The sequence below is a fragment of the Cricetulus griseus genome, assembly GCF_003668045.3.
Source record: "Cricetulus griseus strain 17A/GY chromosome 1 unlocalized genomic scaffold, alternate assembly CriGri-PICRH-1.0 chr1_0, whole genome shotgun sequence".
In the NCBI taxonomy this organism is placed as follows: Eukaryota; Metazoa; Chordata; class Mammalia; order Rodentia; family Cricetidae; genus Cricetulus; species Cricetulus griseus.
The window spans coordinates 34,998,663-35,110,952 of record NW_023276806.1 but is presented as its reverse complement, the minus strand read 5'-3'; the positions used below and the strand labels follow the sequence as shown (position 1 = coordinate 35,110,952).

The following is a 112,290-nucleotide window of genomic DNA, read 5'->3' as shown; positions in this document are numbered from 1 at the left end:
CCAACTTCACTGCTCCTCAGATTCAGTCAGACTGCTATGCTCTCCTCAACGTGGCTAGAGACTAATTCTCAGACTGAGTTCCTCTACCTTTTATACCTCTCAAATCCTGAGATTAAAGGCCTGAGCTCTGATTCACTCTCTGGTAGCCCAGGGAAATCTTGAACTCAGAGATCCAGCTACCTCTTAATCCTGAGTTTTGGGATTAAAGTTGTGTACCTGACTTCTATGGCTAACTAGTATAGCTGCTTTGCTATTTTGATCTCCAGTGGCTTTAATAAATCATAAACAATATATCACCGCAGCCTTCCCTGTGCAGATACCCCATTCTGTCCAATCAGGCCTGAGGCCCACCTAGGTCTGGAGTATGCAGAAGAGGATTTAATGGGAGCACTTTTTTTCTTAATTGATTACAAAACATTTCCACATTTTCAAGGGTTGAAGGCTGGGTCCCTAATTCTTGCTGTTATTTGTGAGGATGGAAACTTTATGATGTGGGTCTAACTGGAATTGGGTCACTTATCCTAGCACCTTCTTCCCAGGGATGGTGCCAACCACTACTGTAGGGTAGCCCCTTCCATATCAATTACCGATCAAGAATTTGTACAGCAGGCTTGCCCACTGTCCAAACTGATGGGGGCAGTTTCTCAAACGTGGTACCTTCTTTCAAAATGATGTTAGCCTGTGGACAAAAACAAGCAAAGACATGCTGCAGTTTGTTTAACAATTTAACCAGCGAAGGATATACAGTTTGCTTCCAGTTTTTAATATTTTGAATAAACCGACTCTAAATATCCATGTACAAGATTTTTGAGAACCTAAGTCTTTACTTCCTTAGGCTATATGTGTACAGTGTAATTGTGTAGTTGAGTGTCTGGTCTCTAAACAAACTGATGTGATGTCTTATAGAGCATCTGTGTCATTTTATATTTTCACCATCAGTATGTGCATAATCTACTCCTCCAGGCCCTTGCTGGCATCTGGCATTCTATTTTTATTCTGTCTCTTGATATATTTAAAGTGGTAATTCATTTGGTTCTCATTTGCATTTCCCTAATGCTCAGTGATGCTGAAGGTAACTGTGTAAGTTATTGACCATCTGTGTTTCTCTTTCTGCCTAAATGTCTTTTTTAAAGTGTATATTTATTTATTTTAGTTTAAGTGTATGAATGTTTTGCCTGCATACATATGTGCCACATGCTTACCTAGTACCATGGAGGTAGGAAGTGAGAGTAGATAACCCAGGAGCTACAGACGGTTGTGAGCCACCCTGTGGGTGCTGGAAGCTAAACCGCCATCTTCCACAACAAATGCTCTTAACCACTCCTCCATCTCTCTGTCCTCCCTAAATGATTTTTTATGTCTTGTCTGTGTTCTAGCTAGATTGTTTAAAAAACTTTTACTGCTGATTTTAAAGATTCCTTTAAAATTAGGATTAGGTTTATTTGCAAGTAAGAGGCCCTATTTCCTTTGGCTTAAATATTTTAAAGTTTATTCTCCCATGTGATAGGAACCTAGGAATGGGCACCTCCGGGTTGTGGGAGGAGAGAATTCCGTCTGCTTTACTGTGTTCTATTTCGGGTATTGGAATTGTCTTTTGCCCCCAGGTGGCTTCCATTTGTATTCCAGGAAGCAAGCAGAGGGTTGAAAGAGGGCAAAGGTTGCTCCCTTTATAGGCCCTATTCAGAAATCTTCTGTTGTATGTCTTACATTTCTGTAGGGCAAAGAAGTGATAGAAAATGATAGCTATTGAAATTATTACATATTCATTATAAAAGAGTTTAAGGAACTCAAAGACACAAATATGGAAGATTTTAATTCTTCCAGAAGGAATCATTGTTAATAGTTCAGTACATTTTCTGCCATGATTTTAAGAATTCACTGAAGTTTAATTTAAATATTTCTCCTTTTGAACACACAGGTCTGCAATTAGTAAACACATTCCCAGTTCTGAGGTTCTGTGTAGATTCCAGTACTTGCCCTTGCCCTTGGAGTCGGTGCATGGTTTCCACCTTTCTCCCTTGTCTGTTGCTGTGTCCTCTTAACATAGTCTTTCTCAGAGGGAAAGTTGCCTTACCTTTTGGATCCTGCCTTTGGTATAAAATAACAGTTAACATTTTGCATGTGGAAATCAGCACATCCTCTTCCCTTGTCTCCCATGTCCAGTTCATTCCCTGGTTTTGTCAACACCACCTCCAAAACTTCTCCCCAGTTCTTCTCTCCATTTTTACAGCTATTACCAAGATTAAAACCACCATTATTTCTCACGTAATGTCTTCCTTCTCCTATCATGTGACCTGTTAGCCTAACTGCTTCCAAGGGTTTCCCACCACATTTTAAATAAAACTTACTTTCTACCACAATCTGTAAGAATTTTCGTATTTGGCTTAGCAGTGTCTGATGGCATCTCGATGCTTTGACCACTGACCTTCCTCCCTCTCACTGTGGTGCACGAAACTAAACCCACACTCATTTCTTATCATGCTCCAACTACCCCAGTCCCCCTCTCTCTTCAGGTCCTTGCAAGTGCTGATCTCTCCTCTAATGTCTGCAGAGCTAACATCTCTTACTCAGAACTCCATTCACTCAGACAACCCCAAGATGCTTCACTGATCACCACGCTGAAAGCAGTCTACTTCACTCATTGCCTTGCATTTATCAGCTTTACTGAATTATTTGCTCCATCTCCCTACCCTGGAGTGGGTCTGTCAAACAGAGCCTTGCATGTCATTCACACTGCTGCATCTCCAGCACCCAGCACTTTGGAACCACTAAATGTTTATTAAATATTGAGAATTTCTATCCTATTTATCAAGAAATAAATTTCTCTTTGTGTCCTCACCTGCATTTTCAATAATGCTAATTAATTCAAATAACAAAAATAACTTATTTTTATTTCTGACAAGTTCAACTCTTAGTTTCCTCACATTGCGTATTCACCTTGCCTGTAGTACACAAATATGATTTAGGATAAATTATGCCTCAGCTATATCTTGATTCTAACTGCAGAGTCAGTAATGGCAAAGGTGCCGATATTGTGTTTTTGCTTCAAAAATTATGCAAATTTGCATCTCCCACTTCGACAATAGTTCTCTGTTATATTTTGGCAAGTCTAGACAGGTGTTCACAGCTTTGTGTTTTGTTTTGTTAAAAAAATAGATATGTGGTGGTGCATGCCTTTAGTCCCAGTACTCAGGAGGCAGAGGCAGGCAGATCTCTGTGAGTTCGTGGTCAGCCTAATCTACAGGACAAGTTCCAGGACAGACTCCAAAAGCTACAGAGAAACCCTGTCTCCAAAGACCACAAAAAGAAAAGAAAAGAAAAGAAAGGAAAAGAAAAGAAAAGAATACACCATGAACTTACCTCACCAGGATATAATGTAAAATTGCTTCTATTTATTACAAGTATTGCAAGATTTTTGTGTCTCTATTAGTATGGAACCCCATAGTTATCATATGATGACATCAAAGACCTTGAGTCACAGAGGGTGCTACACTCAGAAATACTTGAGAAATTACATTGCACATGGCATTTATTTTTTTCATTGTGTTGCAGTTAAATTCAAAATTAAATTTAGAATTTAACCAGAAAAAATTGTCTCAAGTCATTTAAGTCTTAGAATGTGACTCTTAGATATCTCAAATAGCCTCAAAATTTCAGAACATCAATGAAGTATACCGTATAAATGTATATGTGTATAGAGTTTGTGTGTGATGTATAAATAGGGAACTGGGCGTGTTACAGAAGAAGGCACATTCCTCACTTGAAACAAAGACCTTTCTGGTATTATTAGGATGTGTTTACTTAAGATTCCATGAAAGCTGACATAACAATACAGCTAGAAAATGGATTCTGAAGGGACACTATCCATTTTTTTCTGAAAGATACTGGAACTTGTGGTGTACATTTAGTTTAGGATTCATGCCAGGGGAAGTGAAATAGGCTTTTAATTCCAGCACTAGGCAGGCCCAGACAGGCAGATCTCTGTGAGTTTGAGATCAGCCTGATCTACAAAGTGAGTTCCCACCCCATCTCAAACAAAACAAGTAAAACACGCGCCCCCCCCCCCCCCGCAAGAATAGTCATATATAGTTTTCAAAAGGATTTAAAATGTCAAAGAAATCATCTAGCTCTTATAGTAAGCAGTTAGAGTTTGTTAGGATTCATTAGAATGAAATATATTTATTTATTTATTTATTTATTTATTTATTTAAAGTTTTTGTACATAGACTTTAAAATCTTTGGGTTGTAAAAATAACTATCTATGTGCTTAGGTAAAGTCTTCTACTTTTGCTGTTATTGTTGACTTTTTAAGTCTTTTATTTATAGTTGGGTTTTGTTTTTTTTTTATTTTTTCAGATTTTCTTTTAAGACAGAATCTCATGTATCTCAATCTATCCTGGACACTTAGCCAAAGATGACATTGAATTTTGATCGCTCTGCCTCTTTCTACCAAATGCTAGCATTGCATGCCTACACCACCACACTGGGTTTGTGTGGTGGTAGGCATTGGGTTTTTCTTTTTTTTTTCTTAACCAGATTCTTCCCTTGTGATTCTTATTTAGAGAGAAAGAAGTTACTCACTGATTCTCAAACACTGTTGAGGGATACATTATTCTCAATAACTGAGGACAGTGAAGAGCTGTTCACGTTTATGTAGACGACATCAAACAGTTTGCAATGTTAGATATGAAAATCACAAAGATTCTCCATAAGAGCAGTCGGTGCTCTTACTGCTGAGCCATCTCTCCAGTACCCCTTCCTCATTTTAAGACTAGGCAACCTAAGGCACTATTAATGACCTCAAGTCCTTATCTTCCTTTTGATGTTCTCAATGACTTATTTTAAATACTAAATTATGCCTTAAACTCCAGAACTTGGAGACAGAGGCAGGTGGCTCTCTGAGTTCAAGGACACAGAGAAACCCTGTCTTGAAAAACCAAAACCAAAAGCAGAAAAAAAAAATTCTGGGCTTGCATCCAGTGGTAGATAAAATATAATTGAACAAAGAATAAAAATAGACAATTTGCAGAAGCCCTAAATAATCAGTGTATATGTGAAGAGATATACTACTTCATCTTTAATTAGAGAACTTCAAATTAAGTCAACAAAGAAAATTAGTTAACACCAAGTACTGGTTAATATGAAGAGAAATTAAACTTCATGAACTATCGAGAGTACCAGTTCATAATATTTATTAAAATTAATTTTAGTTATATGATCTCAACAAAAGAATACATTCTAAGAAGTGTGTCTTTAGGGAGTTTTTCTTTACTTGGCTATAGAATGCACTTGAACAGACTTAGACAGTAGAAGTCTGTTTGCAACCTTCCTAATGCTGCCACCCGTTAATACAGTTTCTCATGTTGTGGTGAACCCGACCATAGAATTCTTTTGTTGCTACCTCATGATTGTAATTTTGCTACTGTTATGAATTGTAATGTAAATATCTCTGGTGTTGATAGTTTTGGGTAACCTCTGTGAAGGGTCATTTGACTTCCCAAAGAGGTTGAGATCCACAGGTTGAGAACCATTGGCATAGGTCAATCACCAGACATAGCCCTTTGATGCAGTCAAGAGACATGGTTAACACGAGATACACTGTAGGTGGGACTTTCTGTCCCAGCCACCAGTTCCCAAATAACCAACACAGAGGTTTAATATTAATTACAAATGCTCAGTCAATAGCTCAGGCTCGTTACTAGCTAAACTCTTACATTTTAAATTAACCCATATTTCTTATCTACCCTCTTCCATGTGGCTCATGGCAAGTTACCTCATTTTCTATGTGTCCTCTGCTTCCTCTGCATCTGCATCTGCATCTTCTCTCACTCTGCCCCCTCTTTTCTCAGTCCTTAGTTTTGTTGTCCCGCCTATGCTTCCTGCCTGGCTACTGGCCAATCAGCTTTCTCCCCTACCCCACCCCAAGGGTTTCTTTGTGTAGCTTTGTAGACCAGGCTGGCCTGGAACTCACAGAGATCCTCCTGTCTCTGCCTCTCGAATGCTGGGAATAAAGGTGTATGCCACCACCACCACCTGGCTCTCATTTTTTTATTAACAATGGATGCAACACATTTTCACAGTGTACAGGATTATTCCACAGCAATACGCAAAACAGCTGCTGATGTGACAACATACAGTAGGTTTTTTTTTTTTTGGTAAGTGCTCTCTAAAATAATGATAAAGGAATGATATCATAACTATATGAGCCAGCAACCTAGTTGGTTGTACTCATCATGTACTGCGCATAAGTCTAACTGCTTTGCTCTTGTATGATTGACAGCACATTAGGCTTGTCTACACATCGTCAGCACTAATGTGATGTGGCTGCGTTGTGCTGTGTTAAGATGTCACTGCTATAATATCTTTAGGTGTGATGTTAATCTTCATTGTCAGTTCAATTAGGTTAAGAAATGACATTGTCATGTTCAGGTGTGAATGGGGGTTGTTTCCGGAGATGATTAATAGAGGGAAGAAAACATGCCCTGAATGTTGGGGCACCATTCTACAGACAGGATTTTGTTTGAAACACAAACAGAAAAAGGAGAAAGCGAGCTGAGTGGCAGCATTCTGCCCTCTCTCTGCTTCCCATTCTGATGAAAGGTGAAAAGCAGCTTTCCAATGAAACAGACAGGAGTTGGTCCCACCCCTGTGCCTTCCCTACCACACTGCTTCACAACCATCTATAACTACAATTCCAGAGGATGCAATGCCCTCTTCTGATCCATCCCCTTTGGCACCAAGCACCCAGATGGCAAACAGACATACATGTGGCCAAAACACCCACACATAAAGAAACATGAATAAACCTAATAAAAAATTTAAAAAGTAATGTACATTCAAAGTACATGTACCACAAAGAAAACAATATATCTCAAAGCCTAGGGAAATGTAATGAATATATTAAAATGACCATCTCCGATGAGAAGGACACAGCAAATGAGGTTAAGGGGACTGGGGAGAACAAGTAATGAAAAATAATGAAGGAGAATCAGAGAGGCTCAGGATAGTCTGCGGTCTGTGTACCTGAGATCTGTGTGATCATGGATAATGCATGCCCATCCTAATTTTTAGGAGGATGCTTAAGTAATGTTCCCAGCAAAAGCATGCACGGATTTTAAAACAGACTTTGGTAAGATTTCAATGGCCTTATGTAGAGGGCATATAGATAGCTGATTGAATAAAATCTTTACTAAGTATATTCTTCCACCAATGTATTTGAAATTAAGTTGCATGATGCAATCAGTCTAGGAAAAAAGTTTTAAAAATTAAAATTTGGTTATTTAATACTCAAAGAGAAATGCTCTGTAAATCTAGAAAATGCAAAGATAATTTATCAAAAGGTTGTCATTGTTGAGACTCATGTAATTTGTGTGACAGTAGTTTTAAAAGCACTAATTAATCTTGTTGTGTTGCTATTTCATTGCACACACTTGCAGAATAAACCTTTAGTTAAAAACTCCCTATAATTAATTGTGAGAACAATATTCTGCAAATTATTGCTTTTGAGTGATTCTTTATATGCATAAGACCTGAGTTATTTGACTGTATTTGTGTTAGTGGTATTAAATCATCATAGGCTCTCCAACAAGGTCTTCTAAGTATTATGTCAGTTCTGCCCATATTATTCTTAATGATTCATAGCAGTCCTAATTATATACTATGAAATAAAGACTGAATGATACATCTGGAGAACTCAAAGGCCACTACTGTGTGGCAGTTTAGCTTCGTATGGAGGCTTTCAGTGACATTTTCTCTTGGTTTAAAAGGGATGTTTCTCATAACTAACTACATTTTCTGATTTCTTCTTTTACATATTAGAAGCAACACTCCCTTCAGTGAATTTTAAATGATTGGTTTAAATAATAGCCTTTAAATTATATACTGCCTATACCAAGATGTTTTAGAGCTAATGAAGTGTTACTAGTAGTATGACTAAAATACATGTATTTTAATGTTTCCTGTTTATGAATTTTATGTTTTCTCTATTCAACATATCTAGTTCTTTGCCAGCTCAAGGAAGTCAGCACACAAATGTTCTGAGAATATTAATACATTTCTTCCCAATGGTTTTCATGTCTGGGAACCATAAAATATTGCAATATTCATAAGGATCTGGAGAAAACATGGCAAAGTTGCCTGAAGCAGAGGCAGCTGTCCCGCCTATATAGACTGCCTGTCACACTTGGGCTGAGGGTGGGAGCTGTCCCCAGCAAGTTGATCTCTATTTGCTACCTAAAAGTCCAATTGAAAAGATCTGAATTAAAACTTTGGAGTCCTTTCAAAGGGAAGAACCTCCTTTCTAACTCCAAGAGGTGAACTGATTTCTGGGACACAGTGAGGCTTCCGGGACACAGTGAGGCTTCGTCTTTGAAAACACTTTAGAAGGAGTAAAAGATGGTAAAGTCCATGGTCAAGAGGAGTCTCATTACTTCTTTCTTTCTGTTGTTTATTACTGCCACTACTGGTATGATTTATCGTTGGAATTTTAAAACAATGTCCTGATTAGCAGAAGTTGGGCAGGCATAGAAAGGTGATAGGTGAGCAGGAAAGAATAACTGTACCCATTGTGGGTTGGCTATTAGGAAACTAAATTAGAGATGAAACAGAATATTTCAGAGTAATGAACCACAAACTGCTCCAAAAATCTTTTAGCATTTTAGTAATTGGGTATAACCTGTGTAAGTATCACTTTCATGGTTTGCATTTCCTAAACTAGACTGAGCAAGACATCTTTGAGAGCTATTTGTTCATGGGTGTTTGGAAGGGGGAAAGTGAATCCCTTTATCTGAAAAAGCTGAGAAATTCTGAAATAACAAAACTAGACTGAATGCTTGATTTCTGAATCTTTAACATGTGGACATTTTTTGTGGTTCTGGAAGAAAACTACAACATACATTTTTTCCAAATAGGTTTAACTATGTATACATCATTTTATTTCTAGAAGCATCTGTTTATGTTTCTCAAGCATAAGAATTTCTTCCAAAGAAGCTGTCTTTGAATCCTACATGCTGTTTGGAAATAGTAATATTTCCTTAATATGGTTTAATGGAAGTGATTTCACTTTATTTCATTTTCTGTCTTTACAAAAGGTAACATAATCTTCTTATCAATTCTTAGAGAATGTCCTATACTGTATCTTGATCATATTCACCTCTATCCCTCCACACAACTCCTCCCAGATAAAACCCCCTCCTGTCTCCTCCTCCTCCTCCTTCTCCACTTTCTCCTCCTCCTTTTCTTCTACAGATAAATTTCTTGGTTCTCTGGCTCTTTCTACCCCCTCTTCCAAGATGTTCTCTGAGCCTTGAGTGTCTTGTAGGTGTGTTAATTGGGGTGGGTGGGCACATCATGGTCAGTTGATCTCTGCATTTTGAGCAGTTGTGACTTTTTCTCATGAGTCCATCAAGTGCACAAAGAAGTTCCTTTGAAGAGGGGTGAAAGCTACACTTACCTGTGGGTGCAAAGGTAACTATTTAGACTGCAGTTGGAAATTGCACTGATTTAGGAAACTGGCAGTAGTGGATTCTCCTTTTGGGTCCATGTTCTCACTAGCTGTAAGTAGTTGGTCAAGTTTACAGTGTCAGACATGAATTCCTTAAGTGTGCCTTAAGTCTTATTAGGTGACTGTTGGTTACTCCCAGAATATAAGTGCCACTATTGCACCTTTCAGAAGAATATCTTGCCATGCTGGTCATTGTTGTGGTTCATTGGCTTTACAGTTGGATAGGGTTATTGATTGCATCTCTATTGAATTCTTGAATGACACCTTCCAAAACTAAGAGCGCTAGAACCGTCAGTGAGGAGGTTTCCAGGTCAGAATTATTACTACAAATCCTGTGTCCAGAATATGTAGCATCTTTAGCAATAGGGTCTTTACTTCTTTTTCTGGAAGGTACCAGAGGTAACTGCAGTCATCTATATTGTTTGAGGGTTTTCTTAGGCTTTCCTGACCAACAACTTGAAAGGAAGTTCCTTATGCTTGGCATTTGGGGGTTTTGTTAGTCTGTTTTGTGGGAGGAGCATTGTCACCAATTGGCTGTAACTATATATATATATATATATATATATATATATATATATATATTGTGTGTGTGTGTGTGTGTGTGTGTGTGTGTGTGTGAGAGAGAGAGAGAGAGAGAGAGAGAGAGAGAGAGAGAGAGAGAGAAATAATGTAATTTAAGATCATAAAATAAAAAAAGAAAAAAGATATCATAAAATAATTTCCTATGGCTTTTCTATAATGGCATCTTGTTCTGCCAGTAGATTTGAGGTACCGGCCTTAGGGTGTGGCTTTGGTGTGCAGGATGGGATCCCTTATAAGGAAGAGGAGGGACCCCCTCTCTCTCTCTCTCTCTCTCTCTCTCTCTCTCTCTCTCTCTCTCTCTCTCTCTCTCGTTGTCGTCTGAGCATCCTGCATTGCAGAATCATGCACCTCCAGGAGCAAAAGACTGCAGCAGCTTTTTACCTTCATTGTGCTCCCCAAATAAATATCTGTTATTTATTCTGGTGTATGTGGACTTCCTTACCCTGCCTTCACTTGCTGACCTTTGTGAGGCACGAACCCACAACCATGAGATTAGGAGTCTCATGCTCTACCAATGAGCTAGCTGGACATCCTTAGTGTTATTTATACCTCCTCCCTCTGTCTCACTCTGTGCTGCTGCCCCTCTTCCCTCCCCAGGTGAAACTCCCCCACCACAACTCCCCATGTTTTATAATTTTTCCCAGTTTGTTATAACAGAAACCAATCTTTGGCGTAAAGTTCTCAATGGCTAAATTTTATGTTTTTTGACAATCGATTTTTTCTAGTGGCTGGTCATTTGTTTTATTGTTATAGGAAAACAAATGTTGAAGGAGAGTCATACATATGATTTTTTATAACATCCTAAGATTAATTTTATGTGGCATACTTAATTTTTTCTACTATGACTAATAAAATGTTGAGAATTAGAAAAAATGAATTATTTGCTTGCCAAACTCTCCATAGTTTACAGTATATATTATTTGTCATTTTGATGATGTCTTCCTTTCTTTAGATGTCTTCTTTAGATATCAGTGTGGTGGCTTGAATAGGAATGGCCCCCATAGGCTCACATATTTGGATGCTTGGTCATTAGAGAATGGCACTATTAGGAAGTGTAACCTTATTGGAGGAAGTGTGTCACTGGGGGGTGGTCTTTGGGGTTTCAGATGCTCAAGCCAGGCCCAGTGTCCCTCTCTTCCTGCTGACTGCTGATCTGGATGTAGAACTGCTAGCTCCTTCTCCAGCACTATGTCTGCTTTTGCACTGCCAATCTTCCCACCATGATGATAATAGACTAAGCTTCTATGAAATGAAACTGTAAACCAGCCCCAATTAAATGAGTTGATGTGGTCATGGTGTCTCTTCACAACAATAGAATATTGACTAAGACATTTTTTCTAAAATTTCTGCCACAAGATATTTTAAAAGACTTTCTTATATACACCGATATCATATAAAATACATAATTTGAAAGAAACTGGAAGGAAACGTTCAAATGCAGCCCATTGTGAGTTAGAGATACTTTATGTAACTTTGTCTTTCTCCTGTTTTTCCTATGATAAAAGTGGTAAAAAGAAAATCTATAAATGTATCAATCTCCTGGATACATATGAGGAAAAAAGTCTTTTAAAACTTACTTCATATTTTCTTTCTTTCTTCCTTCCTTCCTTCCTTCCTTCCTTCCTTCCTTCCTTCCTTCCTTTCTTTCATTTTGCAAGTTAGGGTTTCTCTGGGCAACTACCTTGGCTGTCCTGGCACTCGCTCTGGAGACCAGGCTGGCCTCAAATTCACAGAGATCCGCCGCCTGCCTCTGTGTCCCGAGGGCGGGGATTAAAGGCATGCGCCACCGACGCCTGGCTTACTTCATATTTTCAATGTTTTTTTTTCTAAACAATTGAGTAAATGACTTAAATTGCTTTCCTTCTTTAGTAGTGTGAATGTGTCTAATTTACAAAGGAAATTAGACAAATGTCGTATTTGAGGAATGAAGATAAGGACAGAGAGCACACAGAAGCATTTATCAGCCTGCCATTTGGTGCATGCTATAACTGATTACTCCATACCTTCCCATAGTCCTTTAGCTAAAGATCGCAGATTTCTTCTCTGAGCATAGAAAGTGTTGTCACAGATCATGTCTCAAATACACCAAGTTGTCATCACTTCAGGATGACAGTCTAAAACTTCCAAGTACTTCAGTTGTGTCCAGTTTTTGTGCCACTCTGGCTCTTGGTTTTAGCCCAAAGAAACAGTTGGTGGAAGTATTGTGGTAGAGTATACAAATATGTACACACACTTCCCTCCCCAGAATGAGAGGGTCGTGTGGGGAGTGGTGTGATCACAGTGCACTGTGAACAAGTCGGGTATGATACACATTTTTAAAATTATCTTGTATAAATCTAAAATGTTGTTATAGATCCATATAGCCAGGTGACAAACTACTAGAGAATTTAACAACTGAAGACAAATTCCACGTCTGAGACCCCAGCACATTCCCTTTGCAAAAATATCTGGCTGTAAAAGATCTTCCTCGAAGCTTTGAAACAAAGATGCCAGTTCAAGGAGCCATTTTGAGCAGACTCTCAGACTGTGTGTGGCCTTGAGAGATCCAGACACCAAGCTCTCTAGAAGTTCAGGTTTGTCCCTTTGCCACTGTGGAAGAGGTGATGCCGCTAAGAATGCCAGGTCACACAAGGTAAATAGAGTTGTGGAAACAAAGAGAACTGTATAAAGAGAAGCCTCTCAAAGACCAGATGCCTTCTTCCCTGTGAAAAAGGTCTCTTGCTGGTATTGAAGACGACTTTGGAGACCATCACCTGCTCAGAGGTGAGCAGTGTGGGGAAGCTCAAGTGACTGAAATCACAAGAGGGGCCTTGCTTGTGCCACCTTTGATGTCCATGACCCCAAGGATAAGATTGTCATTCGGAAATACCATGTTATGACTGGTCATAACTGTAAAGTCAGAAAAACCCCATCCAAGCAAGCCATGCCTAGTGCTTCATCTAGCCAAAGAGGTAAAAGTGGTTCTGGAAACGTTGGTGGTTGTCATGAGTGTGGTTTGGTAGCAACGACAATTTTGGTCATGGAGGAAACTTCAATGATCAAGGTGGTTTTGATAGCAGCCATGGTGGTGGATATGGTGGCATTGGGGATGGCTAAAACGGATTTGGTGATGACTGAAGCCATTTGGAGGTGGTGAAAGCTATTATGCTTTTGGCAATTGTAATAAATTGATTTATGAAGGGAGGAAACGTTGGGGCAGAAGCTCTGGCAGTTACTGTGGTGGAAGCCAAGTCTTTGCTAAGTCACAAAGCCAAAAAGGTCCTGCTGTGTCTGTAGTGGTAGAAGAAGGTTCTCGTTGACTGCCAGGGAACAGCTAAGCAGGGTAGGAGAGCTGACAAATGACAGGGAAGCTACAGGTTACAACAGACTTTGAAGTCATCCAAGCAGATGGCAGGGCCTAGCTGCTACAAAGAAGACATACTTTAGACAACACTTTCATGTTTGGTCAAAAAATCTCTAGGACTGTATTTGGGATGGATTATGTAACAGGTTATTGTAGTTTGTGCTGTGAGCAAAGTGTAAAGCATTCCATCAGGATGTTAATGCAGACCTTTGCACCTACTTTGTGGATAGCTAAGTAGCATAGCCTGATCATGTCTCTGAATCTTAAAATAGGAAGTATAGTATAGTTAATCCTGTACATTTTTAAATGTAGAACTGTTTTTATAAGTATGCAAAGCAAAGTGTCCTTAAACAGAATTCAGACAGGTATGGGCATATCTTAGGGTCCTGCCAAGGCCTGGAAGGGAGAATTGTGTAGTGGGTGGAGCCCTGTTTGCACTCACAACAGTTCTTATACCCACGGATGAATTCTAGGAAGAAAGCATAGTAAATAAATATAAAGGCCTTTTCATCGAACAGCTAAGAATCACCTGGAAGCTAGGTTTCATTAATATCAGAGCTTGTGTGCAAGATTGATTTCCACAGCTTGGTCACAAATACATCAAACATCTGTGTTAAGGACTGGAGAGCTGATTTCTCGGCACTGCCGCAGAGGAGAGCAGAGGACGGCAAGATGCAGTCAGTCATTGAGATGACTGAATTTGTGAACACAGGAGAAGGCCTCTGTGAAGAAATGCTCAGTATGGTTGAGTGGGACAGCAGGCACTGTCATTCAGGACAGAGGGACATTTTGTTAGCATGTCATTCTCTGACTGGATTACAAAAGCCACGTTCTTTGTGGATCAAGCTTATATTCTAGTGCAGTCTGAGCTGCAAAGATTACTTCCTGTCCTAGGACTGCAGCTACCCTGACACAGTGACAGAGACATGGTTAGGAGACTCCAATGAGAGATCCTGGAAGGCTGGGACTGTTCCTGTCTTTTTTCCTATCCCTAACAATTAGCATCCCATTAGTGCCCAGGAGATTCTAGTGAACAGGTAAACAAATGTGACTACATTCGCATTAATGAAACCCAGCGCCTGGCTTACGTGAGGCAGTCAATGGTCAATCTGCTGATTGGCAGAAAGCCACTGAATTCTGATGAAAACAGGAGTGATACTGCAGATTGCTGTAAGCTCTTTAGAGGTTAGAAATCCACCCTAACTCCTGAAAACAATTAGAGGTTTATGCAGACCATCTGTAATCTATGAAAGTGTGATGGGATGTTGGGAGCACAGGCAGCAGTTTTAGTGATCTGGGCAATGATTAACCCAAGGAACATTAAAAGAAAAGAGGAAGATCTTTGGTAGAAAATTAAGAACATGAGAGTCAGAGCATGCTGGAATTGAGAGCATGAAGTATGAGTCTGAGAACTAAATTCGGTCCCCACGTTTTAGTCACATAACTTAATAAAAATGCTACTATGGTGCAAAAATTCGTACAGGTAATTGTCTTGGGGGGAGGGGAGTAAGTTGGCAACACGCTAATAGTTTAATGTTTACCAGACTTGCAGCATATTAACTCATTTGGTTCTCGAAATGATCTTGAGTTAGTTACTAATAACTCATGTGCAGATGGGGAATGCTGAGTTGAATTAATTCACCCAAGGACACATGACCAGTGAACAGCAAAGGGAGGCTTTAAACAAAGGTGGCTGGTTGGCATTCTAGCCTTGAAGTGGGTTGTGGTCTGTGTCTTCATGCAGCAGAAATGAGATCCCTCTGAATCACACTTCTAAGACTAGATGGTAAGGACAAAGAAGCAACTAAATTGTTAAATTTGTTCTTTTGGGAGGATGGGGAGATGGCTCAGTGAGTGAAGCATTTGCACAAAGTGTGAGGAGCTGAGTTTAGATTGTCATACACCATGGGAATGTGCAATCCCAGAATTCCTACAAAGATGGAAGGCAGGGAGGGACAATCTCTGGAAGATCATGGGCCCGCTAGCCTGGTGTAAACAACGGTGAATAAGAGAGCTTGTCTCAAACAAATTGAAGGTGAGAACTGATACCTGAGATTGTCTTCTGATCTCCACACATGTAAAAATACACATACACAGCACACTCACAATCACACACACAACACACACACACACACACACACAAACAAACAATGACAAATGTATTTTCTTGTGCAACTTGGACTATCATAAGCATCCAGAGTGAGGCAGCAGACACTAGGTGTTAAGACACAACAGTCTGGGGGCAAAATCTCGGTCAGATCATACCTTTATCACCTCCCAAGGGACCTTAGAGAAGTCACTTGACCCACTCCAAGCCACCTTTATAAGATTAGACTCTAATGTGGCTATTACAGGAGAATTTAAAACAGCAAAGTAATACTTTAGTGGATAATTCAGCTAAGATATGACTCATGAAAACTAGAATTACATTATTATATAAACAAAAGAATGTTTTGCTACTGATTAAACCCTAGGAAACTCTGAGAGAAATTGTAATAAAGAGTAAAAGCTTGAAAATAGCCAATAGTCAGCACTTGTAGTGAGAAAGCAGCCTGCTGCCTTCATCACCCTAACATTCTCCTAACTGTGTGGTGGAGGGGGGCCTATGGATGGTTGCCCACCAGACAATACCCCTTATTGTTCTTTTCTTGTTCAACAATGCAGTGTCCCGAAGCATGTTCATTTCTTCTTTTTACTTCTAAAAGCTATACTATCTGTCTTAACACTTCTTCAACATTCATACACTATTAACATTTCTCCACCGAGGATGTAAAAGGATATACTTTGCTTTAGGACAGCATTTCTTAGATGCAAGGGGGCTTTGAATGCTACTCTTGTCCTGATCCACCACAAATTTTCTATGCAGTAGTGGAATAAGGGTGCTTTAAAACTTGTGTCTTTACTGGAATTAATTATTTTACTACCAGATTGCTTTTCTTAATTTAAAAAGATAATAAGAGAATTCCATGGACACTGTGTTCCTCTCTCAGCATTTTGAACAAAGAAATCTATTGAGTCTCACATTTTTTTTAGAAAGTTGCCCACCAGCTTACAAAAAAAAATGTTTGCAATGCTTCTTAAATATTATTTAGAGAAAACTTCAAAATAGAAAGAAATATGTGGTGATTATGATTCTCATAATGTGACGAGACTCATGTAAAGGTAGAGCATGGTAAAGAGGGATCCTTGCTTTTCACAAGAAATACACCGCAACTCAGTCCACACGAACTGTCACCGGAAGCAAGATGTAGCAACAGGCACTTCATCCTGGAATTAAGTGCTTTTTACTTTTAACTTTTCAAACAACATTGAACAAGATTGCGCCTCTATAGTTTTCCTTGAGAGACAGATTTGTTCTTACTCCAGGTCTCCTTGTTGGCTCAGGACCACCTGGCTGAGCAGTGTGCAGATTGTGTACAAATGGAAGAAGGGAGAGACAGAAGAAAGCCCAAGGTTCAGTATGGAGGGTGTTTGTGCATCTGCCTTTTGTAGTACACAGGACTTGGTCATGGTGTTTATCACAGCAACAGAAAAGTAGCATAGACCAGATGCAAATGTGTGTGTGCAAGTCTACAAGGAAAAATTTTATATTTACTATATGCTGCTCTTCACTAGATTCTAAACACTCCAAAATAGGATGTTTCCTTTATCCTTTACTTTACCTACTGCCTGGTATACAGAAAGTACTTAATAAATGCACCTTCCTTGAATGAATAAATATTGAATGGTACAGAGTACAGATATTTTCTTTTTAGATTTCATAGAATATAATGTATATAGTTATTTAAAACTCAATAAAGAAGCCCCTTTTAAAAAAACCTTTCAGGCTGGGAAGTTGAATCAGTGGCTACATACCAGTGGGCTTGAGGAACTGAATTTGAGTGTAGGAAGCTTCCTATAAGGTGGAAGCAGAGACTTGGACCAGAGGGCAAGCATTGTCCTCTGGTCACTGAAACAACACAATAGGACAGGTCTATGCATTCACACCTGGAATAAAATCTTTTGTGGTTTTCAGAGGGCCTATTTTTTTTCTCAGAGGTCTTATTTTTATCATCCCCTGAAAAATGTGTAAAGTGCTCAATCCTTGGCTAAGGCCATGCAGGGAATAAATATAAATGTCTATACTTACAGGAAAAGTTTCTTCGTAAACAAATTAGTTTTGTCTTAACTAGGAAAAAGACTAAACTCATTAAACTAAGTAGCATTGCTAATGATTTTAGAATGTGGTTGACTTGATAGTCATGAAAATTCACAAGTACATTTTTCATTTAATACAGGCTACATTTACTATATTCCTAATAAGCAAATTAAATGTTCCACATTATAAAATTACTCTTGGTCAATAGTAATTCAGGTCTTCCCAACAGAAGTAAGTCTCAGTGAGTCAAAGATGATTTTTTTTATACTTTGTTTTATGTTATTCTTTTTGTTGTTGAGACAGGGCCTCTGGTTGCCCAGGCTACTCTCAAACTAGCTATGTAACAGAGGGTGTCCTTGAATTACTGATCCTCCTGCCTCTACCACCCAAGAATTAGAATCACAAGCATGCTCCACCATGCCTCAGTCTATCCTCTTCTATAACAAAGAAATAATTTGTCAGAATCAACTTCTGTCTCGGTTTTATACTTAACGCCTTTTGGTCATGATAATGCACTTGTCACAATGTCTAACAGACGTTCCCAGATGGAGTTAAATGAAAGAATGAACCAGATTTCAAACATATGTTTACTAAAATCCACAGCTGAGTTCATTGTTAGCAGATGGACCTCCAAAGAAGAACAGTGAACTTAAGTAAGCACACAGTAAATGGAACGACTCCTTTTTAATTTGTAAAAGAAACTAGAAATTCGGTTGGAAACAATAGGGGAAGACTCTGCGACATCCACCATGGCTCAGTCAAAGCCTCGGCTTTGTGAGTCACTGTCAGGTGAGCTTTCCTATTCCGGTTCTGTTCTCTGTAAGCTTTGTCACTCTAGCCATCCCTCCTTAGAAATGTCTCCACCTTCGTCAACACAGCCGTACTGTGCACACACATGCATGCCCAGCTCTGTAGTGAGGATAAAGTTATTGTCCTGATGTTTAACATTGGCAACTGAGCTTTACTAAAGATTCAGGTATAATCATTTTACTGAAACAATTACAATAACTGGTCGCCACCACAGAGGACTTATGAATAAAAAAAGTACCTCACTTTGTTGTTGATTTTGTCCTAAAATGCCCAGCATGGGATGAAGACAGTTGCTTTTGCCATCTCAGAAAAGTGTGAAGAACTTTTCTGTATAGTTTTGTCTCTGTAATTGCATAGAAAGATATTTCAATAAAAAGACAGAAAATCTGCCAAGTATGACAATGTTGACTCACTAAATTAGAAAATTTAGTATTAGGAAATATTCTTAAGTATGAAAATGTATGGATACACATAGCGCTCCAGACTGCAAAATGAATTCTGACAAAAATTAAACAAATGGGGCTTGTTGAAAGAACAACAGACATGTCACCAATCAATTGAACATCTGTAATACTTAGTTTGGAAAATGATAGGAACTAAAATAGCATGCTAGTGGAGGTGGTCCCAGCTTCAGGCCTTGTTTGAATCTGGTAAGTCACTGAAATGAACTTCAAGTGGTCTCCCTCCCAGGTTTCCAGAGGCAGAGAACTGGGGAGGTATGCAGCCTCCTTTAAAAAAGAATGCAACCAAGAAATTGCATTCACTGTCTCTGCTCATTTCCCATTTGCTGACAGCCACATATACATATATCTGGACTAAAGGTAGTAAGTGTGGTCTCCACCAGGCTGGTGAAACCCACAGAAACAGCAGACCTGAACAAGGGGGGAGTTCTTGGTCGCCAGTCTGCCAGCATGGGACTGATACAGACCCCATTAACGTGGGTGTCAGTGAGGAGACCTTGGAAATGTATGGGGTCTCTTGTAGTAGATCAGTACTTATCCCTAGCATAGGAATGGTCTTTGGGAGCCCATTCCACATAGAGGGATACTCCCTGAGCCTAAGACACATGGAAGAGGGCTTAGGCCCTATCCCAAAGGATGTGACCGACTCTGAAGACCCCCTATGGAAGGTTTCACCCTCTCTGGGGAGCAGAAAGGGTATGGGTTGGTAGGGTGTTATTTGGGGGGGGGCAGGAGAGGAGGGGAGGGAGAGGGAACTGGCATTGATGTGTAAAACAATCTTGCTTCTAATTTAAATATAATAAAAGGTGTGGTCTCCAGACTAAATCCCTGGGACATTCTGTTACTAGAGATGAAAAAAGAGAGGACTCTATGGACCAGAGCAGAGGTCAGGATAAGGCAAGTGTGTCACCTGAAGGGCAGAATTTAAGGGACATTCACTCTCAGCTTTTCACTTGCTACTTCAGTGTTGAATGACAAGGCCCTCACTTGCCCTTCTCTTGTTCTGTCCCTACTGTGAGCAAGTAGCAGCCTCTGCTGCCCTTTAGTTATAGAGGAACACCTGCTACTCAGTTCACAGTCTGACTCAGGGTACATGCATCAGGGGAGAAAGCACCTGCAAAAGAAATTTGAGCCGGTGCAAATAGACTAAATATAAGGTAGGTGGCCAGGAAAAAAAAAAAAAGAAACAAAACATTGATTATAAACAAATTTGGGATTTCAAAATTTAGAACCTAGTACTACAGGTTTCAGAAAAATTCTGTAATTACAGTTATGTCTTCCTCTATTTTTTAAATGCTAAGTTCTTTCATGAGTCTTGAGAATCAATATATTATTCTAGTCACCAAGTTTGAGCATACAGTCCCCTATATGAACATTCACCTTATGATGGGATTTCTGGAGCTAGTACATGGAACGGGCATGGTGACTGGTGATTTCATTAGTGTTGTCAGGTTTGTGTTGACTCTGCAAGTAAAAGCCAATACAGCAACAGCCAAAGATTATAGCAAAAGCCGGTGAGATAAGACCAGATAAATTGAGACGATAAATAATTAATTAGGTAAATTTTAAATGGCTATGTTTAAGTAGGGATTATTTTAGTGTCTAAAATTTATAGGACAATCTCATCATTTATGCTTAATGCTATCAGTAATCCAGGTGCCTTTCCTGTGGCTTGGGTATAGTCAATTATATTCCAAGAGTGTTTAATATTTTAATCAAGGATTTCTATTTTTAATCTTAATTTAAAAATTTAAATTTATTTATTTCATCTGCCTGGGTATTTTGTCTGCATGTAGGTGTGTGCCTGGTATCCACAGAAGTCAGAAGTGACCATTGGATCCCCTGGACCTTGAGTTACAGACAATTGTGAGCCTCCTTGTGGGTGTTGGGAACCAAGCCAGGATCCTCAAGAAGAGCAGCCAGTGCTCTTAACCACTGACCCACAAGGAGTTCCATTTTAGAGATAAAATGGTGCCCTGGGAAGAAGTGCTTGCCATGCTAATGTGAGGATCTACTTCGGTTCAAATCCTCAGAACCTGTGGGGGGGAAAGTTGGACACAGTAGTTTAAGAGTCTGCAACTCTCGTGCTCCTAGGGAGAGGTGGGGAATAGAGCCAGGACACAAGAATCCTAGAAGCTAGACAGCCACTTAGCCTAGCCTGTGCAGCAGGAGAACAGAGCCCCTGTCTCAAACATGGTAGAAGATGATGAGCCACCCCCAAGGCTGCCTTCTGACCCCACAAGCACACTATATATCTGTCTACATTCACATGGAAGAATGTGGGCCTAATCTGGTTGGTGGTGCAAGCAGCTAATCCCAACACTTGGGAAACAAAGGCAGGTGGATCTCTATGAGGTGGAGGCCGGCATGGTCTAAGCAGCAAGTTGTAGGGCAGCCAGGGCAACGTAGTGAGTCCTTGCCTGAGTAAACAAAACATAACAAAAGCATGTGTACATGCAATCACACACATATCACAGACAGTACTATTTCACATAGTTTTTTGGGGATCTTAATTACAAGCATCTTCCATATATTCCAATCAATAGCTCTTAGACGTCTGGAAAGTTCAACTTCTCATGTTTCTGACTGCTTAATGGGATTATCACAACACACACACACACACACACACACACACACACACACACACACACACAGAGAGAGATGGATATGGACACATACAGACACAGACACACATGTATGTACATTTGAATATTTTAGACAAAAATTTTAGAATGTCCATAAGAAAAAATTTTTCTGGGATATATATCCCAGAAACAAATATATATATATATATAAAATCTATTTCAGAGATATTGAAAATTGGCAAGACTAGCTACAACACACCCAACAGGGGACTCTGTCCATTAAGAAAATTGTGAATTGCAATTGGGTAAGGCAGAAACTCTTTCTCTCACATTGCCATTTATGAAACTCCCTATGTTTGTCAAAGGCCTTCTGTGGTTGTAGTTAATCTATTTTATTTGTTAACATTTCTTAATGGGTATAAGAATGACATAAAGGGAGTCTCTGAAGAGGCTTTAAACACATAGTACTGGGAAATCATTTAACATCCTTCTAATTGCCTACATTCTCTTCTCTGTACTCAGCCCATTTAATTCATTTGGGGTCCCCACTGAAAGGCTAGTACATCTTCTGTGAACCATTTGTGGAGGGACTTAAACTCTGTACAACCCGTTCCGCATTACATAATGAAAGGGCTGAGCAGAGAGGAGTTGTTAGGCATATTTCTCATCTGCTGGGACCTTAATTATTCAGTAGTTGGTTGGCTCTTTGAGGATTATACAAGCTTTCATTTCCACTCTCTCGCCCTACAGATGACTGTTTTGCTGTTGCACAAGTCATTAACAAATCTGCTGAGGAGAGTGTGGGGACAGAGTGAAATAGAGGATCACACTGCTCATTATTTTGCTATTTCTCACCCCACTTAAGAAAATATTGAATGTCAGAGGGATTGAAGTGCACAAATGTTAAGTCAACCCATGCTATTTCTTGTTCTTCAAGGTCAAGGGAAAAAATGTCTGCACATGTTCTTTTTTTTTGTTTGTTTTGTTTTGTTTTTCGAGACAGGGTTTCTCTGTGTAGCTTGGAGCATATCTGGCACCTTCTCTGGAGACCAGGCTGGCTTCACACTCACAGAGATCCGCCTGCTTTTGCCTCTCAAGTGCTGGGATTAAAGGCGTGCGACACCAATGCCCAGCCTGTACATGTTCTTAAAACTTTAAAATAGTGGCATAGTCGTGCAAATTTAAGAATGTAATGGATGCCGCTCTATCGTCCTACAGAAAATCCCATCAATTACATGTCCTATAAAAGTTTGTGAGGCCCTCTTACCATTAAATTTCTCTAAACATTGGTGTAGTGTGAGATTCTTTGTCCCAGCTGGTTCCTGCCACCTTATTTTTTGTGAGTCTAAAGTCTTATATGTAACTTATCTTTTATCATAACTAAAGAAAACCATAACCATAACTAAAGAAACTATTTGTCTTCAACTCCATCATAGACCACGGAAGGATAATACATAAACTCTAGAACTAACAGAGACATCTCGATACCTGGTCAGTCACCCAAAGTTCCTCTGTATCCTTGGAGCATCTATCTTCAGCCCATAGGCCACAGTGTGTCTGGCACACTTCTCAGTGAAGCAGGAAGTTTTTTTTTTTTTTTCTTTCCAAGACAGGCTTTCTCTGTGCACTGTGTCTTTTGGAGGCTGTCCTGGAACTAGCTCTTGTAGACCAGGCTGGTCTCGAACTCACAGAAATCCACCTGCCTCTGCCTCCCGAGTGCTGGGATTAAAAGCATGCACCACCAATGCCCGGCTGAAGCAGGAAATTTTAAACTGTTCACCTGTATTGACAGTTTGTCAGTCATTTTTCTCTGTGTCCTGCAGGATGTCTGGCAGACTCTTCCATGAAGCAGGAACCCTTCAGAACTGTTCCATTTTGTATTGCAAATTTAGCAGTCACTTTCCAGTGGGTTCTGCATGTCCAGTTTATACAGCATACAGTCAAACAGTCCAGGCAAGAGCAGTTTCTTGCCCAAATGGCTAGTCTTGCCATACTGAAAGCACACTCCTTAACAGGTTTCTTCTATGCCCATCTTCCTCTCAGACATAATTGGTGTTGCCAGGAGCAGTTGTGTCTCACTGTCATGAAAAACCCTAAACCATTTTAAATGCCATATTCTGTAGGTCTTTGAAAGGTTTGAAGAATATCTATCCATCTCAAATACATCTCTGTATATCTAGAAAACCTAACTAACCTAAGTTTTGCCTATTATAGGTGACTATATACAATGTATTTAATTATGCATTACATTTAAAAGATCTGTATAAACATAATACCTAAACAAGAGGAGAAATATTCATATCACAAAATTGACCTTAAATTTGTATCCATAAATGAAAATCGATTCCAATACAAAGTATTCATTTCTATATCATATTTCCCCCTTTTCCTTTAAAAACAGATTGACTGTGATCATTATCATTTATAACCAATGCCATTTAAATGAGAACAAACGTTTATAAACCATATTTAGGATTTTGGGTGTCATTCTCTCCAAACATCTTCCTGCTGTTTGGGGGCACTGTTAATATCATAGGGATCATGAGAAAACCCAGAAACCTAGCCAAATCCTGGCTGTAATATTCTTCAAAGCTGCATTGTTCCAGGTGTCTTGGATGTTGGATCACCTGGGCCACTGGTTCAGGGGGTCTTGCTTGATCAAACCATATTAATCTGGAAGAAATCCACAGCTTTTCATCTTCTTTGGAAACACGAACAAAACCTTTTTTTCCAAAGTAACCTGTCATTAGACTTAAATTCTGAAGTCAAAGCAGCATTTTCAAAATATGTAAATTGGATTAATTTAGCAGCATTTATAATCAAATGTCTTTTAGCAGTTGTTCCTTCCTTAGCAATTGAACAATTTAAAGACAACACAATAGTATACAGTATCCAGACTCTTTGTGTATTCTCCATCTTTACATGGATTATTTATTTATTTGTTTATTATTTATTTATTTATTTATTATTACTCTATTTCTTTTACTTTATTTTTTCCTTTTATGTGACAAGGTTTTTCTGTGTACTTTTGCCTGTCCTGAAATTCACTTTGTACACCAGGCTGGTCTTGAAATCACAGAGGTTTGCTTGCCCCTGCCTCCCAAGTACTGGGATTAAAGGTGTGTGCCACCACACCCAGCTACTCTATTTCTTTTTTCCCTTTTCTTTTCTCTCCTAAGCCTACATATATTTTTAAACACACTGTAAACCTTCTAGAGGTTTTACTTCATCTGAATGTCTTTATTGTATAATTCCACCCTTTTCTAGCCACAAGTCTTTTATCTGCTAAACAACATTGCTAAAAATAAAGCGGTGGCTGTTTTAGCCACTGGCTTTCCAAGATGACAAGGGTACATTTACTGCTAGCACTGGGAGCCGTGCTCACCGCCTTGGTCTATCAAGCAGCATGATGCCAGCTTGGAGATGTGGTCACTACCACTGCCAGCTGCTCACACACACACCATTCAGTTGTTAGCAGGGCCTCTTAAAAGATCCTTGCAGTTTTTCCACTTATGCTGTGTAGGGAGACACCCTAGCCCCGCCCAATAGTCCTGGGACAGGTACCAGGTGGACCCGGGACTCGCCCATAAGGGCGTGGTGAAGGAAAGCCGGGGTGACGTAAGAGAGCTTCTTAAGGGGCTGCACGTGGGGACCCTGCCCCTTTTGTTCTGGCCGCGCTGGCTGGGTTCTATAACCTAGCTCTGGCCTGTGTTTTACCCTGGTGTCTTCTGGAATAAAGAGACCTTAATCCTACAATGCTGAGTCAGGAAGACTCCCTTAAAGGACCATACAAGTCACTGCTTGTCTCTAACAAGCAGAGACCACCAGAGAAAATGCTGCTATCAAGAAGCCATGCTTGACTTTGTTCTTTTGTATTAAAATTCCTTTTTAAGCTTTGGTCAGGTTCTACATGGAAATTCATTCAAACCATGTCTGGGTGCCATTTTGTAACATGAGATTCTTTGTCCCAGCTGGTTTCCACCACCCTTGAGCCCAAAATAAACACACAGAGGCTTATATTAATTATGAAACTATTGGCCATTGGCTAGGGTTTCTTATTGTGTAGCTCTGTCTTAATTATTAACCCATTAATAGATTAACCTATTAATCTAAGTATTTCCTCATCATCTTACCTTACTGGAGAAGAGTCCAGGCCTCTAACTCCTTTGGAAGCTCACATGGTGACTGCTAAACGTCTCTCATCACATTGGTATTTTTTCTCAAGAGGATAGATACAATTTTTCTGTAACTGTTACTCTAATTTATCTTTCAGTTTACTTACATGAATACCCAAAAACATTTTTAATTTAGGATATAATAAAACCTACAGTGGAGAATTTGGGGAATGAATCTATAGTGAAAAGAATCAAACAAGAAAAAGGTTAATGCAATACTTCCTTTGAGATGCATTTTATACCAAAATTTTCTCAGAAGTTGAAGAGTAAGTAAAGATCTATCTATCTATCTATCTATCTATCTATCTATCTATCTATCTATCTATCTAGCTATAGTCACAAAACAACATAACCAAAGGCAACTTGGAGAGGAAAGGCCTCATTTATCATCTGGGAAAGCCAGGGCATGAACTCAAGGCAGAAACTGAAGCAGGGGGTGTGGAAGAATGCTGCTTTTGGCTTGTTTTCCGTGGCTTGCTCAGTCTGCTTTCTTATAGCACCCAGGACAACCAGCCCAGGGGTCACACTGCTCACAACAAGCTGGGACAAGCTTCATCAATCATCAATCAAGGAAATGCTCGGTAGGCTTACCCCAAGGCCAGTGTGGTGGGAGCATTTTCTCGTTGAGGTTCTTCCCCCTTCGAAATGACTCTGACATTAAAAACTAGCTATCTCAGTAAGCAAGTGCTCTGCTACTGAGCCATACCCATGTCCATATTCACTTTCTGTTTTGAAATAGGTCTCACTAGAGTTGTCTAGGCTGGCCATGAAGTCCCTAAGTGCAAACAAGCCTTCAGTTTGCAATCCTCATGCCTCAACCTTCTTAAATACAGGCTGCAACGACAAGGCTATATCACTAGACCCAGCACAACTGAAGAATTACAGCTTTACATTTGTGATGAGTAGTTAGTTTAAAACAGAACCTTATGCTGCTATTTTGTTATTTTAGTGTGTATTATCAATAGTAGCTAATGCAATAAAAGTGTCTTTTTATAAACAATTATTTTAAAAACAACTAGGAAATGGCATGGGAAATAGCTTCTCATGTTGCAAAATGGAGGGAAGGAAGATACCTGAGAGAGTATATGAAAAATTGTAAGCCAGATGCGGTGGTCCTTCACTAGCACTCAGGACATTGAGGTTGAAGGCCAGGCTGGGCCACATAAGGACATCCTATCTCAAAAATCTAAAAACAATAACAACAAAATTTATTTTTCTCAGAATGATTTCCTTCTAATAATTTAGAATACAGAAGGGTTGAAAATGTTCAAAATCTTTAACAATGGTGGCTGGTGGGGTTGAGGGGGAATGGATACAGTAGACCATTAAGTTGGGAGTTTCAAATAAGTGTTCACAGTCAAGAAAAGACTCCACAAGTGACGTGAGTGAAGAAGCACAAAGCCAAAACTCCTACGTGACTTCAGTTTAGTCCTCCAGCAGAGCGCACACACACACACACACACACACACACACACACACAGAGAGAGAGAGAGAGAGGAGAGAAACAGAGAAAGTCAATCAGCATCCATGAAGATTTAACTAACAGTAATTATTTCTAGATCATGTCGTATAACAATTCTCTAAGTTTTTCTTATTTTGTATATTTTGCATAATAATTGCTTATTATATTTAAAAGACATAATAATATTGGCAAATCCTCTTCTAATTCTGCATATTTTTATGCCTGACTGTATGCATCTGTTGGCACATGCTGCAGAATCTTGATCATATGTCTTTCAGAGAACTAAATTTCCTTGGAGAAGGAAGTCTTGTTTTTCCCAGACACAGTGTTAAAAAAAAGTATTTCTTAACTTTCACACCTTCATAGAACACTTAGAAAAATTCACAATTCACTAAGCATCCAGCTATCGGAGCACAAGTTCCACTTTCTAAGTGTTAACATGTGCATGCTTTTCTACCAGTTACCATCTGTCCACATTTGTCTGTCTGCTACCATTCTAAATCCTCTCTGCTTCTGGGAGTTCAGCTGTCTTAACCTCCACCTATGAGGTCACAGTGTATTTGCCTTGCTTCACTTTTCATAATGTCCTCCAAGTCTGCCCAGGCTGTTACAGACCGCATCCATTCTTAATCTCTAAGTTGCCATGAGTGGCTGCCCTGAGCCAAGCAACTGCCATCTTGGTATGTCCAACTGCCCCCTGACATTGCAAAAGATCATCTTTACTGGGTGTTGATAGTGTGCACCCCCACACAGAGAAGCAACTTGGCATGAGACCGTTACCTGAGAATCCAGCCACTCTCTCACACCTAACACCACAGTATGTAGCCTGGGGAAGGCAATGGAGGCCCAGGGAGACTAGAGCTGGGACTCCATCTATGCAACTAGGGAGTAGCTTTCGGTTTGGTAGGTTTTTCCAGGTATGGTCAGTTGGGGAAGGAGTGCCCATACCCTCTGTAATAACCTCCCCTCTAGGCTCTGTCAAGAAGCCCAATAAATTCACTGCCTGCCCAGAGTGAACCTTGATGGAATCTTGCTGTGGCTTGTAGTGTTTACCCTGGGAGGAGGGGCAGACACTGCTTGACATTCTCCCTCTGGGAAGGAATTTTAGCAACATAAGTATTGAAAGTTTTATGATTCTTCTAATGTAATCACAGCTATTACCTTCAAATTTGGATATGTAAATTTTTGTTATGCAATTTTAATTATCAGCCTTCTGTGTTGTTGTAGGTCTTTTCGTTCTCTCTTTAATTGCATTTTGAAATAACAAATTGGTAATTTACTTATAAGGTAGTGTGATGTACACAAATTCCTGTGAGCCCAACAGCTACATTATTTGATTTATATCATTTCAGAACTATTTTTAAACTGTGGTCCTTCCTTCCTTCCTTCTTTCCTTCCTTCATTCCTTCCTTCCTTTCTTCCTTTCTTCCTTCCTCCCTTCCTCCCTTCCTTCTTTTCTTCCTCCCCGCCCATTTCGTGTGTATGGTTGTTTTGTCTACAGGGATGTCTGTGAACTACTTATGTGCAGTGTCCTCAGTGGCCAGAAGAGGGAGTCAGATCTCCTAGGACTGGAGTTAAAGAGGGTTGCAGCTGCCCCAGGTCCTCTGGAAGAGCAGACTGTGCTCTTAACTCCTGAGCCATCCACTGCCCCTGTGGTTACTTCTTTAACTCATAAATCGCATAAGTTTGTATTTTGACACTCTAAATACAATTTTACCTCTTTGTTCTCATGTTTTTTTAACTTTGCATTTTGAAATAACTAGACTTACTGGCGACTTATTTGTAAGTGTTTTTAAGGTACACAACTTATTGTAAATCCGGCACCCATAATCTTTGATTTCTATCATTTCACAGTCATTTCAGAAAAAGTTGTAGCTCATGTAGTATGGCCTCCCTCGAATTTCAGTGTCTTTTTTTGTGCAAAGATAGATGGCCTACAAAGCCACATCATGACCTTCAAACTAAAGAAGTGAGCATGAACTAGGTCAACATCAATGTCTAACTTACAGGCTCCACTCAAATAGCAGTTATCCCAGTCATGTCCATGGTGAGTCACGTGGATGGCCCATGATTGGCCATCCAGACTCAGGTGACGCATCCGTTTTACATGCTATTTAGGTCTCTTGGGAAACTTTTCATCAGTCTCTCTCTCTCTCTCTCTCTCCCTCCCTCTCTCTCCCTCTCTCCCTCTCTCTCTCTCCCTCCTTCCCTCCCCCTTCCTCCCTCCCTTCTCCATGTCTCTGTAGTCCCTGGTTGGGGTAAATGAGATAATATGTATTAAGTTTACTCCCCGCTAGCGGTGATAAATTAGGAATTATTTTAATAAGAAGTCCTCAGTTTGGGCAAGAGAGATGACTCAGCAGTTAAGTGCACAGCTGCTCTTTCAGAGGACTTGGGTTCAATTCCTAGTACCCACATGGCAATTTGCAACTGTCTTGAAACTCCAGTTCCAGGAAACCTGGCACTCTCACACATACATGCAGGCAAAATACCAATATATATATATATATAATAATAATAAATAAATCTTTAAAAAGTCCTCAGTTTGGTTTTGTCTAATGCTTTCTCATGCTTTTTGGTTTTCTAAACAAAATTACAAAAAATCAGCCATATGATCTAAATGCTGTGTGGTCTCTTTGGAGCATTGCACTGAGACCTACCTGATGTCAGTTTGTCTTTTTTTTTTTTCCAAACAGGGTCTTATGTATATGAGACTGGTCTCAAACATTTTATTTTGCCAATTATCCATGGTGGAGCTCAGTGCCACACTGGGTTTGTGTGGTTCTGGGGACTGAGCCAGGGGCTGAGTGCCTCACGGGCAAGTACCCTACCATCTGAGCAACTTCCTCAGCCCCATCCATTTGTATTTTATCTGGTGCTATTAACTTTTAAAACGTGGTTAGGATGATATACGTTAGTCTACTTTAAAATAGATCACAAGCATGTTATCATTAATCAATAAGTAATTTATATGATCTGAAATAGTAAACATCCCATTCCTCATCAACTTTAAACCACCAGTTTTTGCATTTTTAATTATTCTTGTCTATGTCAATCATTGCTGTAATTGTTGACAATTGCCACCTCTTTATAGAGCAAGTCATTTCACAACAAGATGGAGACTGTCTTTCTCGACTGCCAATTAATTAGTATTCCTCTGGACTCTACTATCACTTGTTCATTGGATACCCTACTTTTAGCTCTGTCTTATAGTTCTCTTTCTGCCTCAGCATGTTCTCAGCTTTCCAGCAATTAGGAACTGCTTGAGACCTCTTTGAGTGGGTGAGTTGAAGCCTTGCCAGCACTAAGGAGGAGCATGACTGTAGCCTAGTCTTTGGAGTTGCCCTAGAACCCACCCAAATGCCGGGCCTGCCTGTGTCTAGCTTGTAATCCCAGCCTTGTAGAGGCAGAGATGGGATCACATGAGCAGGTGGAGAGGGAGTCTAGTCAAATCTGAGAGCTCTGGGTTCAAGTGAGAGTTTTGGGCTCAATGTATAAGATGGACAGCCTCTGAGAAAGACACTACATATAAAACTCTGGCTGCTGCACACAAGAGTTTGCATGTGCGTATGTACTAGGATACATGTGTACCCCCTCTGCCTTGTGAACAGACGCATACATATGCATACTCAAAAAATGAATAGTTCTCCTTGCCAAAAGCAATCTACAGAGTCAATGCAATCCCCATCAAAATCCCAACACAATTCTTCACAGACCTTGAAAGAACAATTCTCAACTTTATATGGAAAAACAAAAGATCCAGGATAGCCAAAATAACCCTGTACAATAAAGGAACTTCTGGAGGCATCATCGTCTCTGACTTCAAGCCCTATTACAGAGCTATAGTCCTGAAAACAGCTTGGTATTGGCACAAAAATAGACAGGTAGACCAGTGGAATAGAATTGAAAACCCCGATATTAACCCTACAAACACTTGATTTTTGACAAAGAAGCTAAATTTATATGATGTAATAAAGAAAGCATCTTCAACAAATGGTGCTGGCATAACTGGATGCTGGCCTGTAGAAGACTGTGGATAGATCCATGTCTATCACCCTGCACAAAACTTAAGTCAAAATGGATCAAAGACCTCAACATAAATCCAGCCACACTGAACCTATTAGAAGACAAAGAGGGAAATCCCCTTGGATTAATTTGTACAGGAGACTGCTTCCTGGACTTTACACCTGTAGCACAGACACTGAGGACAACAATTGATAAGTGGGACCTCCTGAAACTGAGAAGCTTCTATAAGGCAAAGGACGCAGTCAGCAAGACAAAACGGCAGCCCACAGACTGGGAAAAGATATTCACCAACCCCACATCTGACAGAGGACTGATCTCCAAAATTTACAAAGAACTCAAGAAGCAAGTTTCCAAAACACCAAACAATTAAAAAGTGGGGTACACAACTACATAGACAATTCTCAATAGAGGAATCTAAAATGGCTGAAAGGCATACATGAAAGTGTTCAACATCCTTAGCCATCAGGGAAATGCAAATCAAAACAACTCTGAGATACCATCTTACTCCTATTAGAATGGCTAAACCAATGACAGTTTATGCAGGAGAGGATATGGAGAAAGGGGAACACTCCTCCACTGCTGGTGGGAGTGCCAACTTGTACAGCCACTTTGGAAATCAGTATGGCAACTCCTCAGGTAAATGGGAATCAATTTACCATAAGATCCAGCAATTCCACTCTTAGGCATATACCCAAAAGATGCACATTCATACAACAAAGACATCTGCTCAATGATGTTCATAGCAGCACTATTTGTAATAGCCAGAACCTGGAAGCAACCTAGATGCCCCTCAACTGAAGAATGGATAGAGAAAATGTGGTACATTTATACAATGGAGTACTATTCAGCAGAAAAAAAGCAATGGAATCTTGAAATTTGCAGGAAAATGGATGGAACTAGAAGAAACCATTTTGAGCCATGTAACCCAATCACAAAAAGACAAACACGGCATGTACTCACTCATATGTGGATTTTAGACATGGAGTAAAGGAATACCAGCCTACAATCCACACTGCCAGAGAAGCTAGTAAACAAGGAGGACCCTAAGAGAGACATACATGGTCCCCTGGAGAAGGTGAAAGGGACAAGATCTCCTGAGCAAATTGGGAGCAAGGGAGGAGGGGAGAGGGAGCTAGGAGAATGAGAAGGGGAGAAGAGGAGAGGTGAGGAGGACATGAAGGAGCAGAAAGGTTGAGTCAGGGGAAGAATAGAAGAAAACAAGAAAGGAGATACCATAATAGAGGGAGACATTTTAAGTTTACAGAGAAATCAGGCACTAGGGAAAGGTCTGGAGAGCTACAAAGATGACAACAACTAACAATCTAAGCAACAGAGGAGAGGCTACCTTAAATGCTCTCCCCTGATAATGAGATTGATGACTAACTTATATATTATCTTAGAGCCTTCACCCAGCAGCTGGTGGAAGTAGAAGCAGACACCCACAACTAATCACTGAACTGAACTGGAATCCAGTTGCAGAGAAGAACGCGTGATGGGCAAAGGGTCCAGACTAGGCTGGTAAAACCCTCAGAAACAGCCAACCTGAACAACGGGGAGTTCTTGCTCCCCAGATTGATAGCTGGGATACCAGCATGGGACTGATCCAGACCCCAGGAACTTGGGTTTCAGTGAGGAGACCTGGGAAATCTATAGGACCTCCTGTAGATAAGTTCAGTACTTATCCCTAGCATAGGTGTGGACTTCGGGAGCCCAATCCACAGACAGGGATACTCCCTAGCCAAGACACTCGGGGATGAGCCTAGGCCCTATCCCAAAGGATATGATAGACTCTGATGATCCCCTATGGAAAGCCACACCCTCCCTGGGGAACAGAAAATATTTGTGATAGGTAGGGCATTAGTTGAGGGGGTGGTGGGGGAGGAGGGGAAGGAGTGGGAACTGGGAATGTCATGTAAAAAATCTTGTTTCTAATTCAAATAAAAAAGAAATATATAAAAACAATAAAAATGAATAGTAATTTTTACTTATTTGGTTAAGCCTCTGCTGACCGGGTTCCTCTCATTATAAATAAAGTGCTTTTTCCAACTGTGGTTGACTCTGGCATTGAACAATCCATTTCTTGTCGGTATTTTAACCACCCCAAGGTCTGAGAGGCCATCAATGATCATTTCCTATTTGTTCTTGCATTGGTGATTGGAAAGTAGTGATTCACCAATTCTCATCCCTTCTACATTCATTACCTACTATTTTTCTTTGGTTTCTTTGTACACCTTTAATGACAGCAATCTGGGAGGCAGAAACAGGCCAATCTCTGTGAGTTTGAGGCCAGCCTAGTCTTTATAAAGGGTTCTAGGCCAGCGAGAGCTACGTATTAAGGCCCTGGCTCCGTGTAAAACCAAGAGTGGTGTCTCCCCACCACTCTCCCTTTTGAGTATTTTTGTAACTATGTGACTATTTTTACATTTTGAGCATATCAACACAAAGAGGGGTCAGGCACAAACTCCCTACTCCAGTGTCTCTCACTTCTGTCGAGAGCTATAAACTCACAGTCGTAGGAATGTAATAAATCATACAATACATTACTGTGGGGAGTTCAGGGAGAACTCAGAGGAACTGGAAAGCTACTCCTGCTGCTGTGATATCAGCTTCTGAAGTTATTTCCCACAATTCCTGGAGGCTGAGAATGCAGCATTCCTTTCACGGGCTGCAGTGTTGTTTACCAATATGCTGTCGGTAGAAGAGATATCTAATGGGACCCCTAATTTGGAGCAGCAAGTGTTATCTATTTTTGCACTGATGAACAACATCCTGACACTAGACTCAATGATGTATTTTGAAAAGAATGCATAGGTCACGACCAATGTGGCTGTCTGAGAAAGACAGCGGCTATATTTTACAAGAACAGCCCAGAAGATGATCACATTTTCCATGCTTTCCTCCACAGATGTGTCTGCTTTTTTTTTTTTTAAAGAGAATCATAGCATAGATTCAACTATATTTCATCACTCATCAAAGAAATCAGACCAAGCTCAGAGCCTGTGACTCAGAGTCCAGGTGCTCTTGCATTTCTGCTTTTGTTTTGTCTTCATTCATGTAGCCACATTGCTATGGGTCTATGTGAAGAGAGCAGCAATCCTGTGACCACCCCTGCCTGCTCATGTGTCTCAGGCATGGTACTGAGAAGTGGGGAAGGGTGAGCAATAGACCCACCTCTTAATGAACTGCATAGTTCCATCTCTCAATGAACCGCATGCCATTCAACCCACTAAGTCCCAGTGTCCTCCTGTTAGACATCTGCTTTGCTAGGTTGCAGGTTAGTTATACAATATGAAATGCATTAGTCCGTTTGTCACTGCCAGGGATTGACCTAGTGACAGGCACTGTCATTACCCGAATGTCGTAAGACAGAGAGCATACTTTTAAGCCAGTGGACAAAAGAGTGCTTGAGTTCTCAGTTAATTTTTTTATTCATGTATTTATGGTCAGTGCTTTCCAAAATAAAATAATTCTTATCATTGTATTTGATACTCTTCTTAACTTTGGAGAGACATGATTTGGGTTGAATTATTGCATGTTTGTGTTAATTTCTTGTTGCTATGCCCCACTGTGGTGTTTGAACACACATGTAACACCTATATTTTGGCTGTTGTTGTTTTGTTATGTGTAATTTGTGCCTTTTTCTGGCTAATTCCAGTTTATTGAAATCCTTAACAAAACTTCTCAGGCCTCATTGTCACACTAACCAAACCTCATCAATACATCAATTGAAGTCTAGCAAGTGGACTCTTGATAACTTGAAGAAATACATTGTCATTACTCAGCACTCCTATGACAGAAGCACCAAGAGTCTCCTCGACTGTGCTTTCAACAGACTAGGTGACTGGAAAGTCACTGTGGTTAAGAACAAAACATTGCATGACATTCTCAAAGAATTAATAAAAGTACTATTTTAAAATTGCAGTTGCATTTTTTATTTTCCCTAGAAAACAGAAGTTAAAAATCTTATAGTCACTATACATATACATGTTTTGTATCTTAAATGTGAGTGTTTTTCTTTTCTTTTCTGCTAAACTGAAATATAAATATTAGGAGTGATGGGGGAAGGTTATAGTGATTTATTTCATAGAAATTCCAGTCTGTCACTTCACAGACAAAATGTCAATTGACTACCTAACTAGACTATCCAATATTTTTCTTAAGCTTTTAATGTTACCTTATATCAACCCATTTTATGATGTCAGAAAATTATGAGCAGAGTAAAGAAAGTTAAACAACAAAGAATGTAAGTAATTGCATAATATTTCTGTAGCATGATCAATATTAACAATGCCAACATTGATAGGATGGTACATGAGCAAAAGGCAAATTCTTCTTGTAATACTCCAGCGACTACACAGGCACTGAGGTCCGCTGTGGCAGCGGGACTCGAGGAAACCTCCAGTGTCTCCATGCTGCAGGGACTGTGTTCTGTCTTCTTTCAGCTCCACAAAGAAAGACAAGAGGCAGGTCTACTGAATCCTTCATACCCGACTCCCACCCCTTCATTCCACCATTAAAGAGAGAGTTTTCAAGGTGGCACACCCACCGTACATGTACCAGATTTCCAACGAGGAATTTCAATAATGATAGAGCATGCGTGCGTGCGGAGAGGAAAATAGAAAACGGGCAGGGAGAACCTCTTTAGGCTGAGCAAGTTGTTTAGAAAAAAAAAAAAAATCTTGCAACGGGTGTGGGAAAAGGCAAAGAGAACATTGCTAGGGCGGGGCTGGTATATAAAACAGAGAATGAAGGTGTTTACTGTGTGCCATAACAAATCAAAAGCAGCAGGTGGATAAGTTCAGTTAAATCTTTCCTCCCAGAGGGCTTGGTCAAGTTGATTCTTTAGCAAGCTCTGGGAGGCCAGGCAAGAAAGCACTGGCCACATGTGGAAAAGCTTGGGAGCTGCTCAGGCAGGCCGCTCTCCATAGGCACCTGTTCCAGCCTGTTACTGCTTCACTTCCTGCCTGGTCTAGAATTTAACCTCCTCTCTCATTCCTTTGGGTGACAAACCAAAAGGGTAGTTATCTTAAGTCAGTGTTAAGGCGTTGGGAGATCGGGAAGCAGTCCCGAGGGTTGTTCTGTCTATCACAAATGACCTTATCAAATTACTGATACTACTTGAAATCATAAAGCACTTGACAACAGAATGGTGAAGAAACCTCAGAGGTGGACTCTGTCCTCTTGAGATACCTTGCTAGATACACATATCTGAAAACACCTGTCTCAGCAACGGAACAGCTGCGGTCTTGTCAGGAGTGGCCTCCAAGACAGGATGAAAGGTGACCAAGGTGGAGACTATGGAAAAGCAAGAAATGCAGACCCACTCTGGAACGTCTATTGTACATAGGGCTGACTTTGGCTTGATGTCTGCTGACAGGCAAGACTTCCGTGGCCTGACTGGGGATCCTCACTGTCCTCAGCAGTCTGGTGTACATCAGGTATTAGAAGGCTTTTCCCCTAAAACTCACTGTCTGGTACAGGGGCACTGTTGCTTTTCCCACTTTGGAGCTAAGCTTTGGGGCTGAGGATTTAAGCGACTGCACATTCACTGTGTGGTTTCTAAGAACCAACTGGGATCCCAGTCAGTTGGTTCTAACTTTAATTCTACAGCAATCTCTTGGCGGCACAGTTAGTGGGTAATTGAATCAGAGGGAAATGGTGTGGGATTCTGAGGAGTAGGCCAATGCTGTAAAAACCAGGGTGATTGTATTCATCGGTACCAGGAGCTGGAATCCTCTGGCAGGACATTTAGAGAAGGAGAGGGGACCTTAATTCATTAGATTCGGAGGAACAGGAAGATGGAGACAGTCTAATTCATCCATTTTTACCTCTCAAGAAATACTGGTGGAGTTGCATAGCAGGCAAAATCCAAAGGCTTAGCTTATAGTTTAGTCCAGAGAGAAAAAGTTCAAAGCCTGAGGGGGATACAGAAGTATCAACACATAATTCTGTTCTTAGCAATAAAATTTAATTTTTTTTGTCTCAAAGGCTTAGTAACTCTTCAGTTTGTTCTAAATCCCTTTACCTTCTAATTTTGAAAAAGAAAGAAATTTTATTTCCTTCCCAAAGGAGCTGGGATTTTAATTGTGTACAGGTTGTTTACTGTACTTTTGAGCCCCAAAGAAACAGCATCAGGGGATTTTTTTTTCTTAATTGTAGTATGTGTTCAAGAGTCTATCACAGCTTGCTTTTGCCAACTCTATCTCTGAATTGTAAAATGGCTGCTCAACACATTCTGTGGGAGGGAATAAACTTTTAGCTCTCTAATTATACTGAGCAAGCAATGAGTTAACACAAAGGCAAGAAATGGGACAAAAACCCCACTGTGTTTTGTTTTACTTGAATGCTTACACAGCAGACCAGAGAGTAGTTTAAAGAGCATCCCTGTGTAACTTCTCTGTGAAGTAACATTGTGTCTGCAGATGCAAATCAGCAGATTGCAGCAAGCCTAAACTAGTCAGTGACAGTCAAACTACCTGCTGTCCATTAGACGACATAGTATTCCCTTGTCTAGACATAGCAAGAACAAGGTGGGACTAACAATCTTTACTAATGGTAAGAAAGTTTACTAATCCCGTTTATAAATATCATAGTACTTGTAACTTCACCTTTTGGGGATGTAAATGTCATCTATTAGAAGCCTGGGTAGGGGTGGGGGTAGAGGGATGGATGGCTCAGTGGTTTAGAGGGTGAGCTGCTCTTGCAAGACAAGAATTCAGTTCCCAGCACCCACATGGGGCAAGGCATAACTGCCTGTAACTGCAGCTCCAGGGGGTCTGATGCTCTCTTCTAGCCTCTGCAGGCACTGAACATACATGCACAAACCCTGCCACCCTTAAAATAAGTCTTTAAAAAATGCTATTATTGCAGTATTTAATTTATTCATCAAATAATTGCTTTTTCTGACATAAGTATTAGAGCATCCTCATTTACAGATGAATGGATTCAGCAAGAAGATGCTAAGCTGGGTACCATCAGGATACTATTGAGCAAGTCAGAGCTTGGGATAGCTCAGTGGCAGCGTATCTGGAATACGTGCCATCAAATACTCACCCATGTTTTCCCCACAGCCACTTCAGGAAACTTAGTCAGACTATGTAACTCAAGAAGGGCAAATGGACAGAACACTGCCAAGATAGGCCACCAACCTCAAGCTCTTTTAGAGGGTAACTCATGTTGTTAACTGCAGAGTAGGCCACTGAAATCCACCCATATGACAAACTAATCCCCAAGCCAGCATCAGGCACTATGCATTGTGGCAAGTGATGGTCCCTAAATAAGTGTGCTATTCCCCTTTGCCTATCGATCTTTTCCACAGGCCAGAGCTCAGTATTTTCCCCATGTCCAAGTATGAAACCTACCGGACACACACAGTCATCAGAGGCCTTGGGAGGTACAGCTCTTCAAACTCACCTATCCAAACTGTCTGGCTGGAGAGACAATTCACTCAAACTCAAGTTTTCAGTCCAATGCAACTGTGTAGGTCAATGAGTTCCACTAATGAGGCAGGAGATAGTTCTAAGTAGACAGAAAGGCAATACAGTCCACCTTGAAAACCGCAAGCTGCTCATAGAGGTTGTAGTGAGAACAGAGGTTAGGATTAAAAGAAATATTAAAGGATTAACACAGAAAGGCCTGAAGTGCAGTGGCACCCACAGAATTGAAGGGGTCATGGGGAAAACCTGAAGCTCTGTAGTATGTGGCAGAGTAAAAGTCCTTACAGAGAGATCAGGAGGTCATTGGTGAAGGTGGAACCTCAGTTGCCATGGAGGCACTAGGAGGTTAGAGATGCCCGAATGGTGGGATAATTGCCAAGGGTGTGGCAGGTGTGGAGTACAGCCAGCATGAGTCTACCAGAAGAGTTACATATACTGCAGGTGACAGAGCCAGAAAAGTGGAAAACCCCAGGACCTTTGGAGCCCAGAAGATAGAAAATTCTGCAGCCCAATGTCAGACATCAGACATTGGACTACAGCATTTCAGCATTTGATTGCTCTGTATTGAGTTTACTTTGATTTGCTTTGATTTTGATTGTGCCCTCGTTCTTCCTTCTTGAAGTAAGATATATATATGTATATAAATATATATCTTATTATATATATACATATATATACATATATGTATATATCTTATAAAATATAAGGAAATTTCAATCAAGGAATTGTCCCTATTAGACTGGCCTGTAGGTACGTCTGTGTGGCATTGTGTTTGGTTCCTTCTTCCTCCCTGCCTCCCTCCCTCCCTCTCTCCCTCTCTCCCTCTCCATCTCTCTTTCTCTCTCTCATAAACACACACACACACACACACACACACACACACACACACACACACACACACACACACTATTTAGCCCTGCTGGCCTGAAACTCAATATGTTAAACAGGCTGGACTTGAAGTAACCGAGAGCCTCCTGCCTCTGCTTCCTGAGTGCTGGAATTACAGGCGTGCACTGATAGATGGGTGGGATGGCATCACTGTGAATGGAACTGTCCATGGGCAGGTGGCTATGGACAGGGTTGTATAAGAAAGCAGGTTGAGAAAGGCACGGAGAGCAAACTAGTAAGCAGCATTTCTCCATGGTTTCTGCTTCAATCCATGCCTCCAGGTTCCTATCCTTAGTTCCTGCCCTAACTTTTCTCAGTGAAGGGATGTTACCTGAAAGTGTAAGTTGAAATAAACCCTTTCCTTTCCAAATAAGAAATTGAGAAAAAGTGATAAACTACGTGTATTAGTCAGGATTATGTAGAGTCACAGAACTCCATTGCGTGTGTGTGTGTGTGTGTGTGTGTGTGTGTGTGTGTGTGTGTGTGTGTGTGTGTGTGTATTTATTTATTGGATTGACTTACAGGCTGCATCCCAGCTAATCAAACAATGGCTGGCTGTAAACGGGAAGTCCAAGAATCTAGTAGTTGCTCTGTCCCACGAGGCTGGGTGTCTCAGTTGGTCTTCTATATATATTGGATTCTCAAAATAGGCTCCAATGTCAGTGAAGGAATGAATTGCCAAGGTAAACAGACAAAAAAAAAAAAAGCTTTCTTCCTTCTTCTATGTCCTCATATACTCTTCCAGCAGGAAGTATGGCCTGGATTAAAGGTATGTCTTCCGGTCTCAAGATTTGAATTAAAGATGTGTGCTTTCCTAACTCAAAAGTCCTGACTATAACTGAGTTTACCCACTTTAAACCAAGCCGAAAATCTCTCACAGGTGTGCCCTTCATTTCTGGATTGTAGTTCATTCCAGATATAGTCAAGTTGACAACCAAGGAGATCCATCACACCAAGGAAAAGAAGAAGAAACTTCAGAGAATTTTGGAGAAATTTTCCAAGTGAGGAAAAAGTCATTGAGCTTCCTTGGTGTAGGGGTTTTATAAGTGTATGGCAGAAACTGGACAAAGACTAAGATAAAGTCTGTTGAGATGTGTTATTTCTCTGAACCAGCATGGGTTGAGCCAACAGAAGGCCCACATCCTGAATACCCCCTGCCCTGTGCAACTAGGGAGATGACTGAATGCTATTTATGTGCTGCAGCCCAGTTCGAGGTGGTTGAAGTCCCCCATCTGTGCATCCCTGACTCTGGTTTTATTAGTCTTGACTATCTGCTAGACATAATTAGCTGCTGGCCACTGCCGCTGTTATCAACCTTGCAGGTATCCCAATTACTGGCAACTATGCATTAATGGCAGTTCCTGAACATAGGAAAACTTCACCAGTAATTAGTTGTTATTTTGGAGTCTTAATGGAACCTAGCATTTAGTATTAAATCACCTCAGCTCAGTCTCATTTGTGTGCTTCAGGAACATAACAGCATCTTGTGCCAAGTTCTGTCTTTTGTTTGATTATATCTCATTTTTCCAATGACCATCTGATACCAAAGCCCATTGAGTTATATGCAGAAGCCTTTTTTACAGAGTAGAAATTTCCAAGATTTCTAAAACTAAGGACAAGTCTAAGGTCATATCATGCTTACATTGCACAACTCGGCTGCAAATAGCCCTGGTGAGTCTGAAACTATGCCAAGTTTTTAGTTAGACAGTGAGGGATGCATCCTTCACAATGTAACTTTTTTAACCCAGAGAAGAAAAAATTCTTTCTGATTTCATCTTTACTAGCAAATTTTGTTTCTAGTTGTTACAACACTGTCATGCATAAATATAAGCCTTTGACCGATTGGGAACTTTTATTTGGGGAAAGGCACATGGGGAGGAAGGAAAAAATGAGTGCAGCAGGCCTTTTAGGCTGAGAAAGGGCTATGTGGCAAACTATGGAGAATGGTTTGTTTTGCAGAGTGAATATTAGTTTAATTAAAAATGATTTTGGCCATCTGACTCAATTAAAGCATGGCTGTCTTACTTTATTTTTGTCTTTGCTATTATTCTACTACAGATAACTTTTAAAAGGGTGACATCATCCTTAAGCAAATTTCTGCTCTCTGGGGACAGTTTTTTTTGGGGAGGGACCTGAAATCCCACACTTGCACTATTTTTTTCAGTTTTCTGTCCTGTGTAAATGTTTACAGTTCCAGACAGGGTGACACATTAAGTTTTATTAGACAACTTATTATTATTATTAAGTTATCTAGTCGTCCCCCCCCCCCCCCAGCCAGGGTTTTAACTGTGTAGCCCCAGCTGTCCTGGAGCTTTTTAGTATCCTACCAAGAGCCTAGGCACCTGATTTCATTGATAAAACCTTTTGTTTTTATTGCAGCTGGACAAACAAGAGACTAAATCTGCTAATAAAACAAAGCAAGAGATATAATTGTGGGTAAATTAAGATGCTTGAAGCTTGCCCTCTGTTTAAAGAGATTAGCTGACTATGTATACATAAGGTATTTAACATTTGAAAAACTCTAACATCATACTCTAAATATTATATTAAATTTTTATTACTTGTTTTTTTTTTCCAACAGGGTCTTAAACTGTAGTCCAGGCTTACCAATATTTACCATGTTGCCCAGGTTGCCCTCAAATTCATAGCGATTCTGCTGGCTCAGCCTCCCCAGTACTGGGATTGCAGACACAAGCCACCACCTCTGGCTAAACACAGTATCTTCTTTCTGTAAGATTTATTTTTATGTTTTTAGTTGTATGCGCATTTGTGTGCAGATGTAAGTGTGCCACGGTGAGTATGTGTGTGTGCACATGAGCGAGGGTTGCATGCGTGTCTGTGTGTCTGTATGAAATGTCCTGTCTGTGGAGGTCACAGACAGCCTTGGGTCTTGGCCCTCATCTTTCACCTTCTTTGAGATAGGGTCTCTCATTTTGTTGCTGGCTGCCATGTGCTCCAAGCCTGTGGGCTTCCTGGGTAGAGGCATTCTTTGCCACCCATCTTGCTATAGGAGAGCTGGAACATCACAGACCCGTGCTGATCCATTCAACTGTTTGTGGTTCTAAAGATCTGTGCTCAGGCTCTCACACTTGTGTGGCAAACAGTTTCCTCACCCCTCAGACCCTAACTACGGCATCAATTTCACACATGTGTATGGTGTATTTTGATCATATTCACTCTCCACTCCTCTAGGACCCATCTCCCTAACCTCCAACACCCCCTCCAAATTTCATGTCCTTATTTTTCAATAACTCACTGAGTTCAGTTTGTGCTGCCCATGTAGTCATCAGTATGGGGCCACACTGGAGCTTGGTCAAGCAAACAGGGGCCACGCCCTTAAAAAAAAAGGTGCCTTTCGTTCACCGCCTAGCAGCCCTCAACTGTCAGTAGCTCCCTTCTCTGTTGGAATGCTGACTGGCTTGATCTAGTGCATGTAACCACTTGTGCACAAGACACTGTTCCCCCTAGGTCCTCCCTGACCTCTGTGTCTGACAATCTTTCTACTCTCTCTTCTGAGATGGCCCCAAGCCTTGGGGTGAGGGAGTGTGATGTAGACATACTATTTATGGCTGAGCACAGCACAGACAGTCACTATCTGCACTTTGACCTCTTGTGAGTTCCTATGTAAGCCTTCCCAGAAATCTTTGAAAAGAAAAATCCCTAGCAAGCTTCCGGAATAGATTTTTTTTTCTTCTAAAAGGAAGGTCAGGAGGCAACAGTTTTTCTCTTTTTCTGGATAGAGGGTCCATCTAGATATGATCTCTGTTGTGTCATTTGAAAATGATGCCAACAGTAAGAGGCCAAGCAGTTGGAAAAAAGAAAAAGGAGCCAGACCCCAATAGCATATTCAGACATAAAGCAATAAATTCAAGGAAACTTAAAACTTCATCTTGTGTGAGACCATGTAAGTCCTTTCAAAGACCTTAAACACATTTTGAATCCATTTTTTTCTTGCAACCCAAAACATTCTGATATCTAAGAAAAGCCAGTCATCTGTAATTTTATGGGCAAACTGTTAATTTTTCACGATTGCTTTACTATTACTATTATTTAGGTTTTGGAGACAGGATCTCAGGTAACCCAGGATGATTACAGCTAACTCTGTAATCAATGCTGGTCTTGAACCTGGTCTTCTTGCTTCTGTCTCTTGAATGCTGGAATTGCAGGTGTGCACTACTGTACCTGGATGATTAAATAATACATAAATTTCCGGTAAGAAAATGAAATGCATTTGGCTTGCACACCCATCATGTTGGCTGCTGTTTTCTGTTTTTTGTTTGTTTGTTTTGTTTTTTTTGATACGACATTACTATACTGTAAAGAGGATATCACTCACTTTTACTGGAAGAACTCAGCTGACACCAGAGCCAGTCATGTTGGAATGAATGCTTCTTCCCACCAAGGGAGCTACAGCAAGGTTAGCTCTGGGACAGTGACACTATGGTTGTGATCTGAATAAGCACAGCGTGTCATCCTACCATGTATTTCAAGACCAGAATCTGGTGACAGAAAGTGTCACAGTTTGAGTGGAACTTTAAAGGATATGAAGATTTTGTCAGGTTGACAAGGTTTTAGGTAATTTTGTCACCTAAATGTTATGTGATTGCAAAAAGTCAATGCAGTTATAGTACAGTGTCTGTAATAAATATCACTTCTTCCAATAAAATCTGTGCTTACCAAATGACTTGATTCTATGAGCCATGTGAGGACACTGACATGCTTGGGTTTAAGCAGAGGTGAGAGTCTAGCATGTGGTAGGAAGACGAGAATGGTAGAAGAAACAGATGGTGTACTTAATCTAGGAATGTGGAAGTTCCCTGATGGTTGACTTCAGGTACTCCAATGGTAGCCATCTGCCCAGTGCCTGATTCTAATGATAGAATATTATCTTTACAAATATGTAGCATGGACCTGTAATTGCCACACCACAGCCCAGCTATATCTGAGGAGGTTGACTGATGCATGATCAGGAAGCCAGGGTCTCTGAATCCTACCTTCCTGTCCTCATCTCCACCTCACCAGTTCCCCAGACAAATGTAAACTTTTACAGCCACCTACGTGATGTCTGAAGTAGTTTCCTACCCCAGGAAAATAAGCAGGCCAAATGACCCAGAGCTCCTCTTTCTTCCTTTCAATTCAACCCATTCCTAATTTCAGCTTTATTTATGGTTCTGAAGATTTCAAAGATGAACAGAAAGCAACACACACATTAAATCACACTGACTTATTTGTACATCACACAGTAAATCCTCTCATGGGACCTAAGTGAGTGAAATAGCTGGTGGTTTTGCATCTTCCCGAAATCGGTCCTTGAGTATAGGAGAAGAATGGGGCCAAGAGGAGCTGCCAGCATCCTCTGAAGGTCAAGACACCAATAAACAAGAGGGACTTGAGCCTTAGTTCACATAGGTCCATGTAGACTGGACACTAGACCACAGCTGTCACTTTCCATAGCAACTCTCCTCCCACAGGACAGTGCAGGCAAAGTCACAGTGAGATAACATTGGCTTCACCCTGGAGGCTACTTCTGGCTCCGGAAAGTCAATACTTTTCAGATACAGCAGCCTCCTGGAGAGGGAGTGAGCTGGCTTCCAAGTAGGAATTTTCCCATGTTTGACTTTCAAGAAAGAGGTAGAGGTCCAATTGTCGGGAGTTTGGGAAAAGATTCCTCCTGGGATGGGAAGGAAGTTGGTACCCTACCCTTTTCAATGCTGAGTTCCTGTAGTTCCCAGACCGCCAGCAAGCAGTCTGGCTGCTGCTTTTCCTGCCATCTCTTTACCTGCTCATGAGTGATCAGCTCACTTGCAGCTGGAAGGCAGGGGGGTTTGAAACTGCTCATTGTCCTTTTGCAAACTCCTCAGGCAAAACATTTTACATGAAACCCTGCATGTTTGAGTGAATTGCATGGACAAAACTGTTTAAAGAGAGGGAGATGAATCACCCAAACACCTTTTCCAGAGTTAACTTGTAAGTGCCCCTGCACTTACATCCCCTTTCTACAGACAAGTAGTTTTTGGATTAAAGAAGGGAGGTGAGGTGTCCAGTGTTCCAATACTAATGACTTCAGCCTGATAGAGCACAAGTTTAAGTCCGAGGTGAAAGTAACTTTTTTTTTTTTCCGAGACAGGGTTTCTCTGTGGCTTTGGAGGCTGTTCTGGAACTAGCTTTTGTAGACCAGGCTGGTCTGGAACTCACAGAGATCCACCAGCCTCTGCCTCCCGAGGGCTGGGATTAAAGGTGTGCGCCACCAATACCTGGCTGAAAGTAACTTTTATTCCTCACCTATTTGTATATACAATTTGGTTAGCTTTAAATGCACGTTTGTAGAACCAACATCTGTATAGAAATTATATGAAATTCCAATAAATTCTAAATGTAAGTTCAAACTTAAAAAATCTGCGTTATATCCTAGGGGAGGTCTTACCTTCTCCAAGGAGCAGATGGGAGGCAGAGTGGGGAGGGAGTGCAAGGAGTGGGAGGAGAGGAGGGAGGGAGAACTGAGTTTGGAATGTAAAAAAAATAAATTAATAAAAGTACACATAAAAATCTACCTTATAAAATTCAACCTTAACAAGAAAATGGAGCTCAAACGACCCTCGTGCATCGGGAACCCAATGAAGCAGGAGAGCCTTCTGGTTCCTCTAGAGCTTTCTGTTTACAGCCAGCCATGCACCGGTACTGCTGTGCCAGCTCCTCATGGCTTAGGGCTAGCAATGAAGACAGCAACTGATAGAAGGAAGAAGCACAGACCCCCATTACTAAACACTTCCTGACAACAGGGCCTCTGCCCCAACCATACTATCAATCATCTGGATTATTTCTTTATTATTTTAGTTTTTAATTAAATGTTATAGTTCTCTGTAACTGTATTTTCACTCCCCTGCAAGCCTGATGATGCCGTTTAGTCTCAAATCTCCCAGAGCCCCAAGGCAGGCCCTGATATTGATTTTTTTAATATGGGTGAGTAATGCCCACTGTTTTTCTAATATGCTTTCGTACTTAGGATTGTAAAAGTAAACAGTGCTTTCACACCATCTGTTTGAAAGCTGTTAGCTTTCTAAAATACAGGCACCATTTGAATCGTCAATGGCCCTTACCCAGAAGTTATTTTATACATTCACGTTTGTAACTGTAAAAATAATATACTTATTGGCTATGTTTCCAAATCAAATCATACAAACCCATTTAGCAAAAAAAAAAAAAAAAAAAAAAAAGTGACCTAAAATGATTCCATAAACCACCATGAAGCAAAATGTTTACAGAAAAGTTACCAGGGACCCTGAGGAGATGTGGTGTAGGTGTGTTCTATGGTCCTGGACACTGCCCACTCCCTGTGCTTTAGCTTCAGTTCCCTAGGGTTCTCATTACGATTCTGGTTCTCAACCACAGTAGCCTTTGAAATGAAGCAATTGACTTCTTGGGTCACAAATCAATGTGTTTAATTGATGGCACTGGAAGTGATAAAGGAAGATTATGAGGGCCTGCTGTGGGCTTTCCAGTGGTGGGGAGTACCTGCCGGAGGACATATGTGCTCAGAGGAATGGAAGGCAGAGGAAGAATGAACTATGAAGCCCTGACAGAGCTGCTGTCTGCGCTCCTCTCTAGCTTTAAAATCTGAGGCAGATGGTGGCAGGAATCTGTGGAAGATGCAGTTAGGGTCTGGCCTGGTAGAGATGAAGGACTGGGGTACATTTCAGGAATGAGTTTGGGACTTGGAAATCCCAGTTATATGCATGTCTGTGGCAACAAGGATGGATGACAATAGAGAGAAAACACTAACAGGGGATAACATAATACACAAAGAACAGACTGTTAAACCATGTTTTGCCTGCAAAACAGAAGGCAAAACCCAAGTTGAGGCCCTCGGTCCATGCTCCAATTACACAAATACCATTTAATTTTCTAAGAAAGGTGGGTTTTTAAAAGTGAAGCTATGAAATCCAGATGTGGTTTTTTCCTATGTAACTCTGCTCTGTGTGCATCAGTTTTATAAAGTTAAATGTAAGAAAAGTGTTAGTTCCTCTTTGGGACAGGAAGCTGGAAGAATGGCCTGACTGCCCAAGGCTTTGTGCTGTGGAACTGGCTTCCAACAATTTTTTACTTCATTATCTCTACATTCATGCTGTGTGTGTGTGTGTGTGTGTGTGTGTGTGTGCTCTCATGCCCATGCAAGTGTATGTGTGTGCCAAGCCTGTATGAGGAGGTCAGCAGACAACCTCAGTCCTTCCTTCCACTTTGAGACATGCTCTTTTGCCTGCCCCCTGCGCCCTCTCCCTCAGGGTGCTCTCCCAGGAACTTCCAGGCATGATTCCACACCTCATCTGCCTCTGGATTTCAGATGGGCACTACCCTGCCCCTTTTCATGTGGGAATCCAAACTCACACCCACTGTCTTGTGGGAGTGATGCAAACACTGTATTCACAGAGTCATCTGACCAGTTAACTTATTTCTTTCTCATTGTTTCCCTGTCTGCAAGGTGTATAAGAGACGTGTGGTAGATGATTTATGGATTTTTAGGAAGTGTGGCATCCATGGTTGTAGAAGTCATGGAGGGAGGAGAGGAGATTGGGGTCTAAGAAAGCCAGTCTGGAGGCTAAGACAGTATCTCCCTGGGACATCAGGTACTGCCCAAACTGGAAGAGACAGCTGGATAACAAAAAGACTACCCTGGATTACAACTGTTTTCTACCATGTCAAAAACCTGTGTCTGACTGGCTCTGTCAGCTCCTACCACAACAACCAAAGTGACAAGCCCAGGTATATATTATCTTACTCTCTTTCACAAGTGCAGTCTTACCAGATGGTGGTGGCACATGCCTTTGATCCCAGAGGCAGAGGAAGGCAGATCTCCATGAGTTCAAGGCCAGTTTTTTCTACAGAGTAATTTCCAGGACAGCCAGGGCAGTCACACAGAGAAACCCTGTCTTGAGAAACTAAAACAACAACAACAACAACACCCCCCCCCCCGCCCCTCCTGCGCCCCAAAAGAAAAACCAAGTACGATCTTAACTATGCTTTTGGAGCCAGAAAAATAGTAGTGGAAAAAATTCAGAATAATTAATTAAACCATCGTGAATTAAAAGCCTTGAATAAAGTTCTGACAAATGCCCTCATTCTTGAGTTCTTAATATTTATTTTACACAATAAAATGACTCACGAAACAGTAAATGAAACTGGATTCCTTAAAGCCAGGTGCAGGGATCCCAGCTAGTGACCGAAACCTAGGATTTAACAATAGGCATTTACATTTTGTTTAAGTTTTCTTCAGATTGCATCGCATTGCGGAACAGAGTTCCTTCATTGCAGAAACATGATCGTTCCTGAAAACAAGCTTGACATCTTCATCCCTTGCTTCCCGTTTCTTATTCAACTTAGTGGCATAGTCAAGAACCAGCTAATTCTTAAAGTCCTAAACTAACAGGCTTGGGAGTGGCACAGGGGGATGTTGGAAGGGAGTGCACTGAACTACACGGAAAAACTATAAACTCGTCCAAGGTAGAGTCTAGTTTGATTGAAGATAGGTTGAAGAACTTCAGCTCTTGCCTAGGGCAGTAAATCAAGAGGCTTAATTCAAGCCCTGGCCCTGCAGGCAGGAGGCAGGCGGCACAGGGAAATAGCTTCTGTGGAGGATGCAGATTGGAATGGGTCCCTATAAAAAACAGAACAACTGGTATCCAGGGATCTGGTGGAAAGTGGGAGGCAGGAAGAAGGGCTCAAGCTCCTTTTGCTGTATCTACCCGGGCATTTAATTTCCGCTAATGTTCATTGGGACATGGTGCTAAGCTTGGAGTTCTGCAGTTGTCCTTAAAGAACTGAGCTCAGTAAAGTGGTTTTAACACTCCTTGAGGGCTTTGATAACTTTTCTCCTGTGAGTTGCCAAGGCAGAGAGGTGCATCTAATTCTATCCACATTTCTCCAGAGATTGCAAAACACAGACAGGACGACCGAGAGTGGGAGGGACGGGTGCCAGGCAAGAGCCGCCAGACAGGGCTGTGGTGCGTGCCTGCTGGCACCGGCAGCCTAGACCGTCCCCCGCGTTGGCACCAAGAGCCCACGGAGTTCCGTGCCCGGCTCTGAGGCTCGGGCTAACAGCCGAGGGCAGGGTGGAGGTCGGGCTCCGGGCAAGAGTGCTGCTAGTGCTCTTAGCCAGCGACCGAGTAGCCCCTGACGCTCCAGCCTTTACTCCCAGGGCCGACCCTTCGGGTCCCGTGTGATCCGCCAGCCGCCCCCGGGGCCGGGACAGCAGGGCGGCGGCGCGAGCGTGGGAGGGGGCTCTAGGACTCTGCCGGCCCCGCCCCGCCCCCTCCGCGGGGACCCGGAGCCTAGCATGGACCACACTCGGCGCCACAGCCATGGCGCTCGCCCGCTGCGTGCTGGCTGTGATTTTAGGGGCACTGCCCACAGTGGCCGGCGTTGATCCGGCCTTGCACTCGCTCCTGCGCCGCCCGCAAACGTCCTCACCGCGTCCCCAACACGCGTCCTCTCTTCCCAGCGCGTGGCGGCCACCGAGGACCCCGCGCTTCCCGCTCCCGCCGCGGGTACCAGCTGCCCAGCGCCCTCAGGTCCTCACCGCCCGGCACACGCCCCCGAGGCTCCCACGAGGCTGCGGGGCAGGAGAGCTGTGGGGCAACACCACCGACCTCGGTGTCCGGTGTCTACACTGGGCAGAGGTGCCGCCCTTCTTGGAGCGGTCGCCCCCGGCTAGCTGGGCTGAACTGCGAGGGCAGCCACACAACTTCTGCCGAAGCCCCGACGGTGTGGGTAAACCTTGGTGTTTCTATCGGAATGCCCAAGGCAAAGTGGACTGGGGCTACTGCGATTGTAGTCAAGGTGAGTGGTGTCCCGGTAGAGGTGGCAGCTGGGGGCTGGCAGGGAGGCAGCCTGGCTCGGGGACAGTACTTGTGTACCTGGAGGCAGGGGAAAGGGGTTACTGTTTTGCACTGTGGTGTGGTGGTGGGCTGGATAGCCACATAACTGGTAAAGCCACATAACTGGTAAAGTGCGTCCCTTTGTACAGTGTCAGTCAGCAAAGCAAGCATCGCATCGTGTGACCATTGTCATGGGGATAGTAGCTGGGAAGGCTGGTCAGCTCTAGCCCCTAGACATGTTCTGTCTGGCCACCGTGTGTGTGTGTGTGTGTGTGTGTGTGTGTGTGTGTGTGTGTGTGTGTGTGTGTGTGTGTGTGTGTGTGTGTGTCACCCCTCCTCACACGCATTGGCAGAATTATGCATGGTAGTGGGTGTCTGTTGTTTGTATCAGCTGGTCTAGATAAGGCGCTCTGTGTACAAAAGAAAAGAAAAACATACATTTGCTAGCCACTAGTTTGAGAAGGGAAAACATTAAATGTAAGATGCGTCCCAGCAAACTTTCTTACCTCTATAGACCCAGATTTGGAACACTGGTGAAATGTTTGCCTCGCTGCCATTGTTGACTTTAAAGCATGACAAAATTCTCAGGCCAAAATACAAAGACAGTTATGTTCTGGTGCGCTGTATGGTAAATAACACCAGGCAGCAAAGAACAAAGGAAAGCAGGGGGCAGAACAAGGAACTGCCTTAGTAACTGTGGAGGCAGCTAGAGTCAAATGAATTTTCTTAAGCTGTGCATGTCACTTACAGATAATTGGAATTAAGACTTAACTTCAACAAAGAAGGTTACTAGCATATCAGGTCTGTGGTAGCAGAAGTATCACATTAATAATTTGAATGCAAAAGCAATCTACCTTTACACAGTACTTTACTCTGAATTGTGGGGTTTTGTATTTAATATTTAGGTCATGCAACAACTGGGAAAGGAAAACTAAAACATTTGATTATCTCTTAATAGAGCGAAACTTTGGCTGTTTTCAATGACACTCTGTGACAGGAGTTTCATAAATTTCCTAAGTGTGTGCTTCCGGCCTTTGGAGGTAACCTTTCACAATGTCATTCCGTTCTCACCGACATTTTATTCCTCTCTGCCTTCAATTGGGTTAGTGCTTCAAGTTAAAGGAAAGTGATACGAAGGTTAAGATCAATTATTCTTCATCCTGGAGAATGAAGTCATCACTGCACTGGTGATTCACGGACAGAATGCCAATGTGGCTGTAAAAAAATCGAGATGATGTCAAGCGAAGAGCCCCGCTGTTACCTCATCTACTCTAAGATTGTTTTAATGAAGTCTTGTGCCTAGCTATCATTGGCAGCTTTTGATTATTATTCTTAGTTTTTATGAATAGATTAAGATAGAGAATTATTAGGAAATTAATAGGTAAGAAAGGACAGACTATTTTCCCTTCAAGACATAGTAAAAAGGAATTCCAAGTTAAAATATTGTGGCGATCTATTTCTTTTTTCAAATGCACAAGTAACTTTCAGTTTTATAGTCTTAATGAAGAGAATAGCTTGTCTTTGGATTCCCTACCACCCCCACTTTGGAGAGAAATTAAAATTTTTTTCAATGCCTTTAGGTTCAGAGCTAGTGTTTACCAGCCAAAATCATAAATGTGGTCGTGTTTAGGTAACAAAATATAAGAGAAACAGAAGAAGTTACCCAAGATAAGCAACAGACACATGAAAGAGACTGACTGTGTAATAGACAAATCGGTCTTAAAGGTCTCAAAGCCTTGGGCTCTGTCATTCATTCCTGTAAGTCTGGGTAGCTATACTTCATACTTCTGAGATGGCTGGTATGAATCTTATGGTTTTCTTAACCACACACATTTCAGTGAGGGGTTTGGGCCAGAATACTATATGGTAATGAAAGAATGTTGAAGTGTTCTTTAGAAAACATTGGTGTTGCTCTGACCCAGCAATGTTGGGTAAGACTCTTAACTGTTAGAGATTTGGGTTTTTCAATGTAAAGAAGAGCAGGGTATCTTTAAAAAAGACTTCTTTGTTTATTTGTGTGTATTTATGCTGTGTCTCTGAGTGTATGCACATGTGGGGTGTGTGTGTGTGTGTGTGTGTGTGTGTGTGTGTGTGTGTGTGTTCATGTGCCCTTCATTTAGAGCAAGAAGAGGGCAACTGGACATTCTCCTTTCTACCCCCTACTTATTTCTTTAATGTGGGGGTCTCTCCCTGAGACTTCCTCTTGCCTCTGCCCTCCTCAGAGCAGCTGTTACAGACATGGCAGGATGTCCCACTTGTTATGTGGGTGCTGGGATCCAAACTGCAGCTATCATGATTACTATAGTCAGCACTCTTAGCTTCCCAGGCATCTCTCCAGCCCCAAAAAGTCAGTTTTTGAGTAAATTAATTAAAAGAATTTTTCAAGCTCTGGGCATGTATTCAGAATGACCTTGTCTATTTATTACAGCTAGGACTCATGGAACACTCACTTTGTGCTGGATGCACAAAGAATTCTTTGCTTGTTTTTATTTATTTTTAATAGTCATCCTTATAAAGGAGCCCCTACACATTCCTGTTAGAAATCCTAAAGGGATATTGCCAGGAAAGCAGAAGAAAATATGATAGGATGTTCACATAGATGCGTACATTTTCATTTCACAGCTCATTTTGCTCCATGTCTTTATTTGTATGCAATGTAGAAATCTCTGTGCTGTGTCGTAACTCTCACTTGTTAGCTTGTGGGCTAGTCTAAGGACAGGAAGAAGGAAAAGGAATTGTGTTCAGTACAAGCACAAAGCACATTATTTCCAGTATCTTATGCTTTAAAGGTATTGTTTTCCTTTATAGAAAACTGGAGCAAAAGAAAAGACTAGTATGTCGAAATGTGATCCCTCTTTTAAAGCTTAAATGGGGGTCAGAGTAGAGTTTCGAGTCCCATACAGAGAAGTGAGGAAGTAGGGCCGTCCGGCATGGTGCTTAAGGAACAGAGTGGACATCTCAGGTGAGCAGGGTGTGGATAGTCCATTAACTCATGCTTCTGAGCATGAAATGTGATGCTTTGGCACTGGCTTCAAGAAACTTACATATTAGTAATAAAACATCTTTCTGGGGATTGGGATACCTGAGTCAGTTCAGGGAGTTAGTTCTCACAGGGAAAATTAAACTTTACCTAGAGAGGACTGGCACAATGGTTCAGCAGATACAGCTATTTGTCATTGAGTCTGATGGCCTGAGTTTGATCCCTGGGACTCACATGATGTAAGGAGGAAACTGACTCCTTCATGTGTTCTGAACTCCTCATGTGCACCATGAAACATGTCCCTGCCTTGGTCACTGTGCTATTGCTTCGAAGGAACACCATGGCTAAAGCAATTCTTATCAAAGAGAGCATTTAATTTGGGCTTGCTTACAGTTTCAGAGATTAGTCCATTATCAGCACGGCAGGGAGTGTGGAGGCGTGCTGACATAGTGCCGGAAAAGGAGCTGAGAGTTCTACAGCCTGATCTGTAGGCAAATAGAGAGAGAAAGATGAGAGAGCAGAGAGAGAAAGATGAGAGAGCAGAGAGAGAAAGATGAGAGAGCAGAGAGAGAAAGAGGGAGCGAGGGGGAGAGGGAGAGAGAGGAGAGGAGAGAGAGGGAGGGAGGGAGGCTTGGCATGGGTTTTGGAAACCTCAAGCCCACCCCCAGTGGCATATACTTCTGCCAACATTTTCATACCTTTTATTCTTTCTGGTCCTTTCAAGTATTGCCACTTCCTGGTGACTAAGCATTCAAATATATGATCCTATGGGGGACATTCTCAGTCAAACCACTACATAACACCCTAAAATAAATAAATATGAAAACCCCCCAAAATTAACCCAGTGACTTTTTAAAATTCTTGGGCTCTAGTCTCAGAGTCCTAATTGCCACGTCTAGATGAGGAATTGCGTGGTGCCTTTCAAAGAGGATGCTGTTTAGGTAACGCTTTCAAAGTCCAAGAAAAGCTGGGTGAAAGCATCAGGGCCTTGCTAGAATGTCAGCTAGGATGTCAGCCATGCTGTGACTTTACCTTGCTAGGTCTTAGCCTCAGAGCAGACATAAGGTAATGCCAGCATTGGTTTCCTGTGTGGTCTTACAGAACAACATTGTTGTTTTTTATTTTGCTTGTGTGTGGTGATAACACACATAGATTACCGGAACATCTATCTTCATTGAGTGGGAGCAAGAGGCCGATCTCATATTTCCACAGGCAGCTGACTGCCTCCCTCCAACGATCCTTTGCAATGAGACAGTGCTTCCTGACTCAGAGTGGCAATCATTTTCACAGTCTATGTTGTCATGGCAGAAGGGGCAACTTGCTTGACTCTGTTCTGAGAATTCTCCTTTTTAACAAGCAGTAAATTAGCCTCGGGTGGAAGATGGCTGATGAGCAACACAGGTAGAATACATAACAAAGGTTCAGAAGGAATCTGTTAGTCATCACTGTGACAAAACACCTGAGTTAACCAGTGTGAAAGGGGGAAGGCTTCTGCTTTCAGAGATTCCAGCCCATGGCCCTTTCGGCAGCATCGTTCTGAGGGGTGACATCACAGTGGAGTGTTGACGGAGCACAGCTGCTCATGGCTTGTCAGCCAGGAAGCACAGAGAAAGAATAAGGGTCTGGGGTTCCAATTCCCCCACAGATGCTTACCCCTACATTACCTGTTGTCCTCTGGCCAAGCATCATCCATCTCTCAGCATACTCATAAGCTGGTGGCCAAAACTTAGCACTTGGCTTTGGGGGAACATCCCAAGTCATAAGAGAATGATCCCCAGATCCAGCCGTTTATCGTTTCATGCTAATCTGCTCCTAAGTACTCAACCACCTCAAATTTCTTAGTTTAAATAGACATGATGGACACACAGGCTAAATACTGCTGTTTATAGACATTCCTTTTGGAAGGGCATATGCTGTTCGAAGTGAGTATCAATTAAAAAGTTAGCTGAGCAGGCACAGTGGCTCATATCTATAATCTCAATACTCAGGAGTCTGAAGCAGGATCATTGCCTATGAGTTCAAGCCTAGCATAGGCTGCATAGTGAGTTCCAGGGTAGCTAGGGCTAAAGAATGAGATGCTGTGGAACTCCTCTCTCCTCCCGTATGCCCTTTAATCCTGCATCTTCAAAAAATGCTTTCTCCTTGAACCAAGGTGTAAATATCATTCATCTCCATTAGTCAAGGAAGAAATAATGGCTGGGAACCGAATATATTGGTCAGCTTTGTTTGGTAAGTCCCACTCTTTCCCAAATAAAACTAATGAAAAGCCAATTGGGTTAATTGGTTACCACAATGCACATTTGTTTTAAGAGAAAGAAGAATCAGCAAAAATAAGTCCTACCCATAGAGCTTTCAGAACTACTAGGAATTATAGTATTTGTAATATGCAAGGATCATAATAAATGTTTGAAATCAAGTTTTGTTAAGAACAAAAAAAAAGTCATGTTACCATGCCAACCTTTTTTCATCTATTATTGAACTTCTCAGGCACAAAAAGCAATTAATTTAGTCACTTCTATTGTTCTAGTAGAGTAAGATGAATGCCTGCTAGTAATAACAAGCTATTATCTATATGCTGAACCAAAGTATTCTTAAAACATAGAAATTTCAGCATATACACTATTCAAAAAAAATACTCCATTACATTTTGGAGATGTTAATATGTGTATTACACTGTATTATATATACTGATAAGTCCTATACCAAATGTAACACTGTTACTGTTACAAGTCCTATACTAAATGTAACATGTTATATATTAGTGTTTTTGTTCATTACAAATAATGAAAGATAACATTACCTGAAGACAACTGAATTGGGAGAATGCTGACTTTTCAAGTGCTGTAAAGGATGTTAACTTTGATAACTTCTTCTCAACCCATCTGAAAGAAAATGAAGTGTGCTGGTGTTATCTATTGTCATTCTCACCTGTAAATAACATCTGTTTTAACATTGTGGAACAGTAGATTTGAATAACAACATCACAGGTAAAAATGAAATCAAGTCACCATTTAATGTCATCCATTTCTCTGAACTAAGATCCAACGGAACTTTGCCTCCATTAGTTCGCATCTATAATTCATAGTAACTGTTCATTTATTATTCATGTAGCTAACTTTAGTAAAAATATGGAGTTGGTCTAGTTCAAAGTGAGCAAACATCCTGTGAAAACCCAATTCTACTCATTGATGTTATGCTTACTGGAAATCTATAAATCACAGAAACTATTCCTTAGTTTAAGACATTTCCTATGACGACTTACGGAAGATAGTAATTTATCCATGGCCAAGCCATGATTAATATAACCATAGCAGAAAAGTTCACAAACTTTATGTCACAAACAATTTACCCACAAGCAAATGGTCACACAGCACTGACTGATGAAAGAGAAGCTAAATGATAAGCCTCCAACCGGTCTCCCTAGAAGAGAGTCTAGACATCCAAAGAAGGGTAACGCCAGGGAGGCTGCCATATTTTGCTAGTAAACCCATAAGTACTTCAAGTTGAGTGACTTGAAACACAATGGCTAGGATCAAGGTGTTGGCTGAGCCAAGCAACCTTTGATGGTGTAAAGGAAGGGTTTGTTGCAGGCTGTCTGTCTGAGAGCTTCTCCAACTCCTGCCTCATGAGAGAAACAGCCCAGGATTCACATGCCAGTGGCCCCATATGTGCTTTTCTGTCTGACATTCCCCTGCGAATGGTAGCTTGGCCACTCTAAGGCCCATTCATCTAATTCATCTCAACCCCTTACAAGGACCCTGCTTACAAATAGGACCACATTCACAGGTACGGGAGATGAATTAGCACTTCAACATCTTTTGGGAAGATACAAAAACTGCCTGAAGGATGAAAAACTGACACTTGTGAGGGGATTGTAATAACATCAGCTGTTCTCTCCTTTCTTGAATTGATTGAAAGTGATAAAATGATTCAAGATACCTCTTCTTCCATGTTGGGGAATTTCTTTTTTTTTAGGTTTAATATTTTTATTTTAAATTTTATAAACTTTATTATTAAAAAAATTTGTGGATCAAATGTCTATTGTAGCACAATAAATAAAAGATTCAGAGACAGATATTTGGGTTCAAGCTTTAAGCTAAAGCTCAGAAAAGCAAAGCAGCCAGCCATTAGCTCTTACTCTACCTCAGCTCAGACTACTTCTCAGATTCACTCAGACAGCTGTGCTTGCCTCAGCGTGGCTGGAGACTAACTCCTAGACTGAATGCCAGCTCAGAGACTCTGCTCCTGTCTTACAGACCTCCCTAATGCTGGGATTAAAGGCACGTGATCCCAGGTACTGACATCACCTTTGTGAAGCTGTTTTTTTTAGGATTGTATCAATTTCGTGTAGTCAGTGTGGCGTTGAACTAACAGAGATCCATCTACCTCTTAGTCCCGAGTCCTGAGATGAAAGGTCTGCATCACCGCTACCTGATCTCTATAGCTTGAGGCTGGCTTTGCTTTCTGGATCCTCAGGCAAACTTTAATAAATCATAAACAATGTATCACCACAGTCTGTGCACATCAATGAACTTCAGTACAGTGAAAATAGGAAATCTGAAGCATTGGCAATTCTCATTGTATTTTACACTTTCACCATGGAATATGTTTTTATGCACTTATCCACCACCACCAAAAAAATAAAGTCCCCGGCAGAGTAAGAACTAGAAAAACAATTACCTTATATTGTGATGCACAGATCATGCTCATTATCTTGCTCATCCCCCTGCATTTGGACTTCCGTGTCTCTTTTCACCTGTTATGCTATGTCCTCAGGTGCTCTTGTTCACACACACACACACACACACACACACACACACACACACACACACACACACACAGACAGACACATGAAGAAGAACTGGTGGAATTCTAACAAAGCTGTCTGTGAGACCAATTTCTGTAACATAAACTCAGGAATCTTTTGTGTTCTCTTTTCTTTCTGAAGCCGAACACATATCTACAGAAAAAGAAAAACTATAATCTAAGATGACAGTAAGTTAAATATTTTTGCCAAAAAGTTAAGAAAGTAGAACGCTAAGCATTACTGTGCATTGGGATTGGAGGTTTTCTTAAGCACCCAGCTGATGGTCTTTGGTGCTCTTCCTGACAAGCTGTCATGGATGACAGCCTTCACAGTTTTACACATCCACGACTGGCTTGGTGTGTACATTTATAATGGTTGACGTAGTTGCTTCAGACCTCTGCTTGAAGCAGAAAATTTCAAATGATTGTATAGTGAAATCTCAAAATGGAAGTACTAAGAAGATAATAATTCCTGCAAATTTGCCCTTGTGAGATTTGTAGGTAGTGTAAACTTAGATTTATGATCTTCCAGGCGGTGGTGGTGCATGCCTTTAATCCCAGCTCTCGGGAGGCAGAGACAGGCAGATCTCTGTGAGTTTGAAGCCAGCCTGGTCTCCAGAGTGGATTCCAGGACAGGCTCCAAAGGTACAGAGAAACTCTGTCTCAAACAAACAAACAAACAAACAAACAAACAAAAAGAATATGATCCAGAGAAGTTAGCTGCCACTGTGAAGGGTATTTATGTGTGACAGAAGGGGATAGGTCATTTTTGAGAACACAGGATTGTGGCAATTGGAAAGTACCTGCCAAACAAAGAATTTAGTTTACAATTTATGTGATAAATGATACTGTTGTACAGCAAGAGCACTTAGTTTGCCTGGCTTTGAACTTTACGATTGGTCTGCTTTTTATCCTTTCTTTTATTGAGCTAAGGTTAGTTCCTTTTCCTGTTTATAATTGTGTACCTATAAATTTGTGTCTTAGTTTGGGTTTTTATTGCTGTGAAAAGACACTATGACCATGGCAACTCTTACAAAGAAAACAGTTCATTGGGGATGGCTTACAGTTCAGAGGTTCAGTCTATTATCATCATGGCAGCATGCAGGCAGGCAGACATGGTGCTGAAGCTGAGTGTGTTACATCTCACAGGCACCAGGAAGTCGACTGCCTGTCACACTGAATGAAGTTTGAAATAAGAGACCTTAAAGCCTGCCCCCATAGTGACACACTTCCTCCAACAAGACCACACCTCCTAACAGTGCCACTCCCATTTTCTTTCAAACCACCATAAATGTGTGTCTTCACATACACACATCATATCCACAGCCGTATTGCAAATCTGTATGGCCATTAGGACAAAGCTACCCCTGCTGGAGCATGTCTCACGTGTAGGATCCTGACAAAGCCACTGTTCACCCTTCTCTCTTTGGATAGTCTGAGGCTGTCTATACATCTGCCTGATTACTTTACTCCCTTGTAACAATTGGTAAATTTATTGTGATATTTCTGGTAGAATGATGTTCACTTGCATGCTATAGTGCATTGTAAAAGGGGGTTCTTGTAGGGTCTTTGCCTAGGTTTGGAGGCAAGGGAATAGTGCCAGGCAGTAGTCTAGGGGATGATTGATCATGACACACCAACTTCTCAATACAGCTCCTCTCATTCACAAGTTAAGGAAATTGTTATAGTTTTTAAGATCTCCATCACTTCAAGCATCCTAGGAAAATAAACACAGGAAGAACAAACCACTACCTATATGACAGAGAGCTAATCTGTGGGTGACACGCAAATTGACTTCTCAGAATTGTGAGTATGTGTGAATTTGTTAAAAGACAATTGGACCAGGACTCCTCATCTCTTGTCACATCACAGATAGAGCTAAGTGACCCCAGGCTCGCATCATGTGTTTACAAGCCCAAGATGTTATGATGCAGTAGAATGTTGCCTTAGAAACCATTTCCACTGTCTTAGAATGGTCCTCAGGTTTCTTTTTCCCATCTCTAAATGCCCCTGTTATTTAGGTGATGTAATTACATCATTTATTGTCAACACATTGCTAGGCACTATTTTTTAATTATTTCTTTTATTTTTTTCAGATTATTATATAATTAGATCATTTCTCCCTTTCTTCCTCCCAACCCTCTCACACAACCCTCCTTGCTCTCCTTAAAACAAATGGTTTCTTCATTAATTGTTGCTACATACATATATGTATACACATAAATATTCCTAAATAAATAAGTGCAACCTTCTTATTCTGTATGCTCCTTATATGTAGGTTTTCCAGAGCTGATCATTTGGTACTGGATAAGCTATTGGTGTGCTTTTCCCCAGGGAAGATTATTTCTCCCAGATAGACATTAAGGCTCACCGTTATTTGCTTGCAGTTTAAGTATAGCTGTAGTTTGTTTTTGTTACTAGAACATTCTAGCTCTGTAGACATGAGTAATTTGGTGGTAGTGGCAATTCGTATTTAAGTTGATGCATCAACTTAAATGCAATTTCAAATAACATTTGACATGAAAAAATGGGCATTTGATTGAAACAAACTGTTGGAAACTTTAAATAAAAGAAACACACTGAGCCGGGCGGTGGCGCACGCCTTTAGTCCCAGCACTTGGGAGGCAGAGGCAAGTGAATCTCTGTGAGTTTGAGACCAGCCTGGTCTACAAGAGCTAGTTCCAGGACAGGGCACAGAGAAACCCTGTCTCGAAAAAGCAAAAAAAAAAAAAAAAAAAAAAAAAAAAAAAAAAAAAAAAAAAAAAAAAAAGAAAAGAAAAGAAAAAGAAAAAGAAAAAGAAAAAAAGAAACAGACTGCTGGCATTTGGGGATTTGGGGGTACACATAATAGTACATCTACCTGTAGAAGATTTTGTGATTTAAAATAATCTCAAACTATTCAAACCTGTCAGACATATTACTTTAATTTTTTCCTTATTTACGTAGTGTGTGTACTTGGTAGGTATGCCCATATTGTTAAATGTGATTCAGACTTGTGTGTATTTAAACACTTAAAAATGACTTAACTAAGGTACATTTTTCATGTAGAACCATGTTTAAAACGCAGTGAAACTAGAACAAGGTTCTTTTTTAATGACAGGAAAAGCTACACACGATAGCAGCTGCCACTTTCTGGGGTCACACCCCATGCACCAGATGTCTATTTCATAAAACACTATGTTTTTAAATCTCCTTGACAACAAACTTCATTCCAATAAATGGGAATATGGCCCAGTCCAAATAATGAGGTTGTTTTGTTATTTTGTTTCCTCTGAAGATCTAATAGCAGATGTTAGTTTTATCAAATGTAAAAAAAATTATCAAATCGTTTGGATTTTTATAAATGGAAGAAACTAATAAAAATGGATTTGGAAGAAAAGAAAAGCACACAATCACACATTTGAATACATATAAGTCAAGGAAATAAAAAACTTCAAATCAGAAACATTTAAAATTTACATTTTAAAATTTTATTTTATGTGTACAGTGTTTTGCCTGCATGTTAGTATATGTGCTGTGTGTGTCGCTAGTGACCTGGAGGTCAAAAGAAGGAATCATATCCCCTGGAATTAGAGTTATGAATGGTGCTGGGAACTGAAATCCAGTCCTTTGCAAAAGCAACAAATGCTCGTAACATTTGAGTTATCTCTCCAGGCTTGAGAAGCCTGGTCATCAGTCTTATATATCCCCTTGTATAAGCTTTTGTTACTTACGTTGTGACCAAGAAGAAAGTGGGAAATTTGCAGATATAAAATAGAAGTTCAGATGTTTTTGTGCAAGAAGTCTGTCACCTGGCCAAGTGAGGCTTAAGTTGAGGTGTGGCCTTAACTGTCTCCAAGCTCTGCCAACCAGTGTGAAAAAGGAGAAGCTCAGATACCTGGAGATTTCTTCCAACTCCAGTATTCTATGTTAGAAATTGTAAATATGTGCCATCAAGATCAGGAAACTCATTCATAAAATAATAGCATGCAGATGGGATCTACTTTTAGCTCATTAATATATATTATAAAAGGTACAGATTGATTATAATTTTAAAATATCCAACACTTAGATGGTGAACATGGTAATAACTATAATTGCTTTTATGCTACAGCAATTTTTCCTTTGTATATCTTAGTTACAGAAATATTGTGCACTGTCTATTATGTTGTACACAAAACACTTATTTTGGCAATGGGAAACCCTAAAAGGTCCAAGATAATCTTGATAACAAGCATGAAATACTACAAATGGACAGATGCTTTCCCAATGTATAATTGTCTTAGTAACTTTCTCATTACTATGATAAACACCTGACAAGTGTGACTTAAGGGAGAAAGGGTATATTTTCATTTACAGTTTCAGAAGGACATGATACACCATGGCATGGCAGATATGGCACTAGGCAAGGAAGGCATAACAGTAGGAGCAAGAGGCTGCATGGTCACATTGCATAGGACTGTAAACAGGAAGTAGGGTGGGGCGACAAAGCCACAAGTCCTGCCTCCAGTGCTCCACTTCCTCCAGTGAGGCTCCATAAGCTTCCCAAATAGCAGCATTAAGATTTCAAACATATCAAACGCAATCAAACATATCAAACGCAATCACATGTAAACCATAGGAATGGGGTGAATTTTCAATAATTGTTTTTTGGAGGTCCAATCTATAATGTTCACTAATTTATTATAATGACTTAAATGGAAATTTGTGTTGATTTCTACAAATGTAAAAATAATTCACTTTGAAAACAAGTATGTTACAGACATAAGAACTATAGTTAATAGTTACATTTGAGAGCGTTCATTTGCTGTAAGTAAAAAATGAATGACTCATCATAATCTGATGAAATGAGCTGTTTCTCGGGTGATTAGAAGTTTCTTCATGTGCCCTTTCTGTTTTCTGAAGTTATAAAAAAGGCTGAATTAGGACTATGTTCTCCAAAGAGTTCTCCATATAAATCTAATTCAATTTGGAGTATTTTAATTGGTCAAGATTCCCATAATGTCTATTAGAGATGCATGTGGATGTCCATGTCCTGGGTGTGGCTTAATCAATATTATTTCTAAGAATGGAAGAAAATGAAATACACGCATTATGATGGAGAAGTACAAAAACATGGCTTGAAGTTGCTTTTAATTTTGTGGCACACAGGCCCAGTGCTGCCCGTCATTCGCCTCACTGGTGGGAATAGTGGGCATGAAGGTCGAGTGGAGCTGTACCATTCTGGCCAATGGGGGACCATCTGTGATGACCAATGGGATGATGCAGACGCAGAAGTCATCTGCAGGCAGCTGGGTCTCAGGTTTGTTATGTACTGCTTTTTATTGTTTGTTTGTTTGATTTTCCTAATATTTGATACTGTTAACATCCATACACCAAAGAGGGTGCTGTATGTTTGAATTACACATTTCCTTAAACTATTAGAAAAGGCCACCTTTTAAAAATCTTTGTACTATTCTGTAAGCTTCCTGAAGAGTACATGCCTGCATTCTATAGGTCTAATCTGCCTGTGTCTGAATTAGGGATTTTACTACTTCCATTAGTAACCTTTACATTACTCTTAGGTAATGGCTGTCATTGTCTACTACAGTGATTATTTTTTTATAAGTCACTGGATTTTGCATTAATTGTCATTTTACTTTAAATTTAACTTTTCCAAAGATTATCTAAACTTCAATAATTATCTAAATTATCCAAACAAAGGTTATCTAGAAGTTCACTTCCTTTTTGTTAGTTATGTTTTAGAACACAGGTTGTTTATTTATGCACAAGGGAAGTATTTCCCATCTAGGGAGTGGAATGAAGAGTGTAATAAGGACATCAGGATGAAATAAACTGCCAATGTCCTTTCACGATTGCGATTATTCTGGAATATTATTCTTTTTTAATATTAGTCAACAGGACTAAAAGTTTACCTAGGACTATATGAGGTCTTTTAAAGGTTAATATTTTACACTGCATTTAGTTATTCTAATTACACATTGTCAGAGACCCCTGTGATGAGGAGATTCTCTCAGGGCACCATATCATTTTGTTTAGTTAGCCAAATTCTTTGATATTGAGGTAGGATTTGTAACCTTGGGCCAATTAATCTAAGTTGTTTGGGATTGTTTTATGACTTTTCAAAACACTATTTTCACATTGAAGTATTTTAAAATTTTATCCCTGAAAGCTTTAAGAATAAGAACATTGTCCAACATAGCCAGATTACCATTATCATAGTTAGCCTAATTTCTTATCATATTCAAGTGTTTGTAGCACAGCATCACATAGCATCACACAGCATCTTTGACACATGATTTGTTCACAAGAGGACTCAGTCCAAGGCCCCTAGTACAGCTGGCCCTGAAGTCTTTTAGAACTTATGTCAGTCTCTTTTGTTTACATAGCCTAGACTTTCTGAATGGACACACTAGAGACTGTCCCATATTTTGAATTAGTGGTAGTTGGTTTGGTTCTTTCATTCTTACAGGTTCTGAAATTAGAAATCAATCACAAAGCCTTGGTTGGCTCAATGCTACTGCTCAGGAACCATCATAGGTGATGGGTTATTTATTGTCTTGCTCTCCACCAGGAGTCACAGAGTCAAAATGGCTCTTTCTTTTTTAATCCCATAGTGGCAAGGCTAAAATTGAACATTAATGTGACGTTTTCAAATTTCTTTGTGTAACTGGATCTAGTCAGTTCCTTCTGTTAAACTGTAACAAATTGGGGAATTTCCAGATGGATTCTTTGATTGGTCTCAATTTGAAGACAAGTTTTATTGATGTTTCCAGGTGTTGCTGTTGCAGATAGCATGAGCACCTGCTAGCCTCTCAAAGCCTGTGGTCCTACCTCTGAGTTGTTATAAGATAGCTCTTACTAACAGTTTTCTTGCCCATAAAATTTTTCTAATTGACAGTGTTCAGTTAGTAGTATCCATACAAAATACATTGACTGTCAGGGTTAATCTAATTAGGGAATGTTAGATTTAAAAGATGCTGAACATTAAGAGTAAACTGGGCATTTGGTGGTGAGATTATCAAACAAATTCCTCTATCCAGAATTTCTATTTAGTTAGAAGTATTTCCAGATTCTGTATTTTCAAAATACTCTAATGCAATGGTTCTCAACCTTCCTAATGCTGCAACCCTTTAATACAGTTCCTTATGTTGTGGTGAACCTCCCAGCCATATAATTATTTCTGTTGCTATATTATAACTGTAATTTTGCTACTGTTGTGAATTGCAATGTAAATACCTGGCATGCAGGATATCTGATATGTCACCCCTGTGGGAGTCATGACCCACAGGTTGAGAACCGCTGCTCTGATGTGTGTAATCTCTATTTACTGAGCTGTAAACTACTTATGCTCAGGAAGTGCTAAGTGATTTTCATCTTGACTATGAAGAAATCTATGCCTTTACCCAAAATAGCATTTTAAACACTATGTCAATAGCATGTTGACTTTGTATTAATTAATATTTTTAAATTTTGGGGACTTTAATACATGAGTGCACTACTTCCATCATTTCCACACCTCCTCTTTTGCCATTCCAACTCCTATTGCTCCCCCAATCTCCCTCTCAAGTCCATTACCTCTTTTAAAATTATTCTTGTTACATATCTACCCTATATACATATACATACATATGTACACACAAAATACAACCTGTCGAGTCCATTTAGTGGGGCTCATATGTATATGTGTTTAGGGATGACCACTTGGGATTGCATACCTGGAGAAGACAGAGTTTTCCCTCCTCAGCAGACATTAATTGCCTGTAGCTCTTTTTTCAGGGGTAGGCCTTACTAGATTCCCCCCATCCACAATGGCATGCCAATGGATGCTATCATGCTGATCTCATTCAGGCAACATATTATTGAGCTTTCATGGGCATAGCTTCCCTATCTAGAAAACGTGATCTCACAGCAGACATCCTGGTCCTCTGATTCTTAAAATCTTTCTGCTCCGCCCCCTTCTGTGATGTTCCCTGAGCCTTAGGTATAGGAGTCGTGCTGTAGATGTATCAGTTGGGTTTGGGCACCCCACAGTCGGTTGTTCTCTGCATTCTTTCTGTTGTGGATTTCTGTAATTGTCTCCATCCACTGTAAAGGGAAGAAGCAGCCTTGGCGAGAGGCCAGGGCTACATTTATCTGTGGGTAAAGATTCAGAATGCAGTTAGAAATTATACTGGTTTGGAAAAGTGGCAGTAATAGGTTTTCCTCTAGGGTTCATGATCTTACAAGTCATGGGCAATTGTCTGGATTTACATTATCAGATAGGAATTCCCTCTTAATGAGTGGGGTAAGTCCAATTAGATGGTTCTCAGTTAGCCTCAAGAAATAAGTGCCACTGTTGCATCATTAGAGATACTTTGTCATGCTGGTCACTGCTGTTGTTTGCAATCTTTCCATTTGGGTAGGAGTAGTGATTGCTTTCCTCTTTAGCTTGCGTAGCACCTGCAGATCCTATGAAAGCTAGTTCTCAGGAAGGAGACTTCAGAGTCAGTTCCAGATCAGTTTTCCTGAGTCCTCCATCAAAAGTGTGTAGTATCTTCAGTAGCGGGGTTTTACCTTCAAGTTCTAGGAGACAACCAAAGGCAATGGAAACAGTCTATATTGTTTTGGGAATCTCTTGGACTCTCCTCTTGATTTTACTATTTGCAATAAGGATTACTCTAAACCACGAGGCAGTTTTTTTTTTTTTTATTTTCCATATATTTCTGTGGAGAAAAGCAATGTTTCGTTAATTAGAAAAATGCACATAAAATTTAAATGACATATGGAATATTAAGGGTACTTCAAGTGATTGTAAAATTTTATGTTGTAGTATAGCATTCTTTCATGAAGACAAAAATGTATTTTCACCTTAATAATAGTTCCTAAAAAGACAATGTTGATAAGTCTAGTATTTGGGGAGGAGCTAGAAGCGCACTCATTGGGAAGACGATGTACACAGCTAGATTAAGTAAGGAGTGGCTCTCTTTCTTCAGTATAAGCTCATTGCTTTCTTTCTTGATTGAAGACTGACTCCTGACTTTCAAGTGCTCTGTCACTAAGTTGTATCCTCAGCTCTGTCATTCTCATTTTTAAATCCTTTATTTTGAGAAAGAAGCTAACTTACCCAGGCTGCTCTTGAACTCACCTTGTAATCCAGGTGGCTCTTGAACTTGTAATCCTCCTGCCTCAACCTCCCACATATTTGGGAGGAGGGAGGCGGCTTCACTCTCTGGTTGGTTGGCCCCTTTTGCTTTGGGGCCTGGTATGGGGCAGAACATCATGTTAAAACAAGCTCCTTATCTCAGGGCTGGGAGGTGAGGAGAAATAAGAGGGATGAGCCCAATATACCAGAGTTCTCTTGATGGCTTCCCTTAATGATCTAAGACCTCTCACTAGGTCCCACTGCTTAATGGTTTCACCATTAAAGACTAGTGATCCTGTGGCAGGCAACAGAGTCCTCCTAGAAAGCCCTAAGCAATAAGCAACCCAGCTTCATAGAGCTTTTCTTGGTGTAATCACCCTGGTGCAGTGAGTTGAATTGTCCACATGTCCTTCAGTTGATTTTATAGTTTGCTCATAGTTTGTATTCCAGTGATACTTTGCAACACCCATTCCTCTGTGTTTGCTCATTGAAAGGCTAAGTACCTTTGGATGGAATTATTTTCAGTGGTCCACACTTGATAGTAGACAGCATAGTTGTTTTTTGCTTTATTTGTTTTGTTCTTAAGGAAATTTCATCTTACTTTTGCTTGCTTTGCTGAATTCCTCAAGGGAAACTGTGTCATGCATTGCTGTAGTGCTGGTTGTAATTTCCTTGTGAGATTCTGTCATTCAGACCCTCATATATGAATAGCATTTGCATATATTGGCAGCTGGAAAGCTTTCTAAATGCAAAAGGAATTATTGTACTTAAGATACTTAAATTTGATTAACTCGGTATGTGGGGATGATGAAGAGGAAAAAGGGAGACCAGCAGATGTTATCAAATTAGAAAACCTATGGATGCTTCTGTATGCAGTAAAATTCAGGTAAAGTCACTCTTGAGTTCCTTTCTGTGAGCTTAGCACTAAAAGCATTTCCTCACGGCTTCGGGAACCTTTAAAAGCACAGATTAGCATGACGTCACATTTCTTTGTGCTGAAGTTCTGTGATTTACACAGAAATTTAATTATTTAAATGCATCTTTCCATTAGTTTTGTCTTCCTTATAGGGCGCTATAAAACTCTCCTATAGAATGATATTAAATGTTAGGATAAAATTGTTACAGTATAAGTTGCTTTTTACGTTTCTTCTTTACCTTTTTATTTCCCTGTCCATTAAAAAACCTTGACTATGTTATAATATTCACAATAAAATCTTCTAGATATATGGACTGGATTGATCAGAGAGGTTTATTAACAGATGGGGAAGTTATGCTCTCTTGTAGCCATGTTCTTGATTCCATCCGGTGAGTTGGAAATAGTCTTGAGACTCATGACTCTATCTGTAGAGGATTTTTTTTCACTATACTCTGTTAAATGGCAGAACAAAACCTTAGAGCCGAAAGAAACAGAGACCGAAGAAGAGAAAGAAGATGATAGTGATGGTATTTTGGCTAGACTGTGTTAGACATGCCATCAACTGAAAATGTCCTAGGAGGCATCTGAGGTTCAGGGCCTGCTGATAGCCCCTGTATGGATACTGTGGGGTGCTGGGAAAGCTATTTAACTTGTGAGCCTCCATTTTCTTGTCCATAAAGTTTGTATTATAACACGATGAAGTTGTAGGGGAAGACTAAATAAATTAACATGCCCGGTGCACTTAGACCAGTGTCAGACAAATTTTAAGCAGTCGTTGCACATTAGGAGTCCCAGGTGATAGAGGGGACTGGCAACTAGTACAGTGATCATTAAAAAGGAGTTTCAGTAGCCATAGGTCACGTATTACAAACTTGTATGTGTAGTCAAAGAACAAGACCTTTCTAACCCACCTCTCTTGTATGCTTCAGATAGTGGCCATGTTTGAGTCTTGAGTTAATCATATGGTGGTGTGTGTTTGGCCATTTCTGTAATGAGTCCATGTGCTTTGCTTAGTGAAGAGAACACATTGGATGAGGGTCAGACACTGAATGAACCCAGTGAGTGTTCATTAGGAATCACTGTCACCTAGATCAAATGGCTTCACCAACAAAACAAGCCAGTGCATTCTATCAGCATTTCCCATAAGCTTTCTCTGTAGTCAGGACATGAAAGGAGTAATGTTTGGAGTTTCAGCATGAAACTAGCAGGCTGGTGTGGAAATGATTTCCATATGGGAAGGACAGAACACACAGCTTACTCAAGTCATAGATGGGAAGGACAGAGCACCCAGCTTACTCAGTTCACATAGACAGGAAGAAGCATCATACACTGGAAGCAGAGAGAAAGAACAGGAAGTCGGGCAAAGCTATACATGTTAAAGCCCAGAGGTGGTAATATACTTCCTCCAGGGAAGCTCCACCTCTTAAAGGTTCTATAACTTCCCCACACAGTATGAGAAATGGAGGATCAAATGTTCTAATACATGAGCTCATGGGACACATCTCTCATTTAAACCCCCACAGATCAGATCTTAGACTTTGTAGCCACTCAGTGGCACCAACACTGCCTTAGGCACAAACATGGCTTGTCTTCAACACAATTTAACTTTTGTATAAGGAAAGTTGGGTTTCAGTTAATTTTACACACCTCCAATTATATTATCATTTCAGTCTCTCCCTTCCCATGGATCATTCAGAATTTGGAGCAATCCAAATTAGTGCAATGGCAGCATGGGTCCATTAGGTATTCAGTCCATGGGTCATCATTTGCTGTCATCTGATCTAGAGCCATTAGCTGGGGCTTCTTCTGTCTTGTCCCAGATCCTTCGAAAAAAGGAGTCACAAATCTCAGGCATAGAATTCAAAGCAAATTTATTCATAAAAACTCATTTTGACAATACCATTCAGGTTAGGATATCATTGTTGCTTTTCCCTTTACATCTGTTCAGTAGGTTCTGGTCTTTATTATTTGTTGGGATAGACTATTAAGAGCAGAGAGTGATTCAAGTGTTGGGGTTCTGAGTTTTGAAATATTTTAACTCAGCATAAGAAAATGCATTTTTCTGTTCCTGTGTTCCATCTATACCCCCTCCTAGAAGCATTCTTCAAGCCATCTCTTGGCACTTTCTGAATTGTATGCATACTCAGATTATATTGGTGCAAATGAGCCCTATGCATTTGCTTTGATGTTATTTAAAGAGAGGATTAATTTTTAAATGTTGTTTTCAACATGAATACTCTTGAGACCTCTGTGATAACTAATAAAACAAATCAAATAACATCTTTAATCATGAAGTTGCTTACGTAAGACTTTACCATCACTGGGGTATTACACCCATTTAGTGAATGTTTTTCTTTTAATATGTTTTTATTAATTCTCAAGATAGCTATAGACTCATGAACAAAGTACAATATCAATGAAGAGCTGAAGATATCAATGTTAAAGTCCAAGGATAAAAGATAGAGGGTGTTGAAAAGCAGTCTCTAAAGTCAGTCATCATTCAGTGGGTAATGGCCATCTTCACTGAATCTAGGCCTCACTTCTTTGAACTGTAGGGAAAGTTTGTTATGAGTAAACTTGTGGGATGCTGTTTTTGTCAGAAACAGATTTGACTAAATGACAGGCATTGAAAATACCAACAACTTCAACAAATTTAAGCATGCATTTAATTGGATCTCAACAAAGAGACCAGAGACAGCCAGCAGAGTCTAGCTTGGTAGGTCCACCCTCATCAGGACCCCTGGCTCTTTCTTGTCTTCACTTCTGCACCCGTAGTAGGGTGTTTTGCTGGACACAGTGCTCATGCACCCAATCCAGTGCTCCAGAGACTGAGGCAGAATGATTGATTACTCTGAGTTTAAGGCTAGTCAAGACTATCTAGATGGTTTCAGAGGAGTCTGGGCTATGGTTTTCGACCCTGTCTCTAAAACAGTGTGTCCTTGGAGGAGGCACAACTTGGACCAGTGTAACTTCTCCAGTTCCAGCCATTATCTTTGCTTTATGTGCAACATGAAAAAGATGGAATGAAGACATTGCCTTTGAATGATCCACTGCTGTTTCTTTCTATATAATGCTGCTAAAAAATTAATAATGGCAAAGTTTTATTTTTAGATGATGAAGAACTTCTGCAGACAGATGGTATTGATAATTGTACATCAACATGAATGACTTGATGTGCTTAAACATTGTTAAGATGGTGTTTATGTCATGATATAAACAGCCCTCTAGTAGGATAGGAGGCTTGGAAATGTGGTTTTTATTTTGAGTAGTCATTACTGTACTTTTTAAAACACTGAGATTAGGTTATTAATGAAGATGGGAGGGTAAAGGTTGAAAAATACCAAGCAGTTTTAAAACATGTGTGGTGGTGGGCACTGGAAGCAAGACAAATTAAAGAGACTCACAAATAATGTAGTAGGGAATGGATTGGGGAGCGGAATTATTCACTACGTGTTTGTCAGAAGTGAGGAAATAAGACAGGAGCACCTTTCATTGTGAAATCCAGAATTCCTCTTGTTCTTGTGTTTACTCAGTGGCATTGCCAAGGCATGGCATCGAGCACATTTTGGGGAAGGATCTGGCCCAATATTGTTGGATGAAGTACGCTGCACCGGCAATGAGCTGTCAATTGAGCAGTGTTCAAAGAGCTCCTGGGGAGAGCATAACTGTGGTCATAAAGAAGATGCTGGAGTGTCTTGTGTCCCTCTGACAGGTAAGGTGTCACTTCCTAAATATGCTACCCTTCTGCCCCCGTGCTGGTATTGTCACAGCTTCCTTTCTTAATTCAGATATTGTTAAATGAGCAGACAGTGCTTCTAAGCAAAACTCAAGATCAAATCAAGCACAACTTTTTATTTCAAAGTATAATTTCTTCACTCACAGTTATTTCTACAAGTTTCTATTTAAAGGCCAACAAAGCTAGGTCAGAAACTATCTTTTTTTTTCAATATGCAGTACCCAACAGCCAAAATCAATGTGCAGTGATACATACCAGGCATTAGATGTCAGTATATTACATCTTTAATCCATTCAGCTGGAAACCAGTCTTTCCCAGAATGTGTTTGTGGTCACTGTAAAACTACGTTTATGTGATGTGATTACTGATTAAAGAAAACTGATAAAGAGCCCAAGCTGGCCTTGTAATCAAGTTTTAGACTAATGCACATTACAGCATGTCTGTTTTATAGATCATGTGTCATAAGAAAGGGGATGCTTTAAATTATTTTTATTTATGTGCGTGTGTGTGTGTGTGTGTGTGTGTGTGTGTGTGTGTGTGTGTGTATGAAAAGTAAAAGAATTAGTGTCTATGGAATAACTTTTTATTTATGCTGCTATTTTTATTAGCAACACAATGCATTTGTACAGAACAGAAATTTCTAATTTGCACCAAAGAATTTCATTTCCTTGAGCCACCTTCTTTCAAATGAGGTCATCTCATAGTGCTATGATGGGCAGATGAGATGATAGGTGATACAGGGCTTTGAAGACAACACACTTTAAACACCAGATGGTTTGTGTCAAGAGACTTTTGTTTGTTTCAATGGATATCAGAGGTCTATAAAAAAGTATGTTCTACTCTCCAATTACTTGTTTTCCATTGAGAGGTGTTTGGATTATTTTGGATGGAAATGGCTTCTAAATATGCCCTTTTGGGTAATGAAATTTATTGTCCTATGTGCTTACAATTTTTTTGTAGAATCATATGTGTATCATTACTCACTGATTTAATAAGATTCAAGTTTCAGATCTGTATTATCAGATCTACTGGCTTGGCTACTTTGCTTCTCTGATCTTCAACTTGAAGTTTGAACCCCAATGTCTGTCTCTGGGTCTTTTATTTATCATGTGACATTCCCTGGACACCCATGGGTGATAAAAACACGTCTTCCCTTTGTTCTTTTACTGATAATACAGATCTGAAATTTGAATCTTATTAAATGGCAATCCTGTCTCCACAAATCCTCAGAGGCAAATGGCTCTGAATTCCTGTCATCTTCTACTTATATTCCTTTCTCTGCCCAGCCATATCCTCCTGTCTCTACCTCCCTAGTGCTGGGAATAAAAGCATGTGATTCCCAGTGCTGAGATCACCTTTGTGTGAGAGGTTTCTTTTAGCAATGGATCAATTTTGTGTAGTCAGTTTGGCCTTGAACTAACAGGGATTCATCTACTTCTTAGTCCTTAGTCCTGGGAGTAAATGTGTGTGACTGGCTTTGATGGCTAACTAGTATGACTGCTCTGCTATTTTGATCTCCAGTGGCTTTAACAAATCATAAGCAATATATCACCACAAAGGAATAATGATATCATCACCAAACTAGATTCCTCTTTACCTGAAGTAGCTTTGCCCTCATTCTTAGTTCAGTATTTTAACGTGCACTTGAGAATTTGAAATACCATCTCTAAGTCGATATATATATATATATATATATATATATATATATATTATATATATATAGCTATTCCATTGAAAATGATCACTGTTCTTTAGATTTAAGAGGACTGGAATTATGGGACATTTCCCCAATAAGATTTAATGTAGAAAAATAAAAAAAATATGTTCTTTGAAATTACATCAGAATGCATTTTCTGTTTGGAGAATAGAGTGCAAATATCAGGAAGACTGATGTATTAATCTTCAGGAGGAGTGCCATGACTTCACATGACTGAGTTGAGTCATAATGTTAGGTTCTCAAACGGCTCAGAGGGAGGCCTAAATGCAGTTATATATCAGGTCAAACAAAGGTACTTCTTTTCTTTTTTTGTTAAGCTGATTTCCGTTGTGTCTTTATCTCCTTATCACAGATGGGGTGATCAGACTTGCAGGAGGGAAAAGCAGCCATGAAGGTCGCTTGGAGGTATACTATAAGGGAAAGTGGGGAACAGTCTGTGATGACGGCTGGAGTGAGATGAACACATACGTGGCTTGTCGACTGCTGGGATTTAAGTAAGGCTCCTTGGTGTGGTTTCTGAACATCAAAACACATCTTTAAAGTCAGAATCACTCTATAATCGTTACCTGGAATTTCTAAAACTTGATATGCTTAACTTATGAGTTACCTATCTGTGTATCATCTATCATCTGTCACCATCAACATCTATAGTCTATCATCATTTGTCTGTCATATCAGTAATGCCTACCTATCATGACATTTTGAAACATAACCATTAACCTTTTTTGTCACTTTTCTCATGTACCCTTCATGTACTATTTCAAGTACCTACAAACATCTCTTTTCTTGAACAAACTGTTTGATGCTAAGGGTGACTTCTAGTCCATTCTTTTGTCTATTCAGGCGAGCTTCTGAATGCTTGCTTTTTATCATGACGCAGTGTTACTACTGGAGGCTATTAGTTTTGACATCATTGTCTAAAATTTCAGCAATTCCAGTGGGGAATGTTGTTCTGTCACGTGGTTCTTTCTTGGAACATGATGGATAATGGACACTTGTTGGAAAAGAACAGTCCTCTTGTCATGATATGACCTTTAGAACTAGCCTTTGACCTTGCCCACTTACAATCCGAGTGCCACACTTTGGGCAGTATAGATCATGGTATATGCATAATGCATTCCAGAATAAAGACTTAAGTTGGTTGAAATAACTGGAAAGGATGTCTTTGAAGTAGATATTCAAATGAAATCCATGGATGCCCCTTCTTTCTTATCTTTCATATTCCTAAGGCATGATTTAAAATATTGGTGAAATTATTTAATTTCAGCTTGAAATACAGCTAATTGCAAATATTCACTAAGCCTTAACATATATGTCTCATTCAAGCTGGGTAAAGCTATACTTAGGGATATTTTAAAAAGAAAGAAAATACTATTCACAACTTCCCTTTCTTACACATCGCTTGGAATTTTCATATGTAATTTTATCAGTTGTTGTAGTAAATCTATAATTTTATGGACACCTTGCTGTACTTTCTCAATGGCACAGAGTCACAGTTTTGATGTAACTTGATATCCATTAAATAGTCACACCATGATTGAATGAATATTCAGGTTATCTTTCCAGGGTAAAATTATTAGTTTGTTAATATATAATATAGCTGTGGGTGCCTGTTTCTGCTTCGAACAGCTACTGGATGAAGGCTCTAGGAATGGTAACCAAGGTAGGCATCAATCTCAAAAAGTAAATAAATAAATAAATAAATAATGCGATAATGAAATACAAATGTAGAAATTTACCAACATTTTTAATTTAGGGGGAATAGTGACCCATGCAATTATTAGGCCAAGGGGTATAATAGTCAGATATATATGGCCATTTAATTAGTAAGAACTATTTAGCATGCACCATGTTGTATTAGGTGAGTATGTTACCCTGATAATTGTAGCCTAAGTTTTCACAGATGCAGGGAGATGTGGCTATTATTTGCAATTTATTTTCACAGTTTTCCCTCATTAATGAAAATAATTAACTGGCAGAAGTTTTCCTCTGTATTTCATAGACCTTAGTTTCAAAAACCCATGCCATTTTCTCTTCTGGATAAGTTAGTTATCTGAGCATACTGGCACTTATGATGTTCTCATGCATGTGCTAGTGTGAGCGTGTGCCACATTTAACTTACAGAGGAAATTCTAAAAGTGATGATTCACTGGGCATGAGAAAGAATAAACGTGGTGTCTGTGTACAAATGCAGTCTCAAAGCTAACAAAACTTCCTGTTATGTGTTTTGTGGTTGAATTAGACACAGGGAAATCAGAGCAAGGCATTTGCTGGAAGGATGCTTTAAGTCAAAAGTGACAGCAATAAACAATCGACGTTCATTGCTTGTTTGCTAAAATTTGATTAGTTAGAAAAGAAAAGAACAGTAGCCTCAAAGTGACTACTTAAAAACTGTGCTGCACCAAGAGATGGTGGTGGCATATGCCTTTAATTCCAGCACTTGGAAGGCAGAGGCAGGCAGATCTCTATGAACTCAAGGCCATCCTAGTCTACAGAGTAAGTTCTAGGACAGCCAGTGCTACACAGAGAAACCCTGTCTCAAAAACAAAACCAAAAACCAAATTCAAAATAAGACTATGTTGCTTTAGCTTATTAAATACCTCAACTGGTTAGATAGAGCTAGTGATTGCACAGTAGGACTATTAGGAAAATCCATGGCAAATGGAAAGATGTTTTCATATCTTTGATGAAGAATTAATAAAAGTAACCAGTGAGGGGAATGATGGGCACACAATTTCTGACTGAGAGTCAGACTCTCAGAATTGAAACTACTTGGAGATCTTTAAAATGAGTGATAATCTGGATGATTTTTAAGGAATGAAAGAAAAAATGGAAAGAAGGGTGGAAATAAATGCACTTATGTAATTGCCAGTTTTAAAATTTGCCATTTCACAGCTTATCATTTATTGCAATACATAATATAACATAATAAAGTCAATTGGCACACAGTGCCATTTATAAAAAATTACACATTAAACTTATATAACCCTTCAAAAAGAACACTGTCATTGTTTTTACTTTGATGGGCCAGCACCAAAATTGTAATTCCAGATTGAGTCCCGTTTTTGAGCAGTCACTGAATTCTGATACATTTTCTATCTTGGAGGAGGACTCCAGAGAGTCACTGAATTCTGATACATTTTCTGTCTTGGAGCCTCAAGGACTCCAGAGAGCCTGAGGGAAGCCGGTAAACTTAGATCAGTTCAGATAGTTTGAGCAGAGCCTCCAAACAAACAATTGTTTTCCCTCTGTACTTCACAGAGTTCATCCATGGCCAGGAATTTGAGGTTTATCTCTTTTGCACGCTCTCTGAATGATGGGTTAAACTGTAGACAAAACACAATTACCGGGTAATTACTCATCAAGTCAACCAAAAGATGTTCAGATGGTTTAAATGTACAGCAAAGCAAGCAAAGTTGGGTCTCCAAGGAAGGAGAAAGGTCAGATTCTTACCCTCTGAAGTCATGAGACTTAATTAGGTTGTTTTTTAATGGTTCTTTGATTCACGGGATGGCAGTTCTGTGAACAGTGTGCATCTCATTGCGACAGATACGGCAAACAGTCCTCTGTAAGCCATTTTGAAGGCAGCAATGGGCCCATATGGCTGGATGACATCAGCTGCTCAGGAAAAGAATCCAGCTTCATTCAGTGTTCCAGGAGACAGTGGGGAAGGCATGACTGCAGCCACAGAGAAGATGTGGGCCTCACCTGCTACCCCGACAGTGATGGACACAGGCTTTCTCCAGGTAAGGACAGGGCATTGTCCCTGAGGACACAGGCAGTCATTCTGCTTCTCCAACCACTGGTCTGAAATGCAAAACATTTCCCATCCCTGACTTACTGTTTAAATGTCTGTTTCCCAAGAAAAAAAATAAGCTTTCGAGTTCTCAACTACTTTTACATTTCTAATTCTGGATTTGTTTTTCACCACTTAAAAGTCTAAGTTGTTCAATAAGAAAAAAAGTTTCTAACCCCACATATCTAATGGCCTAAATTCAATCCCCAGAATTCACATGGTAGAAGGAGAGAACCAACTCCCCATATGTTGTCCACTTACCTCCACAATAAAGAGACTATAAAATGATCATTTTTAAGACTATATAGAAATTTGGGGCTGGATTGCTGACTCAGTGGCAAAGAGCACTGGCTACACTTCCAGAGTTCTGGGGTTTTATTCCCAGCACTCACATGACAATTGTCACTCCATGTAACTACAGGCTCAGAGAATCCTAGACCCTCTTTTGGTCTCTGTAGACATCAGGCAGGCACAGACATACACACAAGAAAAACACTCATCTACATAAAAATAAATTAAATAAAGCAGGATATATAAAATTTTTCTTAAAACTATTGAGATAGATCATGGAGATTGAATTCCTTGTGGATGTATTTTCTGAATACTAAAGCAAAGATTTAAAAATGTAAAAATTGAAAACTAAAAATCTTAAAAAAAATTCACCAGTTTGAATTTGGTCTTTGGGTAAATCACCAATTTTTTGAACCTTCTTTTGGAAGAACACTAAAATTTCAGACACACTAATTACAAATATAAAGTTTCAAATGTTCTGTTTAATACACAACTAAAACTTGCTATACTTTGAAAGCTACTAGTTAGAAGTGCATAGAATATTCACTTAAACAGGTGTTGGTTTTGACTTTGCTAGATCATTCTTCCTCCTGCCTCATGAAGTAATCCTGATTAATGATTGAAACTGAGAGTTGAATCATTTTTTCTGGGCACAACAAGGAAGGATGGAGAACTAAAAATTATTTTTTTCTGTCTTTGTACTGAATTGGAACACACCCCAATGAATTCACAATTTATTGTATCAGTATGTGAATCTCAGTGGGGGTATTAAACACCACCACATGTTTGTTTGTTTTTGTTTTTTTGCAGGGGTTGAATTTTAGAATTTTGAGGAAGAAAATTAAATGTGTTCATTTTGTCTACAATTTTTAGTTGACAAATATAAATTCAATAATTCCGTATGTTGTTTTAAGCATATATTAAATGATTATTGGTTATTAGCTTCCTGATTCCACCTCCTTGGTTGTCTTGGTCATGTTCTCAATGCTTTATGTCTATAAGACCTCTCTAGTAAGTTCTATTGAAGCTAGAAGACACTTCCAGTAACTAGGAAACCAAAGGTGTATGTATCAATCTGCTTGGGCAGCTTTGAAGACCACAGATGGAGTAGTTTCAACACAGATATTATCTCACAGTCTGGAAGTGAGGCATTCAAAACCAAGGTCTTAGTGAGGTTGACTCCTTGAGAAGGAATTCTGAAGGATGGACTGCAAAGGACACATATTTTCCAGGTTTCTGTCCTTGGATTGGCTAGTAGATGGCAGATATCTTCCCAATGCCTTTTTACAATGTCTTCTTTTAAAACTCCAAGTCTGTCTTCTTTTCCATGACAACATGGTACTGAATAATGATGCCGCTTCACAACTGCACCATTCCATCTTGGGGAAAGGCCCTGGGTAAAACTATCTATCTACCACTATCTCTGAATTGTCTGCATCTGTCTCTATCTACCTATCTATATAAATTGCAGTAGAGATGCAACTTTGTATCATTTATGCAATTTCAATCTTAATTTACTAGAGATCAGTTTCTTGGCTTTTCAATATTAACAAATTTTGTGATTTAAGTCCTTTATTTGCAATAAAAGTTAAATAGAAGGCTTTAGAATTTTTCTGATTGTTGCCTTCCTCCATGCCACCCTATCTGGCAGCTTACCCAATTAAGTTACCTATGCGTGCTAATGTTGTACCTGTTTATACCTTCCTAAAAATCTTAACTTGGAAGTATATATTCCAGCTATGTTAGTGAGTTAAAAAATTATTTTAAGGCTCTCCATTAATGCTCTAATACTATCTAGAAGTTAGTTGCAATAAAAATAATTAACTCATGATTTTGGAGTGCCAGCCATCTGTCTGTCATCTGTCCATCCATCTATTCTTTTGAGCAGCTTCTGTCCTCTGCATGCAAGACAGTTCCAAATGCTAGAGACAGAAAATTGAGTGATATGAGCCCCTTGCTTGCAGGGCTTTAATACAGACAAGAGTGACTACTGGATTTTATTGGTATTTTGTCTCCCTCTCCAGAAGAAAGATTGCTAGCTAATTTTATATCTGATTTTTAAACATTGTGTTTTGTAAAGTTTTCATGATTTAACATAACTTGGCTTGTTTTGGCTTTTCTGATATTTTTAAATCTTGACTTAGGTTTTCCTATCAGACTAATGGATGGAGAAAATAAGAAAGAAGGACGAGTGGAGGTTTTTGTCAATGGCCAATGGGGAACCATTTGTGATGATGGATGGACTGATAAAGATGCAGCTGTGATCTGCCGGCAGCTTGGTTATAAGTAAGACATAGTTCTCTGGGATGGTACTTGGTGAACATTTCTCTGACTCTTAGTTTTTAGGTTTATATTCTAGTGAGCTTCCTTCATGTAAAATCAGTTTCTTCAATTAAAAAATTGACAGCACGGTGATTTGGAATTGTAAAGAGTCAGAAAGTAGTCCAGTTATGTTCATTTTAGCTTTCCAAGAAATATATGTTACATAACACCGCAAATACAGTCCAACTCTGACTGTCCATAGTGCTGTTGCCCTCAGCCACAGGCATTCGGCTCACCTTTTCCTGTGATGTAGGCTCCAGCTCTGCATCCTAGTCACTGAACCAACAGTAGGTTCTTGCTACTAATGGGAGTCAAGCTGTGCCAAGAGCAAACGATAAAGATACCTAGCATCATCTGACTTCCATGTGAGCTTACTGGCATATGCACCTGCACACTCACGTATCACCACACACAAAACACACACAGCTGGAGCATAGAGGGTGGTGAAATATAAGCTAACATACATGTCATCTACTTCATAGTAGATAACTATTAATGATTTATATTTTTACAAAATATACCCTTAATTATATGCATATCTTAAATATCGATGAATTGAATTAGTTATTTCAGTGTAGAATACATTTTATTCAAAATAGCATTTGTGTTTTATAAAATTTCAGTATTTTCGTTATTAAAGTACTCTGGTTTACTGCCTTGTTTTTCACCCTCTTGCTGGTCTAGTTATTTGTAATCAGTGGGTCAGTGGGTCTATAATTTGTAATACTGACCTGCAGTCTTCCAAATAGGAGGTAGAGAAAGGTAGAGAAGTCTACTGTAGAGGCATAGGTGGAGTTAGACAGTGTTCGGTTTTAAATGTTCTTTGCTTTGTATTTTAGGGTCCTCAGTTACTTGCTTTGTTTTCCTATTGATTTTGAGATACCTTTTTATCCAAGAGGGTGTGATTAATTTGTATTCAATTTGCTCTGTAATATTAATTTCCGTAATATACAACTTATCTCATTATCAGATTGATGTTGTGCTTATATTTGTAGCAGTGCATTTTCTATTGCTTTAACTGAAAAGCACAGGCTGAGTAGGCCATAAAGTCACCGTTCTGGAAGGTTGGCAGCTTGAAGAGTCTCTCCTAGTGAGGACTTTTTTGATGGTGGAGACTGGAGCACCCAATGGTGGTGCAGTTTACACCAAGAGAGGGCTGGTCTGGGAGACAGAGCCCACATGCCTTTACAAGGGACTTGTTCAAGAGAGTTGTGAGGGAATACACATAGGAATGTAACCATTAGCATGTTCACTATGGGTATACTCAAGTTTGTCCAGGGCTGCAAGGCTGCTTTCCCACGTGGCTACACTGATTTACACACTCAGTAGCAGTGATAATCTTTAAATAGCTAGTGTTTACCTCATCACTAATCCCTAATGAGATCAAACACATTTCCATTTGCTTACAATATAAATTGTAATGTTTTGGCATCTTATTTATTGGAATTATTTTATTTGGGATCTATCTTGCTTTTATCTTTGAGTTTGGGGATTTTTAAAATTTTATGTAATTTTTAGGAATTCTTTGTATAATGTATGTTATTTTCTCTATTATAAAAGTATTTATCAGCCGGGCATTGGTGGTGCATGCCTTTAATCCCAGCCCTTGGGAGACAGAGGCAGGTGGATCTCTGTGAGTTCGAGACCAGCATGGTCTACAAGAGCTAGTTCCAGGACAGCCTTCAAAGCCACAGAGAAACCCTGTCTGGAAAAAAAAAAGTATTTATCAACAAATATATTTGTAAATTTTTATTACAAATATGAGCTCTCTGATTTACATTTTCACTTTCCTCAGTGTGGTTTTTAGTAAAGTGGATTTTTAAATTTAAATTGTTAAGTTTATCAGTCTTTATATTTTATTCATGTCTTTGCTTAATAATTTTTTTTAACTTGATTTGTTAAGGGTAGTTTTCCTGATTCTAACTTCAATGATTTTTCCTTTCACAATTGTGTTCAGTAAATCGAGTTAAACATGGAATTTTTAATTATCTTCATTAATGAAGTTTTTGGATTTGTATATCTATAGAAAGTAATGTTAAAATAACAAAAAAGGAAACATTCCATATAATCCTGTCTTCCATGATTCCAAGGTTTTTCTGTGTTAAGAATTGTAACTATTGCTTCAAAAGGAGTTGAAAAATTAGCCTTTAGGTCTCTGGTAATTATTTAATCTTATAGTTTTCTTGGTAATGTGATATTAAAAGAGTGAAATTTTGGGGGTGACTTTATTTTTGACATCCATTATATGTGACTTTCTAAGTAGAAGCTGAATTAGAGGCAGTTGATTCCATAAAGTGTCTGTGGAGTGCACCAGTGAAGAATGTTAAATGTTCTGACCATCACAAGGAGTAATTTTTCAGTATGTGCACATACTAATTTTAATATTCAGATCTAACCTTAACCCTTTAAGGTGGAGTGTGTTGAGATCTGTCAGACGCTTGTCTGGCTGGCCCTCCACATCTGAAGAATGCTCTACTTCTAGGGGTGCTGCCAGAGCAAGGGCCATGGCTTATTTTGGGGAAGGAAAAGGACCCATCCACATGGACAATGTGAAGTGCACAGGAAATGAAAAGTCTCTGGCTGACTGTGTCAAACAAGACATCGGAAGGCACAACTGCCGCCACAGTGAAGACGCAGGAGTCATCTGCGACTACCATGAGAAGACAGCATCAAGCAACAGTAATAAAGGTGCGTCTCTTCCGGGCCACTGCACAAGCCAAGAATTACTAGTTCCCGTCACTATAGCAGGGCTTTGCTAACAAGATCCTAGTGCAAAAGGAATGCCCATAGCCCCTTGGTGTTTGTGTCCATGTTTAGAGCTGCTGCTGGTCGGTGTATGTGTCTTCATAAGGCTTAAGGGGAGGGAGTGGGCTTCCAGAACCTTGCCATCTCTGAGATCAACTCCTCGTATATTCTCAGCCGTTTCTGTGTTGCTCCTTCTTTGAATGTAATAAAGTTGTCTAGCTTGTGCCTGTCCTTAAAGACTCAGGACTGAGATCATTCTTATTGTTACTATTTTAAATAGTGGAGATAACTTTTTTCTTTTTTCCATTTTTTATTTGAATTAGAAACAAGATTGTTTTACATGTCAATCCCAGTTCCCTCTCTCTTCCCTCCTTCTTACCCCCCCACAACTAACACCCTACCTATCCCATACCCTTTCTGCTCCCCAAGGAGGGTGAGCCCTTCTATATGGGATCTTCAAAGTCTGTCATATCCTTTGGGATAGGGCCTAGGCCCACCCCCGTGTGTCTAGGCTCAGGGAGTATTACTCTATGTGGAATGGTCTCCCAAAGTCCATTCCTGTGCTAGGGATAAATACTGATCTACTACAAAAGACCCCATACATTTCTGAGGTCTCCTCACTGACACCACGTTCATGGGGTCTGGATCAGTCCCATGCTGGTTTCCCAGCTATCAGTCTGGGGACCAAGAGCTCCCATTGTTCAGGTCAGCTGTTCAGTTCAGTGTTTAGCTGTGGATGTTTGCTTCTACTTCCATCAGCTGCTGGATGAAGGCTATAGGATGGCATATAAGTCAGTCATCAATCTCATTATCAGGCATTTAAGATAGCCTCTGCTCTGTAGCTTAGATTGTTAGTTGGTGTCATCTTTGTAGATCTCCAGACTTTTCCCTAGTGCCTGATTTCTCTTTAAACCTATAATGTCTCCCTCTATTATGATATCCCTTATCTTGCTCAGTGGAGATAACTTTTTTAAAGATTTTATTTATTTATTATATATACAACATTCTGCTTCCATGTATATCTGCACACCAGAAGAGGGCACCAGATCTCATAACAGATGGTTGTGAGCCACCATTTAGTTGCTGGGAATTGAACCTAGGACTTCTGGAAGAGTAGCCAGTGCTCTTAACCTCTGAGCTATCTCTCCAGCTCCCAGTGGGGATAACTTTTAAGAGACATTTGTTTTGATGTTTTGAGGCAGAGTCTCACTCATCCTCAGACTCATTTGCAATTCTCTCTGCAGCCCTGCTGAACATAAGATCACAACGATACTCCTGTCTCAGCTTCCTGAGTGTTGGGATTACAGTCATGAGACACCACACCCAACTAAAGTCAGGTTTAAAAAGATCATTTTTCTTTGTTAGATTTTATTCCCTAAAATTTTAAAATTGAAGGAAATTGAAAATACAGTACAATATTGGCATAGTAAGTAGTTCTCCTTCCATACTTAACATTCTCAAAAGTTCTTTGTATGTTCAAATTGTATGTAATAATAAATACTGATTTAAAAGAAAGAAAGAAAGAATTAGCTTTTCTGAGAAATCCTTGTTCATCTTTTATAAAACGAAAAAGCATTTTTGATCTGGACAGACTGCATAGTTTTGCCTCATTCACACATCCTCTCTCTAATAGTTGTTGAGGTAACATAAGGGCAGGACTAGATGGTGCTGACACAGTTCTGAGACTCTGAGGGGTTTCTAGCTGTAATATATAGCAACACTCAGAGGCCTGTTTTTCCTAAAGACAACTTGTTTCCCTAAATACTTCTTTCCCTAAAAGCAACTTAACTCATTATATTCATTTCAAGAAATAAAATTATACTTACAAATTGAATATATAAATCCACAAATAATTATATAACTATAAATACATAATTTTGTAACTATATATGTATATATATAGTTATATATAAGATGTGTATATGCTGTATATATTATGTCAAACTCCTGAAGCAGTTGAAAAATGTAAAACTGAATGTGTAAACACATTTTATTTTGATGCTTTTCCTTGGCAGGCAGTGCCTCCATCCCTCAATGAAAATGTTTCATCTCTAGCACCCTGACAGAATTTGGCTCATTATCTTCCTATCTTCTTGTTTTCTGCTGTAGTTCAGAACCTGGTGACTCAAGTGATTGGTGACTGGTCATCTGACAGGACACTCTTAACAAAGGAACCGATCTTGCTTCTTAATCCTTTCTATCAGTCTACTGCTTAAAATTGATTTTTGTTTCTTAAAGTCAGAATGATGGACACTTTAGGTTTTCTTACTGTTGGAGAAATACTTTTCTTGGCATCAGATATGCTCGCTGGCCCAGTGGGGAATATTATTGCAAAGTTTTTCTCCTATTGTAAATTGCAGTGCCAACTGTAAGACTCATACCCAAAGTGATGAAGGGTCAGGTTTTGATGGCAGGCCCTAAGGTCATTTGGCAAATTAATCATCCAAATATTTCTGTTAGCTCTCTGGTGGATCCCCTTGCCTTGGAACCATTAGCACTGATTTGGTCTTCACGTTCTTGGCACAGTTCCCACCCTCCTTATACAGAGAGAAAAACAGCAAAACAAAAATACATGTGTATATACTATGTACTTCATGTTTTTAAACTTATTTATATGCTTATAAATAAACAGTATATACATTTATGTCCATAGAGAAAAACTAATCCTACATAAATTCTTTGTAAAATTACTTTAAAGTTTAGTCATGCCTTATGTATTTTCTTTCATATACATTTGCCACTATCTCACATCTTTAGTTGACCTCTTGTGTATTTGTGACAGAAATGTTACCTTGGGAAGGATAATCAGGGTTGTTGTGGCAGCCTGTGAAATCCTTCGGAGCCTAATGATTGGAAACTGTGTAAGTTTCTGATCTACTTGTGTAAGACTGTTGTTAGATTAAAATATAACTCTTATTTGTATTGCAAGAAAAATATGGTAGAATTTTTTGAGACAATTTAAGTAGAGGAGGAAGTACCGGGGACAGGTGATGGATATTAGTAATCCCCTTGTCCTTTCAGAGCTGTTCCCTTCCGGATGTGGCCTGAGATTACTGCACCGTCGACAGAAACGGATCATTGGTGGGAACAATTCTCTAAGGTAGTAAAAGGCTCCTCAAGCAGATTTTGATATTATAGGATTATTAATATATGTGTGTGCTGCCAGTATCCCAGGCCCAGGGGTCATGGGACTTATTTTATCATTTTATAAGTTAAGTAAAGATTGCACTGATAGTTTCCCTGCCTGTTTTTTTTTTTTTTTAGATTTATTTACTTTTGTGTGCATTTGTGTTTTGCCTGCATGTATATCTGTGCAAGGGTGCTAGATCCCCTTCAATTGGAGTTACAGATAGTTGTGAGCTGCATATAGGTGCTAGGAATCGAGCTCAGGTCCTCTTAAGAGCACCAGTTAAGAGCTGGTGCTCTTAACCACTGAGCCATCTCTCCAGCCCTGTTTCCTGCTCATTGTTTAACTCATGGTATATGTTTCTGACACCAAATATGACAGAAACAAAACATGTAACTGTGAAGAGCCATTTAATGGAGGAGAATTGTGTTCCTTTTTATCAATGTAAATGTTTGTTCAGTCCTTCAGAAGCTACCATTCCTCATAAATTTCTGCATTGGCCAGTGGCATGGCTCCCTGGATTCAAGGTACTTGGAACCAAGCCTGTGGAACTGAGTTCTGTCCGCAGAACTCATGTGGTGGAAAGAGAGAACTGACTCCCACAAGCTGCTCTCTAACCTACACACATACACACACAAACACAGACAGACACACACACACATACACACACAGACAGACACACACACACACACACACACACACACACACACACACACAGACACAAGCACACAAAGACATACAGACATACACACACACACACAGACACACACAGACACACACAGACACACACAGACATCACACACACAGAGACACATGCACACACAGACATACAGACATACACACACACACACAGACACAAGCACACAAAGACATACAGACATACACACACACACACAGACACACACAGACACACACAGACATCACACACACAGAGACACATGCACACACAGACATATAGACATACACACACACACACACACACACACACACACACACACACACACACACAGAAAACTCATGAATGAAAAGCCAGGAAAAAAGGCATTAGCAGGCACTGGGGATAGAGACCTTTGTGTTCTTTCCATTACATATCTACAAGTTAAAATTTATGACAGATATAAATAATAGCATTGCCTAATGCACATTTACATTGTAAAGTGTCATATTTATGAGAGTAAAAAAATCTACATGTCACTGTACAGGGTTTGAATATTGAAAAGACCACATGAGTTTTCATGTACAGTGAGAACTTTGAGTTACAATTTTCATCTTATGAACCATACTGAGAGGCGGGTAGCAAGGGAATACAGCATACTTACTAAAGTGACTCTTGGTCCTCAGCCAAACCAAGGAATGTAGTGTGTGTGTGTGTGTGTGTGTGTGTGTGTGTGTGTGTTAATGCACAGGTGCCAAGGCATGAATGAGGTTTCTTAGTTGAGTGATTTTTAAAATGAAATTTTAATTCTAATTCACTGATGGGAGCCAGTACTGCTTTAGGCTACCCTGAGTAAGCTACATGTATGACATAGGGCAAGTAGAGAAATTACACTGGACCCATGGAATATAAAGAAGACAACTTGCTTCCAAGAGAGTTGGAGACAGGTGGAATGTATAGAGATGCCTGTTGACAAATTTTCAGTGTTGCCGATATCTATGGCCTATTTAGTTGGGTGGGCATCGTTCTCCATGTAGGAAGGGCCTTTTGGCTTCACTCTGCTTTGAGTTCTTCCCTCCATCTGTATTGAAGTCATTGTTTTACCAGATGCTTTTCTTTCCTTTTCTCCTCTCTTGAATGTGTGGCTTGACTCCTAGGGGTGCTTGGCCTTGGCAGGCTTCCCTCCGGCTGAAGTCGTCCCATGGAGATGGCAGGTTGCTGTGCGGAGCCACTCTTCTGAGTAGCTGCTGGGTCCTGACTGCGGCGCACTGTTTCAAAAGGTGTGTGTCCCTCTTTTCAGGCAATCTGATTCCGTCTAGCTCTTTCCATGCTAGGCGGCACGGAGGGCGGCAGAACCGGACAATGTGCCTTATCTGTTTGACCTGCGGCGCTGTGAACACAAGGGAGGTAATACAAGGAAGAACAGCAAAGAGACCTCAGGAAACAACTTGATGATCTCTGTCTGAACCAAGTCTGGAACGAGGGAGAAGGGAAGGGAGGTTTGGGGAGAGGAAACAGATATGGTTGGCGATGGTTTCCTCAAATGTTTATCTAAGGTATGTGGGCGAGGACACACTTCCCCGTGCTTTGGAGGCTGAGGCAGGAAAATCACTGAGCTTGAGGCTAGCATGGGATGAACACTGAGTTTATCTCAAACAAACAAGCAAGCAAACAAACAACACACATAATCAAACAAAAATGTATCTCATGAAAATCCATAGTCCCCTGGAAGTAAAATTCAGGTATGTTATTTGGTTACCAATTCTAAGGAAGAATGAATGTAGCCTGAGTGCTTTTAATGCTTCTATATTCTTGAGGGTTTGTGTCTTAAGTTTCTCTGTACCTTCTTGAAAGCCACATTACACCTCTTTTATTCTTAGCTGTGGTCTAATACCATGGTCCTATTCTGACAAGAGTTTCCTCTTGTCCTAGACACTCTTATCAGTGCACTCTGAGCTCTGCCCAGCTGCTGGAGCAAGCTGCACTAGAAGGTCACCGTCCAGTCCCAAGACTGTCCTTGCAGCGCCTCTCTCGCCCTCCCTGTGTGCTGTTTATTCCCATGCTCTAGTAGATACCTATTTCTTTACATTAAATTTGACATTTAAAAAAGTATACCAATATTTGACAAAATGTTGACAGTTAATGAAGCATGGTGATGAACATAAGAAATTGTGGTATACTATTTTAATTTTTTACATTGCAAAAATTGTCCTAATTAAGAGTTGGTTGAAGAATTCTTCCAAGTAAAACATTCTTTGTCTCTTTTACACAATATTGTATAGTGTGTTTATACTTTACTTGTATTCATAGTCTGTGCAGATTCATTTTAACTAAGATATGAATATGAACTGCCACTTCTTTTGTAGAACTTTAAATTTATTTATTCCCTTACTAATAGGTAGTTAGTTATCCCTATTCTCCCAGTACTACAGAATAGTGCTGCAGTAACATCTATGTAGAGTTTTTTTTGGGTGTTTGATTATAATAATGCCTTCCATCATAAATTATATTCATATTTGTCTTAGGGTTTCTATTGCTGTGAAGAGACACCATGACCACAGCAACTCTTATGAAGGAAAAACATTTAATTGAGATGGCTTACATTTTCAGAGGTTTAGTCCATTATCATCATGCTGTGACATGGTGTCATGCAGGCAGGCATGTGCTGGAGCAGGAGCTGAGAGTCCTTACATTTTGACTCACAGGCAACAGGAAGTGGTCCCACTGTCTCACTGAGTGAAACTTGAGCAAAGGAGACCTCAAAGCCCATCCCCACAGTGACACACTTCCTCTAACAAGGTCATACCTACTCCAACAAAGCCACACCTCCTACTAGTGCCTCTCCCTTTGGGACTATTTTCTTTCAAACCACCACAGTACCCTTTGCGTATTTTATATATCATTGTCTTTTCATAGTAGTTTTTTTGCATGTGTTTTACATACAGAGCCTTTGTTGTTATATGCTACAAATACCTCTTCCTGATATGGGTCACACTCTTTTATTGTTTATGATTCCTTTCCTGTCTGATTTTTCCTTTTGTTTGGCAACATAGGGTCTTATGTAGCCAAGGCTGGCTTCAAACTCACTAAGTAGACAAGGATGGCCTTGATCTTTTGGTCTTCCCTTCACTTCCCAGGTGATGGGATTATATGTACTCACCACACAGTTTTATGCAGTACTGGAGATCTAGCCCAGGGCTCTGTGTGCTCTCTGTAGGCACTTGTCCTTCTGAGCTACATCTCCAGCCCTGTCTATGGTTCTTCTTATCTTGTAAGAAGCTTTGTGCATCTTTCAAACATCTTTCCCAAGCCCAGTTGTTGTGGCACACACTTTTAATCTGAGCACCTAGAAGGCAGAAGCGGGCAGATCTCTAAGTTCTAAGGGACCTAGTGTAGACAGGAGTTCTAGGCTGGCAAAAACTATATAGCAAGACCCTGTCTCAACAAAACAAGACATTTCCCCTAGTTCCATATAATAATCACACTGTCTTGCTTTTCCCTTAAAATATTGAAAGGTTTTTTGTTTATAGTTTATTTTTATGCCTGGCATATAGTATGAGGAAGGGGCCTGGTTCTACACTCTTCTTTATAGATGTTTTCCCTGCCGTTCTGTCTTGAATGTTTCTATTTTCACCTAATGACTTATGTTAAAAATGTCACACACTGAATTCTCAAGTCTCCTGTCTGTTTCATAATTATTTGTGCAGTTGGGTTCCATATTTAAGGTGCTTCACAGACAGAAATCCACATTCATATCGTTTGCTATGTTGAGTCTATAAGAAATAGAACTAAGTCTGAAAATTCACCTAAATACAAGCTGTTTTAAGACGTTTCTGTTTTATGTAAGAGGCAGAGACAATGACGATTGTAAACACTCACCCCTGAGCAAATACCTACTGGATCCCAGGTATATGCACCAATGATAACAGCCGATTATGAGATAGCTTGGATGTTTGCTCTTCATACAGTGTATGGTGTTTCTGTAAGAACCCAGAGGAAAAGAGACAGTATTTCCAGGGCCAGACACTTTAAGGTACCATCTTTAAAGTGTATTCTTTTCACCATGTTATTAGATTCATTTAACTTGCTAAATGTTAAAGTTCCTGGGGTCAACCATACATCTGCTGGGTTTTAGAGCTGATACTTAGGGGTGTGCATTTAGACCTAAATCTCAAGTGTCTTCCATATGCTAACATTTCAGCCTCACTTGTTTGGTGAATAGGACAGAATATGGATTGAACATTTGAAAATAATGACGAAATAGAATATACAATGGAGTTGACAGTTGCTTAACCTTTTCTTGTTCAATGGACTGGTTGCTAAACTGAAAATGAACTCTGATGATAAGCTATCTATATTTAATAAATAATAAATTTGAAGACAGAATTATGATTGCAAAAGATATTGAAAAACTGATTCCAATAAGTAATGCAGATAAGGGCAAAATAAAATGCCATCTTTAGCCCCAGTAAGCAGTCTCTATACAGCACAAATATAAAGGTCATTAAATAGTGTCTAATACTCCTACTTTGTGTCAGTATGTCAGGGGTTGGTATACAGCACCATTACTATGTCAGTAATGTAATTCAGTTTCTCACAAAATTAATCTGCTGACAGAACAGAGTCCAAATGAAGCAGCAAAAGCCTTGCTGTCTTGTCTTAGTCTGCTCCAAAGACTGTTGGGAAAACAGAATCAACTTTAGAAAGGACTGTGCATTGCCTTTCGTGCTACACCATGAAGTAAATGACATGGTGAACTGAGGGCAAGTCGGAGAGAGTGGAGAACGTGTGTGTTGACTGTTGCTTCAAACACCACAGATGCTAGTGGGAAAAGTTTCATTTCCTTTTCCTGTACGTGTATGTGTTTGTGTATGGGAATGTTCATGTGTTTACACACGTGCATGTGGTGTATGTGCACGTATGCACATGGAGGCCAGAAGTCACTGTCATGTGTCTTCTTCAGGTGCTTTCTGCCTCATTTAAAATTAAATGTTGTGTGCAGGAGTATATTGGCAGCATGTAGTGTGTGCACCATGTGTGCCTGGTGCCTGCAGAGGTCAGAAGAGGTTGTTGGATCCTCTGGAACTAGAGTTATAGACAGTTGTGAGCACCATGGGGTGCTGGGAACCCAACCTAGGATGTTTACAAGAAAAACAGGTGTCCTTAACCACTGAGCCATCCTTCAATCCCCTCTGCCTTAATTTTTGAGCTAAGGCTCCCACTGAACATGGAGGTCACCAGTTCAGTCAGCAGACCCTGTGGTCCCCGACTCTGTCTCTACAACCCTAGGCTCACACATGTGCTACTGTGTCCAGCTTTCATGTGGCTGCTGAGCACTCGAAGGAAGGTCTGCATACTTGTACAGTGAACACTTGGCCCACTAAGCTATCTCACCAGACCATGTCTTTTCCTTTAAAGATGCCATCTCAGTCTCTTTCCATGTTGCTGTGACAAGATTCTCTGACAAAAGCAACTTAGGAGGGAATGGGTTTATTGTAGCTCACATGCAAGGTGCAGTCCCTCATAGCAGAAGTCAAAGCAGCAGGATCCTGGAGCAGCTGGTCACATGACAGTCACAATCAGAAAGCAGAGGAATGAATGCTTTCTGGTCCTCTGCCCTCCTCCATTCATATAGTTAAGGATCCCAAACAGGAAATGGTTCCACAGTGGACAGGACTCCCAGCTCCGATGAAGGTAATCAAGATAATCATCCACAGGAATGCCCAGAGGCCCATCTCCAGGTAATTCTAGATTCTGTCAAGTTGACAGTTAACATTAACATCATAGATGGAATGGCTCACATGTAGGGTAAAGATGGGTTTTAAATTTAGTTTTAACTAAAATGTAATTGCTATTCTTCCCTCTCTCCAATCCCTCAGATGTAATCTGCATACCCCACCCCTTGACTCTCTCTCAAATTCATGGTTTATTTTTCTTTAATTATTACACACACACACACACACACACACACACACACACACACACACACACACACACACACACACGAGACACTCATCACTCATCCCGGGGAACACAAATTCTCCTTAAGAACACATTTTTTAAACTCTTTTTCAGCAGAGAGGTTGCATTCATGTAGTCAAAGGTCGGTAGTGTTGTGGGATTGCAATGTTGATACTTTATGGAATAAGCATTTGAGTCTCTTCCAATGAGAGTGGAAGAGAGATGTCACCAGTGGACCAAAGCCAGGACAGTTTCTGAAAAGCTCTGATGTTAAGTCTAGTTTGTATTCTCATTCTGTACTCTAAAACCACAAGGAGAAACAGGCAATCCAGATTTGACAAAAGCATACATGACAGTCAGCAGGTTGTTAAGAGCAATGACCCATTGTTTCATTTACTTCTCCAGGTCATTTTGTTCGGGTAGCAAGTGAAGCCATGCTTGGCAAACAGGCAGTACAAGCTGTGCTTTAAGTAAATCGCTGATAAATCAGTAGCTAATAATTGGTCTTTTCTATCTTACTCTACTCCAGTAGCATAGTGATGAGAAAGCATGAGATATTTAGAGACTGTCAGAGGAGCACAAATATTAATGAGAAGGTTATGGGGTCTGTGGTTTGTTCAGTGGATGTAGAAGAGAGAAGCAGAATCACCCTGGCCTACTGGGTCTGTGAATCTCTTTCCTTTGGTAATACAAAACCACCAAGGTTTTCTGAGCCTTGAAGTATGTTCAAAGACCATTTTCATGATAGGGGTCATTGGGAGCATCTGGGAGAGGTCAGAAGGAGGAAAGCAAATGTGTAAATGTATTTTATAAGTTTGAAGTTACATGAAAAGAAAACCCCACAACTTTTATGTCTCTCATATGCATTTTTCTGGAACGAATCAAAATTGTTTTTGCAAAATGATCAAGCCCCACAGTTTTAGGAACTCAAACAGTTGTGTGCAAGGACCCTAGTTTTATATTTTTATACCGGAAGGAGACCAATTAATATGGCTGCTCCAATACAGGAGACAGGTGGTAGCAAAGGAGAGGAGAAGAAGTCAGAAGTTGGTAGGATATAATAGAAGCTGAGATGTGGCCATCAAGACTAGCATCTTGGAGGGAGGGTATTGAACTTTTTGTCTACAAATCATTTTTTTTTCTACCCTGGCCTGCCCCTTAACATACATGAAGCTCTCATTTATGCTTAAATAACACAGCAGACACTCCTAAGTGCTCCTTCCATGATTAAAGTGGGCACTCTGTTCCCAGGTGGTAGATACAGTTAAGAGTGATGGATTTAGAGGACAGTGGTTATTCTAAACGTAGATCAACAGATAACTTTTTTCCTCTGTCATTTGGAATCCCTTTTATCTGCAGAGTATGAGATAAAGACAGAGGGTTAAATATCAGAGGAACAGACTATGATATTCAGCATTTTCTATGCTTTAGAAGAAATGGAAGTCTTTTAATGTAAGAGGGAAACTGCTTGTCAATGTGTTACAGTCCATCATTTGACTTGAGCTTTAAGCTTCATTGGATTTGGGAGTCTTGTTTGAAGTGCCTAAGGAAGCGACTCTCAGTTTTTAGTAAGTTTATTAAAAGGCATACAGCCAGCCATTATTTCTTCAAACAAACTTTGGGTTTTGATTTTCTAGATTCAGGGGCTTTGGCTCAATTCTCCATTAATCATAAGAAGCAAAGTGTTCAGGCCCTGAGTTCTTTGGAGTTTCATTTGGAGATTCAGGAAATATATTCGTCTAATTGAAGGCATCCTTGGATGTGGTTATGTTCCGGACCTGCTTTCCTTTGCCCGGCACTGAACCTCTGTATATGTAGAGACAGACACACTTACACACTGGGCCCATTTGGCTCCTGTTCTTGAAGTGATGCTATGGACCAGCATTTTAAAGCAGCTGTGTGTGGACAATAAGAGTGCTTGGTGTCTGCTGTATGCTTTGTTAAACTGATGAAAGCTCGAGGTTTGTTTTGTCTTTACAAAGTCATCACTGCTTTGTATCAGAACAGTCTAGAAGAGATGGCCTACACTTACTCAGCCTTCCTCATTTCACATACAGTATTTTCATGGGTTTTATGGGAACTTCACTGGAGAACTGGCAGAATTCTAGAAACCACTCCCACCCCTCATAGGCCCCTCATACACTGTGTTCAAGATGCACATCTATGCCTATGACCAGGGCAGCTGGCAGCTTGTGAACCACTATTTAAAGGTTTTCTATCTCCTCCCTCATTCCCCCTTTTTTCTTGTCGTTGCTGGTTCTTATCTTGTCTGGAACTCACTGTGTAGTCCACAGGTTTCAAACTCAGATCTGCCTACCTCTGCTTCCCCAGTGCTGGCACTGAAGGTGGGCACCATCATGCCGCTACTTCCACATTTTTTTTTTTTTTTTAGTGTTAAAACAATGACATTTTGTGATACAGGTATGCTGCTAGCCATTTGAAGTAGAAGTTAAAGTAAATTAAGTTTTTAAAAACTTTCTTTTGAGTCATTCGTGGTATGAATAAATTGCTTTTGCTATTTATTCTAAATCATTATTACTAGAAATGACCTTGTGTCTACAATGGCACAGGAATACAACTGAGAGAAAAGTTTCTGACTTTCAATTCCTGTTAACTGCCCAAATTGGTAACAAACACAATGCTGGAAGAATTAATGCATGTGAAGCAAGGACTCTCTGATTTTTTTAAGTCTACTCCAAATTTAATTTGCTCAAGTGTATCATTTTACCTGATTTTATCTTTTTGACTTTTTGCCTGGAAATACCATGGCAGCTACAAATTGGCAGAGATTACTGCTCTGCTAAAGGGAGACTCTGTAAATTCTTAAATTAGAAAGACTAGGCCCAGAGTTATGTTTAAAAATCAGTGTATCAAATGCAAATTTGTGACTTATTATCATGTTTATTTTTTTAATATTGCATATGTGGGATCATGTACAAATACAAGTTTCAGAAGCCCTGGTTCTTGCTTAAGTAGAGGTCAGGACCAGTGAACAAGCAAAGCAGCTTTAATCTTCAGTGAGGAGGAAGTAACCAGGTGGGTTCGATATAGTGTATTTTGGGCCCAGAAATCTCACCTCAGGAATAGTTGGTAACTTCACAAGGCAGTTAAATAGTAAACTGGATAACACTGAAGACTGATGAAGAGTGCAAGAAAGAAAAGTAAGTACAATAGATGAAGTATACTGAGAGCAGCAGGGTGCAAAGACACGTGGGTTGCAATATATTAGGCTGTTAAGTAGGCTTCATGGAGGTGTCATTAAAGATGTAAAGAACTATAGGGAGCATTCGTTAACCATTTCGCTGCACTTGCCTCACAATGGGTAATAACCGAGACTTCTTTCTAGGGATAAGGTGGGTTGCACTAGTTCAGGGATACAGGTAGGTTAGCCATGCTAACGTCTCAGTGCAGCAATGAACATGGCAAATCATGACAGCAAATCTGTGCTACACTGTGCTCCCATCTGGAGCCTTTGCTATGTGGTAAGGATTGACTTGATGATTTGTCCTTATATACTACTCCTTCACATTTGCTACTTCGTAGGAAATAGTCATCTAGACCTATAGTGAAATCAAGCTAACATAGCAATTGGCTTTGGGGTGAGGGGCAGTGAGCATTAGGGGAGAGAAATGGAAAGATAGTTTGCAAAAGGATGTGATTTGGAATAAGATTTACTTGTTGATTTTAACATCGCTAGCTGTCAATCATTAGTTTTCATTATCTGAAAGAAGCCTCACATCTAGTTCTTTCCTTTCAGGTATGGTAACAACACAAGGAGCTATGCAGTTCGAGTTGGGGATTATCATACTCTGGTACCAGAGGAGTTTGAAGAAGAAATAGGGGTTCAACAGATTGTGATTCATAGGAACTACCGGCCAGACAGCAGTGACTATGACATCGCCCTGGTTAGACTACAAGGACCAGGGGAGCAATGTGCCAGACTAAGCACCCATGTTTTGCCAGCCTGTTTACCTCTGTGGAGAGAGAGGCCACAGAAAACAGCCTCGAATTGTCACATAACAGGATGGGGAGACACAGGTAATAAAAAAAACAAAACAAAACAAGGACACAAAGTAGGAAAACTGGGCAGCTTCCTGTCTGGTGTTTACATGCTCAGATGTGCATTGGTAGGACTTAGGTGGACTCAAGTTTGACACCTGAAGTCTGCCAGGTGTGAAATGTACACAGGCAGCCTTAGATTCACATACTGGGGCTGTTAGCTCTGATTCCAATGTTAGCACAAACTGAAAAACTCAACTGCCAGTAGGGTAGGAAGTATTCTGTGTCAGTCACGAAGACTAGTGAGAGGACAGCGAAGAGACTTAAAGCCCCAGTGAAGAATTCAATGCAGAATCCTACGTGGTTTTGAAAGCTCTCCAGATTTGAAGTAGCTGGCCCAATAAAGGGCTTTGTAATTTGCTCTTTTTGCCAGGGAACCCTCACCAAACTGACTTTTAAACAAGTTGAAGGAAAGCATTTAACTGTTTCCCTCACACTTTGCTTTCTGCTCCAGTGGAGTATTCAACATGGGTCCTCAGGTGGATGTAGCTACTTCAACTGTCTGGCTGTGGAGACAAACTAGTGCACAAGCAGCATGCACTCCAGGACAGGTCTTAAAATAGACCAAGGTCTCACTAGGATTAGGTGCTCAACTAAAAAAAAAAATGTATAGTAAGAAATCTAGGTTGGTGGTTTTCTAACAAAAAAATTTCACCATTACACTCTTGAAAAAAAAGTGTCAAGCATATCTTTTGGTAGGTGTTGAAAATGTGCTTTGAACATTACCAATAATCACCATGGAAAAAGCTAGACTTGCCTGTTATGCCCCACAGCAACAAACCACTCTGAGAAGGCTGCTATTTTAGAACGATTCCTTCATGAGAAATTTTCTTTCTTTTGGATACAGTACATTTTCTAGGATGGTCTAGTTACTCCCATTTAGTAGACTATGAGAACATGGGAGCACGAAGTTGTACATTTAAACCATTCCATAAACATATGGCCTATCGGGAAGCAGACTATGAATATAAGGTGGTATGAATCATGCCTATTTAAAGGAGAAACTATGCACATTTATTTCTGAATCGTCCTTATACAATACCACATTTCTATGTTAATCAGCTTGCACTTAAGTTACTTAGGAGTATCCCCATTTTGAAATTCCACTAATGCTGAAGTGAGATTACTAATGTTGACACTTAAATGCAGTCATTAGCTGAAATCTAACTAACTCTTTGGTCTGAGCAGGACGTGCATACTCAAGAACTCTACAACAAGCAGCTGTGCCTTTACTTCCCAAGAGGTTTTGTAAAGAGCGTTACAAGGGACTATTTACAGGGAGAATGCTGTGTGCTGGAAACCTGCAAGAAAACAACCGTGTGGACAGCTGCCAGGGAGACAGCGGAGGACCACTTATGTGCGAAAGACCTGATGAAACCTGGGTTGTTTATGGGGTGACTTCTTGGGGGTATGGCTGTGGAATCAAAGATACTCCAGGTGTTTATACCAGAGTCCCTGCCTTTGTACCTTGGATAAAAAACATCACCAGACTGTAATTTATAGAAAGCTCAATTAACAGTAAAGAAACTGATGGGAAGTATTCAGTCTCCATATTTGGCTGGGGAATTCAACTCCTAAGATCCCTCAGACCAGCAGTTTTGGGGTACAGGTACTTCAGTGTAATACTGGTTATTATCCTTGCCTATTGTACTATTTCTAAGTTTCAAACTTTGACCTAAACTATTTAAAACCAGATTTTACCTAAGACTGGCATCTCTTTACCATTTGTTAAATGGTGAAATAAGGGACTTGCATGTCATTTACTTAAGTTTACTCAGAAATACTTTCGTATCAAGCAAGCCCTAGGGACATGTTTCTAGCCACCTATAAGCTACCACACCAAAATCATTTCCCAAGAACACAGTAGGCAGCTATCAAACTCGAATTGTAATGTTTTGGACCACAAGAATGCCATCTACTGACCCTTTCTCAAGGCTAACAAGACAATTTTATACTAGTGAAAGCAAGAGATGCCTGATGAGAGCCTGGATCCCAGGCCTCGCTGAGGTAAGGCACATTAGTGCTGTTAGAACCTTCTCAAAGCACATACCCCCAAATAGTGCTGTATTCACTTTAGGGGCATGAAGCCTTTTTGAATATTCATCTAATCCCCCAATCCTTACACATCACATGCTTACAGAAAGGCTTTCGGAGGTCATCTTTCTGTAAAGGCAACTATCCATTGGTTGCCTGTGTAATTGAGTTACACTATAACCTACAAGTTTTAAGACCAGCAACTGGCAAATAGGATAAGTGGTCAAATACTTGTAATCTGCGTAAGTTCAAAAGCCACATTTCAATAAAATGACCCGCAAGTGTTCAGTGCACCTTTGCATAACACGTAGTTATCAGACTATCCTCTTAGGGAGTAGTAACTTCGTGTGCAAATGTCTCTAGAAATAAACAGGACACGATCTTATTACTCACCGATCAAGCTTTATTTGGCTCATGAAACAACTTTGTAAGTAATAAAGGTCAGGACCGTATTGAAAACAATGCTGTATTAATACCCGTTAATACTCAATCCCAAGACTTTGAGCGTGAAGATCCTTGTAGGGTGCCCAGAAAAGATCTCAGCCACTATTACTTTAAACAATACCTGCAAGAAAAGAAAACCAACATTATACAGATTATCTGGGTACTTCCCTCACAGTCGAGACCCTATCAATTTAATAACTTCTATCCTATTGGCTACTACTTCAAGTTACACAATGTCAGTACACGAGCAAACTGTGTTCTATCACTCGGAACCCGGAAACATTCAGAGAGAAAAAGACTCACCTTAACATGTCTTGCATCAGGGGACAGCAACGAACTCGGGTTACCTAGAAAAGTGTTTTCAATAGCAGTTTAGAAAAGTCTGTTCACTTTCCTGGCACCAAGCAGATTTCTAACAACTTAGAATGTTACTTGTCCAAGTCAGAATCTGATACCAATTAAATGGTGACAGCTTTGCCAATAACAAGATCATGCTCTACCATGGCTAGGAAGGGAGACTGCCACAGCCGGCAGGTCCCAAAGATACATGGAGTTTCACAACCCACACCCCAGGTGAACTCCCAGAGACGTTACTCACCACCATCCGGAAAAGCGGAGTCCTCGGCGTGGCGCCACCTGACGAGCCGGGCTTCCCATGGCCTCAGCCTGCGTGCTAGCCCTCACCACGCTCCCGCGGGGCCGACGGCCAGCGGCCCGCACCGCCACGGCCCGGCGTCTCCCGCATCTCGGCCGCTCGCTCGCAAACGAGGGCCCGAAAGTCACTTAGCCGCAGAGACCACAGCGGCAGAAGAGCCACGCAAAGCGACCGCGGCGAAAAAGACCGCGGCCCGCCGCGTGCGCATTTTTATAACCCTGATGACGCCTTCCCGAGAGCCTGCGCGCGAGAGGCGTGGCCTACAGGCCCTTTCCGGCCCTCTCCGGCGCCCAGTCACTTTGATTGGCTCTTGCGTCCTGGGTTCCACGCATGCGTCCACAGGAATGGGGCGGGGTAGTGGGATGGGGCGGTAGGAGGAGGAAAACAAACGCCGAACCAAAATTCTCGCGCTGTCTGAAGTCTTGTTGCTGATTTGTTCGTCCCGGCGCGTTTTTTTTCCGGACACCAAGTCCGTGCTCTTCGCGCTGCCGTCTCCCGACACGTCACTTCCGGTGCCCCCCCCCCCGGAGCTGTCCGCCGCTTCTGGCGCCCCCTCCGCTTGCTTTTTTGGTCTTGTCGGTTAAGGGTTTTCGCGCGGGACGGTGCACCGACGGTTTCTTGAATCTGAGAGCCGGCAGACGTGGGCAGCGCGAGCATGAGCGGCGCGCGGACCCTCCACGAATGCGGGCCTCGCCCGCCGGGTGCAGCCCGTCGAGTCGCTCTGGCCACGGCCGGGAAGAGATACCCCCAGACACACCGCCCTCGGCACCCCTTTATCCCGGCTTGAGACGGACTAGAGGGTCCCGGGGAACCCCTCGGGATGGACCGCTCGTGGAGAATGTTCCAAGGCTGCGAGGGAGCCGCGAAAGCTCCCCGGGTCCCCACATGCTCCGAGGGGCGGCGTTATCCGGAGCAGCAATGCTGAGCTGCGGACTTAGAGTCGGAGTCACGTTTGCATCCGAGGGACCTGGAGATGCTTATAAAGCTCGCAGCGCTCAGTGTCTCTTTTTACCGCACACATCATTCATGACCCGAAAGAACGAACTGGCCAATAACAGGGCTTTCAGGACCTAACCGCGGCTTTGCCCAGGCACATTTATTTGACTCTAGTGTAGATGACTGGGGTGTCCTAAAAGAATAGGGTCCGTGTTAGCCCTCGCAGCTGGGAAGTCTGGGGTGAAGGCCCTGGCCGTTTCCCAGTCTGCTCTCTCTGGCCTGTAGATGGTAGTCTTCTCCGTGGGCTTGTCCTCCGTGCCTGTCTGCACCTGCCAGGTTTCATAAAGTCCTACTTTAAAAACCTCATTATTAGTGCAAACCACTTTTCAGAGAGTGGGGATTAAGATCCCATCCTAAGTTCTGGGAGTACACTTTGTTATAGAACCATGTATTTCTGCTAAGACCTGGCTTCCTGAAGACTTTAAATGAACATTTCCGTTTTGTTAGATAGCTAGCATGGGATAAATGAGAGTTTACGTCCTCGAATGTTCCTTCCTTTTAATGAAAATTTTTGTTTTGTCTGAAACTGGGCTTTTGCACCCCCCCCCCCTTTGCCTCTCCCTTGCTTCTTGCTTCGTTACTCTCCCCTCAACCACATCTTTTTTTTTTTTTTTTCTGTCGAAATCCTTTCCGGATTTCAGTGTTTTGGTCAAGTATTGTTATGGAAATGTCCATCCCTAAAACAGAATTTAATTTTTTTTTCTTTTGGCATGTACCCATATTTGCATTTTCTTTTGGTGTCTTTTTTTTTTTTTTTTTTTTTTTTTTTTTTTTTTTTTTTAATAAACTGTGAAGACCGTAGTTCCCCACTGGGAGACTTGACTTAAGTGAGCACTTGGGACCATGGCCAAATGCTTGAAGTGTATGGTATCATTTCTGATACTTTGAAAAAGATTTGTTATTAGAGTTTGGGAAGACACTTCATTTGTGAGCGCTTACCTAACAGCACAAAGCCCTGGGATCAGTCCCCAAGGCATATGTTGGGCATGGTGGCTTGTTTATAACCCCATATAAACCATATAACCTTCTGGGGGCTTTCAGAAGGTCAGGGGTCTTCCTTGGCTACCTGGTAAGTTTATGGACAGCTGAGGGTACATGAGACCCTAGCTCAAAAACTATTTTTTTTTTTTTTTTTTTTTTTTTGGTTTTTGGAGACAGGGTTTCTCTGTGTAGCTTTGAGCCTATCCTGGAACTCACTCTGGAGACCAGGCTGGCCTCGAACTCACAGAGATCCACCTGCCTCTGCCTCCTGAGTGCTGGGATTAAAGGCGTGCTCCACCAATACCTGGCGCTCAAAAACTATTATAATTCTTATTATGTTTAAAACATTATGGGGGGGTTGGAAATGTAGCTTAGAGGTTTGTCCAGTATGCACAAGGCTCTGTTCACTACAGGGAAAAATAAAAACAATAATGAAAATTATTTTTCCCCAGGTGGCCTTTAATCTCTCTCCCTAATTGTAGCACCAATCTCATCATGGATTTATAACTGGATTTCAAGGTGTAGGGTAAAGAAAGGAAGATGTCCTCGTTTGTTTTCTGTTGCTGTGATAAAACAGCACTACAGGGAAAAATAAAAACAATAATGAAAATCATTTTCCCCAGGTGTCCTTTAATCCCTTTCCCTAATTGTAGTACCAATCTCATCATGGATTTATAACTGGATTTCAAGGTGTAGGGTAAAGAAAGGAGGATGTCCTCGTTTGTTTTCTGTTGCTGTGATAAAACATCACGACCAAATACAGTTTGGAGAGGAAAGGGTTTATTTGGCTTCCAGGCTGCAGTCTATCATCAAGGTCAGGGCAGGAGCTGATGCAGAGCCCTAGGAGAGTGCTGCTTACTGGCTGGCTCTTCTTGGCTTCCTCAGTTTGCTTCCTCATACAGCCAAGGACTAACCTGCCCAGGAGTGGCATTGCCCACACTGGACTGGATCCTCCATGTCCATTAAGAAAATGCCTCACAACCAAGCCCACAGTCACATTTCCCTTCTGCATTTGAATGGGCTGAAAAATTCACTGTAGAATGCTGGCTTTTAGCTGAGCTCCTTCCATAATGTATGCCTCTTTCCCATTTTGATTTTAAAGCGGGAAACTGGTAATCAGAAAATCATAGTTAGCACTCATTTATCCACCTCTTAGGTGAAGACTGAGTTCCTTGGAGAAGCCATAGTCAGGAAATAGCCTGAAACTTGTGTTTCATTTCTATCTAATTTTAGTTTTTACTTTAATTTCAGTTTTTATTTTGCTTAATTTCAGTAGTGCTCATTCATATCAGTGCACCTAAACATTCAGTCATTTGTGGTTTCACTGCAAAGAAGGTTGTTCTTCCCAGTCTGTAATAATGTATATATATATATACTGAATATATATATTAGGAATATATACATATTCCTAAAAGCCTTGTTTTTTAAATATTTGCTAGATTCCAGCAAATATTTGTTCTGCAGACAAACCCTTGCCCGAATAGACATTTCTTGCACACTAATACAAAGGTTGATTAAGTGCATGGGAAAATGCTCAATGTTACCAACTATCAGGGAAATTCAATTTAAAGCCAGTTAGACTGACTGTTATAAAAGGAGAAAGTGACAGTCAATGCTGGAGAGCTTCAGCAGAAGGAAATCTTACGCACCTTGTGGGATGTTCACTAGGTGCAACTCTTAGAAAAAATACCACTGTTGCACTGAAGGGACCAGCTCTCCATTTCTGCAGCCATGACAGTAACACGTGCTTGCCATAACCTTGCCTTAGTCACTTAGAGGTCAGACGCCTGCCTCATGACAAGGAGCCAATCAGAAGTTAGCTGGTGGCGCTATGCTTTATGACCCTGGGTGTACTTTACGGACAAGCGGACAAGCGCACAGCAGTGACACACTGAGCACCCTGGGAGGGCTTATGGGCCATAACAACCAGTTGGCCAATCAACACAGGGCAAGCCCTCTAAGCCTGGAGGCACACCAATCCTGAGCCTGTGAGTACCCCTAGACACTCCCCTTATGTTGCCCTATAAGATCTCTGTGCAGCGGCCTCGAACTGTCTTTGCTAGCCATCCGCCATGGCGGGTGGGTGAAAGACCAGAGCTAACATGGGGTTAGCTCGTTAAAAAAAACACAATAAAGCCTCATTCAGTTTGCAGCAAGCTCTTGAATCCACCTGGTGATTGGGGTGACCTCGGTTGTAGCCTGGGACCCCGGATACCTGAGTTTTCCAGGAGTCTAACAGCACACACACACACACACACACACACACACACACACACACCAAAAGACCCAGAGGCAGATACTGGGGTTCAAACTTCCAACTGAAGATAGAAAAGCAAAGCAGCCGGCCACTAGCTCTTACTCTACCTCACACTGAGAGGTCATCCTGGTTCCACCAAATCTCAGAATGTTATCCCAGATTGCTATGCTCTTCTCAGTGTGGCTGGAGAATCTTGAGACTTCAATGTCTTCCTATCCTCGTTGTGGCTGGAGAATGAATACCAGCTCTGAAACCCTGTTCCTGTCTTAAATACTTCTCGTGAGTTCTGGGATTAAAGATGTGAGCTCTGATTCATTCTCCGGCAGCCCAGGGTGGTCTTGGACTCAGGGATCCATCTGTCTTTCTCCTGAGTATTGGCATTAAAGGTGTGTGCCTGGCTTCTATGGCTAACTAGTATGCTTTGCTATTTTGATCTCCAGTGGCTTTAATAAATCATAAACAATTTATCAGCACATACCACAGCATTTTCCCTAACAAGAAAGGTGTTGAAATGTGTGTGAAGATCTGGGGAAAGGTCTGGGCTGAAGAAACCCATAAGGTAATAAATAGAAAGTGGGAGGAGGGACTGAGCATCCCTCACATTAATCTAAGAGAGAGAGAGAGAGAGAGAGAGAGAGAGAGAGAGAGAGAGAGAGAGAGAGAGAGATACAGGGACTTAAAGTGGAGATGAGACCAGACTCGGGTCAGGAGAAGAGCCAGTGAAATGTATCCTGAAAATCAAAGTTTTCAACCAAGAAAGCAATCCACTGTTAATGATACAGGAAAAGTGACAGCTGAAAAGTGAGCCTTGGGATTAGGGGCGCACAGGCTATTTGGGGGGTCTTTAAATAGCAGTGGCAGGGAGAATAATTTGGAAAATTCTGAGAAGTTAAGCAGGTGAGATCAAGAGCACGGAGTATGAGAGAAACGAAAGCTTTCTAAGCAGGGAAAATGGCGGAGATGGAAAACTGATAATATTGTAAAGGGTAGATGGACTGTAGTGCTCAAAGGCAGGGTTAGTCTAAGGCAGTAGCTCTCAACCCGTGGGCCATGACATACCAGATACTATATTAGTCAGATGCTGTATTAGTAGTAACTAAATAATCTTATAGTTGGGGGTCACCACAATAGGAGGAACTGTCTTAAATGGTTGATGCATTAGGAAAGTTCAGAACCACTGGCCTAAGGCAACAGCTAAAGAATTCTACGGATATGCAGGTGGGAATCAATGGTGGAAGTATTGGTGCAGACTTTTAAATATACTCTTCTATCAATTTGAAGTTTTGTTTTCAGGGCAATACGAAGGAATGCCACCAACTTCTAGTTAGGATAAGAGAGACTTGGGAATTTGAAGGAAAGGACAGAATATAATTAGAAAATAATGTCAATGGGTTTAGAAGTGTAGCAGGATTCGTGGATTCACTGGCAGTTCCTGGAATGCTTGGAATGAATTTAAATTCAAATCTAGCCTGATTGTGTATTTTCTCCACATGTTCAGCTGCGTAGGTTCAAGAATGTTGCTGATGGGGGTGGAGTGAGGGACAAGGTGAGAGGAGGGATTCCTGAAAGGAGCAGTATGTTTTCTTATGGAACTGAAGGGATGAATGAGATAGAAGACAAAACTGGAGGTGACAATGTGTCACAAAAATTTGGGATTTGGAGTTCCTGGGTAAGCATTTGGCATCAGGAAACACCCAGCATGTTTACCCACACATTAGCATGCAGCTTGCTGCCTCTTTTACAGTCTCCCAGAGTAACAGGAATTGAGCAGGTGTCATAAGAAATTAGCTGTGTCACTTTAAGAATGAACTTGTAGAATTTTGCATATGTACCAGTGAGAGAGGATGCTATATACATTCTCAATTAAATATTTAACATATGAAAAGCTTGTTTTTTTGTTTTCTGCCATTTCCAGATGACTTACGAGGCTTTCTCTTTCACTCTTCTTTTCTATTTGGTTACATTTATGTATGCAAAAATTATTTATTTAACCTTTGATATAGCATATTAAATGAAAGATTTTTTTTGGAATGTTATCGGACGTCTGCAAACTAATGCTTTTCATATCAGGTATAGAAAAATGATTTGGAAATTGAAAGGTCGCTTGTTACGTTCTGCTGCTTCTCTTTGTCGCAATATACATCATAGATTCTTCGTGGGTGAGACATTTGCTCTACTAGCCCATCCCCAAATCCTTTGAGCCACTGTCCTTAAGGATTATTGCTATGTAGATCAGTGAAACGAACTGGTATTTATTTACTTAAAACCTTATGAAAATAAACAGCAATTTTATCTAGCCACTAGGTGGTGCTATTATCCTATTATTTAGGCACTGTCTAACCCCCCCCCCTAGAAAACTTGAATACACTCATTCATTATCATGCATGGATTTATTGATATAATTTATTGTGAATAATTATGGGAAAGTTCCAGCATTCTTAATGGCTCTGCCAATCTGCCCCATGGACTCTGTTTTATATAGTACTGAATTTTGAAAATGGCGAGTTTTGAAAACTTTGATTTTATTAGAAAGCAACAATATCAGAGCATATCCTACAAATAAAAGTAAAATACAACATGCCTTTCTTTTGCAAGATTTTATTTTTAATTATGTGTATGTTTGCAAGTGCGTCTGTGTATACGAATGCAGAAGCCGGAAGGGAGCCTCAGATTCTCTGGAGCTAGAGTTACAGGCAGCTGTGAACAGGTCGTCTGAACAGGATGTTGGGAACCAAACTCAAGTGCTTGCAGGCTGTGGTCCAGCTAGTTCAACAATGGCTATCTATCAATGGAAGGTTCATAAATTCAGTAGTTGCTCAGTCTGCAAGGTTGGAAGTCTCAGCTGGTCTTCAATATATGTTAGCATCCCAAAGAAGCAGGCTCTAAGGCCAGTGAATGAATGAATTTGTTAGTGAATAGGAGAGCAAGCTTCCTTTTTCCTTGTCCTTTATTTAGGCTGCCAGCAGATTAAAGGTGGATCTTCCCACCTCAAAGATCTGGATTAGAAGTATGTCTTCCTATTTCAAATGATTTAATTAAGAAAAAAAAACCCTCACAAGTGTGCCCAGCCAGGAGTTTAATTAATTCCAGATATAGTCAAATTGACAGCCAAGACTAGCCTCACACACATTAAGTTGACAAGTAGCAGTTTTAATTCATCTGATACTGTCTGAAGCATTTAATACATTGTGAATGTGGAATGCATCTAAAGGGATGACCACTGAAGTGATGTTTCCGTCTGGTCCACCAGAGGGCCAAGAGGCATCCCTTTCACGTCACCATACCCATGCTGTTTGGATGTTGCAAGCTCAGTTGTTTAAATGATAAAGCCGGGGTGATGGAAATGACAAAAATCTGCACATAACTGGCAAAAGGAAAGTAGGACCCTGTATTGCAGCACTACTGACAGTTCTTGACTTTGCCAAATCTTTTCTGTATTTCTGACAATTTTTTACCCTCCCACCAAAGGAATGGAATGGATCCCCCACCCCCACCCCAGATCTTACAATGGAAGTAATTTCACAGAAAATGCCAACCTTGGTCCTGATTCTTATTACCTAATATTTATAATTAGAACAGATGATCACTGTTTTGGATTAGAAAATTAGATTTTGTTTTCTTTCTTTTTGGTTAGAAACCAAGGATTATATTGATTAATTTCTGTTTTATTTCTTAAATTGAATGTAGAAAATCCTTTTCTTCCTTCTTTTTTTCCTTCCTTTTTTTTTTTTAAATCAAATGTGGTCTCCTGTACCTGAGGCTGACCTTGAACTTTGAACTCTGACTCTTTTTCTCCTAGTATTAGGGTAACAGTCACATGTCTCTCTGCTGTTTAATATCATGCTGGGGATGGAACCTAGGATGTCATGAATGCTAGGTAAGCACTCTACCAGCTGAGTTACATCTCCAGTCCCTAAGAAATTCTAATATACCCTTATATTAAGGTAAAAGAAAGAACTTGGGGATGGTGTGAGAATGCTTCAATTATATGAGTTTTAGCAGGTTTTTTTTTTTTTTGTCTCAAAAAATTATAGAAAACCAAGTAGATTTAGAAGGTCATGATCTTGACCTCCCCTTGCTCTTACAATCCCTCTTCCCTCTCATTAACTGGACTCCAGGAGCTTGGCCCAGTGGTTGGCTGTGGATCTCGATTGGAGCTAATTCTTGCCTAGTACCTTTGTGTTCACAAACACAATGCAGCCTGACATCCTGTACATAAAATGAAGAATGCAAGATCTGCCTCAACCAAAGCCTCTCGTGAAGGTTTGTTGTAAGTCCCCAAGCACCCCTTTGTGTTGTTGTCCTGTGCCATACCCAGGAACCCTCACAATTCGTTATAGGCCCTAGAATCTGTTTGTTAGCAATTGCCATTTCCCAGTCAGCCTCTAGACACTCGTGATAGTGCTGGAATTGGAAGCATAGGTGAATAATTGGTTCTTTGTAGACTTGTAATTTAGAACAGGCCACCATGATAGATAGTGTTGACTGTCAATGTCACGGAATCTAAAATGAGTGACCCTTAGAGACAAAGCTTGTGAGGGACTTTCTAGACCAGTTTGACTGAGGAGGGAAGGCATACTGTTGATGCAGTTGGCACCATTCCTCAGGCTTCGGGTAGTGAACCACCACCAGCAGCATTTATCTCTCTGCTACCTGACTGGGTGCCATGTGACCAGCTGCCTCATGCTCTTGTTGCCCTGCTCTCCCCACCTTGAGGGACTGACTATACCATGCACCATTAGTCAAAATAAATCCCTTTTCCTTAAGTCCTCTTTGTCGGGTACTTTGTTACAGTAAGGAGAAAGGTAACTAATTGAGCATCTTATCCCTGCATTCAACGAAGCGACTAAGGGATTGATTGGCGTTTGCTAAGTAAAGCTTGTAAGTCAGACTGGAAATCATTGTTATCTACATACTGCAGCATGGTGCCCTGATTTAATTGAAACGTTTTCAAAGGTGCAGCCAATATCTCTCTGAAGATTACACAGAAGCTTTTGAATCCATGAAGGAACACACCCCAAAGTGTTAAAGAGTGCTTTCTGATTTAGGGTCAGTCTATTTTAAGGCAAAAACTAACCGTGACTGCTCACCAGGAGGAAGACAAAAGCGTTTTGTATCAGGGATAGTGAACCATTTCCATTATGTTGCTAATTTTAAAAAGTGCAAGGATTTGGCATTATAGGGGAGATTGTCCTGGGCAATTTTACTACAGGCATTGAACAAAATGATATTCCTTAGATCTGGCAGACTAGGGACATTTTAGGGAGAGAGGCATGGCCTAATCCAATTGCTTTCTAGAAAAGTGTGGAGCATGGTTTGGATTTGCTCAAGTGCCTCCAACCTCCAAAAGTATTGCTTTGCTTAAGAGAGAGTTGATGCACCTTGCTTTAAAAGACTGTAACAAGACAACAGCGCTTAAGCTCTTCCTGCAGTCCCCTGGCCCATACATGTGAGTTGACAGTTTGGTGGTTTCAGGGTTCATGGCTGCAGACGTAGGTCTGGTCAGGTGGTACTTGTACCTGTGTATGCTTTTCTCAGGAAAGAATAGTGCACAGAAAATCTCTCCCTAGTAATGGAGCATTCGGTACAAGCAGGAGCTGAGCTTCAGATGGGCATTGCCCAGTGGCTGTTGGAAAGCCAGTCCTGGGGGCTTTCTTGATCTCCTCTAACAGGCACAGTTCATAAGAGGCTTTCATCATTAAAAGTGACTTTGTGGCTCCAGTGTCAACAGGAACGCTGAAGGGCATGTTCCCATTGTTGGTTGTACCCGAGACTCTTATAGGAAAAATAATGATTGGAGATCAAAGGGTTATTGGAGTCCCTGGGCATCCCTGGTTCTCTGGAGAGTCATCATTAACTAGGGCCATCTGGTGGCTTTGTTGTTTGTCAAGCCAATTCTTTCTTTCTTTCTTTCTTTCTTTCTTTCTTTTTTTTTTTTTTTAAGTAAAGGTGTATTTGTTAGTTGTATGTGTATGTGCAATATCCTGCATGCCTTGGTCCTGGAAACTTGCCTGCCTGGGGTGATGAGGAAATGAAGAAAAGACAAACAGACACACAGACACACAGACACACAGACACACAGACACACAGACACACAGACACACACACACACACACACACACACACACACACACGGTTGTGTTCACTTTCGATGGAGCAGCACTAACACAGACACAGACACACAGACACACAGACACACAGACACACACACACACACACACACACACACACACACACACACACACACACGGTTGTGTTCATTCTGATGGAGCAGCACCAAACACACTCTGATCCAGAATCAAGTTTCTTATGAATTGTAAGACAAGGAAGGTTAGCTAGCCTTTTTAGGAGGTCTTTGTAGAGGAGCAGATAAAGCTGCAGTTGCTACTTTTTTGCACACACTGGTCAATCAGTTATAAACACTTGCACTTGGGCCAGAGGAAGGCTTTGCCATGTCCCTGAGTCTCCCTCACCTGGAGGAAGACTTTGCAAACCCCCATGGGTCTGGATCATTCATTGGTCCTTGTCAAAAATATGCATTCACTTAGGGTTTTCTTGCCCACCCCCCCCACATATGTGTATGTGTACATCTGTGTATGTATACACACATGAGTGCTGGAATTATAAGTTCCAACTCCAGTAGTGACCTGCCCAGTGTGGGTGCTAGGAACCAAATGTGGGTCCTTTATAATAACAGCAAGTGCTCTTAACTCCTGAGCCATCTCTCCAGCCGCATCAAGCTGGTTGTTTTGAGAGTTTGGGGCCAATTTTTCCCACAGCCCATTCTCACTACAGCCAAGGGCCTCTGTCCTGAAGACAGGGTCTGGATTCTGTATTTCCAAACTCGGGTGTTTTGGATAAAGATGGTGGCTTGTCCGGCCTTTTAATGTCCATCATGCCCACAGCCTCAGTTCTCTGTAGTTCTCAATTAATGTCTGCTGCATGTTGCTCCAGGACTCTCCTGGAGAAGCAGAAGTAAGGCGGTGATGAACAAGGACCATAATTTGTAGGGAGACACCATAACCATGCCTCCTAAGGGTGGCTATAGGTGTGCTTGACCACGCCTGTCAGGTGAGGGCAGGATAACTTGGGATAGGGTTTTTTTTTTATACACATATAATAAGTATTTATTGAAAGGGGCTTTTTCATCATTTTTTATTTGAATTACAAAAAAGATTGAATTACATGACAATCCCAGTTCCCTTCTCCCTCCCTTCCTTCCCTACCACCCACCCCAGCTAAGATCCTATCATTTGTCCTTTCTTCTAATCTACACCTGACTCAACCTTTCTGCTCCCTCCTGCATCCTTTCTCTTCTTCCCTTCTCATTCTCGTACTCCCTCCCCCCTCTTCCCATGCTCTCAATTTGCTCAGGGGATCGTGACCCTTTCCCCTTCTCCAGGGGACAATGTTTGTCTCTTTTAGGGTCCTCCTTGTTTACTCGTTTCTCTGGCAGTGTGGATTGTAGGCTGGTAATTTGGGATAGGTTTTTAAGGGGCTGCAAGCACATGGGAGCTGCTCTCTCTGGCCTAGCTGCCTCACTGCCCCTGGCACGCTCTAGCTTGCGTTTGGCTGGTGTTTATCTGAATAAAGATATCTTAACCTTACAGATTACAGATCGTCTTTGCTTTCGTTATAATAATTCATCAGGACTGCTTAATTAGCCATATCTCTTGTCACCACCTCACCTGCACTCCATTTTGTTCTCTACTCAAACCTAAACCTTATGTCACTACCCTAAAAATACACTTGGATGTCACTGGACATCTTTATCAGTCCCACTAAATCAATGTGTGGCCACATTGAATAAATCTCTACAACTTAACCATCCCCCCACTCTCGTTAGTTGATATATTGGGATGGGTGGCAGAGTTGAGACAATGGGTATCATTGGAGCCCATCTTTCACTTTAAAATCTCTAGTAACAGTTAGAACTTGAAAGAAAGTGTAATTTAGGGCCAGAATGCTGTTTGCCAAGTAGAGGAAAAAAAAAGATGAATCTTCCCTGGTCCAACTATGTAAACCATGCATACTACTTAAGAGCAAAGTTGGCTTCTTGTTTTAGTTGTTGATGGAACAGGACATTTGACCAGAAATATAGATGGCAGTCATATCCTTTACTTAATTCATTCTCTCACAACCAAGAGGCTCAATGTTGAAATTTTCATGTAAAACCTATCATGAAGTCAGTGTACTTTGAAAATTCCTCTAATAGCTCTATTTAGTCTTCTGTAGCATAAAATGTGGGAAACACATTCTTCCCAACAATCTTGGGGACTTTAAACCACTGCAAGCTTTTATTAGTGAAATCTGCTTTATGGCTTTGAAAGGGGATTTTAGGGAAATCATGATGGCTCACATCACTGACCAGCTTGACCGGCTAGCTATTGTTTCTGGGAGTGGTGAGTACTGAGATTAGCATTGATATCAGGA

The 112,290-nt window shown here is 40.6% G+C and overlaps 1 protein-coding gene, 2 long non-coding RNA genes and 1 other non-coding gene across 4 annotated transcripts; 1 reads left to right on the top strand and 3 right to left on the bottom strand.

Moving 5' to 3' along the window:
* Positions 1-49,760: 49,760 nt before the first annotated feature.
* Prss12 (serine protease 12) lies at positions 49,761-98,011 on the top strand. The gene is made up of 11 exons (XM_027395658.2): positions 49,761-50,238; positions 63,193-63,343; positions 71,615-71,793; positions 73,887-74,028; positions 77,084-77,280; positions 79,766-79,907; positions 82,426-82,631; positions 85,710-85,788; positions 87,628-87,750; positions 96,189-96,469; positions 97,679-98,011. Exons 1-11 carry the CDS (start codon positions 49,761-49,763, stop codon positions 97,984-97,986), a joined length of 2,286 nt encoding a protein of 761 aa, XP_027251459.1. The 3' UTR covers positions 97,987-98,011.
* Positions 76,467-77,759, bottom strand: LOC118239552. The gene is made up of 3 exons (XR_004771993.1): positions 77,243-77,759; positions 76,988-77,152; positions 76,467-76,860 (listed from the first exon to the last, which is right to left on the bottom strand). It is a non-coding gene; the product is annotated as an uncharacterized LOC118239552 (long non-coding RNA).
* Positions 98,012-98,906: 895 nt separating the features above from the next.
* Positions 98,907-99,847, bottom strand: LOC118237966. Its single transcript, XR_004771992.1, has 3 exons — positions 99,567-99,847; positions 99,272-99,315; positions 98,907-99,089 (listed from the first exon to the last, which is right to left on the bottom strand). It is a non-coding gene; the product is annotated as an uncharacterized LOC118237966 (long non-coding RNA).
* LOC113831513 lies at positions 99,392-99,521 on the bottom strand. Its single transcript, XR_003481347.1, has one exon. It is a non-coding gene; the product is annotated as a small nucleolar RNA SNORA24 (small nucleolar RNA).
* Positions 99,848-112,290: the final 12,443 nt, after the last annotated feature.

Excerpts from the sequence above, each read along its gene's own strand:
- Prss12 (XM_027395658.2), top strand. The coding sequence starts at position 49,761 with ATGGCGCTCGCCCGCTGCGTGCTGGCTGTGATTTTAGGGGCACTGCCC. Across the intron at positions 79,908-82,425 it reads TGCCGGCAGCTTGGTTATAA|GGGTGCTGCCAGAGCAAGGG; the intron begins GTAAGACATAGT and ends CTCTACTTCTAG. Across the intron at positions 96,470-97,678 it reads AACAGGATGGGGAGACACAG|GACGTGCATACTCAAGAACT; the intron begins GTAATAAAAAAA and ends TGGTCTGAGCAG.